Raw genomic sequence first — 144,179 nt, 5'->3', positions numbered from 1 at the left:
CATCTCTGTCTCTTTTGAATGCACTAACTGAAGATTACTTGGAAGTGTACTTGGTCTTGTAAAAGCTTTTGATACACTGCCACAGTCTATCAAAAGCTTGTACAAAGCTTTTTTACATGCTTTTTTAATTAACAACATAACAAGTTGTTAATTAAATTGAAACAGATGGGATTGGATAACAGACTTCATTGGATCACTGACTAGCTGTCTGATAGGGGTGCAGTATCCTGAGAGAGGAGGGTCACTAGCAGTGTGCCACAGGGATCAGTTTTGGGAGCATTGTTGTTCAATTTGTATATTAATGATATTGAGATGGAGTTTATGTTGGAGGTTTAATGGAATATTATCAGCATTGAGAAAGGATTAAAACTAATTTTAATACTTCCAATATTTCATATCTGTCACAGAAACATCTTCAGGGATTACAAAAAACATTTTTGTAACGACACACACACACACAAATATAATACAATAGTGATTGAAACTAGAGTCTTATCTAGGTGGTTCACCCTCTATGGGCATTTGCAGGTGGCCTAGGATGTAAAGAGGGATCTCTGATAATTAATGCTTCACAAATTTTGGGAAGTTTAATGCAACTGTGTTTGTTTAAATTCGGTTGATTCCTGAGTGCAGATGTAGATTCAAAGAATAGTCTTTCTTTTTTGAATTTACTATGGTGGAGTATGGTGGTTTTTTTGTGAGTTGTATCCAAAACATGGTCTGCAAGGCCAGATTGACCGTAATCGTGATTGCAGATGTATGACTTGTGTTCTTCTAACCAGATGGTTGCTGATCTGCTTGTCTGTCTGAAGTAAGCCAGTTTACCGGCACAAGGTACTCTATATATACTCCAGGCACTGAGAGAGGAGAGAGAACTGATCTTTGGTGGAATGGATAAGGGTAGTAAGTTTACGGTGGGGGCTTAAAAGCTGTATGGAGGTTGTACTTTTTTTAATGATCTGGCTATTTTTTCTGATGTACCACAGATGTAAGGTATGGTGATGACATTTCTGAAGTCCTTCTGAAGAGATGGTCAGGGAATGGGGAAGGACTTAATTATTTTTTTAATTCTGTAATCATTGTAGCCATTGGAAAGGAAGGTGTTGTGTATGTGTTTGAGTTCTATTGAAAGGGCAGTTTCACTGGAATAAAGATTGTGGGCTCTATTAGTAAGAGTTTTAATAATACTATATTGTTGCGAGGAGTGGTGGTGGGAGAGTTTGTGAATGTATCTGCCTGTATGAGTAGGTCTTCTATATACAGAGAAAGAAAGGTTACCATTAGGAAGGCCTGTTACTAAGGTGTCGAGGAATGGTAAACTATTGTTATTTTCCTTTTCCATTGTAAACTGGATTCTTGGATGTAGACTGTTGAGGTGACTGAGGAAAGAATCTAATGTGTCTGGGCCATGAGGCCAAATAGAGAACACATCATTTACATATCTTAGCCAGATAGAAGGTTTTAGAAGGGAAGAGTCTATGGCTTGTTTTTCAAAATTTTCCATGTAAAAATTGGCAAGAGGGGGGGGGTGAGAGGGTGGAACCCATGGCAATTCCCTCTTTCTGTTTGTAGATTTTGTTCTTCCGAGAAAAATAATCAGGCCAGAGTTGATGGCAAAGGAAAAGAGCTCTAAGATATCAGAAGGAAAAACATTTTTTAAGAGTGTTAAGGTGTCAATTAGGGGAATATTGGTAAACAATGAGATGAAGTCAAAGCTGACCAATATATCTGTATTATTTAAAGTAAGATTTTCAATTAAGTTTTTACAGTGGATAGAGTTTTTTACATGAGATGTGGTAAGACCAGTGAGGGGGGGGGTCAAAGAGTTAGCTAGCTGCTTTGACAATTTGTAGCAAGGTGCACTGGTTGCATCTACTATAGGTCTTAGGAGAGAATTAGGTTTGTAGATTTTAGGTAAACCGTATATATGGGGGGGGATGAGAACTGAATGGTTTGAGTTTTTTTGTAATGTCAGGAGGACACTTTTTAAAATAGGTTTTTTAATTTTTTTAACTTGAGTTTTTGTGGGGTCATGTTCAAGTGGCATGTAGAGAGCGTGATCACGGAGAATAATATCCATTTTCCGATTATATTCTGAGGTGTTAAGAACGATTGTGGCATTATCCTTATCAGCTCTGGTGATGACAATACTTTTTTTTCTTTCCATAATTTCCTTTCTTAGTGCTGATAATATTCCATTAAACCTCCAACATGAATTCTTCACAGCACTTAAGCCTCAACACACGGAGATGGAGTTTACCTAGTGATATTCAGCTGTTTGCAGATAATGCAGAATTGGGGAGAGAGCAATGCAGAGTCAAAAATGGGATGCTAAGTATACACTTTGTGGGGAAACTTGAAAGGAGGTAGAGGAAATGAGAGATCTGGGAGAGGTGGCGGACAAGGACCTGAAATTCAGGGGAACATTGCACAAGTTAAGAAGACATCAAATCAGATAATGGCAATGATGTGGAGGACCCTGACATGCAGAAATAAAGAGGTTACGATGCCATTGTATAAGGTCTTGATCAGGCCTCATATGGATTATTGTGTACAATTTTGGGTTTTCATGGTAACATGCATATGTTAGAAAGGATCCAGAGAAAGATGTTGAAAGTTTTTTATTTGTGTTATTTTATTTTATTTTATTAAGTTTTCATTTTATTTTATTTTATTATACTACAAATTAAAGATGTCAATAAGTTATATTCTTGGTTTCATCCTTTATCTAAGTGTAAGCAAGCAAAGTTGACACGTGAATTCACTTCATGACTGGGCTATTATTATATAAAGGCTAATGATCTTACATCAGTTGCCTAATATTAGTTGCCCTTCCTATAATGCTATGCATTATAGGAAGGGCAACTATCCAGACCACTTTTGACCTTTATTGACTTAACATTTGCTTACACTCGGATAAAGGATGATGAAATCAAGAATATAATTTCTCGGCATCTTTAATTTATTAATTTATAATATAATCAAGTGAAAAAACTTTCAATATCTATCTCTAATCCAGAGTATTTGTGTAATATGGTGAGACACCTTTTGACTTCTTGTATATGGAAATACAACTTCTGCATTACTTCAACCTTGTATTCACTTCTATGTCTGGCTTGTACTGAAGAGACCACAATAAAGTTTGAAACCAGTTTGGGTAGTGACTCTTCTCATAATGCATAGTGCTATACATGTCCACAAGGATATGTACAGTGCATTATGGGATACAAAGCAATTGGTGTAAAGTCATTAGCATTTATATACAAGTAGTCCAGTCATGAAATGACTCCATGTGCAAACTTTGTTTCCTTACACTTGGATAAGGATGAATCCAAGAACATAATTTCTTGGCATTTTTAATTTATAGGGTGCAGAGAAGACTGACAAAGGTGGGCAGTGGTCTTTGGAATGTGGAGTACGAAAACAGATTGAGAGAATCTAAACTGCAAAGACTCATGAATAGGAGGAGGAGTGGAGATATGATTGAGACATATAAGCTAGTGAAGGGTTATCAGGTTGACATGGAAGAGATATTTCATAAAATGGGAGAGGGGAAAGAAGAAGTGGTCATCTCTGGAAACTGTATAAGGAGGATGAGAGCAGAGAAGTAAGGAGCAAGTGCTTTGCATGGAGGATGGTTGGTGAGTGGAATGCATCACTTGAGTGTGTTGTGAATGTAGACACATTGTATCAGTTTAAAGTATGGTTGAATGAGCATTGTGTGCAATAGAGCATACCTCCCACAATGAGTCTCTGACTCCATGGAGGTCAGATATTAATAATAATAATAATAATAATTACACAGTCCAATGGTAGCTCATTTCACATACTATGAAAACAACCTAGATCTCATATGCCTTCTAAACACATTGGATAGTGCCCCGAATTCCCCCCGAAGTTGTACCCTACCTACCATAATCTGTAAAATCTAACTTGTATCTATATTGTACGATTCCTTGTCAAACTTGTATGTTTCTGTTATATCTCTTAGTGTGCAAACTAGACCAGATATAGTCTTAAAATCAAATCTTTGTAAAAGAGGAGAATAACTTCCTTATTTCTACAAGTTAGTGCTCTCTTTAGGGCAGGGGTGTCCAACCTTTTAGCTTCCCTGGGCCACATTGGAAGAAGATGAGTTGTTTTGGGCCACACATAAAATACACTAACACTAACGATAGCTGATGACCAAAAAAACGTAGAATATATAGTAAACATATTTAAGTAATTTAAACTTCATTAATTCAGGAATTTTTTATTATAAAAGTAAAAGACAAGACAGCAACATGAAATTAGTGAGATGTTTGACATTGTTTTTGAGACACTAATGCTTTGATATTTGGTTCGATGGAAGTAGTTGCAATTCTCAGTGAGTTCACAAGGTGCTCATCAGATATTTTGGTTCTAGTTTCATTCTTCGTGTGCTTCACACATTACACGTGTGCTTCATGTCCTTGAAAATAGCTGCTCACAAATGTAGGTGCTTCCAAATAGCGATGACATGAATAAGGCATGATTGTGAAGCGAGGGATATTTTTCTCTGGGAAGATATATCTTATAGAAGTCCAGTAAAGAGACATGATAAAATTTTTCTTTAATTTTAATGTCAGATTGTAGCTCTCTGCATTCCATTTGAAAATTGGCAGGTAATATGTTTATGTTGACTGAAAATGGAGTTGCAAATATACCAAAAGATTGATGATTTTTCTGGAAATCTTGAAACCTGTTCTCAAATTCCTGTATCAAATTGAAAAGCAAGGCTGCATATTTTTCGTTGTTCACAGGACCGTGTTTAGCCAACGTGTCGAAATGCATAAAATTGTTTGCCTTAATTTGAGATTTCCATAGTTTCGGTTTCATTTCGAAAGTTGTTATAGTTTGAAACATTGTACTAATCAGTTGGTTTTCACCTTGAAGATGCATGTTTAACTAATTTAAATGAGTGGTGAAGTCTACTAAAAATGCCAAATCTGTGAACCAGTTTTCATCGTCAAGTTCTGGCACAAATTTGTTTTTGATTCCATGAACGACTTGATTTCATTTTGCAAATCATAAAATCTTTTCAACATTTTACCTCAACTTAACCATCTTACTTCCGAAAAGTAAATGATGTTCCCATAGTCATGATAACTGATATTTAAGGAATTGACAGCATATACTAGAAATATAAATTAAATAAACTTTAATATATACTTTCCGATATTTCGGCAAACGTCACGTTGCCTCTTCTTGGGAACTTAATACAAGGACACGTGCACACAAGTACTACATAACAGCAAATGAGACTGAAGCTAGGAAGCTAACGTTTTCCTAAAGTCCTGATGGTGCCCCCTGGCGGGCTATATTGGTAGTTCTTGGCCTTTGGGCTGAAGTTCTTCTGATAAAAGTTTCCCAAATTTGGGGCAGTCTCATGCATCCAAATTTGTTGAGGTTTGGCATGTTCCTAAGGGCCGAGGCTGATTCCATGAATAGTCTTTCATACTTGAACTTGCTGCGGTGTATTACTGTGGCTTTCTTCCATCTTATTCTGTGGCGAGTATCCAGAGCATGGTCTGCAAGCCCAGAGTGGCTCTACTGATGAAATCAGATGTAATCCTTGTGTTCTGAGATTCTGATATTTGCTGTCCTGCCTGTTTGGCCAAAGTAGGACAATTTACAGCTGCAAGGGACCTGGTATACACTAGGTAGGTCTAGGGGAAGTGGTTGGTCTTTAGTGGAGCGGATAAGGGATGCCAGTTTTCTGTGTGGTCTGTAACAAGTGGTTAGGTCATGTTTTTTTAAGATTTTGTTGATTTTTTCCCGAGGTGCCTCGGATGTAGGGAATAGTGATGGATTTAAAATAATCTTTTTTGTGAAGGGGAGGGGGTGGTGGGTTGTGGATAACTGGGTTAAGTATTTTTTGGATTTTTTTTTTGGGGGGGGTGGCCATTAGCTGAGAAAGTGTCACTTATTTGATTTAGTTCAGTGGTTAGGGCTTGATCATTTGAACAGATTATTTTTTCCCTGTTGAATGGTTTCTTAATAACTCCATATTGTTGTGAGGGGGGGAGGGTGATGGGATTGTTGGTGAATGTATCTGCCTGTATGGGTGGGTTTTCTGTAAACTGAGAAAACCAAGGTTCCATCAGGTTGGCGGGTGACTAGTGTGTCTAGGAAGGGGAGGTTATTGTTTTCCTCTTTCTCCAGGGTGAATTTGATTCTAGGGTGTTGGTTGTTTAAGTGTGTTAGGAAGGAGAGGAGTGAATCCGGGAACTGAAATAGGGCTCAGTTTACAATGAACTCAGGCTATTTCGTTTGGCAGGAAAAATTCTACAAACAGATAGAGGGGACAGCCATGGGTTCACCACTCCCCCCCGGCCAACTTCTTCATGGAGACGTTTGAAGAGAAAGCCTTAAACTCAGCCCCACAAAAACCTACTATATGGCTTTGCTACATTGATGATGTGTTCGCTATTTGGCCACATGGCCCGGATTCACTCCTCTCCTTCCTAACACACTTAAACAACCAACACTCTAGAATCAAGTTCACCCTGGAAAAAGAGGAAAACAATAACCTCCCCTTCCTAGACACACTAGTCACCCGCCAACCTGATGGAACCTTGGTTTTCTCAGTTTATAGAAAACCCACCCATACAGGCAGATACATTCACCAACAATCCCATCATCCCCCCTCACAACAATATGGAGTTATTAAGACACTATTCAACAGGGCAAAAATAATCTGTTCAAATGATCAAGCCCTAACCACTGAACTAAATCACATCCGTGACACTTTCTCAGCCAATGGCTACCCCCCCCCCCAAAAAAAAAAAATCCAAAAAATACTTAACCCAGTTATCCACAACCCACCACCCCTCCCCTTCACAAAAAAGATTACTCTAAATCCATCACCATTCCCTACATCCGAGGCACCTCGGAAAAAATCAACAAAATCTTAAAAAAACATGACCTAACCACTAGTTACAGACCACACAGAAAACTGGCATCCCTTATCTGCTCCACTAAAGACTAACCACTTCCCCTAGACCTACCTGGTGTATACAAGGTCCCTTGCAGCTGTAAATTGTCCTACTTTGGCCAAACAGGCAGGACAGCAAATATCAGAATCTCAGAACACAAGGATTACATCCAATTTCACCAGTAGAGCCACTCTGGGGCAGACCACGCTCTGGATACTCGCCACAGAATAAGATGGAAGAAAGCCACAGTAATACGCCGCAGCAAGTTCAAGTATGAAAGACTATTTATTGAATCAGCCTCGGCCCTTAGGAACATGCCAAACCTCAACAAATTTGGATGCATGAGACTGCCCCAAATTTGGGAAACATTTATTAGAAGAACTTCAGCCCAAAGGCCAAGAACTACCAATATAGCCCGCCAGGGGGTGCCATCAGGACTTTAGGAAAACGTTAGCTTCCTAGCTTCAGTCTCATTTGCTGTTATGTAGTACTTGTGTGCACGTGTCCTTGTATTAAGTTCCCAAGAAGATGGCAACGTGACATTTGCCGAAATATCGGAAAGTATATATTAAAGTTTATTTAATTTATATTTCTAGTATACGCTGTCAATTCCTTAAATATTAGTTATCATGTCCCCATAGTCAGCATCCATAAATTTAAGGAATTCCTGGAATTTGGGGATTCAGGGTCAAGGGATTCAATCCCTTGACCCTTATAAAATTTACAGCCTTGATCTGCATGACGTTATCCATCTTTAAAGCTTTTGCACATAAATTTTCTTGGTGTACTATGCAGTGATATTTCATCATACGTAAATTTTGGGAGGCAATTGCATCATCTTCTATTAATTTTACAAGTCCATCTCTTTTACCTATCATCGCCAGGGCACCATCAGTAACTATACCAGATATGTTCACAATGGACAAAGAAAATCTCTTTAACGTATTTTTCACTGCTTCGTATAAATCTCTTGATTTAGTTGTGATTTTTAATGGCACTAAAGAAGCCATTTCTTCAATGATAATATATTCGTCATCAATACCTCTAATAAAAATTGCCAATTGAGCTGTATTAGTAGCATTGGTACTTTTGTCTATCGCCAAAGCATAAAATTTAAAATTAGCATCTCTATTCGAGGTCTTGTTTAATAATAATAATAATAATAATATTCTCCAAATCTTTTTCGATAGATTTTCTTATTTCATCAGTTCACCTGCTATAGTCTGGTGAGACAAACTGATTTTAGAAAAATCCCCTTTTTTTATCAGGGCAAATTATATCTGCCATGCTTTCCATACATTGCTTAATAAACTCACCATCAGCATACAGTTTTGATTTTTCTGCTATCAGGTTTGCAACCACATAACTAGCTTTTACAATAGAATCTGTTTCAGTTGTTATTTTTTTAAAAAAACTTTGTTGAGATGATACTTATTTTCAGTTTCGCTATTTTGTCTTTATGACACATTCCTTAATACACACTAAATTTCGCAGCATGTTTTTGCGTGTAATGCCTTTTTAAATTGTAGTGTTTGAAAACTGGCACTAATTCCCTACAAATTAAGCAGATTGCCTTAGTATTTGCCTCAACAAAAATAGGTAGTCATCTGACCACTTTTCGTTGAACAATCTTCCTTCTTCTGTAATTTTTATTTATTTTTGGTTCGGTTTTCTTTTGAGATGCTGTGGAAGCCATGCTGGAATTTAAAAAAAAAAAATAGATTGAAAATTAGAAAGCAAGATTTAATAATCAAATAAAAATACTGACATGTCTTCTAAATAACCAAACACATCTGTCGTTTACAAAGGTAGGTAGGAAGAAATATTATCAATAATCACTGCATTTTACTCGCCAAATTGCCACAAACACACATAGCGTCTGCACCTTTCTTTGGTGTCAACTCAACTGTTTACAATTGCATTGAAAGCCGTACCAGCGTACCCATGGCGCACATAAAGAGACATCTATTACGTGGTAAAAGTAGGAAGCAAGAGCGCTAGCGCACCATTTATTATGTTGAGAAGTAACTACTCGCATGGGCAGCAATTTTGAATAAATACAATTATTTGAGAATGATTTTATGAATCTTTCATTGCTAAAGAATGTGTTAAATTCAAAAATTCATCGCTTATAAATTAATAGCATGTTAAAATTGTATTTGTAGTATTATTAATGGTATTTTTAGTAGCAATATCATAAAGTTTGTAAGTTTATGATTTTTTGTTTGACCGCATGCAGCCTGCAGGCTGCAGGTTAGACAAGCCGGCTTTAGAGCATTGTTATCTGATACACTCTAAACCAGCTTAGCAATTTGGCTCCCGTACTAATTACATAATAATCCCCAACTCTCTAACTTCCTTGACTGCTTCTACAAGATAGCATAATACACTTCCTTAATATAATACACTACTTACAGTGTCCACTCCATCTGAAATGCATAACCTTACTTGCTATAATGAACTAACTGCCAATGTCATTTTTCCTATATTACCAGTCTTTCAAATTAATATGCACACATTCTGTATCAGATATGTTTCTTATGACTCTGCCCAACTTAGCATCATTGGAAAATAATTGGATATCACCCATTATACCATCCCCAGTACCACAGTACTATTCATGTTAATAGTTTCTGATGCTTGTTAATCAGCTACTTCCTTCCACTTTATAATTACATTTTGCATGTTTATTCTTTTGGTTTATTTAACAACCTTTCATGTGAAATCTTCTATATGATTTGAGAGGTGAAAAGTAGTCTATGAAGGAAGATGTAAAGGAGTTATTAGAAGAGGCAAAACTGAAGAGTGAGAAGGTGAAGATTGTAAGTCACCTATGAGAGAGATGAATTGAGGAAGAGGAGGGCATTAGTAGTGAGTCTATACATGTGCAAAAGAAATTTTGCACATGTATAGACTCACTAATATAGACATAGTATAGACATAGACCACAGATCCACAATTTGTGGATCTGTGGTCTATGTCTGATGGAAAGAAGGATTTGTACAATATTGATGGACTGCAGCTAAATAGTTTTGATGTTAGGCATCTAGAGAGAGCTTTGTTCACTGCCAAAGCACAAATTCAGAAAAACTTAAGTAATTAGGGTAGAAGCAAGTGAGTTTGTGTGAAGGCACCCATGAAGTGGCAAGTGAGTGTGAGAATGACCAAGAGAGGAATCTAGTCTCTCAAGTAAAAATATTGAATAGGGTGGTCAATTCAGAAAGTAAAGGTGGTTGGAGGAATAACAGGATGCTGCAGTTTCTATATACTGATGCCAGAAATATCAGGAACAAGAGGGAGGAGTTTCTGGCATTGGTTAGTGAAGTGGTGTAGCTAGAGTTTTTGCCACCAGGTGCGATCCCTGAGTTTGCCGCCCCTCTCAATATACACCAAAAAATACTACAAAAATTTTGACTTTTTGTAGTATTTTTCACACAGACATATAGGGAAAATAAATTAAAACACTATGTTTATTTTTGAAGTAAAACTTTAATTTCAACATTCTAAAATGTTTTTCTTGCTTTTCTGTTAGCAAAATCGTCGATGACATTGGCGAAGTCTGTTTCATAGTAATGTAGGTAATTCTTAATCAGTTTTATTTAGAAAAACTCCTCTCACAACTAGCAACACTTACAGCAATTGTGAGGAAAATTCGCAGTAATATTACAATATTCGGAACTGAATTCTCGAGACTGTATTTTAGAATTAACTACAAAAATTCAAAAAGGTTCGAAGTGCTGCCTGGGGTGGACCATCCCCTACGCCAACCCCTAGCTATGCCTCTGGATTAGTGCAACCTCATCAAAAGTAATAGGTAACAACAGATGATGTAGTTACAGGGACAGAATGTGATGGATTTAGTATTTTCAGGAAGATAGAAAAAGATGGATGGATGGAGAAGGGGTTCTCCTGATCAGAGCAGATGAATTGCCCAAAAAAGAATATGAGATAGGTGGTTTTACAAAATATCTCTCACTCATGGTCCTGGGAATAAAGGCTTGCTGTGGTGCTGGCATAATATCTGGGATAGTCTTGTCATACTATTCCCAAGCATATTCATTGCTTGCTGGTGAGTTGGTGTCCATGTGTGGCTCCATGGTGAGTGAGAGCTTTGGCACCAAATCAAAATCACTTGAGCATGAATTCTTCATACTGAAACATTTCAAATGTACTGGAGAAAGTTTTGCTGGATGGAAGTACAGTGTGATGAAGGGAAAAATCAGGAAAGTGGTATTGAAGACACAGAAGTGCTTTGCAATGGAATCCGTAGCTGTGTGAGATATGAAGAGAGAACAGGAATGCAAGAGGAGCTCCCTCTTGCATTCCCTCCTGAGCTCTCCCCATTTCCCTGGTGGAAAGGGAGACATGGCATAGGGAGAGTGAATGTTGAAAGTGGCAGTGAATGTGTGTATGAAAATGGAGTATATTGTGATATGGGTGGGGAAGTTGAGACTGAGCAGATATATGTAGTAAATGGTGATAAAGGTGATTGGGCAGCTGTGGTAGGGAAATCACAACTAACATATCGCTTGAATAGGACTGGCTATAGACCTAAAAATGGACTGTTGTGTTTGTTTACAAATGCCAGAAGTATCAGAAATAAGGGGGATGAAATGTTTCAGTGATTGAGTTTATTTGCCCCCAAATCATTGGAATAAGTGAAATATGGTTGAATGAAGATGATATCATAATGGGAATAGAAATGGAAGGAAACAGTATTTTTTTTGTGAGGATAGAAATGGCAAGAAGGAAGGGGGAGTGCTGCTGATAATGGCAGGGTAATTAAGTCCATATAAGGTAGAATGAAGGGGAGAAATAGTGGCAAGCAATGGTTATGAAGCATAATGTGTGTTGTAATGTTGAGGTTGAAAGGAAGACATATTTAGTTGGATGTTGCTATAGGCCTGGGAATGTGGAGGATTGTGATGAAGAAATGTATAGACAACTTGGATTAGTGAACAAAGGAAAGGTAATTATTATGGGTGATTTCAATTATGGCAGTATAAATTGGGATGAAGAAATAGCATCTTGGAATAAGGAAAATGAATTTCTTGAGTTATTGAGAGATTACTATCTCAGGCAGCACATAAAGGAGGGCACATGAGGATCATGAGTTCCAGATCTTATCAATATATGAAGAGTATAAATAACAAGCCAAGAGAGTAACTCAGTAAGGAAAACAAAATTAGAGTACAGCAATCCCTCAATTAATGCACTCTTTAAAATGGATGTATTAATCGAAAACGCACTAGTCAAATATAATAACCTATGGAAAAAAGTATAATTCATTCCTCAAATTCTTTTCTGATCCTTAATTTTTTTTTTAAATAATAGGGTCAGTTTCAGGTTAGCTGAAAGACAAAAAACATATTCAGAATATAAATTTATTAATCTATTAACAAAAATTGAGCTGACGTAGTTTGGCTGGCATTTTGTTTCTTTTTTTTTCGTACAACTGATGATATGGCACCTATTGCCTGTTGTACTCTCTTGCAAACTTTACTGCTTCTCTCTTCATCAGTGGTCAGCTTCTAAGCATTGCTGTTTAAAAAATTTTTCAAATTGTTTCTGTGAAATCTCTTTTGGCTGACTGTCAGTAATTTAATTTTCTTTAGCTTCAGGATCTTCCTGCTGTGCATCTAAATTTAGCAGGTTGGAATCACTCAATTCCTCAGAATGAGATTTAATTAACTCTTGGACGTTATCATTGTCAGTCTCATCGAAACCCAGTTCAAGCCCAATGTTGCCAATTTCCTCAACAACATTATCAATTTCATTTGAAAAGCCTCTAAAATAATTTGCACAATGTGGAAGAATGTGCTTCCAAATGGGGCACATGTTGCTCGCAGTAATTTCATTTCAAGATTGATGAATATTTTTAATAGCAGATTTAGCATTAAATGTCTTCTAGAATTCTGTTAATGTCATAGATGTTGTATTTGGTGTTAAAAATATCACTTTAATGTTCTCACACAATGAATCAAGAGAAGTAGGGTGACCAGGTGTATTGTCTAACATAATGCAGAGCTTTAAAATCAAGATTATTTCGTTTGCAAAAATTCTCAACTATTGGATGAAAATAACTTGTGAACCATCTTTTGAATAAAGTTTTAGTAATCCATGCTTTCTGGTTAGACTTCCAAAGAGTGGGGAGGGAAGCTTGATTAATGCCTTTGAGGGCCCTAGGATTTTGTGTCCTATAAACTACCATGGGTTTTTGTTAATAATTGGTGGATTTTTATATAGATGATATTCATATATATTATCTTAATAATTACCCTACCATAGAGAATGATCTCTGTTTCTAACAATTATTTTTTTATTTATTTCCGAGTGTACCTCTATGTTATTATATGCACAAGGGTTCACACCAATTGGTGCAATGATCTTAACTCTTTCTTTCAGAATCCAAATAATCACTTACTCAAGACCAAAATAACACATTTAATAAAACAAAAACAATATATATACACTTCAAACAAATATTACATAACTACAAATTAATTGGATATATGACTCCATTCTTCATTTACACAGGATCCTTTTTATCACTCTTGTAGCACACAAAATCTTTCCGACTTAATTCTGTCTCTTTTCTTCAGTAGAAATAATAGTCAGATTCGGCGTCCTTAATACAGATGAAACTTCCTAATCGGAGTTTTCTCAAACATTCCTTTAGAACGTAAATAGCAAATTCTTCTTTTATTCACTAAATGCTTATTGACAGTCTTAACTCTTTCAATTAAAAAACCTTACAGTTCTACGATTTCCTTTTCGGAATCTCCTATAAATCTTTCAGTTAGTGTTTCCTCCAATATTCCGTTTAAAATGCATATAGCAATATTTTCTTTTATTTATCCACATACTTATTCCACATTAAAACTTAATAGTTCCACGATTCCGTTTTCGGAATATACTATTAATTTTCTTCCGACTGTCACATAAAAAACTTAAGTTCCTCCGAACCTAAATATCTGCCGGCCTGTGTTCTAATTTCCTTCGGAAAGCTCTCTTGTTTACAGCCGTTACTCCGATACCGAACGCTTTCTTGTCAGCTGTCAATCACTCATCCAATTTCTCCGCGAGCATGCGCACTCCATGGCAAGCGAGAAACTAAGTACTGTATAATGGCTGACACGTTGTCTCCGTTAGCGACAAGAGAATGTCCTCATAAAACACAAAACTTAATATTTCAAACCATAATAATTTTGTTTAAAGTAACACAACTATTCAAATCCAGTAAGTACATTAAATTTTTAACTGCTTTACATATCACTTTTAACAAAACAATTTCCATAACGGGCACATCGCAAGTGCCGACAATCTTCGATCCATGTAGAAAGAAGTCTCTAATTCAATCATTATAATACTTTGATTGCTAGTGGTCTGCATGCATGATGAACCAGCTTCACCTTTCTCTTTGTATTCAGCAGCTTTGCTTTAAATTTCTCTTATAGTTGATTTACCTTGTTCATTTTTCTTTATTATTTCAAGTTTTTCTTCCAGTGCTATTACTTTTCGAATCTTTTTCACACTTACACTCTTTTTGCGCACTGATTCTTTTCTCATGATTAAAGGTTGGAAAAATACTTCAAAATAAAAAAAAAAGTAAGGAAAACAATTACAAAGGAGGCATGAGATATGATCAGCAAAAAGTTATGTCATTAGTAGACGACATAAACTTTGGCAGTAAATTTGGAACATAGCATACACAGAAATAGTGCAGTAGTGTAGGTCATTACAAATAACTTGTAAAATGTTTTAAATGGGTAACTAAATTATTTCATCCTAGTGAGTGATTTTTTAAAAAATAGCCATAAAAAATGTATTATTATTATTATTATTATTTGTGATTGGTGAGAAGTAGGATAGAGAAATGGGTTGGTAACAGCTGTACTCTGTGGTTATCAGCATGGGTTTGTTAAGGGGATATCATGTTTCACTAACATGATATCCCCTTAACAAGGTGACAAATATTCATGGAGGGGGGGGGGAAGGAGATGCATATACAGTAGTGTATTTGGATTTTGTAAAAGCTTTTGATAGACTGCCAAACGGCAAGCTGGTATATAAATTGAAACAGATGGGATTGGATAACAGACTTCTGAGTTGAATCAGTGACTGGCTGTCAGATAGGTATCAGAAATTTGTGTATAATGGGACGCAGTATCCTGTAATAGGAAGGTCATTGGTGGTGTATCACAGAGTTCAGTTTTGGAACTAGTGTTGTTCAATGTATGTTAATGATATTGGAATTGGTTTAACTAGTGATATGCAGCTGTTTGCAGATGATGCAAAACTGGGGTAAGCAATGCAGAGTCAAGTGGATGTAATGGCCTTACAAGAGGACTTGAATAGATTGTATGAATGGGCAGGTAAGTGGAACTGCATGTTCAATGTTGCAAATTGTAAGATTTTGAGATTTGGTAAGCAGCGATGGGATGCAAAGTATACACTTGGTGGGGGAAACTTTAAAGGAAGTAGAGGAGATGAGAGATCTAGAAGTGGCAGTGGACAAGGACCTACAGAGGCCACGTTGTACAAGTTTTGAAGATGTCACATTGGATAATGGAAGAAATAGAGAGGTTATGATACCCAAGCCTTGATTAGGCCTCATGTGGATTATTGTGCTCAGATTTAGTCACCGATTTTTCATGGTGTGAGTATGTATATATTGGAAAGGATCCAGAGAAGATTCACAAAGGTGGTCAATAGTCTTTGGAATGTGAAGTAGGAGGACAGATTAAGAGAATTAAGCTTCAGAGCCTCATGAATAGGAGGAAGAGGACGGATATGATTGAGACAAGCTAGTCAGATGTTGTTATTAGGTTGACATGGAAGAGATTTTACATAGAATGAGAGAGAGGAGGATAGAACAGGATGCCATCACTGGAAACTGTATAAGGAGGGTGTGAGCAGAGGAGTGAATAATAGATTCTTTACATGTGGGTTGTTAATGAGTGGAATGCATTACCTGAGTATGTTGTAAATGTAGATACATTGAATCAGTTCGAAGCACAGTTGGATGAACATTGTGTGCAGTAGTATGTACCTCCCACGATGAGTTTCCAATTCCATGGTCAGATGTTAATAATAATAATAATAACAAAGTCCTAACTAATTACTTATACCTTAGATACAACATTTTGTAACAGAAGTAAGAAACAAAATGTGTCTACGGTATCATCAATACTTAGTTGAGACTTTTAAGAAATTTTTAAGAAACTGTGAAGAAATTGCATCCTGGTGATATTGTTGTGGAAACATGGTCAGCGACATTCCAAGCAACTGCTGAGACCAACATCAATGGGTGGAATACCAATCACAGTAACATCTCATTAAACACTCAATTCTTCTAGAGGAGTGATATCAGAATACCACCTCTTTGATGTTCCTGATGATCACAGCTTAAAGATCGGAGAGTGACAGGTATGAGACACATTATGAGACACATTACCCTCATCTGTCCAATGCTGTACATGGTCCTTCACTACCTTCTCCAAGATCTTACTAACTACTGATGACACACAAACTGTTCTATAATTAGACACTTCCAGTCTGCTACCGCCCTTATGCAATGGCACTATCTTACCTCCCTTCCATTCAATGGGCACCTTTCCAGTAGCCAGACTTTCATTGAAAAGCCAGGTCAAAGGCACTATCAGTTCCCTAGCACATTCTCTCAAAACTCGTGATGAAATACCATCCAGTCCCACAGCTTTACTGACATCCGGAGTACTCAGTATTTGAAACACACTCTCCTCCTGTACCTCCAGACCTCGTACCAGTCCTATCCCTCTAGCATTAAAACTGACTCCTCTAGGATGAAATACTCCAATAAAGTGTTCATTGAACAATTCCACTATGTCCTCTGCATCAGTCACTCTATTCCCATTTTTATACCACAATATCATTCTTCCACAGTCATTTCTCCTCCTACTGGCCACATAGCTAAAAAAATTCCCTAGGATTTTCTTTGGATCTTAGGGCCAATCTCCTCTCATATTCCAGTTTCGCCTTCCTTACCATACTAGTCACTCTTCTAGCCTATGTCTTATATTTTTCATGCATCTTCTCTTCACCTGTCTCCTTATATCTCTTCCATAGCCTCTTTTTCGTATGCAATTCCTGTTTAATATTGTTTGTCATCCACTTTACTCCAAATTGTGTCCTCTTCTTCACTCGTGGTATACAACTTACCATTGCTGCTAACAAATGTTCTTTCACAATTTCTCACGCACTAATGATATCCCGACCTCCCAATTCCTCCCTCCACGAAACTTCCCGAAGTTGACGTCTAAGACTATTATAATCACCTGCTTTATAATTCCACATAAGTTTCCGTCACTTTGATACTCCTGCATGTCTATTCATTTTCCAAGTCAAAACCATATGGTCGCTCTCTCCAACTCGTGGGTGAGATGTCATTTCAGTTATTATCAACTCTTCTGATGCTATAACCAAATCCAAAACTCTCGAACCTCGTGTTCCATCTATTACATGTTGCCTAAGACATTTGTCCCTCAAGAATTCTAGAAATTCCATTCACTTATTGCTACATGTATCTTCCTCTCCCCAATTTATACTACTGTAGTTAAAATCTCCCATAACAATAACAATCATTCTTCTTGGACTTGCCAAACTCAACTGTCTAAACATCTCCTGGTGAAATTATGAAATGATAAAACATCTATGATCATCTTCTATGAATCTCTTTCTCTTGATATGCAACACAATATAACTCTTACTAACTGTTTTTGTAAGATATTAGAGAAAATGGTGAATGCCAAACTTCTCTGATATCGTTTAACTCAAGACCATTTGGTCTGTTTAGAAACTTGTATATGAGATTCATTCCTGAACCCGGGAACATGTGGTTTTCTGGGTGGGGGGGAGGGGTATGGAAAAATCTTATGACATAGCACATTAAAGACATCTGTTACTTAGGTCTCAAAGGGCACCTTCCTATTTGTTTAAAACTTTCTGTCCGGGCAAACTTTCCAAGTCAGAGTGGGAACAATTTTGTCTCAGCAATATCATCAAGAACAGGGAGTTCTCCAAGGCTCTGCCTTAAGTGTGATGATTTTTGCTATCAACGTTAGCGCAATCACTGAACAGCTTTCTCTCACTGCAAACGATGCTTTATATATTGATGATTTCATTTCACAATTTATTGATATTTTCATAACATGAGGATAATTGACAGACAACTTCAGCAAGCAATTGATTGTGTGTTTCTCTCTGGGCTCTTAGGAATGGGTTCAGGTTTTCAACAGAAAAAAGTGTCTGTGTAAACTTTTATTGAACACACACTCCTTACCCATTTCCTGAATTAAGAATGGAATGAACTGTTATTCCAGTAGCAATAGAAGCCAGGAGTTCTTGGGACTCGTCTTCAACAGAAAACTTAAATTCCTTGCATGCATTTATCAACGAAGAGAGAAAAGTGCAAGAGAGCATTGAATCTCCTTTTTGCTCTATCCTCTACTGAATTGGGTATAGATCAACCTTCATTGCTTCATCTTTATCGTACACTTTACGTTCAAAGCTGGATAATGGGTCTCACATCCCTGGTTCTACAAGACATAACATGCCATGGTTGGATCTGATCCATCATCAGAGTGTACAGAGTGAAAAATGTGTGGATGTTGGATTCAAGTAAGTGGACAAGAAAGTGAATGTGTGAGTGGACAAGAAAGGATAGAGATGCTCTGGAATGTGAGAAGAGTGTTTGGGTCTGAGGAGAGTTGTAGAATCTGCAGTTAGTAATATAGAAGAAAAACTGAGAAGATATCAAGAGATCACATCCAAGAAGTGGTGTCAGTAGGACTTATAAAATCAGAAATCATTTATTATGTTTGTTTACTAATGCCAGAAGTATCCAAAATAAGAGGAAGACCAAATTGCTGTATCAATCAAGTATATTTCCCCCAAATTGTTGGATTAATTTACACATGGTTAGATGAGGATGACATCTTAACAGGAATAGAGATGGATAATATATTTTTTTATGAAGACAGACAGGGAAGATGGGGGAGTGCTGTTGGTGGCAGCAGAGGGATTATGTCCATCTAAGGTGGAGATGCAAGGGATAAATAGTAGCAGTGGGTTTTGAGGCAGTAAACGGTGAGGTAGAGGTGGACAGGATGAAATATTTAGTTGGTATTGCTATAGACCTGGTAATGTGGAGGGTAGTGAGAAGGAAGTGTATAGGCAAATTAGCCTGGTAAACAAGAAATGATTAATCATTATAGCAATATAGATTGAAATAAAGAGATAGCATCTGAGGGTAGTGCCATAGGCAGTACATAACACAGGGCACATAAGAATCAAGGGTTTTTGAGTTGATCTTCTCATCAGATGATGTTATTATAAATGGGGTGTCAGTTCTTTCCCAAGTTGGTGAGAGTGAACATGAGGTTATCACATGGCTGGCTACCAGCCATGTGAGAACTACTATTAGAAAGGGATATATGTAGAATTATAAGGTTGGTGATTATGATAAACTCAGGAGACAGGTTGCAGCAATATCATGGGATAATGAACTGGATGGAAAGGAGAAGGTAAGAGAATGGATGAATGAAGAAGTAAGGCAAGCAATCTGGAAGAAGATGTTATGGAAGCAGAAAAAGATGAGTGATAACAACCAGTTACATGAGGAGTACAAAGAACAGGCGATTCAATAACGATAATAAAAATGCCATGTAAGCATGAGTTAACTAATCAGACTAAAAGAGAAATCCACTTTTTTTTTTTTTCCAGCACTTAGCCAGAAGGAAAAGTGATTATGGAAGGATGACATTGATTAGCAAAAATAATAGTATGATAACCACTACAGAGGATATAGTTGAAGTGTTTAATTAGCGATTATAAAGGTATTTAATTCTTTTGAATGTGACATCATGGAGAAGTTTGGAAGGCATTACTGATAAACGAGAGGGAGGATATTATTATTATTATTATTATTACCCAAGACCTCATGGAGTCAAAGACTCATCTGGGAGGTCCTTTTATCACACACACACATCTCATAATACCGTGTCTTAAACACACTCAAACTCTTTGCAGACACCACACTCTCAGGCAAGGCATTCCAATCATTCACAACTCTGCACGAAAAAAACTGCCTCTCACTCCCCTACTCACACCCTCTTTATACAGTTTCCAGGGATGACCTTTGGTTCTCCCCTGATCTCCCACTATTCTCTGTAGAACTTCTCCACCATTGATCTTATAACAACCCCTTACCAACTTGTAGGTTTCTATCATATCTCCCCTCTTCCTTCTCTCCACCAGACTCTGCAAATTACATCTTCTCAATCTATCCTCATACTCAACATTCCAGAGGTCAGAAACTACCTTAGTCAGTCGCCTTTGGACCCTTTCCAACATCTCTTCATCCTTCTGAAAACCTGGTGACCAAATCTGGGCACAATAGTCCATGTGTGGCCTAATCAAAGCCTTATACAATGTAACAAGAATCTCCTTACTTCTACACGACAGTGTCCTCTGTATCATTCCCAGAAGTCTTTGTGTTGTCTTCACAATTTTGGCGATGTATCCCTAAATTTTAGATCCTTATCCACTATCACCCCCAGATCTCTTATTTTATTTACCTCAAACAATATATTCTCACCAAGCATAAATCCTGCATCTCATCTTTGTTTTCCAAATTTTAAAACCTTACATTTTGCAACATTTAACTCACATCCCCATTTGCTTGCCCAATCACTCAATTTATTTAAGTCTTCTTGCAAGGCCACAACATCTTCACTACTCTTTATGATTCGTCCCACTTTGCATCATCTGCAAACAACTGAATATCATATCTCCATCCAAATCTTCGCCAATATTATTAATATACAAGTTAAATAGTAATGGCCCTAAAACAGACACCTGAGGCACTCCACTAGTGACTTTCCTTTTCCTGGATATCGCACCCCTATACACAACTTGTTGATACCTATCAGATAGCCAGTCTCCAATGCAATGCACTAATCTAATATCCAACCCCATCTGCTCTAGTTTGACTGTCAACTTATCATGAGGTACTCTATTAAAAGCTTTTGCGAAATCCAAGTATATTACTGTGTCTCCTTCTCCTCTGTCCAAGGAAGCAGTTACTTTATTGTAATAAGTAAATAGATTACTAAAACATGACCTCCCTTTAGCAAATCCATGCTGTCCATCAAAAATTATACCATTGTTGTCAACCCAACACTGGATCCTAGTTCTCACAAGCTTCCCCAACAACTTAACCGCAAGTTGTTGGAGAAACAGACACAGAGATAGGCCTGTAGTTTGATGCTTGAGTTCGATCACCTCCTTTATGAAGTGGCACAATCTTGCCCTCCTTCCAATCTTTAGGAACTTGACCAAGTGCAAGACTCGTATTAATAAAATATGTCAAGGCAGGTGTCAACTCTCTGGCACATTCCTTCAGAATACGCAGTGATATATTATCAAGTCCCACAGCCTTATTTACATCTAGTTTACTCAACTCCCCAAACACCTCTTGCTCACTTACAGTCAGTCTCTTCTCCCCCTCATCAACTGCTCTCAATCTCTCCATGAAGTCACATTCACAAGATTGAAAGATCTTTATGAACTGCTCATTAAGTATCTCCACCACACATTCTGCAACAGCTGTCTTTATACCATTTCCTCCAATCAATGTCATCCCTCCATAATCATTCCCTCTTTTGCTGGCTACACATTGAAAGAACTCCCTAGGATTCTCCTTGGCCTCATTAGCTAACTGCTGTTCATACCTCTCTTTAGCTACTATCACCAACCAAGTCACCCTCCTTGCCTGGTCTTTGTAGGCCTCATGAAATTGGTTACTTCCACTTCTCTTATGCTGCCTCCACAATGCCCTTTTCCTCTGTATCGCATGTTTAATCTCTTTATTCATCCATCTCACACCTACCTTATTTAACCTTCTCACCCGTGGTATACATTTAGACATTGCATCTACTAAATAGTTTTTGAAAATCCCCCAAGCTGCATTGATCTCTTTTCCAGCTAACTCCTCATTCCATGCTACAATGAGGAGCATGGAATGAGGAGCTGTCTCCTCATTCCATGCAAGCTGTCTCCTGAGCTCTTCATAATCACCACCCTTGTAGTTCCACATATACCGTTTTTTCACAGGCGTTCTTGCACTGCTGGCAACCACCCAGGTAATCACCTCATGGTTACTTTCACCAATTAGTGGATGATTTGACACCTCATTTATAATTACATCCTCTGATGAGATGACCAAATCCAAGACCCTTAATCCTCGTGTGCCCTCTGTTACATACTGTCTGAGGTAGTTATCCCTCAAAACTCAAGAAACTCATTTTCTTTACTTCCAGTTGCTATCTCTTCATTCCAGTCTATATTGCCATAATTATAATCACCCATAATGATCACCCTTTTCTTATTTACTTGGCTTATTTGACTATACATTTCACTATTACCATCATCCACATTACCAGGTCTATAACAACATCGCACCAAGTATTTGATTCTATTCACCTCTATCTCACACCATATTGCCTCAAAACCACTGGCCTTATTTCCCTCTTGCATCTCTACCTTGTATGGGCATAACTCTTTCTCTATCATCAATAGCACTCCACCTCCCTTTTTACCCCTTCTATCCTCACAAAACATATCATACCCTTCCATCTCTATTCCTGTCAGGATGTCGTCCTCATTTAATCATCTCTCACTTATTCCGACAATATTTAGGTGAACAGACGCAATTAGTGCAGCCATTTCATCCGCATTGTTTCTTATACTTCTAGCATTGGTATACAAACACGACAGCTCATTTCTGAGTCTACAGCTAGTACCACTGATACCACTCACTCGATGTGATCTCTCCATACTGGACTGGGGCCATTTCCCTTTCTGCTTCTTCATTTTAGAACCCTTTTCAATTCCAACTGTTTCCTCTTGATCCCTGGTCATCCCATTTCTTTCCTGCCTACACATGCTTTCACCTCCTCTTGGAGCATCCACCTTTCTCTCGCTCTGTACCCCTGTCCACCCTGAGTCTCCCCATTTCTCTGCTCCTCTTGCACACCCATTCTCTCATTTTCTATACTCATGCTACTCACTTCCCCATTCATTTCCATTTCTTCAATCTCTCCTGTCTTACTCTCCTGCTCTTCCACATCACTCCCCTTTCGATCTGATTCATTCTCTCCATTCACTTCTCTACCTTCCAGCAGCAATCTCTCCAAGCGACTCACACCATAACCACTGAAATGCAGTCCATCGCTCCCATACAGCTCACTTCATCCCTCAAACTCATTCCACACATTATCAAACTGTACTCCCATCTGCTCACACATTTCAGCTGGAATATCATTCATAATCTTTGCTCTCTGCCTCATTTCACCACAATCATACCTAGGCAACACATTGACTACCCTTCCTGTCACACTATTCTCTTTTATCTTTCCTCCTGATATTCATTCTGACATGCTCTTTGTTCTCTCTCAAATCATTTGTACCAATTAATACTATAACTCTTTTGCTTGCTCCCACTTCATATCCAATACCTCAATCACTCTACTCATTTTACCGCCTGGAAAACATACCTTGTGCATTTTATCCTCTAGCAGACCTTTAATAATGGAGTCGCCATACAACGCCACTCCTTCATCTTTCGTGAACTCTTACATGCCATCATGATTTATTTTAATAGTTTTGACCTGAATTCTCTTTCTCTCTCATTCATCCTTTTTTGTTTCCGTACTTTCGGTTCAACATACGTCCAACTTTCACTATCATTCTTCTCACTTTCACTCTCATTTATCTTTCTTTGTTTCCGTACTTTCGGACTAACATGCGTCCAACTTTCGCTATCATTCTTCTTACTTTTACTCTCATTCATCTTTCTTTGTTTCAGTACTTTTAGTCCAACATGCGTCCAACTTTCGCCATCATTCATTCTTTTTTCGATATCATTTATTCTTTGATTTTTTTCACTTGCGATTTCTGCATCATGCCATTTCTACTTTCATTCATTCTCTCAATTTCGTTTCTTTCTGCCACTCTCGCCTCACTTTCGTCCCTTTTAACATCCGTTACGGTTTTCAAATCGCTCTTTTTCTTTTTTCCTGATTTTTTAACATTTTTTTGCCTTTCTTACTTACCATCCTTCTCTTTCAAACATGCACGTGCGACACAATCGTTACTAACACTTTCTGTCATCAATTTCATATTTGCATTCAAGAGTTCCTCATTCAGATCACACTTCGCGTACACCCTTCTTCCATCCGCACTAAACATCCACAAATCATTTATGTAATCGAAGTAATACATATAACAGACCTCACACTTAACGAAACGATTGAAATCTAATTTAAAATCATGGAATGACAATGCTGCCGCCATTTTTTTTTTCCCTGCAGGTTACTAGGTCTAATAATAACGATTTTGTAATTAAGTTTAGGCAAGAATAATCCCCCACACTAATAATACCGGTAGTGCACAACGTTTACAGCCGCTCTTACTCAAATAATTTCGCATATATACTTAATTATTCCTAGAATAACTTATCTCAATCAGGAGCTCTTCTTATACACGTCCACTGCGCTGGGCTCACTAGCACCACCATATGTGAGGAAATGGGCAAACTTGATATTAATATAGCCATAGAGCTTGATGATATATCACCACCTGTTTTGAAGGAATGTTCTATGGAGTTAACAGCAGTTGTTTGACATATATTTTTAATATAAGTCTTGCACTGGGCAATGTTTCTCAGGAATAGTAAGGAAGGAGGCAAGATTGTTCCACTTTGTATAGGGAAGTAATAAGACTAAAGTTTTGAATTATTGGCCAATCTGTGTGTCAGGAGTTGTGGTTAAAGTGTCAGAGAGTTTAATGAGGATGAAATTAAGAATTAGGTTAACAATAGCAGCATTCTCTTTGATGATCAGCTTTTATAACAAGCAATCGACTGATTATAACAAGGTGACAAATGCATTGGATAAGGGTGATGCATACACAGTAGTGTATTTATATTTTGCAGAGGCCTTTGATTGATTAATAATATGCTGGTGATTAAATTGGAACAGGTGTGGTTGGATAGTTGATTAGTGCACTTGACTGACGATTACCTGCCTGATAGATATCAGCAAGTTTTCAATGGAGGAGTGATATCTCAGAAGGGAAATGTCACTAGTGGTGTGCCCTAAGGATCTGTTTTGGAACTGTTGCTGTTTAACTTGTATGATAATGATATTGGGAAAGATCTGAATGGTAAGTGATACCAAGAGATGGGGGAGAACAATGAAGAGTAAAGCAGATGTTGATTCTTTGCGAGAGGATTTGAATGCACTGGTGGAATGGGCAAGCAAGTAAAGTTAATAATCCAATAGTGTTGGAATGCATAAGGTTTTAAAATTTAGGAAGCAATGATGGGATGCATAGTATACTGCACAGTTTGCCAGCTTGTTTGGCTGAGTGGTTAGCATACTTGCTTTCCAACCAACAGGCTGTAGGTGCAAATCCTGCAATGGGCATGGATGTTTGTGATTGTCTTTATGTGAGAGATGAATTTCAGTGTCTAGTGTGAGACTGCTGCCCTGCTTATTGAGGCCTGAAGTGGCCTGAAAAAATTCTACATTTGGTTTTCTAGAGCAGGGTTTCTGGACTGTGTAAAAAAATAAATTAAAAAAATATATATATAAATTGATAACAATAGAAATTAAACTCCTTAGCCTACTCACAGTACAAAATGTACTATAGGTTTGCATAAAAACTTTCATTGGTGGAAACAATATATGTAAAGGATTAAACCGAGAATATAATTTTTGGTATCTTTAATTTATAGTATAACCAAGTGGGAAAAACTTCCAACTATACACACACACACACACACACACACACACACACACACACACACACACACACACACACACACACACACACACACACATATATATACATTTTTTTTTTTTTCAATAAAAAAATTGAATGACTATAACCTAGAGAAATGAAAACAAAGTTTATTAGTACTAGCACAGCTAGTTTCAGCTTTTATCAGCCTTCGTCAGGTGCACATTAAAAAGAAGAAATGACCAGTAAAACATAGAGAGAATAAACGTAAACAATTATTTCTGGAAAGTTAGTGTATATATATTTCAATGTTGAAACGTTGAAGTCTGCACATTCAAAACCGTTCCCATGTTGGCTCCTGAATGCCAGTATTTGACTGCAGCACAATGACAGTCTGAAAGGTTATAACTCAGGTTGTTGTTGAGATGTAGGGGATTGAGAATGATTTCCTTTGATTCTATTATTTTCCTTTCTAATTCATCATGGCAACAGAAAATGTTATTAGATTTGTCCCATAGGACTGTATGGCTATGGTTAACTTCATTAGAATTGGCCAAGAATAGAACATGACTAGACAAAGCATTGGCTCGCATTCTCTTGTAAGGGACATCTCTCCTGTGCTCCTCAATGCGTAACTCGATTGACTTCTCTGTTTGGCCAAAGTAAGTTATGTCACAGTTGCACCAAGGCTGGTAAACACCAAGATATTTAAGATTATGATGTCTAGGTTTCGGATGGCTCACTATAAAGTGGATTTTTGGAAGAGGAGTAAATAAAGTTTTTATGTTGTATTTTCTAAGAACCTTGGCTAATTTGGGTGACACAGAGCTTATGTATAGTATAGAAATATTACCTTTTACACTATTGGTCTCTTCATTATGGTGACTGGGTGGATTTAATAGGAATTTATCAGTAGTTTTTTGAGAATAACCATTTTGTTGAAAAGTAGACCTGAGAAAATTGAGTTCTTTATTAAGTTCTATCTCATCATCAAGAAAAGAGTGAGCACGATGTCATAGAGTAGAAATGATCACAAACTTTTGAGGAGGATAATGATGGGATTGACCGTGGAGATATTTGTCGGTGTGGGTAGGTTTTCTGTAAATCGAGATTTTAAGTTTTTCTGAGGAACGGGTCAGTTTGACGTCCAAAAAAGGAAGAAAGGAAGAGAACCATTAGTTTCAAAGTCAGCCGTGAATTCTATGTTTGGATGTTGACTATTTAGATGTTCAAGGAAAGTTCAGGAGAGATTCACGGCCATGGCTCCAAATTGGAAAATATCTTCAATATATCTTCTCCAAATTCTGTATATTATTTCTGAGAAAACTCCCATGTTACTCCTCTTAACAAACTATTATAATTACGGCTATTTTGCCTGCTTCTGTTTAGGAGTGCCCCTGTTTAAATGTCATTGGCTATTTACTCACGGGTTCTTAGGGCATTGTAGATGTAAATTTACCAAAAAGAATATGTAGCATAAAGAAGAGAAATTTACACATACCCTTTTCTGGGTGTTGCGGCTTTTCTTCTTTTTGCGATGTCCAAAAACTATCTAGTGTGTGTGTGTGTGTGGGGGGTAGGCAATTTGGGAGAATTAAAATAGAAAAATCTGGGTTTTTTGAGTAATATATATATATATATAAACATATATATTATATTACATTATATTATATATGGTAGGAAAGGGTGAAAGGGTTGATTTTTTATATAGGGAGGGGGAAGGGGAAAGTGGGTTGACGGGTGCAGTCCGTTTCGACTATTCTGGTCGTCATCTGAACACATTGGGAAAGTGGATGGATGCTATGTCAGGTTGAGTAGGTGCTTCTGCTTTTGAAGTGTTTGTGTTGTCGCCTATTGGTCGGGGTTGTGACCTCAATTTTATGTTGTGAATCTTCCAAAATCCCTAAAGAGGGATTTTGGAAGCTTCATCCCTAAAGAGGAACCCGAACATTATTATCAGTAAAGCTGACAAAGGGGACACGGTAGTCATCACAAACCAAACCGATTACCACAACAAAATAACAGCTTTCTTAACTGACCAACACACCTACCAAAAAATACAAATTGACCCTACCCCTGACCTCATAAAACAAATCAACAGTACCCTACACATCCTAAAAAATGAAAATAAAATAGACAAAACCACAAAGAAGAACACAACCCCCCCGCACCACACGCACCCCTCGTATGTTCGGACAAATAAAAACTCACAAAGACGGGTACCTGATGAGACCAGTAGTCTTCTACAAAAACACCACCACAGCCCCTTTATCAAAATTCGTAGCGAAACTTCTCAAACCATTAATTACAACGTCTAACTTCATGATTAAAAACATGGACGACCCTTTCAAAAAATAAAAAACCTAACCCTATCCCAAGAAAACATCCTCACTTCATTGGATGCAGCCTCTTTATATACCAACGTGGACATCCCCAGAACTTTAGACATTGTACACACATTACTCACAGAAGACCACACCCTACATTCTCATACTAAACTAACGCCCATTGACATTATTAACTTAATAAAACTAATAATCTCGGCAAACTTCTTCAAGTTCAACAACGACATGTACATTCCAATCTTCATACTCCCCATGGGCCAAAACATCAGTGGACAACTAGCGGAATTATTCCTAGCACATATAGAATCACTCCTGCTCCACCCTTCCCTTCCCCCTGGTATCACCTTTTATGGCAGATACGTGGACGACATTCTGTGCATTGGAAATCCCACACACATCACCACCTTAAAAACATCCCTAAACAGTTACAGCAACAGACTAAAATTCACCACAGAAACCGAACAGAACAAATCCATCAATTTCTTAAACTTGACACTAACCAGAACACACAACAAAATAGCCACGAAAGTATACCACAAACCCTCACATATTGGAAACTACCTCCATTTTCACTCATACCATCCATATTCTGTTAAAAAATCTGTCATCTTATCACAATTCATAAATGCCTACAAGCTTTCAACCAATCAGAGTAATCTAAACGCAGAAATAAAAAACTTACACAGGCCTTCATAAATCGCAACTACCCTACACAACTGATTAACTACGCGAACAGGATGGCAAAAAACCGCCAAAACAACCCAAGTACCAAAACGAACTTCCCAACACAAAAAATTATCAAACTACCATACACCCAAAACACATACAAAGCCTATAAATACATCTTCAAAAATACTGACTACAAACTGGTATTCACCACAAACCAAAAACTGGCAAATCTCCTAAAACCTACCAAACCCCCCACACAGAAAGAAATATTTGAACATAACAATGCAGTCTATAAATTTCCCTGCCAAAAAGACTGTGATATCACCTACACAGGTTCCACCATCATGTCTTTATGGGCTAGACTATAAGAACCCTTCCGTGATTGTAACATCCCTATTCCAGAACATTTAAACACTAAAAAACGCAACATAAAAAAGAAAAATCAAATACAAAGCACAGGAAAAACGGAAATAGCTGTTCACGCCCTTGAACAAAAACATACCCCACAGATCGACAAGGCCATCATAGTAGACAGACAAGAAACAATGCTTAGAATATCGGAAACAGTAGCCATAAAATGTGACGCAAACTCTATCAACGTACACAGGCCCTACATAATCTCCGAGGTTTGGAAGCTTCACAACACAAAATTGAGGTCACAACCCCGACCAATAGGCGACAACACAAACACTTCAAAAGCAGAAACACCTACCTGACCTGACATAGCATCCACTTTCCCAATGTGTTCAGGTGACGACCAGAATAGTCGAAACGGACCGCACCCTGTCAACCCACTTTCCCCTTCCCCCTCCCTATATAATATAGTGTAATATAATATATATGTTTATATATATATATATATTACTCAAAAAACCCAGATTTTTCTATTTTAATTCTCCCAAATTGCCTACCCCCCCCACTAGATAATTTTTGGACATCGCAAAAAGAAGAAAAGCCGCAACACCCAGAAAAAGGTATGTGTAAATTTCTCTTCTTTATGCTACATATTCTTTTTGGTAAATTTACATCTACAATGCCCTAAGAACCCGTGAGTAAATAGCCAATGACATTTAAACAGGGGCACTCCTAAACAGAAGCAGGCAAAATAGCCGTAATTATAATAATTCTCCAAATTCTTCATTTTAAAGGATAGGAGAAGATGGCTTTAACCTCCAGATCTTCTAGATGGATGTTAGCAAGTACAGGAGACAACAGATTACCCATTGCAAGACCATGATTTTGTTTATAGATGGTATCCTGAAACTTGAAGTATCCTGAGTTGATGCAATGAGTAAGTAAGGCTATGATCTTTTTAGATCTTTTTTTTATAACTTTATTTACTCCTCTTCCAAAAATTCGCTCCATAGTGAGCCATCTGAAACCTAGACATCATAATCTTAAATATCCTGGTGTTTACCAGCGCTCTGGTGCAACTGTGACATAACTTACTTTGGCCAAACAGAGAAGTCAATCGAGGAGCACAAGAGAGACGTCACTTACAAGAGAGCTCGAGCCAGTGCTTTGTCTAGTCATCTTCTATTCTCGGCCAATTCTAATGAAGAAAACCCTAGCCATACCGTCCTATGGGACAAATCTAATAACATTTTTTGTTGCCATGATGAATTAGAAAGGAAGATAATAGAACCAAAGGAAATCATTCTCAATCTTCTACATCTCAACAACAACCTGAGTTACAACCTTTCAGACTGTCATTGTGCTGTGGTCAAATACTGGCATTCACGAGATACTATATGCATGCATATGCTGAACAATGAAGCCAACAAGGGAACAGTTTTGAATGCACAGACTTCAATGTTTCAACGTTGAAATATATATATACACTAACTTTCCAGAAATAACTGTTCACATTTATTTCCTCTGTGTTTTACTGGTTATTTCTTCTTTTTAATGTGCACTTGACGTAGGCTGATACAAGCTGAAACTAGTTGTGATAATAACTTTATTTTCATTTAATATGTGGTCTAAATTTTAGATCCTTATCCACCATTAGCCCAAGAGCTCTTATTTCTTCCACCTCCAACAATATATCCCCACCAAGCATAAATTATACTTCCCAACGTTGTTTCCCAAAATTTAAAACCTTACATTGTGCAACATTGAACTTGCATCCCCATTTCTGTGCCCATTCACTCAATTTATTAAGTCTTCTTGTAAGGCCACAGCATCTTCTCTACACTTCATAGTTTGTCCCAACTTTGCATCATCTGTAAACAAATGAATATCCCCATCCAAATCTTTGTCAGTATCATTAGTATACAAGTTAAACAGTAATGGCCCTAAAACAGATCCCTGAGGCAAACCACTAGTGACTTTCCTCTTCCTGGATATTTCTTCCTCATACACAACTGACTGATACCTAGCCAGTATCCGATCCAGTGCACTAATCTAATATCCAACTCTGTCTGTTCAAATTTGACTATCAACTGATCATGTGGTAATCTATGAAAAGCATTTGCAAAATCTAAGTGTACTACAGTGTATCTCTCTCTCCTCTGTTCAAGGAAGCAGTCACCTTATTGTAATAAGTAAGTAGATTACTAAAGCATGACCTCCCTTTAGCAAATCCATGCTGTCCATCAAAGATAATTACATTGTTGTCTACCCAATTCTGGATCCTATTACTCTTCAGCTTCTCCCAAACATAGCCACAACACCGCCTTGTGTTGCATCATACTCCTTGTATGATGCAGCACAATCTTACTCTCCTTCCACTCCTTTTGAACTTGACCCACTGCATAACTCACATAAAAAAAATATGTCAAAGCAGATATCAACTCCCTGACACATTCCTTCAGAATACGTGGTGATATATTATCAAGTCTGACAGCCTTATTAACATCAAGTTTGCTCAATTCCCCATACACCTGTTGCTCACAGTTAATCTCTGCGAGACAGTGGGGCTTCTTTTCTTTCATTGAGTCTTTTGGCTCCATGGAGGTCTGATGATGATAATAATAATAAATGATTCCCGGACACTATCATTAGCAAGTCTGTAAATGTAAATCTGTAAATTAAGCAAGTTTGTAAATCAAACAATAATTTTCCCATAGGTTCAGTGTCATGAATTGGGATTACATCCTGTTTGAACTCTATAATAATATAATATAAACTTTTTATGTATTCTTTAAAATGGTGCTTATCATAAAATGGAACTCCTGAAATTGGAGCAATGGTCATCACCTTTCACATTTCAGATTTCCAAAGGCTAAAAATTTCATATTTATCTTCTTATGTTAATACTTTCCACTTCTTTATGGATTTTCTATTCTTAAAATTTAATTTTTCCTCTTCCTGAACATTTTTAGGATATAAATATGTCCTGCACTGTAAATAATTTTACACTAAATTGATAGTAAATGAAAAACAAGATTCACAGTGACACTTGTAGTAATTTTTTTTATTTAATTTTATTTTTTTTATGCAAATACGTATGCAATATTTTGTGACAGAAAATTCAATCATTGAATAAAAATGAACTTTATTGATTCAGTCATTAGAAATCATTCATGTTAATTAAAGTGTGTCATTCTTGGTTGTGTGCTATGCTCCCTTGTTTCTAAGGATATGCTTCCTGATTGCCTAGTTGCTGCAGCCTGGTATTTCATATATTCATAATAGAAGATATTTACCAGTCGCAAAAGTGTGTGTGCAGGGAGGGTCTACTGTACACACAATAACTGAGATTGTTATGTGCATTATGGTAGACTGCTCTAATGTGTTATACTATTCCATTTCCTAGACATATTACAACAGTTTACTGGAATGCAAGTTATAGTTCAGCTATGCTTTATTTCAATAAAGTATTAATTATGCTTCTACGTGCTTCATTTTTTTTTTCTTTTTTTATACCCGTTCATACAGGAGAGATTGCAAATCCAATAAAGCATCCTTCTCACCACCCTTTGGAGATTGTTCCCAAGAACAGATATAGATTTATTGAAAAACCAGAATGAAAAGCTGGTTTTATAAGTTTCAAGCTGAAGCTGTGTATGTATGTTTACCAGTGGCTGCTTCATGCTTTTATAGGTTTATAGGACAGCAGAGGAATGATGTGGCAAGTTTACTGAATTGGTCCCTGTGAAAATACTTTTGGAAAAAGATAAATGTAGATACTATGCATTGGGAAAGTGAATAGAAAGTAATCGAGAAAGGGGGTCATTAGCAGATCACCCTCTCTTAGAAAGCACAATCATTCTTAGGGAAGTTGTATGCCACTTTGCACGTCACAATATTCTAAGCTTAGTGGATTTGGACTTGTTAATGTGTTTTTGAATGTTAAGTTTATTCAAAGCATGCCTCAGAGATTATACTAAATATAGTGAAGTATTAAATAAAATCAAATATTGGCCAGAAAATAAAGATACAAATACAGGAAAATGAAACAACTGCAGAAGTAAAGAAAGATGTAAAACAAGGCTGTATTATCACCCTTCCTTTTTTAACTTGTATGTAGAGAATGCAATGATAATAAAAGAAGGAACGAAGAGGTAACTGTAGGTGGAGTGCAGATACATATGATGCACTTAGCTGATGATATAGCTGTTTTAACAGAGAACGAACAGGATTTAAAACAGATACGATTTATCATGATCGGTGTTTTACCGATTATGAACTTAAGATAAATGCAATAAAAACTAAGATAATGGTGGCAGGTTCAAAAGAACAAAATAAGATAGATAAAACAGTGATTAGAGGTAAGCGCATTGAACAATACTTGGAGAAAACTATCAAGAAAAATTGTTATGAAAACAATTGTTTGGTGCATAATCTTGTGATTTCAGACTTTGACTATTACAGCAGAAGACTAGAAAAGAATTGAAGTGTTTGAAATGTACTGATGGAGAGTATTACTAGAAGTAAACTGGCAAGAAAGAAAAATCTATAAAGAAGTCTTGTGTAAAATAAAAGAGAACTGAGAATTGTAGAATTACAGAAAACAGTCATGGGAAGAGAGATGAAATTCCTGGGACATATATATATATACATGGAGACATAGCAAATGGATTATAAACATATTAAAAGGGAAGAATACTAGGGAAAAGAAGAAGGGGATGGCCAAAATATACATTCTTACAGGAGGTGTTTAGAATAATTGGCAGAGGTTATAAGCTACTAAAAAGGAAAGCCAGAAATAGGGTGACTTAGAAGAGGAAACTTTCCATAGTGACAGGAACTGTCCTTCGTTAACAGTTATACAAAAAAAAAAAAAAAAAATGTAGAGCCTTCAATGAAAAAAGGTGATGCACCAAGTTTTCTTGAGGGCCTGTATAGGCTATCGATGTGAAGTGTTTGCTCTGGGAAAGGATAGAGATGTGAGTCAGCGCAAGAAGAGAAATTTGATCTTGACAAGAGATGTGAATATTATTATAAGAAAATTATTATTTTTATAAGAAAAAGTGAACTTTTTCTTATAAAAATTAAAATGGCTGTGTTTCTGAAACATTAAATTTCACTAGATTACCTTTTCCCACTGGTGAAAGATTTGTGCTTAAAACATTAGTTATGGAAAATCTCTTAATGCCAGGGTATATACTTCTCAGAATTTTGTTACTGATAGCACACTCCATTTCTCTTTGTTAACAAATGCTATAGTGCCTCAAATGACTTAAGGCTTATAATGATCTAATTGCAGAAAGCAGAAGATACCATAAGATAGCAGATCGGTAAGAAGGTCTCTTAACCAGGCCCAATGAAATGCCCTGGCAATATTAAGAACAGCTGCATGAATTTCTCCAAACCTTTTCATGGCTTATGTGCCGTAAGGCATATCTCTTATCTAGCCTTACGAATTGTGGAAACAAGCATAGCAGCAGTGTGCTTGTTTCTTGCACACTGCTGCTTGAATGAAACAGAGTAGTGGCAATATGGATACATTGGTGATCTAATTATTTTGTGGACCATTAGGTAATGAATTTGGCAGCAATGACCTTTTCCATTGTTTTTGAGAGGACTGAGGTGAGGGAAATTGACAAGAGTTTGATAGCTAACTTTTATTTCAGTTCTTAGCAATCAACTGGATATAGGCTTGTTTCCATGCTCTTGAGTAGATGCAGACAAATACAGGTAAATACCAACTTATGAACATAATGAGTTCGTGGAAATGTGTTTGTAAGTTGAATTCATTATTTTCATAAGAAATATTGTTAATTTTTTGATGTGTTCCTGAACTAAATTACCAAAAATGAATAACTCCACAATAATTTATTCTAGTTAATTAGATTAATTAAATGTGATTTCCCTTTTGGTTTTGTTCATGGAAAATATAATATACAGTATAATATATATATATATATATATATATATATATATATATATATATATATATATATATATATATATATATATATATATATATATATATATATATATATATATGTAGAAAATTACTTTCTACATTTATATCTCCTCCAGAGATTTTATTTAATAAGGTTAAAACACCTTATGGCAACTTGTTCTGGTAAAATACTTATAAGCCTCTGTATTATTAAATCTTGGTATTTCCAGCCTGGCTCCCACTGATGAGAACTCAATAAAGGTCGAAACCGGTCTGGGTAGTGGCCCTTTGCCTTTAATACAAAACATCATACATCCCCTTCTTGGAGATGTGTTTTGGCATTAAGGATAAATATTAAGATTAGTGATTAGAGCTTATGCCACCTTTACCATGAGTTGCCTTGGTCTTGCACTACCTGTAGGATCAGCTAGACTTGCATCATTTGCAGGTGCAAACTTGACTTGTTTGTCTGTTTGCTTACTTGGGAAATGGAGTAAAACCAGGTTTAAAATTGCTTGGTATTTTTAACATATATATATATATATATATATTAAAGATACCAAGTAATTTTATAACCTTGGTTTTTAATATATATATATATATATATATATATATATGCATGGAGGTTCATTGACTTGGTTGTTATACATAGTTTTTAAAGAATTGAATGACATAAACGGAGAGAAAAGGAAAATGGTTTAATAGTATCACACGATTAGTTTCAGCTTTTTACAGCCTTCTTCAGGTGTTTTTATAAAAGAAAAGAAAATACATTAGACATTTAAGATAAAAAACTGTGAACAACACAGGAAAGTCACTATACATATTTTAACATGAAAACATTGTAGTTAACGTATTCAAAGCAGTTCCTTCATTGGCTACGTTGTTGGATGAGTGCGTGCGTATAGCATCTCATGAGTTCCAGTACTTGATCACAGCAGAATGACAGTCTGGGAGGTTGTAGCTTACATTATTATTTAATTGTACAGGGTTGAGGATGATTTCTCTAGATTCTACAATTTTTCTCTCCAATTTGTCATGGCAATGGAAAATATTGTTAGATCTGTCCCAAAGGATTGTATGACTATGGTTTTCATCATCAGAATTGGCCAAAATAAGGATATGGCTTGATAAAGCACTGGCACGTGTTCTCTTGTAAGCGATGTCCCTCCTATGTTCCTCCATACATAACAATACATACTTATCCGTCTGACCAAAATAAGGAAAAGCCATATCCTTTTTTCGGCCGATTCTGATGATGAAAACCATAGTCATACAATCCTTTGGGACAGATCTTACAACATTTTCCATTGCCATGACGAATTGGAAGGAAAAATTGTAGAATCTAGGGAAATCATCCTCAACTCTGTACATTTAAATAATAATTTAAGCTACAACCTCCCAGACTGTCATTCTGCTGTGATCAAGTACTGGCTCTCACGAGTATGCTATATGCACGCACTCACCCAACAATGTAACCAATGAAGGAACTGCTTTGAATACATTGACTACAACGTTAAATATGTATAGCGATTTTCCTGTGTTGTTCACAGTTTTTTATCTTCAATGTTTAATGTTTTTTCTTTTCTTTTATGAAAACACCTGAAGAAGGCTGTAAAAAGCCGTAATAATAGTCATGTGATACTATTAAACCTTTTTCCTTTTCTCTTGGTTTATGTCATTCAATTCTTTAAAATATATATATATATATATATATATATATATATAAAATAAGTTTAATGACTATTACCGAGAGAAAAGATGGCAAGATATATTTAATAAGATACTACTAGTTTACTAGTTTCGTTACAAGAACATCATCAGGTATCATACTCAAAGAAATATATAAAAAATTACAGAGACTTAAAATTGTATTAACAGAACAACTGAAAAACAGTAGCATGTTTGAAAAATGCAAGTATGAGTTCCATACAAACGAATACTACGCGCTGTCGCGAGTGCGCCAGTACTGAACAGAAGCAACGTGTGCGTCCGAGAGATTGTAACTCAGGCTGTTGTTGATATGAGAGGAATCTAGAGAAATTTCTCTTGATTCAACAATCTTTCTTTCGAGTTCATCGTAGCACACATGGATATTAGCAGTTTGAGTCCAGTTTACAATGTGCTGGCGGCCTTCGTCTGAGTTAGCAGAAAAGAGAACGTGGCTAGAGAGAGCGCTAGCTCTAGTCCTATTATAGGAGATATCTCTACGGTGTTCATCCAAACGTAGAAGGATGGATTTGGCAGTCTGTCCATAATAAGGCTTTCCGCAATCACACAAAATCTTGTAGACTCCTGGAAACTGAGTAGGAAGATGTTTCTGTTTGTGTTGGTGGGGGGGGGGGGGGGTGGGGGGGGGGGGGGGTGGGGGGGGGGGGGGGTGGGGGGGGGGGGGGGTGGGGGGGGGGGGGGGTGGGGGGGGGGGGGGGTGGGGGGGGGGGGGGGTGGGGGGGGGGGGGGGTGGGGGGGGGGGGGGGTGGGGGGGGGGGGGGGTGGGGGGGGGGGGGGGTGGGGGGGGGGGGGGGTGGGGGGGGGGGGGGGTGGGGGGGGGGGGGGGTGGGGGGGGGGGGGGGTGGGGGGGGGGGGGGGTGGGGGGGGGGGGGGGTGGGGGGGGGGGGGGGTGGGGGGGGGGGGGGGTGGGGGGGGGGGGGGGTGGGGGGGGGGGGGGGTGGGGGGGGGGGGGGGTGGGGGGGGGGGGGGGTGGGGGGGGGGGGGGGTGGGGGGGGGGGGGGGTGGGGGGGGGGGGGGGTGGGGGGGGGGGGGGGTGGGGGGGGGGGGGGGTGGGGGGGGGGGGGGGTGGGGGGGGGGGGGGGTGGGGGGGGGGGGGGGTGCCTAGGTCATTTGATTGGATTCGGTCAACATTCCCCGGATCCAGAGAAGGTCGAGGTTATAAAAGGTTTAGCGACACCAGCGACAAATTAGGAAGTAAGAAGTCTATGTGGACTGGCTAGCTACTACCTTGACTACATACCACGATTCTCCCAAATTGTATTACCACTGACAAATCTGACTAAGAAAAGTGTTCCAAACAACATTCCTTGGACTACTGATGCTGATAAAGCTTTTACGAAACTCAAAGAAGAGCTTATAAAAATGTCTTCTTTGCATACTCCAGATCTCGACAAGCCGTTCCAGTTGTATATGGATGCATCAGCAACAGAAATTGGCGCATGCTTATCTCAAAACAACGAACAAGGAAAAGAATTGCCCATCGCTTTCTTAAGTAAGAAACTAAATTCCTGTCAAATGAAATGATCAACCATTGAAAGGGAAGCCTTTTTCGTCTTGGAGGCAGTGAAAATGTTTGACACATAGGTATTTGGTGTTGAAATACAGGTAATTTCAGATCATAACCCTCTAACCTATCTAACTAAAAGTGCCCCTCATGGTGCCAAGTTGTCCCGATGGGCTTTAGCCCTACGTTATAATCTGACCGTTACATATAGAAAGGGTAGTCGTCATGGTAACGCTGATACCCTTTCCAGATTAAAAACTGATATAATTAATTAATGTTATTGGCTTGTTTCTTAATAATGATTATAAATTTTCTTGATGTTTAGTTAATGATAATTATATAGTTTTTTTTTGTGTGTGTGGGAGCTGCATCGCACCATAAAGCTCTCACCTCGTTTCTTATTCTTGTTGAGAGGCTTATACGCTGGTTAAACATGATAACTAATATTTAAGGAATTGACAGCGTATACTAGAAATATAAATGAAATAAACTTTAATATATACTTTCCGATATTTCGGCAAACATCACGCTGCCATCTTCTTGGGAACTTAATACAAAGACACGTGCACACAAGTACTACATAACAGCAAATGAGAACTGAAGCTAGGAAGCTAACGTTTTCCTAAAGTCCTGGTGGTGCCCCCTGGCCGGCTATATTAGTGGTTCTTGGCCTTTGGGCTGAAGTTCTTCTGATAACTGTTTCCCAAATTTGGGGCAGTCTCATGCATCCAAATTTGTTGAGGTCTGGCATGTTCCTAAGGGCTGAGGCTGATTCCATGAATAGTCTTTCATACTTGAACTTGCTGCTGTGTATGACTGTGGCTTTCTTCCATCTTATTCTGTGGCGAGTATCAAGAGCCTGGTCTGCAAGCCCAGAGTGGCTGTACTGGTAAAATCGGATGTAATCATTGTGTTCTGAGATTCTGATATTTGCTGTCCTGCCTGTTTGGCCAAAGTAAGACAATTTACAGCTGCAAGGGACCTGGTACACACCAGGTAGGTCTAGGGGAAGTGGTTGGTCTTTAGTGGAGCAGATAAGGGATGCCAATTTTTTTATGTGGTCTATAACAAGTGGTTAAGTCGTGTTTTTTTAAGATTTTGTTGATTTTTTCCGAGGTGCCTCAGATGTAGGGAATGGTGATAGATTTAGAGTAATCTATTTTGTGAAGGGGAGGGGGGTGGTGGGTTGTGGATAACTGGGTTAAATATTCTCTGGATTTTTTGGGGAGGGTAACCATTGGCCGACAAAGTGTCAAGGATGTGATTTAATTCAGTGGTTAGGGCTTGATCATTTGAACAGATTATTTTTGCCCTGTTGAATAGTGTCTTAATAACTCCATATTGTTGTGAGGGGGGGTGATGGGATTGTTGGTGAATGTATCTGCCTGTATGGGTGGGTTTTCTATAAACTGAGAAAACCAAGGTTCCATCAGGTTGGCGGGTGACTAGTGTGTCTAGGAAGGGGAGGTTATTGTTTTCCTCTTTTTCCAGGGTGAACTTGATTCTAGGGTGTTGGTTGTTTAAGTGTGTTAGGAAGGAGAGGAGTGAATCTGGGCCATGTGGCCAAATAGCAAACACATCATCAATGTAGCAAAGCCATATAGTAGGTTTTTGTGGGGCTGAGTTTAAGCCTTTCTCTTCAAAAGTCTCCATAAAGAAGTTGGCCAAGGGTGGGGAAAGTGGCGAACCCATGGCTGTCCCCTCTATCTAATCCAGAGAATACTTAACCCAGTTATCCACAACCCACCACCCCCTCCCCTTCACAAAATAGATTACTCTAAATCCATCACCATTCCCTACATCCGAGGCACCTCGAAAAAATCAACAAAATCTTAAAAAAACACGACTTAACCACTTGTTATAGACCACATAAAAAATTGGTATCCCTTATCCGCTTCACTAAAGACCAACCACTTCCCCTAGACCTTCTTGGTGTGTACCAGGTCCCTTGCATCTGTAAATTGTCTTGCTTTGGCCAAACAGGCAGGACAGCAAATATCAGAATCTCAGAACACAAGGATTACATCCGATTTTACCAGTACAGCCACTCTTGGCTTGCAGACCACGCTCTGGATACTCGCCACAGAATAAGATGGAAGAAAGCCACAGTAATACACCGCAGCAAGTTCAAGTATGGAAGACTATTCATGGAAATCAGCCTCAGCCCTTAGGAACATGCCAAACCTCAACAAATTTGGATGCATGAGACTGCCCCAAATTTGGGAAACAATTATCAGAAGAACTTCAGCCCAAAGGCCAAGAACCACCAATATAGCCCTCCAGGGGGCACCACCAGGACTTTAGGAAAACGTTAGCTTCCTAGCTTCAGTTCTCATTTGCTGTTATGTAGTACTTGTGTGCACATGTCTTTGTATTAAGTTCCCAAGAAGATGGCGGCGTGACGTTTGCCGAAATATCGGAAAGTATATATTAAAGTTTATTTCATTTATATTTCTAGTATACGCTGTCAATTCCTTAAATATTAGTTATCACCTCATTTCTTGTATTTTAGAGTCAATTACTCACCTGAGTTTTTTTTTTAGATGCAACATCGACACTCCTGTGATGGATGTGCTTCCCCCAAAGGGAGTTGTAAGGATTTTTGTCACAAAGACTTACAAATTCTCTTTCAGCTGTGTACTGGTGGCGAGGAGGCGCTGCAGTCGTGACAGAAGCAGACAAGGCTTTGGACTTCATTAGCAAAGTTTCTGCTGTGTGTGGTATCCATTTTTTTTAAATGTGCCCGAAGTGAAAGAATAAGTACACCATTAGTGAGGTCTCTATCATGTCTCCTCTCTTCCACCTATCCACTAGGCTCTGTAAATTGCATCTTCTCAATTTTTCCTCAGACATCTTCTCAATCTTTCTCAGATATTCCAGAGGTCAGAAACTATCTTAGTTAGTCACCTCTGGACATGCACACTTTCCAACATCTCTTCATCCTTTTGAAAGTTAGGTGATCAAATCTGGGTACAGTAGTCCATGTGTGGTCTAATCAAAGCCTTATACAATGGAACAAGAATCTCCCTACTTCCACAAGGAGTCAGTGTTCTCCATATCATTCCCAGAAGTCTTTGTGTTGTCAAGTTCTTAAAAGTTTATGGGCACTCTTCTCCTTTGTGTTTGACAATTAAGAAATGGGCCATACCAGCCTTAAAGATGATCCACATGAAGGATGTCCAAAAAGTGTAACCACACCAGAAATCATTGATCCAGTGTATAATATGGTATTCGATGAACTGGTGAGTCAAAGTGCATGAAATTGCTGAGACTATAGGCATTTCAAAAGAGCATGTAGGATATATTTTGATCGAAGAATTGCAAATAAAAAAGCTTTGTGCAAGATGAGTGCCACACTTGCTCAGAGCAGATCAAAAACCCACTCCCATGAAAATCTCTGAGCACTTCTTGGAGCATTTTAACAACAAGAATAAAACTGATTTATTACTATGGATTTGACTTGGGGTCACTATTACCCACCAGAATACAAACAGCAGTCAAAACAATGGACAGAAGCTGGTTGTTCAGCGCCAAAGAAGACAAAGTTGGTTCCATCAGCAGGAAAGGTCATGGCATAAGTGTTTGGCGCTGCTAAAGACATTTTGTTTATTAATTATCTTGAAAAGGGTAAAACAATATCTGGAGAATATTATTCCGATCTTTTTAACCAGACTACATGAAAAAATTCATGAGAAAAGACCTAGTTTGCAGAAGAAAAAAAAATCATCTTTCATCAGGACAATGCACCTGCCGACAAAGGTGTTTTGGCAATGGGAAAATTAAGGGATCTGCACTATGAATTGTTGGAACATCCACCCTATTCCCTAGATTTGGCTCCCTCTGACTTCTGTCTCTTCCCAAAACTAAAACTCTTGCTTGCTGGTCAGCATTTTTCTTCGAATCAAGAGGTGATTGCATCTGTAGAGGGATGTTTTACAGATCTTACTTAGAACCACTACAGTGATAATAGTGCTAGAGCATTGCTGGAATAAATGTATTAGTCTTAAGAGAGGTTGTGTCGAAAAATAAAAATAATTTTGAAATTATCAATTTGTTTTTTTCATTATTCATTGTTAGGTTGAAAACATTTTAGACCACCCTCGTATATATATTAAATGTATATGTAATAACTATTATAAATGACTGATATGAAGCTAATAATGTCATATTAATTAATATGAAAGGATTGTGTATTTTTATAATAAAAGTTTAATGTAAAAATAAATATTTTTTTTATTATTATTATTCGTGATACCTCCAAGGAGTCCGAAGACTTATCACAGGAGGATACCTACTGTACAACTCTCTGTCTCCACTACTACATCGAACCTCTACATCAATCATCTACTGTCCACTTTCACAACTAGTATTTTTTGTCTATAAATTGCATGTGTTCTGAAGGGCTGATTTGTATTTGAAATTTTTTTATTTGAAAATTTTTCCATTTTTTAAAAAAATTTCCTTGTACATTTGTTTGTAGTAGGCCAACTGTTTATTAATGCCCTTGCAGGTACAAAAAACTGAGCATTGTCTTTTGTTATTTTGATCCTGAATCAAAGTTGTTAAACCATGTTCCACTTCTCTTCAATGATGATATTTACTTTTTTTTACAAATAACTATATACTGAACATAATAGTGTATTAAAATTTCCTTAACTTCTGATATTGTGACTGACATTATAAACATGACCAGCTGAAGCAAGGATTTACCATTTGAAAATTGCTTAATTATGTCCTGTTTTGTTTCTGTTGAAACCAGTCGAATTTTTTTTACCACTTTTAGCACTTTCATAATCACTACATTTGTGTTTTCTGCATTCATTCTGTTTTCTTTATTTCAATAGTCAGGATAATAAAAAATCAAATTATATTTATAATGAAATAGTCAGTTGATGGAATTTTTCAATTTATGGAGGGTGGGGAAAGGACGAGAGGGCATCCTTGGAAGCTGAGAATGAAGACCGCGAAGAAGGGTGTAAGGGCTAGATTTTTCTCTCAGAGGATGGTGCATGATTGGAATGGATTGCCATTGGATGTTGTGCGTGCAAGCAGTGTGAATGAATTCATGAATAAGTATGATAGCTGGTTTGTATAGTATGTGGCCTCCCTTGATCAGTCCCTGACTTCCTGGAGGTATCTCTTAATAATAATAATAATAATAATTATTATTATTATTATATATACCATTCTATTTTTTATCCTTAAAATGTATACATAGTTTTAACGCGGAATATATCTAATATTTTTCCATTGCTGACAGAAAAATATTAGAAAGAGGAAGGAATTACTGTACTTTTTTCCATTGTGCATCATAAAATATTTGTAAACATGGAACTGTGCGTTAATAAGATGAATTGGAACTCTCAATTTATTAGTCCATGCATTAAACATAAAAACTTATCGTTTTAAGACTGACCAAATTTTAATACGTACAAAAAAATCTTACATTCTTTGCCTACCAGTTTCACTAGCAAAGAGTCTGTTGAAAGTTTATTTTTCACTTAGTTAGACTATAATAAATTTAGTTTAATCCTTTATCCAAGTGGGTGCAAACACAGTTTGCACCTGAAAGTATCTTCAGGACTGGGGTAAGGTGGCACAACACCAGGCAACTCGTTGCAAAGGTGGAGCAAGTAACATCACTCCTATCTCAGTATCTCCCATAATGCAAAACACATCTCCTTGTGGATATGTATAATGTTATGTATTAAGGGAAGGGCCACTACCCAGACTAGTTTCGACCTTTATTGAGGTCTCTTCAGTAGGAGCCAGGCCCAAGTGGAGATACCAGGCAGAAGCATTAGCAAGGTCATCTCTACCTATAGGAGTTGCCAAACAGTGTGCCACCTTTTTATTAAATTATTCTGGATTTAGAAAAAGATGTTGAAAGTTTGTTTTATCCTTTATCCAAGTGTGAGCAAACAAAGTTGGGGCCTGAAAGTATCTTCAGGACTGGGGTGAGGTGGTACAACACCAGGCAACTTGTTGCAAAGGTGGAGCAAGGTATATCTGCCTGGTATCTCCACCGAAGAGACCTCAATAAAGGTCGAAACTAGTCTGGGTAGTGGCCTTTCCCTTAATGCATAACATTATACATATCCACAAGGAGATGTGTTTTGCATTATGGGAGATACTGAGATTGGAGTGATGTTAGCTTGCTCCACCTTTGCAACGAGTTGACCGGTGTTGTATCACCTGACCCCAGTCCTGAAGATACTTTCAGGTGCAAACTTTGTTTGCTCACACTTGGATAAAGGATTAAACTAAATTTATTATAGCAAACAGTCTAGCTTTCTCAAGCCATTGACGGTGAACCAGAAAAATACTAGTAAATGTAAATTGAAAAGAACATAAAAAAACGTTGTAAACAATCTAGTAGCTAAGGTTACACTTTTACATGACAGGGACTGAGAGAACTTGTTTTTTATTCATTATCATGCGTGCGTGTTTGTTGTAAATGCGTAATATGATTACTGGCTGACTATAGTTTAGATGGATTTAGAGAAAGGATCAGGTTTTTCCACGAACTGTTAAGAATAGTACCTTGATTTCTGTTGAGGTTTCTGCCAATTTTTAACACTACTGTGGCTTCCTTGAATAAACAATGTCTGTAGTCGTCATCCAAATATGGAATGGAGCTATTTTGCCACTCTTGTGTGGTTGGACATACAGAAATGATGTGCTAAGCTGGAAGAAATACTTCTGTTGTGGTCAGAGCCGGCACTTGGGTCTTTGCCGCCCGCATGCAATTTCTATCTAAGTGCCTCGGTAACGATCCGGGAGTGAGTGGTTCTTTTACGATAATAAAAATTTTAATTATTTGAAATTTCTTAAATAAATTTTGACAGAACAGCCACACACGTTGGTTCGCTAAATGTAACGAACCTGAGGTGTTTACTAGGCAGGATAATCGTTAAAAACCTGAATATTCAAAATATCCTCACAATCTAAAGCAAATTTTGATAAAGCCCCTTCACTTTAATCATTGAATATTATGATACAGGGATTATAGCCTTCTCACCGACCCGAATCGCTAACAAAATTAAAATGAATTTTAATTAAAGTTGAAATTTATTTGAACCGGAGTTTAAACAATTCTTGCATTTTACAAGTTACTAAATTCTTAGTAACTTGTAAAAATGTTTTCATAATTTTTATAAGTGGAACTATCTTTTAGAAAAATAAAAGAAACTCAAGATATTAATGGTCTTAACGTCTAATTCCACATATATATCATTTTCAATAGCTATTAATGGCAAACTAACAAGCATTTTTGTGACATACTTGTTCTTAAGTAGGTTTTAATCAATTTCAATTTGGAAAAGGAACGGTCACCGCTCGCTACGCTAACAGTTAAGGTTAATAGTATTTCTTAAAGCATTTGAAAAGTTAGAGAAAGATAAATTATTGGACACAATAAATTTAAGAATATCGAAAGCGCTTTTGAATATTTAAATTATCCTTCCGAAAAATATCCCGGAAAGCACATAACTCATCATATAGTTCTATTGCATTTACATCCTTATTGGCACACTCCTTCAAGAGAATCTCTAAATCGTCACAATTTTTTCGTAAATTATTATTATTATTATTTGTGACACCTCCAATGAGTCCAAAGACTGATCGCAGGAGGACACCTATTGTATAACTCTCCGTCTCCACCACTACACTGAACGGCTACCACAATTATCAACACCAGCGCCATCTACTGGCCACTTTGTAGTAATGTATACAAGAAATTGAAATTATCATAATGTGTTTTTAGTTGTTCAAAACGTTCTATTAATGAACACATTGCAACGTCTAGAAGTGTATAAAACACATTCACTCTAAATTTATCTTCTGGCGATTGTGGCGTTTCGTCATGATGCTCGTAGTCAAATTGTCGTGTCTTCTTTCGTCGTCGAACTTCCGTACCAGTTTAAAATTCTTGTTCACCTCTTCACTCGTTTCTTTTGCCGTTTTTAGAACTTCTTTAAAATTTGTATCTGATCGATACTCTTGTAAGCATATTTTTAAGTTTTCCATAGATCCTAAAGCAAGTGTAATGTTCATATTTTTGTCTTGAAGCATTTTATTCATAGGGTTTATTCTGTTAAGTAAATCATGCCAAGTTATAAGAGAGCAAATAAATTTGTAGTCCTTTATTTTAGCACATGATGTTTGTGCTTCATGCTGAGTTTCTTTATTAAAATTTTCATTATTTAAAATTTCAAAAAGTGCATCATAAATTTCTCCTGACTGATATCGTAGGGGACGGATTGCATTAATTTTACTTTCCCATTGCTTTTCTGATGGCTGTTTCAATGTTAATTTTTTTACGAACTTTAAAAGGATTGCCCAACGTTTGTAAGAGAATCAAAAGAAATTTTATATTTCTTGAATAACTGCAAAGAAACTAATTGTATCTGCATTCACTTTGGCTTCATCGTTAATGATTAAATTTAGAGTATGAGCAGCACATGTCACATAAAACGCTTGAGGATTTTTGTTCAAAAGCAAATTTTGGAGCCCATATTTTTTCCCTTTCATATTTGCCCCACTGTCATACCCTTGACCTTGCATGTCTTCAATAGGAATGTTCCATTTTTCCAGTTGTTCCATTATTGTTGTGCATAAACCACGTCCTGTAGAATCTGATATATCTGCAAAACCTAAAAGGTTTTCCCTGATCTTGACAATTCCATTGTCACAGGAAACAAAGCGAATAATAATTGTCATTTGTTCTGTTTTATTTGCATCAGGTGTGCAGTCTAAAGTTATGGAATAATATTTAGATTTTCGAATTTATAATAAAATTGTATCCCTGATTGCGTTACTTATAAAGTTTTCAATATTTCATTTTGACTGTCTTTACTCAAATAGTGTACCCTATTGTTTCATTGTAGAGCCCTTTCAACATGATTTTCTATAACGGGATCAATCTTAGCAAACAGTTCGCTAATTTAAAAAAATTGCCATTATTCCTTTCATATAATTTATCAGACGATCTGCAAAAAGCTAAATTTCGACTACCAATGAATTTTATAATTTCAATCAAGCGTTCTAAAACACTCGATTGAAATTATTTGTCCAATGTTTCTTTTCCATTCCATACATGCTTTGAGTCTGGAAATCAATAGTAGTTTTTTTTTTTTTTTTTAAATTTTTATCAAGTTCCTTCCATTTAAAGAAATTTTTCATGTGAGTTAAACTAGTCTCATGTCTATGTAAAGTTGTACTCTCATTCTCCAATTATCATAACCTTCTACAAGACTCAGTAAGTGATTCAGTTGATACAGTAGATGCGACAAGTTTGCAACAAAAGCAAAAAACAGAATTTAAAGTTTTGGAATAAATGAGCCATATTCTTGGCACGAGCTCCCGTTTTCCATTTTTCTATTATAATACGTGTTGCCAAATTTACGACCATATGTATCTCTGGGATATATTATATTTTTATTTTGAACAGGCCCCATTTCAGTTAAAACAACTCGTAATTTTTCATCAATATTTCCCCATTCACCTGGATATTCTAAATTTACAGACCAACAATGTGTTAGTTTCGTGGACAGCTACAACTAAATTCGAACTGTTTTTCACTTAAATCATGTTCAATTATCTTGTTCAATAGTTGCAATAGTACTTTCATGCAAACTGGATGATGTGCATGGTTCTTCAACTCTGATTTCTGATGTATCGAGTTGGTTACAATCTGCATCAGAATATTTTAATATTTTAACAAATTTATTAAGAGCCCCAGTTTGTTTCTTAATATCTTCTTTTTTCGCAGCATGATGCTTACGATTTTGTGCACCGGATAACTTTTTTTTTTAATTTTTGATTCCATTTCTATTTTATACCCACAAGAAATTATTATATAACACGACACAGAGACAAAATAATAGTCGGCACTGCGCCACTGTCAGTAGCCTACTGAGATGCATACGACATGACTGGTTAACTAGCAACAAATGTTTTGTATGAAAATTCGTTTCTGCGTATAAAAACCGTTCACCGTTTCACTTTAGATAGATTGCAGTAGACACAACATTCTGCAGGCAAGCATTTAGCCTGCTCTAACTGCAAAATTGTAAACAGCTAGCTGATCAAAGAGGCAGCAATATACTATTTACTTTTTATTCGGTGTATCCAGCCTTATTTATTTTAATATTGATCATTCTAAGAATTTTTTGTTTTTATAATAAAAATTTTGTTTCTTAAAAATGAACTTATGAACTATGCCTCTGTGGCGGCGTCCCCATCGTAGCGGCGCCTGCATGCCTGCTTCCGCCGGCCCTGGTTGTGGTTGACATCACTAACATGTTCCATCTGTCTGATCTCTAAGCTCTGTGAAGTTTGCCTAATGTAATCAAGACTGCAGGAGCAAGGAATATAATATACTCCTGGATATTTGTAGAATGGCACCTTATCTTTTGGGGATCCTAAAACCTGTCTGATGCTGGTGGTTGGTTTGAAGACCACTCTGATGTTGTAGGCCTTAAGTACTCTGGCTATTTGGTAAGAAATTGACTTGATGAAGGGGATCACTACAGTAGAAATGTGCTGGGAGCTTGATTCTTCTTGTCTGGGGTTGTCACTGTATAGATATTTTTTAATGATGTTTGGAGGATATCCATTATGTGATAATGTTTTGGCTATTAGTGAGAGTTCAGTCTGTGTATCCTCCTCTTCTGAGACAAACGTTTGGACTCTATTTTTCAACATATGGATAATGCTCAGTTTGTGTGTCCTGTGATGGTTTGAAGTATAATGAAGATAACTTCCAGTGTCTGTAGGCTTTTCTATAAATAGATAATTTGACACTATTTGATTGTCTCTTTATCAAGATGTCTAAAAAATGCATTTGGTTGTTGTTTTCTACTTCTAGAGTGAATTTTATCTTGTTATGTATGGAGTTAATTTTATTCACAAACGACTTTAGGTTTTCCAAACTGTCTTGCCATATAATGAAAACATCGTTTTCATTATATGGCAAGATAGTTTGGATGGTCTCCCCTAGACCATCCATATCTCTGCCATATGGATGGTCTAGGGGAGATCTTGGAGAAAATTTGTTTTTCGAGTTTTTCCATGAAAAGGTCTGCACAAGATGGTGATGGCGGGCTTCCCATTGCTAGGCCTTCTAATTGTTGGTATATAGTGTTGTTAACCTTGAAGAAATTAGACTGAAGGCAGTGTCTAAACATTTGTGTGATATCTAGAGGAAAGAGGTCTTGAATGATGTTGACTACCTCTTCTACTGGTACATTTGAAAAGGGATACAACATCTAGACTGGCTAGTATATCTGTTGGTGTAATCTTAATGGCTTTGAGTTTGTTTACAAAGTGCTGATTATTCTTGATATAGGATTCTGTTAATGTTATTTTATTTTATTTTTTAATAAGTTTGCAAGATGCTTGGCCAAAAGGTAAGTAGGGGATGACCTCTCATCAACGATTGGACGAAGAGGTATATCCTTTTTATGTACTTTAGGTGTCCCATATAGTCTGGGAGTGATGGGATGTGAGGATTTTAGTGTTCTCTTCACTTCTTCTGGCCAAATGTTATAATTCTGGATTAGTTGGTTTGTATCATTATGATTTTTTATGATGGGGTCTCTGTCTAGGATCTTATAGGTAGGGTTGTCTGATAGTAATATGTTTAACTTATCATGATAGTCTTTAGAGTTAAGGATGACTGTTGAATTTCTCTTATCAGCCTTGGTAATGATGATATCTTTGTTTTTCTTCAAGTTGAGGATTGCTTTTCTATCATAAGGAGAGGTGTTGGGAATAGGTTGTTTGGCCTTGGCTAGAATTATGGTGCTTTTGAATCTAATGGTGTTGGCTACGTTTTGTGGTAGTGGATACAGGCCTTTTTCAATTCCACACATGAAATCCATTTTAGGAACGTGTTTGGGTGTAATCACAAAGTTAAAACCTTTTTTGAGAATATCTGATTCGTTTTTTTTGAAAAAAGAAGATGATTCAACAAATTGAAGATTACTTTGTTGTCTGGGAGGTTGTTCTGTGTCCGATATTTTTTCTTGTACAGTTCATTGAATTTCTTAATTTGTTTGTCTTTATAAAGATTGAAAGTTTTTTCATAACTGCGTTGTATCATCTGATCTATTTGGTTCCGTGTGGTGTATTGTAAATTATTAGAAATGTCATCAAAGTGCTTACTGCAATTAATGTCACTTTTATTTAGTTCGTACCTCCTGTGTTGCATTCTCTCTCTATCAAGAGCCAATGAAGTGCATAGATAGATTTTTTTTAGCTGATATAGAGTTGATATGACCTCTGACTATGAGGAACTTTGGAATGATGGATAATTCCCTACAACGTTTGAGGAATGTTAGGTGATTTAAAAGTTTAGCCTTTCTGCATTTTTCTTTTTCCATGCACTGAACTTCGTGTTTCCTTAAACTATTTAAGTTAAACATATTTGGTCATTTAAAAGTTAAACATAAAAATAAATTTTTGAAAATTATGAAGACAACTGCCATGTTTAAATAAAAACTTTAGTTTAATGTAACTAAAATCTACATTCAACATTTCGACCTTTATGTCAAGGTCATCTTCTGGAGCGTACAACTATACACAGTAACAAGCTACACTACAATCAAACTGGTTTGTTAAAGACACTGACCAACTGCTACAACAATTGTTGGCCTGACCTCTGATGAAAAAAAAAATATATATATATATACTGACTATAACCAAGACTAGAATAACAATTAAATTTATTCAAAATGCAGCATGTTTCATCGGATTGCCCGACTTCTTCAGGCGTGGGAACATAGAAAGCAAGTAAACACTATAAGAAACATTGTATCACTATAAAACGACTATTACAAAATCAGTTAGCTCTGAACTGTAGCTATAGTTCGTGTTGAAGTTCTATTGTTAAGTAGCTGCGTGCGTCTGATTTCATGCGTGTGCCAATAGTGGATAGCAGAACTGAAAGAGTCCGGTAGATTATAGCTGAGGTTATTATTTATGTGATGAGGGTCCATAACAATTTCCTTAGACTCGACTATGCGTCGCTCTACCTCGTCACAGCATATATGAAGGTTTGAGGTTGTTGTCCAGTTTATCTCATGTTGACGGCCTTCATCATTTGTGGTTACTGAAAACAATACATGGCTTGACTTTTGATTAAAAGCCAAACAAAACATAATAATAACGAAAGCAGATAAAGGCAATGCCACTGTTGTCCTTGACAGGTCAGCATATGTACAGTAAATGAATCAACTAGTAGCCAATAACAACACATATAAAATGGTAAATTATAACCCAACAAATAGGATAAAGGATAAAACAGAGAAACTACTCAAGTCTGTCACTTCTTGGCCACCAGACACGGTTAAAAAACTCAAACCCCACTATGCCCCCCCCCACCAGAATATATGGGGTTCTGAAAATACACAAACAAAATGTGTCCCTTTGACCAATCGTGGAAGGAATAGACAGTCCCAATTACCCCTTAGCCAAAAAAAAAATTAGCAGCAACACTCAAGGAGTTGGTAGGTCATTCCCCCCTCCTACATATAAAACACACAACACTTTATAAACAAAATTAAAAGCATAACACTCGACAAGGACGACCTATTAGTCAGTTTCGACGTTTCTGCCCTTTTCACTAATGTCCCCATCAATGACACAATTCTCCTACTACAGAACAAATTTCCGCCCGACATTACGGCCCTCTTTGCCCACGTACTACAGTCTGGTTACTTCGTGTGGCAAAACCAATTTTACCTACAAAAAGAAGGTACAGCCATGGGCTCACCACTATTCCCCCCCCCAATCGCTAACTTCTACATGGAAACCTTTGAGCAAAGGGCTCTTGATTCCGCCACGCTAAAACCGACAGTCTGGCTTAGATACGTTGATGACGTGTTCGCGATCTGGCCGCACGGGCGACAAACGCTAAACACATTCCTTAGCCACCTGAACAAACAACACGAACGCATACAATTTACCATCGAAATCGAAAACCAAAATTCGCTACCGTTCCTAGACACACTAGTCACACGTCTTCCTTCAGGCAGTCTATCCTTCATGGTCTACCGAAAACCCAAACACACTGGCCAATGCATACATGCTAATTCATACCATCACAAAAATATGGAGTCATCAGCACCCCTAAAAACAGAGCTACAACAATTTGCTCTAACCAGCAAGCCCTGAAACAAGAACTAAAAATCATCAGCGACACATTCATAAATAATGTCTATAACAAAAACACTATTAATAAAACACTCCATAAAACCATAACAAAAACGAATCTAGATTACAGTAAAACCATAACCATCCCATACATTAAAGGGTTATCAGAAAAAAAATCAACAGAATCCTACAACATTATAACCTCAAAGCTACCTTTAAACCATCCACTAAACTTAAAACCATATTCAACTCCTCTAAGGATCCTCTCCTCCCATTAGCACATCCTGGAGTCTATTGCATCCGCTGCACCTTGAACTTACCATACATTGGTGAAACAGGACGGACAATCCCTATACGCAAGAAAGACCACATTAGACACATTACATATAACCATTATGGTGAAGCAGACCTCTCAAACCACGCACTCAACACCTTACACCAAATCGACTGGAAAAGCACCTGCTGTTTACACTGCACAAAAACCTGGTACAAAAGGAAATTTAAGGAAACCTGCGAAATCCTGATAAACCACCCAAATATCAACAACAAAGATGGCATGAAAATTCCAAGGATCTGGATGGCACACATTCAGCCCACCTTATTGATAAGATCCACCATAAGTCAGGACTCTAGCCTATCTACAGCTAGTATTAGAAACCATTCTATATCAACTGTCTGGAATGTACATGTTGTTAATATATGTATATAAATAGATACTTGTTGATATGCCCAATGTATTACTACAACCAACCGATAACACTAATAATAGGACTCTACTGTTGATGTATTTTTTATTTTATTTTATTTTTATTTATATATATATATATATATATATATATATATTTTTTTTTTTTCACCAGAGGTCAGGCCAACAATTGTTGTAGGAATTGGTCAGTGTCTTTAACAAACCAGTTTGATTGTAGTGTAGCTTGTTACTGTGTATAATTGTATGCTCCAGAAGATGACCTTGACATAAAGGGCTAAACGTCGGATGTAGATTTTAGTTACGTTAAACTAAAGTTTTTATTCAAACACGGTAGTTGTCTCCACAATTTTTAGAAATGCATTCGGATCACCATACAAACCTAAAGGAAAGGAAAAAGAGTTAAACATAAAAAACTTATTGTTTTAAGACTGACTATGTTTTAATATGTACAAAAAAAATCTTACATTCTTTGCCTACCAGTTTCGCTAGCAAACAGTCTAGCTTTCTCAAGGCGTTGACAATGAAGCAGAAAAATAGTAGTAAATGTAAATTGAAAGGAACATAAAAAAATGTTGTAAACAATCTAGTAGCTAAGGTTACACATTCGTTTGACAAGGACTGAGAGAACTTGTTGTTCTTTATTCATTATCGTGCATAAAGAATCATCATGCACGCATCTTTATGCGTGCATGATAATTCAAAGAATTATCATGCGTGTTTGTTGTAAACACGTAATGTGATTACTGGCAAACTGTAGTTCAGATTGATTTAGAGAGAAGATCAGGTTTTTCCATGAACTGTTAAGAACATTACCCTGATTTCTGTTGAGGTTTCCATTAGTTTTTAACACTACCCTGGCTTCCTTGAATAAACGATGTCTGTAGTCGTCATCCAAATATGGCATGTAGCTATTTTGCCACTCTATCGTGTGGTTGGATGTACAGAAATGATGTGCTAAGCTGGAAGAAATACTTCTGTTGTGGTTGACATCACCATCGTGTTCCTTCTGTCTGATCTCTAAACTCCATGAAGTTTTTCCGATGTAGGCAAGACCGCAGGTATCTGTCTGTCAGCCGTCCTTTTATCCCATCACCATTTTCCTATATCGCTGTTTGTGTAACAGAGTTCCACATGGTATTATTGTCAAAATCCATCAGAGTCATCATACATAAATACGTACAAAATGCTTTTTGTATGTATTAAACTATGGTCAGTCTTTAAACAATAAGTTTTTATGTTTAACTTTTAAACGACCACATATGGTTAACTTAAATAGTCCATGCATTGTTTATAAATATGAATTGCTCATATCTTATAAAAAAATATCTTTGAGCCACTACTTATGAAAATTCATAAGTAGTGGCTTACCTGTATAAGGAATACAAATTTTGAGTTAAGTTAGGGGTGAAATACCATGTAGTTCAAAAGAGACTTATTGATATCTAGATTAAGATTTTTTCTGATCTCTTTTTTTTAACATACGTTTACAGGTAGCATGCAGTGAGCTGTCTGTGGTATAATGGGAGGTAGTTTTTTTTTTTTTTTTTTTTTTTTTTTTTTTTGTCATCTGTACAAGAGTTGTAGGAGAAAAATGATGCTAAGAGGTGAAACTGGAAGGGCAGAAGTTTTCCCCCAGTTGTCTTCTGGTAGCAAGCGATCAGAGGACAACTACAATTTCAGCAGGAAGCAAATGAGTTGCATTTGGCTTTTTGAAAGTCTGATTTTTTGATGGTCTCTGTTTGTAAATGTTGTGGGCAGTAGTGCAGGCTGGACAGAGCTCAGTTATTTGATTTGGCCATTTGAGATATGTTGCTGTCCTGCTTGGTCGAGTGGTTAACATATCTGCTCTCCAGACTGCAGGTTCAAATCTGGCCATGGGCATGGATGTTTGCAATTGTCTGTGAAAATTCTTTTAAGTATGATGGGTGGTAGATAGCATTGGTGTAGATGATGATTGTAGTTGCAGTTCGTTATATAATTGGTGAATTGAATGGTGGAAACATTCATAGAATAGGTGCCCTCCCTCGATGAATCTTTGGACTCCCTGGAGGTGTCATGTAATAATAATAATAATAATCCTGAACTGTTTTGGTACACTTGTTGATTAACCAAGGCTTTGTTAATGGTCAGGGTTTTGTGGGGAAAGGGGTATGAAGACTTGCCTTTTAGCAAGTGTTAGGTCAGTTAATTGATAAGAGCTGGTGTTTTTGTATTTTTGAGTTTTGTTATTGCATTTTTGTGATTTTTTTTTAGAAATTTGTACTTAAAAGAGTGATTTTTTTTTCAATAGGAATTTAAAAGTAGAGCCGATTACCGAGAAAAATGTATATTTACTATTGATGATGAAAACTGCAGAATTAGAGAAGACGCCCTTCATATTGAAATCATAGCTGAAGATGAATATCTGGTAATTATTTTAACATCTTAATCATTTATGATTTGAGATATTTCCTGAATGAACTTATAAGCAGTCATGCTATAGTGCAACAGAATTATTTATTTATATTTTTTTAAAGGCTGTTGACTTCCAGAGCACAACAACTACTTTTCACTTGAAATAAAGAAAATTTTAGCATGATTGTAAATAGAGATAAGCTTATATGCAAGTGGATTTTCAAAACAGTGCTTGCATGCTACTTTGCTTACTTTGGACATACTGGTAGGTCTGTTGGCATTCTCCTTGAAGAACATAAGAACTATATCAATGATCATCTGTATGGGAAGTTAGGAGTAGCACACTATGCTCTTGATATTCCTTTGTACAGAATTATTATTATTGTTATTATACAGGCAGCTCCATGGAGTCCTAAGACTCATCATAGGAAATGCAGACTCTCAACACGATATCTGTCTTACCTCTCCTCGAAACCACTAACAGACAAAGCACTTCAGCTGACTCAGGCAACCCATTCCATTCATTCACCACTTTCCACTTGAAATATCTAGCCTTCTGGCCTTTTCTAACCACACTCTTACCCACCTTCCAGGGATAACCTCTTGTTCCGTCCCACTCTAGCCGGGTGCTGGAACATTTCCCATACATCAGTTTCTATAAAAGCCTTTAAATGTAACTTAAGAGTTACATAAAAGTTACCCCCCTCTTTTTTTTTTCTTTTTGCCAGTCAGCTAACTATTGAAATCCACAAGCTGTCAATCTGTTCTCATAGGAGTATTCCACAATGCATTCACCATCTTGGTCACTTGCCTCTGAATTCTCTCCACCATTTCTTCCTTGCTAAAAACTCCAGGTGGCCAGACCTGAGCAAAATAATCCAGATGTCGGCATATCAAGACTTCATAAAGAGGAATGACAACTCCCTTATATCTGCTTGCTAGCGTGTTCTTCAATAAACAAGTAATCCTGTGAGCTATCCTGGTTACTTCAGCAATATGACCTCTAAATTTCAACTCTGTGCATCATCTTGATTAACTAATACCCTACCCAACTTTGCATCATCAGCAAACAACTGAATATCTCCCTTCAAATTATTTCCTATATTTATGTACAAATGAAAGACCAGTGGTCCAAGCACAGAGGCTTGCAGCATGCCACTATTTGCCTGCCTTCTGAATTCTGCTACTACATACACTACTTTTTGGTATCTGTCTGTTAGCTGTCCTTTTATCCTATCACCATTTTCCTATCCATCCCTGTTTGTGTAACAGAGTTCCACATGGTATTATTGTCAAACACATTTGCAAAATCCATCAGAATCATCATGTAGCCATTTCCTTTATCCAAGTCTGATGTTACTCTATTATAAAAAGACAGTAAATTACTAAGGCATGACGTCCTTTCACAAACCATGCTACTCCTCAGAGTTTCATATTTTTATCTGCCTATTCTTGAATTCTATTTTGACCAAGTTTTCAAGTACTTTTACCATTACTCCTGAGATACTGATACATCTATAATTTTCTACCACAGATTTAGATCCTACATTATGCAAAGAAATTATTTTTATGCATAATGCATATAATCTTGGGGCTTTGTCAGAGCTGAGACTTAATTTAACAGCCTAGTCACAGGCATCTCCAGTTCCCCTACACATTCTCTTAAAATGCTAGCCAATATCCCATCCAATACGATAGTTGTATTTCCATTTAGATTATGCAAAGTATCCTAAGTTCCTCCAATTCATCAACCTCTGTTCACGCATCAGTCCCTGTCGCCACGATATTTTCACTTGAATGATCACTCAGCAGCTCAACAATTTTGTCTGCCTCTGTTAACACTATACCATCTGCACTCATTAACTTTATCCTTCTATAGTCATTCTTACTCCTACTTGTCACATACTGAAAAAACTCTTTTCAATTTCCCTTTGACTATTTGGCTAATTTCTTCTCGTAATCTGATTTTGCTTTCATTACCATGATGTTCACCTTTCTCGTCTGATCCTTGTCCTGTTCATGAGTTAGCTGGTCACTGTTTTCCTTATATATGCTCCACAACATTTTCTTTGTTTGCAGCTCATGTTGATGCTACTCATCAATCTAATTCATACCCAATTTATCTCCTCCTGACCTTGAATATACAGTGTAATAGTGCTTCCTCCAGATAACCCTTGACTATCTCCCATGCACTGTGAACATGCTTCTCTTGTAGATCTTTATGCCATGATACTGCTTCAATCTGCCTCCTAAGTGTATCATAATCACCTGGCTTGTAGTGCTACATACATCTCTTCTTAACTGGAACACAGAGCACTTAAACCAGAGCCACTAAAGACACAAGTAAATTTGCAAAAGTTGTCGCTGAACTTTATTAGGTAATGGCACCTAAAGAACTGGAATTTCCACATATTTTGTTACCTTCCAAGAGTCAAAACAGAATGACTACTTTCCCCCTTCATAGGTAATGTAGCCACTTTAGTTATGGACGGGATTTTTGACCCTACAGCATGATCCAGCACATTAATACCATCACTTTCTCCTTCAAATAATTATCTCTCAGTAAGCGTATAAATTCCATTTCCTTCCTGCCTTCCAATTTATGTCTCCAAAGTTGAAGTTCCCCATTGTTATTAATAATATTATTATTATTATTATTACACTCTCCATGGAGTTGGCAGACTCATTGTGGGAGGTTCATTCAACTGACTAGATATTTATCATATTGAATCTTAAAATACTTCACATTCCTTGCATTAACAATACATTCTGGTAATACATTAAATTCACTAAAAATTCTCCAAGTAAAAAATCTACTCCTCACACCACTCTTCACCACACTGTTACATAACTTCCAGGGATGACCTCTGGTTTTTCTCCTCTTGCCTTTTACTCTTATTATAATCTCAACTGGATTAATCTGATAAAACCCTCTCACTAACTTAAATGTCTCTATTCATATCACCTTTTTTCTTCCTATCTGTCAAACAATGCAATACACATTTTTTCAACCTCTCTACATAGCTCAGTCTAAGGCACTGATAATGCCTTAATCACTCACCTCTGGACACTCTCCAATGTCTCCACATCACACTGAAAATCAGATGACCAGATTTGAGTACAAATCTGGTCATCTTATCTCTACATGTTAGAGTACTTCATATCATAGTCAATACAATGTGCAGCCTTTGCAACAATAGCAAGCAATATGTCCTATAAACATCAGTTTACTATCAACCATCATTCCCAAATCTCTAATCTCATCACCTCGTGAAGCACGGAACCGTCGATATTGTACACAGCCTTATATTTCTGTACTCCAAAATGCAACATCTTCCACTTATTGATATTAAAACTACAAACCCACTCCTTTGTAAAAAGTCTATTCAAATTTTCCTGAAGGGAATTAACATCAGCAGTGCTATACATAATTCTTCCCAACTTTGCATTATCAGCAAACAACTGATCTCCACTCAGTCCATATGATATATCATTTATGAACCAAAACAGCAGGGTACCAAGAACAGAACCCTGGGGCACGCTACAGGTTACCCTGTGTTTTGAGCCACTGCTTCATCACACAATCTCCTGGTATAATTTAGTGAGCCAATCTCTGATCCATCTAATGAATATACTATCTATTCCCATTCTCTTCAGCTTGTACACCAATTTATCATGTGGTAATCAACACTTTTGCAAAGTCCAAGAATATCACTGTATGTGATTCTCACTTATCTAACATGCTTGTTACCTCATCATCATTGCAAGTAAATTGCTAAAACAAGACCTACCTTTTCTAAATCAATGCTGACCATCATAAAGAATGCTATGTCCATCAACCCAATCCTGTATTCTATTCCTTACCAATCTCTCCAACACCTTGACCACAACCACAGTCATACAGACTGGCCTATAGTTGGAGACTTCTGTCTTAGAACCATCCTTGTGGAGTGGTACTATTTTTCCTTCTTTCCACTCCTTAGGAACCCTACCCACTGAAAGAATTTGATTAAATTGCATAAAGGTGGCTCTAAAATTGCAGTGGTTAATTACAGGCCAATCACCATCTCGGGAGTGGTGGTAAAAGTATTGGAAAAGCTGGTTAAAGACAAATTTCCAGAATGGGTGGATCAGGATATGATACTGTATAGGGGCCAACATGATCTTGTTAAAGGTCGATCCTGCCTTAGCAATTTATTAGCTTTTTATAATAGAATGACATCTGAGTTGGACAAAGGAAATGGCTACACAGTGGTACTTCGGGATTTTGCTAAGGCTTTTGACAGGATACCCCATGGAACACTGTTGCGCAAATTGGAGCAGATGGGAATGGATACTAAACTGGTGATATAGATAGGAGAATGGCTCAGGGAGAGATACCAGAAGTGCTGTATGGAGGAGAAAAGTCCAGGATGAGGTAGGTGATTAGTGGTGCCTCAGGGCTCTGTGCTTGGGCCATTGTTGTTTAATCTGTACATAAATGATATAGGAAGTGGTTTAAAGTGAGATATTCAGTTGTTTGCTGATGATGAAGTTGGGTAGCACAATAAAAAAACAAGCTGATGTTGTGAGTTTGCAGGATGATTTAAATAAGCTGGTAAAATTGGCAAAAGGAAATGAATGTCAGTTCGATGTGGGAAGGTGTAAAGTTATGCATTTTGGGATTAAAAGATTATCAGCTTTGTACTACATTGATGGAACGGTACTCCAAGATATTGATGAGGCTAGGGACTTAGGGGTGTTGGTAGATAGGGAAATGAAGTTCAGGGGACACATTGCTAAGGTGTCCAAGATTGCACATAGGATTACTTGGTTATTGAGGAACACCCTAAAATCCAGAGATAAAGAGGTTATTATTCCCCTTTATAAAGCATTGATACTTCCACATTTGGATTACTGTGCTCAAGTCTTGTCACCTGGATTCCTTGGAGTTGAGGAGGTTGTGGAAAGGGTTCAGAGGAGAGTGACTAAATTGGTGAGTGATGTAAAAAATGCTCCCTATATTGATAGATTGAGAGCTTCTGGATTGCAGAGGTTGGTTGATAGGCAGAGAATAGGGGATATGATAGAAACGTTTAAATTACTAAAAGGTTTTTATAAGATTGATGCAGGGGAAATATTTCAGCTGTGTGATAGTGATGGAAGAACAAGAGTTCATCCCTGGAAATTAAGGAAAAGTGTGGTTAACAAGGGTGTGAGAACAAGGTTTTTCTCCTGGAGGGTAGTGAATGAGTGGAATGCATTGCCTGACTCAGTTGTGTGTTCTTCGTCTGTAAATGAATTCAAGAACAGATATGATAGATATTGTTTTGATAGTTTGGGTCTCCTGCGATGAGTCTACAGCCTCCATGGAGATACATGTAATAATAATAATAATATTAATAATTAAATAACCAGGTCAATGTCATAGCCAACTCTGATGCACATTCCTTAAGAATATGTGGTGATATGTCATCCTTTCCCACAGCCTTATTAACATCCAACTCAACCAACACCTCATACACGGTTTCTTTCACTTTCAATTCTCCTAGTACTTGCCTCTCTTACATTGATAAAGTGCTCTGCTCCTTCAATAATTCCACTATATCGTTTGCAACTGTTATTCTGCTGCCATGATTATCCACCAGTGTCAAACTCTTGCTTGTCATATAACAGAAAAATTCCCATGAGTTAATCTTGACCTGACTAGCCAATCTCCTCTCATACTGTACATTTTCTTCTTTACCATGCTCATCAGTTTTCTAGCCTGCATTTTATACTCTTCATGGTTCCAATCACCACCAACTGTCTTGTACTCCCTCCATAACATTTTCTTTTCCATCACAGGTTGCTTGATTTCACTGTTCATCCATTTTACTCCTACTCTGTTTACTCACTTAACCCTTGGTTTGCAGTTATTCATTGCTTTTGTCAGATACGGCCTAATGAGTTTTCATGCATTGTCAATATTTTTCTACTTCTACCCAACGTACAGATGTTAATTGACTACAGAGCTCCCTATAATTACTCATTTTATACTTTCTCATTTATCCATTTTTGTCAGTGGCCTTTTCTTGTTTCATCAACGCTCACGGAAGCACCTTATGAACACTCTTACCAACAAGCAACAGTGCAAACACCTTATTAACAGCTACATCTTATGAAGTTATCACCGAATCCAAAACATTAAAGTCTGTAGTTGCTTCAATCACATGCTGCTTAAGATACTTATCTCTCAGAAATTCCATAAACTCGCTCTCCTTGTTTTCATATACCTCTCCTCCTTCCATTCTATATTCCTGTAATTAAAATCTCCAATTAGGATCACCTTCTTTTTACTTGGCAAACTAATTTGCCTAAACAGTTTACAATTAGTATTCTCTGCATTCCTTGGCCTATAACGGCATTGTAGCACATATACTAACCTATTTATTTCAACTTCACATAAAACAGATTCAAAATCTGTGCATGCACTATGAACTTTCACACTTTGCAGACATAATTCCTCTGCAATCATTAACAACACCCCCCCTCCTATTTTCACATTTCTATCCTTCTAGAGAATAACATATCCTTCTATTTTTATTCCTGATATTACATCCTCCTAAGACAACCAAGTTTCACTTATTCCAGTTATGTTTGGGCATATTGTCTCAATCAATGCAACAAACTCAGCTCTCTTGTTTCAAATACTCTTTACTTTTGCATACAAACATAACAATCTCTGTGTCTTTGAGGCCATTCTACCAACACCAATATTCTCTATTCTAGCTGCTGTGCCACACCTGCTTCTTCGGTCTGAACACTCCTGTTTCCCTGATCCTGACTCTGGTTTCCATTCCTGCTCGTCTCATTCACCTTTATGCTTTCCATCATCTGGTTCTGGCGTTCCATGAGAAACTGACTTTTGTTAAGAACTCTTGTCTTTCTCCAATGAACTCTGTGTCTAGTGAAGATGGTATGTTCTGCAAGTCCAGACTTTTCAGGTTTAAAGTATTCAATATAAGATTGGTGTTCTTCTAGCTGAATATTTTTGTTGCCTTTCGACCGTTTAGAAAAATCTCCACCTTTCTCACTTCTCCTAAGGACAAGCTTCCACATCTTAATCATCCAGGTGTCTACCAGATTCCGTGCTCTTGTGGATTATCTTATTTCGGACAAACAGGAAGATCTGCCTCTATTCGGCTAGAAGAACACCAATCTTATATTGAATACTTTAAACCTGAAAAGTCTGGACTTGCAGAACATGCCATCTTCACTAGACACAGAGTTCATTGGAGAAAGACAAGAGTTCTTCACAAAAGTCAGTTTCTCATGGAACGCCTTTATAAAGAAACATGTGAAACTCTACTTCATTCTCCTAACTTAAACAGATCTGACGGCTTACGTCTATCCTCTTTATGGGAGATAGTACTTTACAAATCAGCTAATCTTTCCTAACTTTTTATTGTATTGATTTTTTTAATTTTATTTTTTTATTTTTTATTTTTTAGGAAATTTATTGACCTTTTTAGTTATCTTACACCAGCTACTTAGGCGGCGCTTTTTGGAATTGTCAGTTATTGTTTAATTTGAGCTTAATGTACTGAAGATGCCTGTGACACACAGGTGAAAAATATATTATTAAATAATCTTTGTACGCGAGTTTTTTCCATTATTAATTTTGTATCGAGCCATACTAAATGGATACAATCTTAAAACAACTCAAAAAAATCATCAGTTACTTCCCCACACATCAACCTAGACAAAAGAAGCCCATGGGATTCTCATGCCTTATGTCAAAGGCATCTCCGAATGTCTTTCAAAAATTATGAAGAAATACAATCTTACCACTGCAAACCCATCAACCAGATCTATAACTTGTTACTTTCTCCTAAAGACAAGCTCTCACCTCTGATGTTACCTGGCATGTATGAGGTTCCATGCGCCTGCAAGTTGTCTTACTATGGACAGACAGGTAGATCTGTTGAGAAAAGCGTTTTGGAACATCAGGACCACATTCGGCTTTTCAAACTGCAGAAATCTGGCCTCACTCAACACGGAGTTGAAAACCCAAACCATAGGATCCATTGAGAAAAGACAAAATTTTTACATAGATCTTTATATAAACATGAACGTTCATATAAAGAAAGTGCTGAAGCCCTACTACACAGACCAAATTTAAACCATAATGACTTTCTTGCTATTCCTAAAGTATGGGAAATTGTCATACAGAATTGTGTAAAATAATCTCTTTATATATGTTATAATTTTTTTTCCAGTTATATTTTAATTTAATTCTATAACATGCTACTGCACGTTTATTGTGATTCCATTGTAATCATGTGCCCTAACTGTATGTTATTCCTAGTATTGTTAAATCTAGTATTTTTAAAACTTTCACTGTGGTTATTACATGTGTTTCTTAGTGATTATTAAATGTTCATCCTGCCTGTGCACTTCACTTAAACCAATGATGTTCCGTTTAATATGTTTTAGTTCTTGCTGTAAGATGATAAGGTCTTTAAGTATCCGACAATTAAATGTTCCTATATAGAGGAAAAGAGAATTGTAATGATTACTGTTATTTTAATGAATTCTTTGGGCTATTCCAGTACAGCTTATTTTTTGGGAAAGTTTCTCCCACTGCATCATGCTCTGGTCTTCATAAATGGTTTCGATCAGAATAGTCATATAGTTGGGGAAATTTAGTCACATCTAGTCTTTGCCCATTCTGGCCATGGGCTTTACTGCCTTTCTTTCTTCTTCTTGGCAGTGTAGTGGAGGGGTTATGGCCTAATCTTCCACGCTGGACACAGGGAGATGCATTTTATAGTTTTTTGCCGGCCTGGTTGGCCGAGTGGTCAGTGTATCTGTTCTCCAACCAAAAGGCTGCAGGTTTGAATCCCGCTGTGGACATGGATGTTTGTGATTGTCTGTGGAAATACTAGTGGTGGTGGTCGGCGGTAGATGGTGTTGGTGTAGATGATGAAGGTAGTTGTGGCTAGTGGAGTGGTGGAGACGGAGAGGTGTGGAGTGGGTGCCCTCTCTCAATGAGTCTTCTCCCTGGAGGTGTTATGTAATAATAATAATAATAATTTTGCTCAATATCAACTTTGCCATTGCTCATTAACGACACCATGTTTCCCGGGGGTCCACGTGGAGGCATGATACTAAGACTTCCTGGGTATGGCCCTCTGGACTTCACCAAAATATTGGCACTGCCATCTATATCAGTTCCATCAGGGTTTTGGACCGTGATGTAGGTTGCCAGCCCACCATGGAAATCCATGGTGGGCTTAACTGTACTCAACATGTTAGAAGCATGGCTGATGGCTAATCAGTCAAGATCCTGGTAGGAGAACACAGCTAATCCCCCCCAACACATAGGCACTAACACTAAGCAAATGTGGCTGAAGAAAGCAACTGAAGTTAGTCTAAAGGTGCTCCCTAATGGGATAAATTGGGTTGTGTTGGCTGTTGTGCTGATGTTCTTAGAATGCAAGCTTCTCAAAATTGAAGCAGTCTCATGCACACAAATTTGTTGAGGTTTGGGAAGTTTTTCAGAGCTGAGGCTGATTCTAGGAATAATCTCTCATATTTATAATTGCTACAGTGTAATAAAATGGCTTTCCTGGAGCATATTTTGTGGTGGTGTCCAAAGCAAGGTCAGCAAGTCCAGAGTGGCTGAATTGGCGGAACCAGATATAATCCGGATATGATGGAACTGGAATTGGGAAGAAATAAGTGAATTAGAAATATCAGTATCCGACCTTGTTGCTCCAGAAATGGGGAATGAATGTAGGAAGACAAGTAGTGTGATAGGAGACAATGAAAACAATATATATATGAATGAGAATATAATAGTTGATAGTGTGGAAGGCGTGAGTGACTGTGAAAGATTAAGAGATGGTTTTGTTTCAGAGAGTGAATTTAGATTAAGAGTGACTGAACTGCAGAGGGAGATAGATGAGCTGAAAGAAGAGGTGGAATGTCTTGTGAATGAGAGCAGAAGTATGAAAGATAAGATTAGGAGAATGGAAGAGATAAATGCAAGCCGAATCAGAGTAGGAGAGAGAGAGAATTTTGGGAGTGTTAGAAGAGGAGAGAAAGGAAACAGTAGAAGAGAGGGAATGAGTGAGAGGTATGGGAGTGCTAGAAGAGGAGAGAATGGAAACAGTAGAAGAGAGGGAATGAGAGAGTGGTATGGGAATGCTAGCAGACGAGAGGATGGAAACAGTAGGAGAGACGGAATGAGAGAGAGAGGGATATGGAAGTGTTAGAAGAGGAGAGAATGGAAACGGTAGGAGAGATGGAATGAGAGAGAGGTATGGGAATGCTAGAAGATGAGAGGATGGAAACACTAGGAGAGAGGGAATGAGAGAGATGTATGGGAGTGCTAGAAGAGAGAATAGCAGTAGCAGAAGAGAGAAGGTTCAGTGCTGGGACCATTGCTGTTTAATTTGTACATAAATGATAAAGGAAATAACCTGAAAGGAAATATTCCATTGTTTGCTGATGATGCAAAATTAGGTTGAGTAATAGTTAATGAAGGCAATGTGTAGAGCTTGCAGGATGATTTAAATAGGCTGTTAGGATGAGCAAAAAAATGGATATCAGTTTAATGTGCAGCAATGCAAAGTTATGCATTTTGGGATAAATAGATTACAAGCTGTGTCTCACATTATTGCACTGTACCCCAGGAAATAGATGAAGCTAGTTATATAGGTGTGGTAGTAGACAAAGAGTTGAAGTTCAGAGGAAATATTGCTAAGATTACTTGGCTATTGAAGAACATATTAATATGTAGAGATAAAGAAGTTATTATTCCTCTTTATAAGGCCTTAATATGCTCTCTTCTGGATGACTGTACTCAAGTATGGACAGGGGAAGACAGCATTAGAAAGGCTGATGTTGTTGATTCAATTTGATTTGAATAAGGTTCTGGGATGAATAAGGGGAAAAAGAAATGGCTCAAGGAAAGTATGGAGAGGTCACATCTAATAAGTGGCATAATTGAAACTTGTTATAGGTCCAAGAATGAGCTGTTATGTTTGTATACGAATTCTACAAGTATCAGAAACATGGGAAATGAAATGGTTGCGTTGATCAAGTTTGTTCACTCAGAAATTGTTGGAATAAGTGACACTTGATTGGATGAGGATGACATCCTGACAGGACTAGATGAAGGATATGATGTATTTCATGAAGATAGAAAGGGTAAAAAGGGAGGTGAAGTGCTATTGATGATAGATGAAGAGTTATGTCCATGCAAGATAGAGATACAACGGGAAAAAGGAAGCAGTGATTTTTAGTCAGTATGGTGTGAGATAGAGGTGAATAGACTGAAATACTTCATTGAATGTTGCTATAGACCTGCTAATGTGAAAGGTAGTGAACCTGTAAATGTATAAGCAATTAGCCAAGCAAACTGGAAAAGGGTGATCATTATTGGTGATTTTAATTATGGAAATATAGAATGGGATGATGAGATAGCAACTGAATGTAAAGAAAACGAGTTTTTGAGGGACAACTACATCAGGCAGTATCTTTTCCAGTTTTATCAGTAGAATTGGAAAAGTTAGTCTGATCTGTCAATAGTATATGAGGAAGCAGTGGGTTTAGGTGCAGCTCAGTACCTGGACTATTATTGTTCAATTTATGTCAAGTATGTTGTCACTGGTGGGCTGCAGGCAGGGTGTTGGGTTGTTATATGGTTTTCAGTTATGATTGAAGTACTTACGGCTGTGTGTGTGTGTGTGCGCGTGTGCGTGCGTGCGTGCGTGCGCGCGCGCGCGTGTGATGGCTGTTCCAATTACAGAATGAAAACAAGTTTCTTAAAGAGAAAATCCTCCAACATGCAACCAGCTAACTGCTTCCTTTGAAATGCTCTTATAAAGGTTCATTGCATCTTGATAGATTTCAAACCAAGCTGTTTCCAACTAAAGGGCAATTTCAGTTGCACCTTGGTTACAAGAAGGAATTTAAGTTAGTTGTATGTGATGTGAAGTTGGCTAGAGTTATTAATAACTGATCTAATGTTGTAGCTCATTGGGGAAGGGAAGTTGAATAAACTGTAAAAGAAGATGAATATGAGCAGGGATTATAGATAAAAATAATAGAGTGTAGGATTTTGAGATCTGCAGATGGAAAGTTCTATGTTGTGTTCTTAAAATTATATAAGGAATGAGTTTAGGTTGGCGGATGATGGAAACTTAGCAGTGCTAAGGTAATGATGAGATAACCCAATGAATTGCTACAGTAGTATGAAGGATGCTAACCACCAGGGATAAGGGTATAGTTGTTCCATTTATAAGGCTCCGATCCTACTGACATTTGGACTAATGTGCTCAAGGTTTGATTGCCAGGATTTCAAAGGAATAAACAAATTCTGGGTAGAGAGTACAAAGGCAAGTACCAAATACAAAGGCAAGTAACAAAAATATCATGACTACGATCAGTGAACATGATAATATGTAATTTGAGTCGGGTAGATAATATGAAGATAATATGATCAAGACATTTAAGCTTTCAAGAGGTTTTTACTGGATGGACATTGGTGAGTTCAGACATTAAATTTAAATGGAACATGCCGAAGACAGAAGAAGCAATCCTTAGAAGTTGATGAAGCAGAATGTAAGAGAGTGAGAAGTGGCTCTCTCTTGTATGGAGAGTGATAGGTTGATGAAATGGAAGATCTTGCTTATGAGGGCAGCAAGTGTATGGACAGTGAATGTGTTTAAGGAGTGGTATGACAAACCTTGTGTTGCCAAAATTAGACTTTCCATGATGAGTTTTATAACCCTGTGATAATTATGATATTATTACTATTATCATCAGGTCTTCACCGAGTTAAATGACTAGTTGTGGTAAACTCTCACTATCACACAATGCTCATGAAATTATACCTTACATTTTTATTATGTATGCTCCTCCAGAGAAGCAAAGGACTCATTAAGTTATCGCCATTTTAATCACCTGTACTTAATTACCTGTTCTATCTTACCTTAAATATGGATCACTGATGATGCACTCACATCTAAAAGTAGTTCATTTCACTCACACGCTGCTTGCTTGCTTCATAACTACACCTTTAGCGAGTTTCCAGGGGTAACAGTAATTGATTCTTTCACCAATCATAAGCTGCAAAATCTCACCTGTATCTATATCGTAGGTTCCCTTTACTAACTTGGTTGTTTCTGTCATATCTTCTTGCATCTGTCAATTACTCAACTTTTAAAGACTATTCCTTCAGTTGTTCCTCATACATAGTGCACCTGCGAAATGAAACGGATTTTTTTTAAGGGCATAATAGAAAATAAACAGAATTGAGTAAAACAGTGTATCATTATAACTGCTACAGTGTGCTTTTTCGAGTGAGCCCATGCATATTGCAATAGTGTTGTTGGTTCTCATGTAGAACACTGTCTGTTCGAGTGATTTTAGTGCCTCTTTTCCAAAATTCTAAAATAGAATGAGAAGTGATAAAATTTTATTTTTAACTGGGCAAATTCACCTTAGAAACATTTAGTGATCTTAAAACAGTGTATGGAGATCACAACTCATTACATGCACAAGATTTGAGAGGTTCACACAATTTCAAGATAGTAGGGATTCAGTAGAATACATGACCAGGAATTCGTTTTGACCAAAGAAAATGTGGAAAAAAGTTCATTACCCTTTTTTAATCATGATTGTTCACAGAGCCTAGAAAGGAAACGTTTCCTTTCTAGGCTCTGCAAAGAGAGACTTCCCTCATTGGCCTAGCCTGGTGTTTATCAGATTCTTTGCAGTTGTGGTTTATCCTACTTTGGATAGGCTGATAGATCTGCAGCATTTTTATCACAAGAAACACCACACCTGTATTAAATATGAGCTGGATTAATCTGAACTAGCAGATTATTCCTATTTTTGCTATATTAGTATAAAGATAGCTGTGAAACTTTGCTACATTGCCCTAATCTCAGTAAATCTGGTCAGCTATGATTATTTCCATTCTCAATAATGCTCACCTAAGTTTGTTCTTAACTTTTCTTTGCATCATTAGAACTCTGTCTTCATTACAATTATTTAATTATGCTGAAGATGCTGTTGATATCTGGACAGACATTTTATATCAAATAAATCGTTTCACTCAAGTTATTCATTGTTATTTCTTACTCACCATAATTATAGTATTGCATCATCACCGAAAGCCATGCCTCACATCCTGACGTCATTCTTCTCTTCCAACTCCTTGATAGATGATCATTTCTTTCTTTACCTAGAATATTGCATTGCATGCCTCCTTTGGTCTTCCATCAGAATGTTGTCAGAAGAATCTGAAAATCTTGGGTACCAACAAAAGAGCTAGTCCTGATAGAATTTGACTTGTTGTGCTCATGAGATGAGCCCCCTGAACTAACACCTTTTTTATCATCTATACACTATAATTATTATTATTAAACAAGACCTCATGGAGTCAAAGACTCATCTGGGAGGTCCTTTTATCACACACACATCTCATCATACCGTCTTAAACACACTTAAACTACTTGCAGACATCACACTCTCAGGCAAGGCATTCCAATCATTCACAACTCTGCACGAAAAAAACCTGCCTCTCACTGCACTACTCACACCCTCTTTATACAGTTTCCAGGGATGACCTCTGGTTCTCCCCTGATCTCCCTCTATTCTCTGTAGAACTTCTCCACCATTGATCTTATAACAACCCCTTACCAACTTGTAGGTCTCTATCATATCTCCCCTCTTCCTTCTCTCCACTAGACTCTGCAAATTACATCTTCTTAATCTTTCCTCATACTCAACATTCCAGAGGTCAGAAACTACCTTAGTCAGGAGCCTTTGGACCCTTTCCAACATCTCTTCATCATTCTGAAAACCCGGTGACCAATAGTCCATGTGTGGCCTAATCAAAGCCTTATACAACGGAACAAGAATCTCGCTACTTCTACATGTCAGTGTCCTCCGCATCATTCCCAGAAGTCTTTGTGTTGTCTTCATAATTTTGGTGATGTGTCCCCTAAATTTTAGATCCTTATCCACTATCACCCCCAGATCTCTGATTTCCTCTACCTCTAACAATATATTCTCATGAAGCATAAATTCTGTATCCAATCTTTGTTTTCCAAATTTTAAAACCTTACACTTTGCAACCTTGAACTCACATCCCCATTTGCTTGCCCAATCACTCATTTTATTCAAGTTTCCTTGCAAGGCCACAACATCTTCACTACTCTTCATGGTTTGTCCCAACTTTGCACCATCTGCAAACAACTGAATATCTCCATCCAAATCTTCACCAATATCATTAATATACAAGTTAAACAGTAATGGCCCTAAAACAGATCCCTGAGGCACTCCAGTAGTAACTTTCCTTTTCCTGGATATCGCTCCCCCATACACAACTTGTTGATACCTATCAGATAGCCAGTCTCCAATCCAATGCACTAATCTAATATCCAACCCCATCTTCTCTAGTTTGACTGTCAACTTATCATGAGGTACTCTATCAAAAGCTTTTACGAAATCCAAGTATATTACTGTGTATCCTTCTCCTCTGTCCAAGGAAGCAGTCACTTTATTGTAATAAGTAAGTAGATTACTAAAACATGACCTTCCTTTAGCAAATCCATGCTGTCCATCAAAGATTATACCATTGTTGTCAACCCAACTCTGGATCCTAGTTCTCACAAGCTTCTCCAACAACTTAACCACAACACCTAACACAGAGATAGGCCTATAGTTTGATGCTTGAGTTCGATCACCTCCTTTATGAAGTGGCACAATCTTGCCCTCCTTCCACTCTTTAGGAACTTGACCAAGTGCAAGACTCGTATTAAAAAAATATGTCAAGGCAGGTGTCAACTCTCTGGGACATTCCTTCAGAATACGCAGTGATATATTATCAAGTCCCACAGCCTTATTTCTATCTAGTTTACTCAACTCCCCAAACACCTCTTGCTCACTTACAGTCAGTCTCTCCTCCCCATCATCAACTGCTCTCAATCTCTCCATGAAGTCACATTCATGAGATTGAAAAACCTGTATGAATTGCTCATTAAGTATCTCCACACATTCTGCAACAGCTGTCTTTATACCATTTCCTCCAATCAATGTCATCCTTCCATAATCATTCTTTCTTTTGCTGGCTACATATCAAAAGAACTTCTTAGGATTCTTTTTGGCATCATTAGCTAACTGCTGTTCATACCTCTCTTTAGCTACTCTCACCAACCATGTCACCCTCCTTGCCTGGTCTTTGTAGACCTCATGAAATTGGTTACTTCCACTTCTCTTATGCTATGCTGCCTCCACAATGCCCTTTTTCTCTGTATCACATGCTTAATCTCTTTATTCATCCATCTCACACCTACCTTATTTAACCTTCTCACCCATGGTATACATTTAGACATTGCATGTACTAAATAGTTTTTGAAAATCCCCCAAGCTGCATTGATCTCTTTTCCAGCTAACTCCTCATTCCATGCTACACCTGCAAGCTTTCATTCCCCATCCATTTCATTTCTTGCCTCATCCAATCCAATTCTCCTTCTGAATCTCACGACACATTCTCTCTATGATGAAATCTTTCTAACTTTCTAACTCTCGACCCTCTCTTCTCACTCTCGACCCCCTCTTCTCACTACGTATGTTGGACCGCACTTTCGGTCCAACATACGTCCAACTTTCACTGTCATTTATCTTTCTTTGTTTCCGTACTTTTGGACTAACATGCGTCCAACTTTCACTACCATTCTTCTTACTTTTACTGTCATTCATCTTTCTTTGTTTCAGTACTTTCGGTCCAACATGCGTCCAACTTTTGCCATCATTCATTATTTTTTCGTTATTATTTATTCTTTTGATTTTTTTCACTTGCGATTTCTGCATCACGTCATTTCTACTTTCATTCGTTCTCTGAATTTCGTTTCTTTCCACCTCACTTTTGTCCCTTTTAACATCCATTACGGTTTTCAAATCGCTCTTTTTCTTTTTTCCTGATTTTTTAACATTTTTTCGCCTCTCACACCATCCTTCTCTTTCAAATGTGCACTCACCACATAATCGGTACTAACACTTTCTGTCATCAATTTCATATTTGTATTCATCAGTTCCTCGTTCAGGTCACACTTCGCACACACCCTTCTTCCATTCACACTAAACATCCACAAATCATTTATGTAATCAAAGGAATACATATAACAGACCTCACACTTAATGAAATGACTGAAATCTAAATTAAAATCATGGAATGACAATGCCGCCGCCATTTTTTTTCCTCTCTGCAGGTTACTAGGTCTAATAATAACGATTCGTAATTTAGTTTACTTATCTGGTAAATATACTTATCTGATATACACCCTGTAGCAAGGAGGCAAGCCATATATAGCCAATGCCTAAGAAAGGTGATCAATGTCTGCCTTCAAGCTAGTGACCTATTTCTCGCACATCAGTTTTATTATTACATTAATTATTATTTTTATTAAGATAGACTTTAAGGGAGTCAGGGACTCATTGAGAGAGATCACCTATCACCCACACTGGTTATCATATCTTTTCTTGAATTCATTCACACTATTTGCACTCACAACTTCCAAAGGCAGTTCATTCCAATCATCACTCTAAGAGAAAAATCTAGCTCTAACCTCCTTCTTGACTGCATTTATTCTCAATTTCCATGGATGCTTCCTCATACTCTCCCTGTCCGTTTACTGATGATGATGGAATGTGTTAGAGTGATTCCTGCTCTTTCCATCAGTGCCAGTTTCCTGTTGGTAGGAAAAATGCCTGTCGAGTTATCATGCTTTTAGTAAATGTATGTCTGGTGCGTTTGTCATGAAAATGGAGAAGAGAAATATTGAACAGCATTGTACAATTAAATTTTGTGTTATGCTGAACAACAGTGCTACCAAAACATTTGATAAAATTAAGGAGGTCTATGGTAGTAAGTCTTTATCATGAGCTCTGGACTTAGACTTTGCCAGGTATGAATGAGCTGTCCAAAACGGAAACCATGATTGTTTTCGATAGCCAAGCTATCGAAATTTGTACCTCATTGAAAATTTGTACCTCCTCAAGTAACTGAATCAAATTTACTACAAAGAAATTCTTGAGTGGCTGCAAAAAAACACATCTTATGCGTGCAGCCAGAAATTGCAAATGATTGGATCTTCATTATTATGTAACACCTCCAAGGAGCCCAAAGACTCATTGGGGGGGGGGGGGGGGGCACCCACTCTACAACTCTCCATCTCCACTACTCAATCCACCAACCACATCATCTACTGGCTACCACCACTAGCATTTTCACAGACAATGACAAATATCCATGCCCATGGCAGGATTCGAACCTGCAGCCTATTGGCTAGAGAGCAGATATGCTAACCACTTGGCCAAACAGGCCAGCAAAAAATCAGTCTCATTCTGTCAGGGTTTCAAACCCACGCCTTCTTACGAGGACCAGATCTTATGTCTGGCACTTTGGATCACTCAGTGATTCTGGCCATAAAAAATGTCCCTCTAATTGGCAACTTTGCTCTTTCTTTGGGGGGGGGGGGGGCAAGGAATGCAAATGCCACTTCCTCTGAGCTACACAGTGGAAGTGGCATTTGAAGAAAAGAACTATATTCTTTTCTTCAAGCTGAAGAACAAGATGAAAGGTATCAATTTTGAGACTAGAACACATCCATTCAGGGATATTTTTCTGACAGGGGCTATAATCGAGCTAACAGGAGAGGATTTTGAATTCTTTTATATCGCATGGAAGGAAAGTTGGAACCAGAACTGATGCCAGGAGAAGTTACTTTGAAGGTGACCACAATGTATCAGATGATTAATTTAATACACAATTTTATACAAATTTTGTCTTATTACTTTTCTGCCAGTCAACATAGAACCACAAGAGAGGAGAACAGGATCAGATGGTAAATAAGCTTGCCTGAATGGATCAATGATGTTGCAGTAAGTCTCTCACATCAGAATAATACTTTGAAGGTCTGAATAATGCTTTATGGTGCAAAGCATCATTCAGATCTCATTATATAAACTGTTGGCAAATTTTCATTTAAATCATAACCAAGCAAAATAAACATTCTACGACTGTGTCTCTAATCTCCAGATATTTCAATAATAGGGTGATTTCACTACTTATATAGGAAACATATGATGACTTCTGCATCACTTCAAACCTTGATATCTCTTCTGGCTCTGGCTCCAACTATGAGACCTTGGTAAAGGTCGAAACTGTTCTGGGTAGTGACCCTTCCTACAGTGCATAGCATTATACAGGTCTGAAAGGATGTATACTTTTCATTATGGGATACTGTAAAAATAATCATAATTTAAAATTATGAATCTTTATACAATTGTTTCTCTACGTATATTATTAGTTTTGGTTTCGTAACACGTATGATCGGCACTTGCGATGTGTTGGTTATTGATTTGTAAAAATGAAAAGCCTTTGAAATTGATATACTGATATATGAATTGATATATTATATTGCAATTCAAAATTGTTAAGTGTTGAGATATTTCGTATATTTTGTGAAGACGTTCTCTTTACACTAATGAGATGTGTCACTCATTGTGTACAACTTCTCACTTGCAATTTACATGAAGTACGCATATTCACCAAGGAGATTGATGGGTGATTGACCACTGACAGAGAGCATATGGTATTTGAGGAATGAAGAAAACAATTTGAGAGAGAGAGAGAGAGAGAGAGAGAGAATGGAAATTTGAAAATGGCAACCAGAGAAATTTGTTCTTAGGAAGTTTTAAGAAAACGTGACATTTGGGAAAATATTAATAGAAGATTCCGAAAAGGAATATTAGCACTGTGAATATTTATAAACTGGAAGAGTTGAGACTGTCAACAAGTGTTTAGTAAATAAAAGAAGATATTGGAGCTGATGTTCTAATATAATGTTTGAGGAACTGCTGAATGAAAAGTTTCATCTTCTGTCTTAAGGCCACCAAATCAGTTTATTATCCTATGGGAAAAAGCAATGGAATAGGTGAAATTATTATTATTTGTCACCTCCAGGGAGTCCAAAGACTCTTTGAGGGAGGGCATCTACTCTACAACTCTGTCTCCACCACTCACTATCCACCAACTGACCACAACTGCACCAATGCCATCTATCGCCGACCACCACCACTAGTATTTCCACAGACAATCACAAACATCCATGCCCACGGCTGGATTCAAAGCCACAGCCTTTTGGATCAGGAGCAGATACGCTAACCACTCGGCCATCCAGGCTGGCAAATCTGAAACTGTAAAGGGGCTTAATATGAAGAACTCTACTTTAGATATGTTATTTATGAAATAGTAGCAAAAACTGTTTCTCTCTGGTAAAGAATTGGGTATTTTTGTGTCATATTGAATTGTGAGAGGTAAGAATATTTGCACTCCAGTGAGGCAGAGAGGATGATTGGAGTAGGTGTATGCTAAATGTAGAGATTAAAAAGATCTCATGGAAAAGAAGAAATAAATTTTATATTTTCAGAAAGGACCTTACAAAGAAACCGACTCTGATGAAAATTTTGTTGTGAAAATTTCTTGTGAAAACAGTATGTTTAGTCTGGTAGACATGATTAAGTATATTAAGCAATCCTGTAATAGAAAGAGTCAGATAATGAATGATTCCATTTTTTTTTTTTTTACGTTAAGAAAATGTCTAAAGTATAGATCTATTTTGAAGGCCTTTGATCTGATTAGTTTTGTATTTATTTAATTTTTATTTAAGTTGTATATATAGTGTTTAGTTTTATGAAATGTATATATATTTTATTTGGTCTTGAGTCAATGATTTTCCGGATTCTAAAAGAAATAGAGTTAAAAGTCATTGCACCAATTGTTATGAACAGGTGAAACTAGTTTATTAAAACTTAAATATTCTTGGTAAGTTTAGTTTTGTATTTATTTATAAATTTATAAATAAATACAAAACTAATTTATAAATTAGTTTTGTATTTATTTAATTTTTATTTAAGTTGTATATAGTGTTTAGTTTTATGAAATGTATATATATTTTATTTGGTCTTGAGTCAATGATTTTCTGGATTCTAAAAGAAATAGAGTTAAAAGTCATTCCACTAATCATTATGAACTGGTGAAACTAGTTTATTAAAACTTAAATATTCTTGGTAAGTTTAAATATGAAAGCATACTTAATTTGATATCCTGAGATTAGAAGAAATGATGATATGAGAGTGCAGGTTGTAATTTTATATAGCAATAGAGGCGGTCCTGGGTTACGGCATTCCATACTTATGAACGGGCTTCCAAGGCTCCATATAAGGATAATTAAATAATTTTACCATCCAACACTACATCATTACTACAGCCAATGGACTAGGAAGTCATTTCAAATAATAACCAAGTGGGAAAAACTTTATAATTGCATAGTTCCCTCTAACTTAACACTTAATCACAAGAAGTATGAAAAGAAATACAGGCAGTCCCTGGGTTACGAACGAAATACATTCCTGAGAATGTCTTTAGGTCTGATTTGTATGTAATTCAGATCCCTGATGAACAGTGTGTATACGGTAATAATAATAATAACAACAATACTATAATGGCTCATATGTGGCAATAATAATAATACAGTATAATACTGTAATAATAAGTTCCAGAAAATATTATGCTCTTTCTTTGAATTCAAACAGAACATAAAAACAAACTCATACAAAAAGTTTAGATAGGAGATAGCAGAAATTTCAAAAAAGAATATTAAAGTTTAACACTCATTCAATGCTGCATCAATGTCTTGCTTACTGAAAGGAGCATTTTTTGAGGCAAGAAGGCTAACATTAATCAGAAAATAATGATAGCGGTGATTCTGGAGAATCACCGAACATCAGCTGCTACAAGGGCATTTATGATGAAAAAGGTATCTAGGGTTGTTTGCACAGCCTTTTCCTCTTTTTCATCATAAATGCCCTTGTAGCAGCTGATGTTCTCACTAACTGCACGGTAAACCTTTGTAAACCCCTCAGTGTTAGGATCTTGCTCCTCAAGCTTAGCAAATCCTGCTTCAGTGAGACGAAAGGCTTCAGCTAATTCTTTTGTCTTAAATTTTCTTGGTTCTGGGTCTTCTGATTCTTCATGTTCTTGTGTTTCTATTAGCTGCTTCTCTATTTCCATAAGGTCTTCATTGGTTAATTCTTGTGAATAGGACTCGTAAGTCAACGAGATCATTTTCATTGATGTCTAGTTGCTATACATTGCCACTATCCACCACAGCTTTTCTGGCTTCGGCGATGTCTTCTTCTGAAGCCATGAAAATCGTGACAGAATTGAGGACATTTCATTGTTGATTGCTTCACTTCCTCCCAAGTATCAGCAATGTTTCTGATAGTATCACAGATTTTGTAATTCTTCCAGAACTCTCTCAAGGTCATCACATCATCTTCTGTGGCCCTGACTGCTTGCAGGAACGTACTGCATACACAATAAGCCTTAAATGCAGAAATGACTTCCTAGTCCATTGGCTGTAGTAATGATGTAGTGTTGGATGGTAAAATTATTTAATTATCCTTATATGGAGCCTTGGAAGCCCGTTCATAAGTATGGAATGCCGTAACCCAAGGACCGCCTCTACTGCTATATAAAATTACAACTTGCACTCTCATATCATCATTTCTTCTAATCTCAGGATATCAAATTAAGTATGCTTTCATATTTCAAAATCTTGTTGAGGAAATACTTCAGGCACAAAATAATATTAGCTTATAAAATTTAGTGAATAAGTTAATTTACTAAAATCTAAAACCAGGCTATTGAATATGTTTTTTTTTTTTTTTTGTCATTATGGGTAAATATGTGCATTTATAATAACATTTTGAATTATGATTTCATTGTATACTGAATAAAATTTATTCTTTCAATAGGTAAACGTACACATCGTTGATGCTGCATATTTTATACATCCCGGAGATAACATTGACAGCATTGCCAGAAGATCCCTTTTTAGTTTTAAGCTGGGCAAAAAGGTATGATTCATTACTTTTATAATTATTACAAGTGTTGCAGTGCTGGAACTATGATAAACTTAGTTTTTGTTAGATTTGAATTCTGTGTGCTGTTTTGAAACAAAAATGAATAGCCAACATGAATTTATTATTATAATTATACAGTATCTTCATGGAGTCGGGAGGCTCATCGTGGGATATCCTAACAAACTATTATACATGAAACCTATCATACCTCTACTTAAACTCATTCACTGTCAGGGAACTCGCAACTAATCCTGGGAATCTATTCCACTCATTTACCTACCAGCCCTTCTCCTATCCATGCTACTAGCTTCATATACATTCCCATTTACTCCAACTTTTGTAATAGTTTTCTGTATTGTATTCTGTCAGATGCCCTTGCAAAGTCCAGCAAGTGGTGTAGCCATTTCCCCTATCCAACTCTGCTGTCACTTTATTAAAATATGAGTAAATTTCTAAGATAGGACCTAACCTTTACAAAGCTATGCTGCCCACTGTAGAGTCCTAGTGGACTCTATATTGGGCAGCACAGGCATCTCTGTATACTGTTGGATTTTACCTTTAACCAACTTTTCCAATATTAACCACCACTCCTGATATATTAATTGTCTGTAGTTTGCTACATCTGTCTTGCAGCCACCTTTATGTAATGGTGTTATCTTACCTCCCTTTCCAGAGCTGAGACTTAGATTTAACAACTTCATATGAGGGAATACCAATTCTCTTGCACATTCATGTAGTACATGTGCTGACATGCAATCCAGTCTCACTGCTGTGTTCACACTATTTTTCGATATGTTGAACATCACCTGTTCATCTGCCTCAATTTTGGCATGCATCTCTATCAACATCAGGAACTGCAAAATCCCACCTGGATTTATAAAACCTCTGCAAAATGATCACTCAGCAACTCAACCATTTATTTTTGTCTCTGTCATATTCCTACCATCAGCATTGTTTAAAGTCATCCTACCATAGTCACTTATCCTCTTGTTGCATAAAGAAAAAAAAATTCTTCTGGGTTTACTTTGGCCTGCTTAGCTAATTTTTTTTCATAATTTTTCATAATTTGCCCTTTCTTATCATAGTCATTCATTTTGTTTGCACTCTGTTCTGCTCATGAGTATGCTAATCACTTTTTCCCTTATATTCCCAAACCTCAAGACCTTACATTTTGCTGCATTAAACCGAAACCCCATTCATTTGCCCATCTATCTAGCTTATTCAAATCCTCTTGCAGGGCTACCACATCTGCACTATTACTAATAATCCTTCCCAGCTTCGCATCATCTGCAAACACCTGAATATCCCCTTGCAATCGACTGGCAATGTCATTGATATAAAGGTTAAACAATATAGGTCCTAGTACTGAGCCCTGTGGGACCCCACTTGTAACCCTCTGCCTCCTTGAAACTGCTCCACCATACACAACTCTCTGATACCTATCGGACAGCCAATCCTGAATCCAGTTGACCAATCGGACATCTAGACCCATGTGCTGCAACTTAAATATCAGTTTATCATGTGACACCCTGTCAAATGCCTTTGCTAAGTCTAAGAAAATGGCAGCATATGCCTTTCCCTCATCTAATGCTCTTGTAACTTTATTATAAAAGGCTAGCATATTGCTAAAAATGAGACTACATAAGTCAGGTCACCAGGACTAAGGGGATGAGGATATCTTAGAGGTCCAGAGAAGGTTCACTAAGTCAGTGCTGGGTCTCTGAAAAATGAGATAGATATGAAGACAGATTTAGGAAATGTAATTTGCAGACCCTTGTGAATAGGAGATGCAGATGAGTTAAGATTGAGACATAAGACAATGAGAGATTGTTACTAGATTAATGTAGGGATATTTTCTAGGGGTAAATGGAGAAAGGGGTAGAACAAGAAGCCACCCCTTGAAAGTGTATAAGGAGGTAGTGAACAAGCGAGCGAGGAGCAGATTCTTTGCATAGGGGGAGGGTGATAAACAGAATGCAGTGCCTTAAAGCGTACTTTAATGATCACTGTGTGTGTGTGAATCTGATGTCAATAACGACAGATTTTATTTTGCCTTGTTACATAAACCTATTCTATTTCAGGTAGTTCGTATTATACCAGAAAGTCAACTAATGCATATGTCTTTAGATGCAAATACTGATAGGTGAGTTTAGTTTTTTCCATAATAATGATGATACATTACTCTTATTTTTAAGTCACAATTAAATGCTATTTAAATTTGTTATGAATTCTATTAGAGTAAACTACTCAATATTTGAGACATTTATGAGTGCATTTTATAAATTAGGCTAATATTAGTCTAACTGGATTGATTTTCCTTATGTCTCATAATACTTTTGATCTTCACCAAAATTTATTAAGGCATTTCAATTTTAATTCAATGCTCCGAAAGCTCTTTATTCCCATTGTAAAACAATGCTTTTTCATCTTGCTTTTCATTGAAAAATGTATGCATTATTTGTGGGCTAGAAATATGGTCCCAGCCTTGTTTGCAGTTACTATGATATGATACATGAGAAATATGCTGAGCTGCTACTTTATTAAGAACACCTTCCCATGTAGAAAATGAATGGGTAAGTGATCCTAATAAAAAAAAAAGCCACTCAATGTATGTGATACTGATGTTATACAGGTAGTCTAAGGATTTAAGGATTAAATGTGGGTGGGCTGTGCTAAACTTGGATTTAATGGAGTCTATCCACATATCTACTAGAAAATTAGTCTACCAACTGGTATGTATTTATGTTATCTGTTCTGCTCCATCGATTTATCAAACTTTGAAACCCACTCTGTCAAAGCATTCCATAGGCCATATCAGTTAGGTTTACTTAAACCTGAACTTTACCATTACTTCCTTCCCTTCTTCTCTTCTTACAATCATATCTGAGCACAGTGATCTGGATTTAACCATATCAAAGGTATGTAAAAAAAAAAGGTGTATAAAAGGTAATTCTGGCCTGAATTGCTGAGTAGTTAGTGTAACTGCTCTCCGGCCAAACAGCTAGCTGTTGGTCTGAATCCCGCTGTGGGCATGGATGTTTGTGATTGTCTGTGAAAATACTAGTAGTGGTGGCAAGCAGTAGATGGTGTTGGTGTAGATGATGAGGTCCATTCATTGTAGTTGGTGTATCGAGTGGTGTAGAAAAAGTTGCAGGGTAGATGCCCTCCCTTGATGAGTCTTTGGATTCCCTGAAGGTATCGCTTAATAATAATAATAAAGTGGCAAAACAGTTTTCTTTATATGAGTTTATAACTATATGTTTGCTATCAAGTTTGCAACATCAACTGCATTCAGCAAATATCCATGAATATATTCAGTTTCATATCCCTTTACACCAAAATATTTAACTTGTAGCAGTTACCTATAGCATGTCTGTCCAATTCATGATGTAGCGATTCCTTTCCGTTTCAGAAAGGATTATTTTCAACTTGGTAACATCAACAGGCAGTTGCACATTGTCTTCAAGACAGTCCCACAGGGATTATTATATAAGCTGAACAGTGACCTATAATAGAATATGATGCCTATTCATCAACTACTCAATGCTATTAAAAGTTATATTGTATTTCTACAAGAGCTATATATTGATAGATATTAGAACTCCATCTAGTATTGTTGGTTTATATATATATATATTTATAAGAGATTAAGTATGTGATACAGAGAAAAAGGGCATTGTGGAGGCCATAAGAGAAGTGGAAATAACCAATTCCATGAGGTTTACAAACACCAGACATGGCTGGTGACTTGGTTGGTGAGGGTAGCAAAGGTGAGGTATGAACAGCAGTTAGCTAATGAAGCCAAAAAGAATCCGAAGAAGTTCTTTCGATATGTAACCAGCAAAAGAAAGAATGATTATGGAAGGATGACATTGATTGGAGAAAATGATATAAAGACAGCTGATGCAGAATGTGAGGTTGAGATATTTAATGAGCAGTTCATAAAGGTCTTGTGAATGTAACTTCATGGAGAGATTGAGAGCAGTTGATGATGGGGAGGTGAGACTGACTACAAGTGAACAAGAGGTGTATGGGGAGTTGAGTAAACTAGATGTTAATAAGGCTGTGGGACTTGATAATATATCACCACGTATTCTGAAGGAATGTGCCAGGGAGTTTACACTGGCCTTGACATATTTTTTTAATACAAGTCTTGCACTGGGTCAAGTTCCTAAGGAGTGGAAGGAGAGCAAGATTGTGCCACTTCATAAAGGAGGTGATCGAACTAAAGCATCAAACTCTAGGCTTATCTGTGTGTCAGGAATTGGTTAAGTTGTTGGAGAAGCTTGTGAGAACTAGGATCCAGAGTTGGGTTGACAAAAATGGTATTATCTTTGATGGACAGCATGGATTTGCTAAAGGAAGGTCATGTTTTAGTAATCTACTTACTTATTACAATAAAGTGACTGCTTCCTTGGACAGAGAAGAAGGTTACATAGTAATATACTTGGATTTTGCAAAGGCTTTTGTTAGAGTACCTCATGATAAGTTGACAGTCAAACTAGAGAAGATGGGGTTGGATATTAGATTAGTGCATTGGATTGGAGACTGGCTATCTGATAGGTATCAACAAGTTGTGTATGGGGGAGCGATATCCAGGAAAAGGAAAGTTACTACTGGAGTGCCTCAGGGATCTGTTTTAGGGCCATTACTGTTTAACTTGTATATTAATGATATTGGTGAAGATTTGGATGGAGATATTCAGTTGTTTGCAGATGGTGCAAAGTTGGGACAAACCATGAAGAGTAGTGAAGATGTTGTGGCCTTGCAAGGAAACTTGAATAAAATGAGTGATTGGGCAAGCAAATGGGGATGTGAGTTCAATGTTGCAAAGTGTAAGGTTTTAAAATTTGGAAAACAAAGATTGCATACAGAATTTATGCTTGGTATTGTTGGAGCTGGAGGAAATAAGAGATCTGGGGGTTTTAGTGGATAAGGATCTAAACTTTAGGGGACACATAGCCAAAATTGTGAAGACAACACAAAGGCTTCTGGGAATGGAGGACACTGACATGTAGAAGTAGGGATATTCTTGTTCCGTTGTATAAGGCTTTGATTAGGCCTCACATGGACTATTGTGCCCAGATTTGGTCACCTGGTTTTTAGAAGGATGAAGAGATGTTGGAAAGGGTCCAAAGGTGACTGACTAAGGTAGTTTCTGACCTCTGGAATGTAGAGTATGAGGAAAGATTGAGAAGATGTAATTTGCAGAGTCTGGTGGACAGGAGGAAGAGGGGAGATATGATAGAGATCTACAAGTTAGTAAGGGGTTGTTATAGGATCAATGCTGGAGAAGTTCTACAGAAAATAGTGGGAGTGTGGGGGAGAACCAGAGATCATCTCTGGAAACTGTATAAAGAGGGTGTGAGTAGGGGAGTGAGAAGCAGGTTTTTTTCGTGCAGAGTTGTAAATGATTGGAATGCTTTGTCTGAGAATTTGGTGTCTGCTAGAAATTTGAGTTTGTTTAAGACATGTTATGATGAGCTGCGCGCGTGATAAAAGGACCTCCCAGATGAGTCTTTGACTCCATGAGGTCTTGGGGTAATGATAATGATAATAATATTTATGTAGGTAAGAATTTATAAGGAGCAGATCACCAGAATAACATAATTATTTTAATTAACAACATGACATTTGATCCTAATTGTATTGTATTTCTTCAGGTGTAAACATAAACTAGTAGACAAAACAGTAAACACTCACAAAGGTGACAACCAGTATATTGTTATAGAAGAGACTGATGTGAAATCTTTCTAATTGTACATGGCACTGTTCAGTACATTGTGCATTTGCAGGCATTTGCTTAATGATGAATATCAAGTATTCAGATAAATTGATACTTGGATTATTATTTAGATGTTTAGGGTTTTATGCTGTTTCCAAAGACTTCCAGATTTTTCTCATTAATTTGTGTCATAGTAATGGCAAAATAGTTACTGTTGATCCGATAACACTTGATGTCTTATTGTGAAGCGTCTTGTGGGTCAGCTGAAGAGTGCACATGTGATAAAGAAGAGGCTTCACTCTTGCGATATTCATCTCTGGTGTGTGTTCATCAATATGTTGTTCAATCAATTGTTCCTTCTGTCCATAGTAAGATGACTGAAAATTGCACCATAGCCAATAAATACCTGGATACTGAAGTGAGTTATGTCAAAATTTTGTAAATTGAAGTGGCAATCTTATCTTGATAAAGGGCATAAATACTAATTTGATTTTATATTCTTTAAGTATTTTTGCTAGTTTTATTAAAATAGAGCTAATATATAAATTGAAGCCGCTGTTTTCTTCTTTATTAGAACTTTCTCTAATCTCATGTCTGTTAAATACTCTGGAGATGATGTGGTCGTTATAGCCACTTTAAAGGAAAGTGGTTTTTAAATTTTAACATTTTAATTGTTAAAGGCTCTTGCTACTAGTGTGGAAATACCCAGTTTTGAGGTCTGTAATTATGGGAAGAAGCATGTACTCATAAATTTCTCTCGGTGTGTGTAAGCTTTCGAAATATAGATACTTTTTTATATACTGATATATTATTATTATTGTTGTTATTATGATTCATGCCACCTTGGAGTCAAAAGACTCATCATGGGATGCCATCATAGAAAACAAAGTCTATTCTGCTGCACTTTGAACTCATTGACCATTCCTGCTCTCACCATTATCAGAAAATGCTTTCCACAGTTCAGCTGCTCCTCCAGGCAAAGAAACCACTTCTCACCCTTTTGCTCACAGCTTCCTTTTGTAACTTCCAGGGATGGCCCCATTTCCTCACTCCTTCCCTTTGTTCCACAAGGCAAAAGAACTCCCCATTGTCAACCCTGTAACCAACTCTCACCAGTTTAAAAGTCTCAACCACATCACCTCTCCTTCTGTTTACTGAACTCTACAGTCCACATTCTCTCAGCCAATCCTCCTAACTAACACTGTACAGTCCTGAAACCATTTTTGTTATCTGCCTTTGTACCCTTTCCACAGTTAATTTATGCCCTTCAAATCCTGGAGACCAAATCTGAGAACAATAGTCTAAGTGTGGGCTGATCTGAGTCTTATATAATGGAATGATAACTCTTTTATCTCTGCAGGTCAGTGTCCTTCTCATTATTGCAGCAATCCTCAGTGTTACCTTCACCACCTTTGCAATATGTCCCCTAAATTTCAGTTTTCTATCAATCATCACCCCCAGATCTCTTGTCTCCCACTACTTCCTCCAGTATAACTCCTCCAATAGAGTATGCAGCATCCCATCAATGTGTTCCAAACCTCAAGACCTTATATTTTGCTGCATTAAACTGATATCCCATCTGTTCAGCTTACTCAAATTCTCTTGCAGGGCTACTACATCTGTACTATTACTAAAAACCTGTCCCAGCTTCACAATCATCTGCAAACAACTGAATATCTCCCTGCAGTCCACTGACAATGCCACTGATATAAAGGTTAAACAATACAGGTCCCAGTTCTGTTGGACCTCACTTCCAACCTTCTGCCTCCTTGACATTTTTCCCCTATACACAACTTGCTGATACCTATCAGATAGCCAATCCAGAATCCAGTTCAAAAACCTGACATCTAAACCCATGTGCTACAACTTAAATATCAGCTTATCATATGGCCCTGTCAAATGCCTTTGTAAAATAAAAAAAGTGGCAGAAAATGCCTTCCATGTCATTAACTTCTCTTGTCACTTTATTATAAAAGGCAATCATATTGCTAAAACAAGAGTGCCTCTTAACTAATCTATGCTGACTCTCACAGATAATGTTACCTTCATCTGTCTGATGCTGTAAATGATCCCTCACTAATTTTTTCAAGATCTTAACAACTACTGATGAAATACAAACTGGTCTATAGTTCAACACTTGCAGTCCACTTCCACTCTTATGCTATGGTACTATCTTATCCTTCTTCCATTCCTTAGGTGCCTTTCTGATAGCAATTTCATTGAAAAGTGAGCTGTCAGTTCTTTATCACATTCTCTCAAAACCTATGGCGAAATCCCATCCAGTCTCATTGACACCTAGAGTACTCAGTATTTGAAACACACTTCTTGTTGTACTTCTAAACCTGAATTCTGCCTTATCCCTTTAGTATTAAAACCTACTCCTTCAGGATGAAACACCCCAATAAATTGTTCATTGAACTCAACTATATCCTTTGCATCAGTCAGTGTATTCCTATTTTTATCCAGCAATGCCATTCTTCCACAATAATTTCTCCTGCTACTGGCCACATAGCTAAAAAATTTCTTAGGATTTTCTTTGGATCTCAGGGCCAATCACTTTGCATATTCCTGTTTTACCTTCCTTACCATACTAGTCACTCTTTTGTCTTGAGACGTATGTTCATTCGTGGTATACATATTGCTATTGGTGATTATAAATATTCCTTCACAAATTTCCGATCACTGATCATGTGTTTCCCTTCCAGTTCCTCCCTACATGACACTGCCCCAAGTCGACATCTAAGATTATTATAATCACTTGTCTTATAATTTCACATACAATCATCATAAAAATTATGGAAACAATTACCGTCTTAGAGTAAGTAACTTTTGGTGGCCATGTGGCCAGATAATGAAAACATCGTCAACATATCTAATCCCAACTGTAGGTTTTAAAGTAAAGGAATCTAGAGCACGTTGCTCAAAAGCTTCCATATAAGAGTTGGCAATTGGGGAGGATATTGGTGAGCCATGGCTGCACTTCTTTTTTGTGGGTAAAAATTATATTGTTAAGCAAAGTAACTGGTATGTAGTATATGGGCAAAGAGAGCCATAATGTTGGGCAGAAATTCAGAGGCATAGCTGGGGGGGGGGGGTCCACCCTGGGCAGCACTTGGAACCTTTTTGAACTTTTGATTTTAAAATACAGTCTCTGGAACTCATTTCCAAATATTGTAATATTATATGAATCTTCTTCACAATTGCTGTTGGTGTTGCTAGTGAGAGAAGTTTTTCTAAATAAAAGTGATTAAGAATACATTACTATGAAATAGACTTCCCCAATGTCATCAACAATTTTGCCAAAAGAAAAGCAAGAAAAATAATATTTTAGAATGTTGAAATTAAAGTTTTACTTCAAAAATAAGCATAGTGTTTTAATTTATTTCCCTATATGTCGTTTTGACTTTTTGTAGTATTTCTGGGTGTGTTGAGAGGGACGGCAAACTCAGGGACCGCCCCGGATGGTAAAAGCTCTAGCTATGCCACTGCAGAAATTTGATCTGTAAGAGAAGAATGTGTCACTGATTGGGACATTTGTGTAAAGGATAGAAATGTTAAAACTGACTAATAAATCATCTTTTCCGAGTCTTATGTTTTTAATTTTATTTATGGAGAGTGGGTGCTAGATTCGCTAGAGAACATAATGGTAGATTTGAGCTGTCTTATTAAAAAAAAAAGTGTTTTTAATCAGTATATAGTGTGGCTTTTTGTCAAATTGTGTTGCATTTTTTCAGTCTGATGCAAGTGTCCTTCAGTAGCAGTGTTATTGGACTTTTTTTGTTGTTTATATTGTGTTTTGCTTCTGGTTTATTAATAAGGGAGACTGCATTTATAGGAAAGTCATTAAGAAGAAAGAAGGGACCTATTGATATATTTTTAGAATAAGTGCAATTTTTAGTTCTTAAAGGAAACTAAGTGGGATGAAGATAATTCCAAAACATGGATGGAATAAAAGAGAAGGACAAGAAATTGGGTCACTATGTTTGAAGCCAGACAGTGAATATATTTCCACTTGCAGTGCCCACATATTTCCAGGCTTAAAGGTAAGTAGAAGAAGGGTGACAGTCTTTTCATTGGAACAACACTCATGAAAATACTATACAAGAGGCATAAGGTGCAACTTAAACATCTGGCAAGACCAAAGTGAGTCAAGAGAGAAAGTGTGGAGGGTTGGGTGATCATTTAACTGGATTGGCCTCATCAAACATTTTTAGAATGTTGTCACACCACCCCAAATGTGAGAACAATATTCCAATGGCTGATTTGTGATTTATATGGAAATTGTACAGGCAGGTGAGAAGTAATGTCTAGAACAGAAAAGGTCAACTAATTTTTTGGAGACAAAGTGAGGATCCAGAGCTGGCACTCTTATGTGAAATAAGGTCAGACTGTGTTTTGATAGCTTTCAAGTTGATAAGTTTGTCCTGTTGTCTAAAATATGACTAGGAGATCATTGTTAAGGTTACAGCAGATCCTGTAGTTTAGAATATTTGAGCAGTTTGTCAAATGAAAAACAACAATGAAGGAAAAACAGTTAAGAACAGGGTTCCCAAACTGTGCAAGTGTGTCACCCTGGGCAATGCAGGATATTGAGATTCATCGAGTTTTATATGTATTATATTATTTTTTCAAATGCTACTAATTTGATGAGACATAAATACTTTTACATAAATAAATATAACAGTAGTTGGGATCTAACTACTTAATAAATGAAACTGTTTGGCATTTCTTTTGTCCTAGAGGCACCATGAACCTAAAAAGTTTGCAAAGCTATGGTTTAAGATATTAGAGTTTATCATATGAAAAAATATGAATGCTATGCACTGTTGTCAAGAAAAATAATGGAATTTGAGGTTAGCGAGAGAAGGTCATTGATTGATAGAAGAAAGAGCATTAGTTGAAAGTACAGAGACCCAGGATATTCCAGCAATAGTGGAGAAATCTGAAAAAAATGAAGTCACCTAATGAATAACCAGAGAGCAAATTAGTATCCACTTGCAAAAGGTGAATGGTAGACCATAAGTTGATAATTTGATAAGTAAGCATGTCAGATTTGATCAGATTTAGAGAAATGACCTTATGTTTCTTTGCATCTTTCCATATATGAAGTCCATAGTTGAGTGATCACTGATGAGCTTCAAGGTGGTGGCGATGGAAAAATTGACTGTCGATTTTCTCTATTTTGTTTGACAGAAGTGAATGCGATGGGATGATAGATTGATGGTTATTGTTTCTCTCCTTTTTTTTGCCATGAGTTGAATATAGGCTTGTATCCATGCTGTAGGATACAGGTGAGAGGAAAGGGCACTACAAGGCTGGCAATTACAAGAAGCTCAGGAGAGAGTTTGCAGTTGCAGCACAGAATGAGGAATTGGGTGGAAAGGATAGCAGCGTTGTTTGGGTGATATTTAAGAAATATCTAGTGGAAGCAATGTCTAAATGTATTCCAAAGGTCAGGTTAAATAAGGAAGGGGTGAAATGGATGGATGAATGAAGAAATTAAGCAGGCAGTACAGAGAAAAAAAAGGCATTATGGAGTCAATATAAGAGAAGTGGTAATAATCAATTCCATGAAGGATACAAAGAACAGGCAAGGAGGGTGACTTGGTAAGGGTGGAAAAAGTTCGGTATGAGGAGCAGTTAGTTAATGAAACCAAAAAAAAAATCCTGGGGAGATCATTCGATATGTAGCCATTAAAAAATAAAGAATGATTATGGTAGGATAGCATTGATTGGAGAAAATAGTATATGGACAACTGCTGCAGAGAATATAGTTGAGAAATTTAATGAGCAGTTCATAAAGTTCTTTCATCTTTGTGAATGTGACATCATGGAGGCTTTGAGAGCAGTGGATGATGATGATGATGAGAAGACACTGACTGTTAGTGAGTAATAAGTATATGGGGAAATCAGTAAACTTGATGTTAATAAGTTAAGTTTCATGAGACTTGATCACCACATATTTTGCAGGAATGTGCCAGGAAGTTGACATGTCTTGACATATTTGTTTAATACGAAGCATGATTGTACTGCTTCATAAAGGAGGCAACAGACCTCAAGCATCAACTGGAGCCTGAGAATCAGGCTCCAGAATTTTTATTTTATTTTATTTTATTTTTTAAATGTTGGGCCCATACACAGGAGGTTGATTGGTCAACCTATAGTACATTAGTACCGTGTATGGGTGGTGGGTTGGGAAAGGAGGAATTTGTTTACATTTGATTTGAATGACTTTAAATTGTATTCGTTGGGAAACACAGCAGGTGGGAGACTGTTCCACAGTGCAGCAGTTGCAGGGATGAAGGAAGAGGAAAAGAAATTTGTTCTGTTTGTTTCTAGGTGTACTGTGAAGGGATGTTGTGCAGCAGTTGCACGTGTTCCACTGAGCGGGGGAATTATTGATGTTATTTTGGATGAGCATTTCCCATGGAAATATTTGTAGAATATACTTACTGCAGAGACCAAACGTCTGTGTGAAAGTGGGGAGAGAGTTGGTAAGGGATGGATCATTGATAAGTCTAATTGCCCTCCTCTGTATTGAGTTGAGCATTTTGAGAGAGCTTTTGGGGGCCCCACCCCATACGTGGGAGCAGTATTCAATAGTTGGGCGGATTTGTGACTTGTATAATGTTAATAGCTGTTCGGGGGTGAAGTAACGTCTTGAGTGGAAGAGAAATCCTAGTTTTTTTGAGGCTGAGGATGCAATGTTTGAGATATGTTTGTGCCAGGAGAGGTTTGATGTGTGGGTGATTCCGAGAAGCAAGATCTCAGGCTGTCTGGAAATTTGGGTATCGTCGAAAAGGATACTGAGAAAAAGTTGTTCTTTTTTATGGGAAATAGTACAGAACTGGGTTTTGTTGGCATTGAAATTTATGAGGTTATCTCCAAGCCATCCTACCCCATTGTAGGATGGCTTGGAGATCGGAGTTGAGGGTGGTGGTGGTTGATGTTCTGTAGGATGAGGTGAGTTGTGTAGGGTAAGGCTTATCAAATGCAAGCGAGGAGTGTAGTTTGCTGTCATCTGCAAAACTGTGTATTGGGTTGGAGGTCAATCGCAGTAGGTCATTGATGTACAGCAGGAACAGGGTTGATGAGAGGACAGAACCTTGTGGGACCCCAGCATTAATTGAGTGGTACGAGGATAGGGAGCCATCCACCATCACACACACAGTGTGCGTCCAGACAGAAAACTGGCAATCCACCTATAGATGACAGACTGCAGATGACAGACCAAATGATGGTAGTTTGCCTAGTAGGCCTTTGTGCCAGACCCAGTCAAAGGCTTTGGAGATATCTAGTGCAACCACTTGAGATTCGCCAAACCTCTCCGTAGCATTTGTCCAGAGATGGGTGACGTATGCGAGTAGATCTCCTGTTTGATCGGCAGTGGCGGGATCCATACTGGCAGTCATTTATTTGGTCAGTATCTTCAAGATAGTGTAGGAGTTGGGAATTGATGATTTTTTCCATTACCTTTGACAGGACTGAGGTAAGCAAGATAGGGCAGTAATTGGATGGCAGTGACTTGTCACCCTTCTTGGGAATGGGCTGAATATAGGCCAATTTCCAGTTTGTGGGATAGATTCCAGTGGAGTAGAAGAGTATATATATATAGGTGGCATAGGATAGGGGTCAGTTCTGGAGCACAATTTTTCAGAACAATTGGGGGAATTCCATCAAGGCCAGGAGACTTTTTTTTGTGTCTAATTGGGACAGTATTTTTCTGATTTCATCCTGTCAAAAGGATATAGTGGGCATTGTATGTTGGGTGTCTGGAATGGTTGGGGGACATTTACCATTGTCAGTTATGCATGCATTTGAAGCAAAGTATGAGGCCAGAAGATTGGTTTTTTTCTGTGGGTGATGAGGCAGTAGAGCCATCAGGGTGTGATAGGGGTGGGAATAGTGTTGGACAAAAGTTACGGCCAATTGCTTTGGCAAGAGACCAAAAGGCTCGGTTGCCGTTTGGACAGGCTGCTAGTTTCCTGCTTTTTTGCTCTTTCGATCACTGTTTTGGAAGCGTTGATTGTTTTTTTGCATCTATTATGGGCTTTGAAGGAGGATGAGGTTCTTGATTTCAGCCAGTTATGGTATATCTGGTGTTTCATCTCTAAAGATGTGACAAGGCTGTAGAGATGACACACTGGGCACACTGGTGCACCCGGAAATCTTCTGGGGTGCACCAGTGTGCCCTGGTGCACCCTTTGAGAACCACTGGACGAGTGCATTGGATTGGCTGTCTAATAGGTATAATATAACAAGTTGTGTATGGTGGGGAGGGGGAAGAGGAAAGTCACTAGTGGTGTGCCTCAGGGTGTTATGGCCATTGCTGTTTAACTTGTATGTTAATAATCTTCTCCAATACCAATGACATACAATATCATTAACTTGTATGTTAATGATATTGGAGAAGATTTGAATTATCAGTTGTTTGCTGATAATTCAAAGTTGGGATGAACTATGAGGAGTAGTGCAGATATTGTGGCTTTACAATAAGACTTGAATTGACAATGAATGGGAATGCATTTCACATGCTTTAAATTTCATCTGAATCCAGGTTTTGGTGCAGTGTAGGGACTTGGTATTTTTCCAGTGAATTCTGTGGTATGTTTGGAGTGCGTGGTCAGAAAGGCCGATTTTTCCAAAATGGAGGTATTTAATGTGTCATTTGTGTTCATCTTTCCTAATTGGGATGGTTTGCCCTGTTTCCCCTATGTATGGTAGATTACATGTGAATTGTAATTTGTATACCTCTGGGTAGGTTAGTTGTGGAAGAGGATCTTTGGAAGAACTGAGTATGTGTCTTAATTTTGCTGGGGGTTTAAAGGTGGTTTTGATGTTGTATTTGTGTAGTGTTCTGTCTTTTTTTTTTTTTTTGGAAGTGCCTCTAACATAAGCTATGGCAATACCATTCTTGAAATCTTTTTTGTTTTTACTGATATCTCTGTGGAGGATTTTGTGAATAGTTTTTTTGCTGTATCCATTTTTTATAAACTATGGTTGATGATCTTGTATTCCTGGTTTAGAGCTTGTTCATTTGAACAAATAGTTTGAGCTCTGTGTTTAAGAGTGCTACTAGTTTTTGTGTTGGGTGGCGATAAGAATTTTTGTGTTATGTACTGACCTGTGTGTGTAGGTTTGCGGTAGATTGAGAAGGAGAGATAGCCTGAGGGGAGACCTGTGTCTAGGAACGGAAGAGAGTTTTTTTTTTTCCTATTTCAGTGGTGAATTGGATACGTTTGTGTTGTTTGTTCAGGTGGCTAAGGAATGTATTTAGTGTTTCGTGACCATGGGGCCACATAGCAAAAATATCGTCAACGTATCTGAGCCAAATTTTGGGCTTTAGGCATGCTGACTCTAGAGCTCGTTGTTCAAAGTCTTCCATATAAAAGTTAGCTATTGGAGGGGAAAGTGGTGAGCCCATGGCTGTACCCTCTTTTTGAAGGTAAAAATTGTTTTGCCATACGAAATGTCTGGAGAGGAGTACGTGGGCAACGTGGGCCATGAAGTCGTGTGGAAATATGTTCTGTAGGAGCAGGATAGTATCACTGATCGGGACATTGGTGAAAAGGGAAGTTATGTCAAAGCAAAGCTGACTAATAAATCTTGGTTGTTGAGTGTAATGTTTTTAATTTTGTTTATGAAATGTGTATTTTTTATGTAGGAGGGGGACTGACCTACAAATTCCTTTAGTGTGGCTGCTAATTTTTTTGGCTAAGTAGTAATTTGGGCTGTCGATTCCTTCAACAATCGGACATAGTGGTGTATCTGCTTTGTGTGCTTTCAGCAGGCCATAAATTCTGGGTGCGGGGGCATAATGAGGTAACTACCTCTCAACAGTTTAAAAGTCTCAATCATATCACCTCTCCTTCTATCCACCAAACTCTGCAGTCCACATTCCCTCAGCCGATCCTCATAACTAACATTGTACGGTCCTGAAGCCATCTTTGTTATCTGCCACTGTACCATATCCCTTTCATATCCTAGGGCCCAAATTTACAACAATAGTCTAAGTGTGTTGTCTCACCAGGATCTATACAATGAATGATAACTCTTCTATCTCTGCAGGTCAGCGTCCTTCTCAGTATTGCAGCAATCCTTTGGGTTATCTTAACCACTTTTGCAATATGCTCACTGAATTTCAGTATTCTATCAATCAGCACCCCAAAATCTCTTGTCTCTCCTGCTTCCTCCAGTACAGCTCCACCAATTGAGTATGCAGCCTCGCATCGATGTATCCCAAATTTCAAGACTTTACATTTTGCTGCATTAAACTGACATCCCCATTCATTTGCTCATCCGTCTAGTTTATTCAAATTTTCTTCCAGGGCTGCCACATCTGCACTATTATTGATAACCCTTCCCAGCTTCACCTCATCTGCAAACAACTGAACATCACCTGAAATCCACTGACAATGTCATTGATATAAGGGTTAAACAATACAGGTCCCAGTACTGATCCCTGTGAAACCCACTTGTAACCTTCTGCTTCCTTGATATTGCCTCACCATACACAACTCTCTGATACCTATCAGGCAGCCAATCCTGAATCCAGTTGACTAATCCGACATTTAAACCTATGTGCCATAACCTAAATATCAACGTATCATGTAGCACCCTGTCAATGCCTTTGTAAAATCCAAAAAAATGGCAGTGTATGCCTTTCCCTCATCAACTGCTCTTCTCACTTTATTATAAAAGGAAATCATATTAATAAAGCAAGAGCGTCCATTAACAAATCCATGTTGGTTCTCACAGATAACGTTACCCTCATCTGCCCAACACCGTTTATAGTCCCTTGCTAATTTCTCCAAGACCTTAACAACTTCTGATGACACATAAACTGGCCTATAATTAGACGCTTCCAGTCTGCTACCACCCCTATGCAATGGCACTATCTTACCTTCCTTCCATTCCTTGGGTATCTTTTCATTGAAAAGCCAGGTCAAAGGAGCTGTTAGTTGTTTTCTCAAAACATGTGGTGAAATTACTTCCAGTCCCACAGCTTTACTAACATCCAGAGTACTCAGTATTTGGAACACACTCTCCTCTTGCACTTCTATACCTTGAACCTTCCCTACACCTGTAGTATTAAAACCTTCTTCTCCAGGATGAAATGCTCCAATAAAATTCTCATTGAACAACTCTACTATGTCCTCAGCATTAGTCACTCTATTCCCATTTTTATCCTGCAATGGCATTCTTCCACAATCATTTCTCCTCCTACTGGTTACATAGCTAAAAAATTTCCTAGGGTTTTCTTTGGGTCTTAGTGCCAATCGCTTCTCATATTCCAGTTTTGCTATCCTCACCATACTAGTCACTCTCCCTGAGTCTTATATTCTTCATGCATCTGCTCTCCACCCCTCTCCTTATATCTCTTTTTCACCTGCAGTTACTGTTTGATATTGTTTGTCATCCACTTTATACCAAATTGTTTCTGCTTCTTCACTCTTGGAATACAGCTGACTATTGCTGCTAACAAATGTTCCTTCACAATTTCCCAAGCACTAATGATATCTTGCCCTTCCAATTCTGCCCTCCATGGAACTTCCCCAAGTTGATATCTAAAACTATTATAATCACCTGCCTTATAATTCCACATATGTTCCCTTTTTTTGATACTCCTGAATGTCTATTCATCTTCCAAGTTAAAACCACATGGTCATTCTGTCCAACTGGGGTCAGAGAAGTCATCTCAGTTATTATCAGCTCTTCTGATGCTGTGACCATATCCAAAACTCTGGAACCTATTGTTCCCTATGTTGTATGTTGCCTAAGACATTTTTCCTTCCAGAATTCTAGAAATTCCATTTCCTTATTACTACATGCATTTTTCTCTTCTCAATTTATACTGCTGTAGTTAAAATCTCCCATAACAATCATTCTTCTTGCACTTGCAAAGCTCATCTGCCTGAACATTTCCTGCTCCCCACCCCCTGTGTTCTTTGACTTGTACCAACACCCCCTAAATATAATATCCTGTCTTGCCCATCTCTACCTCCCACCATATGCTTTCAAAACCATTAGTGTCACTGCCTTCCAAAGTCTAAACTCTTACAGGACATGCCATCACTTATCATACGCAGTACTCCACCACCACGTTTTCCCTTCCTATCCTGCTGAAAAATGCTGTACCCTGCTACTTCTATCCTGCTATTATATCCCCTTCTGTCAACTATGTCTCAGTGATCCCAATAATCTTTGGCCAGGCTGATGCTATCAGGCAACACCAATTCATCTCCTTTATTCCAGCTGGCATTAGTATAAAACATAAAAATGTCACTGCTTCTATACTTATCTTTATCCCCTCTAGACCCCACTGGAATCAGTGAGGTGTAGAGGAGATGTCATCCCCCCAGGCACCATTCCCTCAATAGGCCCCCCCCCCTGCTACAATCCAACCTGGGAATTCTAGTTTCCCCTGCCTTGCCACACCGACTTGTTCAGAAAACAGCAATCTCTCTCTCTCTCTCTCTAGATGTCTACATCCTTTCTCATTCAAATGCAAGCGGTTTCTTGCATACAGTTCCTTTCTGTCCTCAAATGCCCTCCAAGCATCATCTGACACGTTCTGGCTATTATACTATTCATTATTACTGCTCTTTTGCTCAGCTCATTATCATCATACCTGGGTAACACATACCATCTTTCCTCTCTCCATTTTCCTTTGTACAACCTCAAGCATAAATCTCAGACCCCTCGCCACTCGTTTTACATTGCCTCTCAAGTCATTTGTGTTCACCATCACAATCATTTCATTCACCCTTTCAACCCACTTAATTGCCATAGCCACACTTTTTATCATTCCTGCAGGTAAACACTCCTGTAGCATCCCATCTTGCAATCCACGAATTATTGCATCTCAATATAACATGCCTCGTATTCACACTGTTCCTTGATTGCTCACCTGCATCCCTCATTCTCTCTTCTCTAACTCTTTTCTCTCAGTGTTCCCCTACTTACCTGCTGTCCTGGCATCACTCTTTCCTTGTTTTAAGCACTCCCTCGCATTCTTCTCATTTCCTCTCTCTGTTTCCATTCTCTCCTCTTCTATCATTTCCTCTCTTCTACTGCTCTTATTTTCTGTTCTTCTATCATCCCCATACCTCACTCTCTCTCTCTCTCTCTCTCTCATTTCCTCTCTTCTTCTTCTCCTATTCTCTACTATCATTCCTATAACTCTCTCTCTCTCACTCATCCTCTGATTCACCTTGCATTTGTTAAATTGTGAATGAAGAAATTTGGAAATTATAATACTTCATTCACATTTAACATAATCTACCATAACTTGAGCTACACTTGTAAATATTATTTATTGTTTATCGCTTGCATATAGTGTGTTATTCATATAATTGCCTTGAATTTTGTTTATTACTATTTAATAATATAATCTTAAGTAATATAACAGTTATAAAAAAAAACTCTGTATAAAAATGTCATTCAATTTATGTAATAATGTTGTAAGAAACATTGTATGAACAGATGGCATCAATGGCAATATCATATTAAAAATGAGGATATTAGGAAAGAACTTGACATTGTCAGCATCCAGGAATGTGTTAGCAGAGCTAATCTCAGATGGTATGGTCACTTAAATAGAATGGGAGAGGAAAGATTAGCAAAACAAGTGTTCTCTGCCAGGTTGGCAGGAAAACGACCCAGAGGAAGACCAAGATATAGGTGGATTGATACGGTACAAAGTGCCTTAGACGATAGAAATATAAGATCTGATAATGTTGGAGTCTTGACAAGTAACAGACTGATTTGGAGGAAAATTGTAGATAGGAAGTTAGTAATGATGTAATTGTTTCATGTAGTACTGTCATATCCTGTACACCCCTTGAGGGTACATGGCAGGAATTTGATGATGATGATGATGATGATGATGATGATGATGTTGTAAGAAATTATATATATATAAGTTTAATGTACCCTATGTGAACTATGATATTTTATTTAACATTACTGAAAGTGAAAGTAAATTTTATGTAATACTTCTGTTTGTGATTTGATTGGCTGTTGTCAAGGAAACGGGGTTAATTTCGGATAGCACGTGGTGGAGCGTGAGCTACGGTATTCGAAGGGAGAAGGAGTTGATATGAGCTGAACTGTGAGAACCAGATTTTGGCAGGAAGAATGAACGTATTTAATGAGAAAGCGAAAGTAAACAAAAGAAGAAGCACTCAGGACAGCACAGAGTAAAGTAAGGGGTGGCAGTATCAGGATTTGTAATGCTGTAATTAGATTAAGAAGGGACTGGGAAATTAATAGGCAATTCGGAATATTTATACGGAATTCTAAAATTTCGATGAATTCCAATTGTTTTAAGGAAGAATAGTGGAAAGCTGAACTTAATGCATGGAAGAAGTAGATTACCTAAAACGAGTGCGTCAAGACTTATGAAGCTCTATGCTTAATATTTCAGTTATATAGTCAAGATTCCTTTTGAATAGTGTTACTTCAAAGTGATAGTTAGCTTCAGTTTCAAATGTGCCTATAGTGAATCCAATGTGCAAAGGATATAACCCGGTAAGAGCAGTCCTTTTTATATCTCAGCTTGAAGAATTAAGAGTTAGCTTCGCCCTGATATATCTTAACATTAACTGTGGTGTTCTACTAAAAATAGCCGAAGTATGGAGCTTTAAAGTGTTTCCCCCCTTGAAGTGATAACTACCTCATAATTGAATTAAGTGTTTGTTAACTGAGAGAAAATTAGAGAATTCTACTTTAAGAATATTTACTGTGAGATTCTGTAACATTGAACTGTGTGAACCATTTTTAATTATTTGGAAGAATATAGATTTAATAGCTAATGTCTAATGCCTAATGTTTTATGATTGTTATGAGTATTTGAACTAAGTTGATTTGCATTGTCTTTTTTTCAAAGTTACACTTAATGTACATGTTATATAACCCTGCATTAAATGTTTTGTTTTATTGATTTCAATTTGGTGTTTGCCTGATTCTCTTTCATTGCACCGTTCATAAAGTTATCGGATGGAAGCCTTAAATGTTAATATCAACCTCGGCCTGTAGAAGAGTGAGATTACAAAAGTTAGTTGATAATTGATTCCACTATATTGCATAGACTAATCTGAATATAGGGTGGCGCAGTATAATATAAATTTCTCTATATTTGGATTAGTAATCAACCAACGATTAATTAAGATAAGATGCAACGGATAATTTAAATAAGAACTACGTTCCAACAAGATGGCAGATTCAAAGCCAGGATGGACGACACAACACATTCACCTCTTCCATTCGCCTAATGTCATCTTTCATACTTCTCATCTCATTCCCAAGACATTCCATCTCCTCTTTCAACTCATCTATCTCTCTCTCTCTGCAAGTTAGTCACTCTTACTCGCTATTCATTATCCCAATCAAGACCACCTCGAAAACTTCACAATCATTCAAGTCTTCTGAGTTGGCAGATATCTCATTCCTGCATGCACACATATTGTATTATCATTTTAGGATCTAAACCATCCTTCAATAATTGAAAAAAAAAATAAGCTACAGATGACATCATCTTTGCTTGTAAAATATCACTTAAATGAAAGCTCGACAGTGTCTCAGGATATTTGAATGAATGTAGTCTACCCATTTCAAATACTTGGTGCATCTTCTGTGACTATTGAATGTATATAAGAAACGGATTTAGTAAAACTTATGTGCAAAATGCTAAACATATTTGCCAGCCCTGGTTGCTGAGTGGTTAGCATATCTTGCTCTCTAGTCAAAGGGCTGCGGGTTCGAATCCACCGTGGACGTGGATGTTTGTGATTGTCTGTGGAAGTGGTGGTGATGGTGGGCAGTAGTAAATGCTTTGGTGTGATAATGTGGTTTGCTGTAGTTGGTTGATTGAGTGGTGGAGACAGAGTTTTAGAGTAGGTGCCCCCTACTCTACTCCTACCCCCCCCTCGATGAGTCTGGACTCTTTGGAGGTGCCACATAATATATTAGTTATTATATTAGAGTTAAGATCCTGGGTTACTTACAGTCCTATTTATAATTAACTCTTAGATTAAAAGCTTATGTGGGTAGAATATGTGCCATGCATATTGGGATTTTTAGATCACTATTGTTAAAATTAGGGTTGATAAGAATTTCACAGGCCTCCTTAAATTTACGCTCATACCCTGTTTTGGTGTGATGTAAATAACAGATGACTTTCCAGTCAATTCTGTGTAGAGTATTCAGATCAGAATGCCTGGATTTACCAAAGTTATTACATTTATTGTGCCGTTTAAGTTCCTTTTATCAGATAGGAATTGTGCATTCTGTTTCATCTATATAGGAAAAATTAATTACAAGTGTGTACTGAATATTTCATTTTCTCCAAAACATGGTATGAATGTATATTTAAGGAGGCCTGTGAAATTCTTATGAACCACCCTAATCTTAACAATAATGATGGTCTTAAAATTCCAAGAATATGGATGGCACATATTCTACCCAACCTTTTAGTCTAAGAGTTAGTTATAAAGCTTACTAAATCCAGGATCTTAACTCTAATATAACAACTCTCATGTTGAATTAGGACACCACTTTTGCTTCAATAAAACATCAATATGAATTTGTTTTCTGAAGTTATAAACAGAATATAGCTTTGATGTATTTTCACTTAGAGACAGGCCAATAGAATAATGCTTAATCAAATCATTGTCTCTTTGGCATACTGTTTGAAATGTAATATAGCTTGTCTCCGTGTGTGTACTCCAGATGATAAACTTAATATGAAAGATGAAATGTTGGCAAATTAAAGCAATTATTTCTAACATGGTTGTAGTCTTCATAAGTTGGCTGAAATGAATGCTAATCACCATGTAGCACTAAAGGAAAGGAAATGAGCCTTTGTCATCTTTTCTAATACATTAGTCCACTAACTCATTGGTTAATCTGCCATTTGCTACTAATATCTTTCCCTTCATCTCTCTCTCTCTCTCTCAGATTTCCTTTTATATAATGAAACTACTTTGCCCTTGTGATCCTGCCAGTGCTTCAACTTTTAAGAACCTGGTTATAGATATTGCCACTTCTTTTACACTTTATCGTAATATATGTGCAGATATCCTTTCTAAGTGCTGCATTCATATCAAGATATTGTATATCTTGTGTGTGTGTGTTGGTGCATCTATCCCTGCCTCACTGGACACTGGTCCTATTATCTTTAAAGTGTGTCCTCTGTCGTTATTCTTCTGTTTAGTTGCTACACGGTAAAAAAAAAAATAATAAATAAATATAATGCTTGGCTAATCATGTTTTATTATTATTAAATGGCACCTCCATGGGAGTCTCAGGACTCAGTCTCTCAGGACACCATAAATCTATTTTTGTTTATTAATTGCTTGTGCTTTCTAGATAGTTGGTCTGTTTTTCAGAAAGAAAAACCTGAGTTTTGGGGAAAGGGGAAAAAACGGCTGTTGACTAACTCACCTTCAGTTGTAAAAGCCCACATAAAGATTTCTCACATTACACTGAGAATTTTGCTGTCATTAGTCTGTCATCATTTCTAAGTCTGATGTGTATGTGTATATGTGTTACCCGCAGATTGCGAAATCACACAATTCACGGAATGCGCAACATTTTTGCTCATTCCATGAACTATATAATGCTCGTTCGTGGAATGTGTAGAATTTTGCACAATTCATGAAATGAGTGTTTTCTGCTCATTTCATGAATTGGGTGCATAGTTACAGCGTATAAATAGATGACAAACGGGTGAAGAGTGATAAAATAGTTTTAATTCAAAATCTTTTATTACATAAAAATAGTTGTGTACTTTGACAAAAACACAAGAAAAATATTATTACCAAACTTCTTTTGTTACAACTAACAAGTAAACAATAATTAAGGCTCATTTCATGAATTGTGCAAAATTCTACACATTCCACGAACTGCACAAGCATGTTATACAGTTAATGGAATGTGCAAAAATGTTGTGCATTCTGGGAATTGTGCAATTTCACTATCTGTGCATAACATATGCATTATTTTAGCATTTCTCCTTATATTTCTTTACAACATATTCTTTTTAAGCATCTCATAAGTCCTTGGAGGTGTCATCTAATAAAAGTTGTGTGTTTAAATAGAGAATTAAGAAGAACAGATGGTAGTTGTGTGGAGTAGTGTTTTCCCTCTTGTGATGAGTCCTTGGAAGTATCATGCCATTTTCATGATAAAAAAATCTACTTATTAATGCTATTTCTACTTTTAATTATCTCCTGATTTTTTTCATCCTTACTCTGAGAATGCAGTCCAATATTGCTTCTTTCATACATACATCAATGGAGAGAGATGCATGGCGAAAACCATTTCCCGTGCATCTCTTTCCTGAAATTATTGTTCAAAGTGGTCTAGGTTTGTCCTAATTACATCCTCTGTAGTTCCATGTATGTCTCTTCTTAACATACACGGAACTACAGAGGATGTAATTGTCAATTAATAACTACCTCCTAAATTAAGAGTCACGTGCACTTCCAATCAGGGCCAAAGTTCCTTTCTCAGTTATGGGAATATTGTCCCAAGTTTTCACCATAGTCGATACTCTTAAACTTCTTTGGCTCTCATCTGACAAATTCATTTTGGTAATTTATCATCGTATTGCCTCCAGGGAGTCTTAGGATACATCAAGAGAGGGTCTTTTTAGCTACTCATGTCTAAATCTCTATCATGTATCTCTCTCTCTCTCTCTCTCTCTCTCTGTGTGAATATATTAACAGAAGTTGCATTCACATATAATGAAAAGCCATTGACACACTCACCACATGCCATGGAAACAACCTAGATCTCACACGCCTTCTGCATCATGAGAGGTCTGTTTTAACCAGACTTCCCTACCATATCTACATTAAATCTGGATGTGGTTTTATCAGAGTTTTATAAAGAGGGATTTTTTTTTTTTAAAGTTAATGTTCTCTTCAACATTGCAATTGTCTAAAATGAATTGCCTTAACCACGTCAGCAACGCAGTCCCTAAGTATTAATACTCTATTCTGTATAACACCACATCTTACCCAAAAAATTTTTTCTTTAGCATCATTTGCCACTTTCAGCAAATTTCCATTAATATCGTACTCTGCTTGTAATGTCTTTCAATTCAAGATGCAGAACCTTGTACTATTCATGTTCGAAGTTTAATGGAATATTGACAGCACTGAGAAAGGATTAAAACTAATTTTAATACTTCCAATATTCTGTCTCCGTCACACAGACATCTTCAGGGATTACCAAAAACTTTTTGTAACAACATACACACACCAATACAATACAATAGTGAGTGAAACTAAAGTCCTATCTAGGTAGTGTGCTCTCTATGGGCATTTGCAGGTGGCCTAGGATGTAAAGAGGGATCTCTGATAATTAAAGTTTCCCAAATTTTGGGAAGTTTAATGCAACCGTATTTGTTTAAATTAGGTTGATTCCTGAGTGCAGATGCAGATTCAAAAAAAGTCTTTCTTTTTTGAATTTACCATGGTGGAGCATGGTGGTTTTTCCCAAGAGATCCTGTGAGTTGTATCCAAAACATGGTCTGCAAGGCCAGATTGACCATAATCGTGATTGCAGATGTAAGCCCTGTGTTCCTCTAACCGGATGGATGGATGCCGATCTGCCTATCTGTTCAAAGTAAGCAAGTGTACAGGAATAAGGTACTCTACATACTCCTGGAGCTGAAAGAGGAAGGAGCTGGTCTTTGATGGAACAGATAAGAGTAGCAAGTTTACGGTAGGGCTTAAAAGCTGTATGGAGGTTGTACTTTTTTTTAATGATCTGGCTATTTTTTATGATGTACCACAGATGTAAGGTATGGTGATGGCATTTCTGAAGTCCTTCTGAAGAGATGGTCGGGGAAGGACTTGATTATTTTTTTAATTCTGTAGTCACTGTAGCCATTGGAAAGGAAGGTGTTGTGTACGTGTTTGAGTTCGGTTGAAAGGGCAGTTTCACTGGAACAAAGATTGTGGGCCCTATTGGTCACAGTTATAATAATGCCATATTGCCTAGAGGGATAGTGATAGGAGAGTTTGTGAATGTATTTCCCTGTATGAGTAGGTTTTCTATATAAAGAGAAAGAAAGGTTACCATTAGGAAGGCATGTTACTAAGGTGTCTAGGAAGGGTAAACTATTGTTATTTTTCTTTTCCATTGTAAACTGGATTCTTGGATGTAGACTATTGAGGTGACTGAGGAAGGAATCTAATGTGGCTGGGTCATGAGGCCAAATAGAGACCACATCATCTACATATCTTAGCCAGATAGAAGGTTTAGAGGGGCTTAGAGGTTTTAGTCAATGACTCGTTTTTCAAAAACTTTTTCATGTAAAAGTTGTTTGTAATTCCTGAAGATGTCTCTGTGACGGAATAAAAATATTGGAAGTATTAAAATTAGTTTTAATCCTTTCCCAGTGCTGTCAATATTCCATTAAACCTCGAACATGAATTCTTCACAGCACTTAAGCCTCAACACACGAACCTTGTATTAATTAATCTTCAATAATGACATGAGTTGTGTTTCATTCTTCTTATGTGTCATTTTGCCTTTATTTTACCATGTTTAAAATCTTTATGATCATCCTATACCAACTTGAATTTGTCTGTGATACATTTCATCTACATCTTTCTTTGTAACTCTATGCTTGTAACCTTCTTTAGTCTCTTTCCATCCACGCTTGGATATTGACCTCCCCCCCCCCCCCTTAAGTTTCCAGTTTTGTCTGTCTTTAGCCAATGTCCACCATCTCAAGTCAGCCCTTTGTAGATTATCCTTCCATCTTGTTCTTTGTGAACAAGAATCATATAATGTTGTGAACAATGTGTAAAATAGATTCTTGTTTAGTGAAAGTGATTATAAGTTAATCAGCTGAGTAGTAATCAGTCATGTAATGGACAGTGTGACAAAAGAATACAGGTGGAACTGGGTTGCCACCTATCCCGAATTAGGCGGGACATCCTGAATTTTAAGAAAATTTTCAGCGTTCCGAATTACACCTAAGCAGGACAACTTATATATTTAAAATACAAATATTATTAAATCACTAATACCGGTACCAATGTACGTTTAATTTTTTATAAGGTTACAATTACATGTTCAACTTTGACTTTTTCATTTTATACAAGAGAGGAAGACTTTCATATTTGATAAGTGTCCCACTTTGGACTTACCAAAAGGAGGCAACCCTAGGTGGAACTGTAAGGCAGGTGATTATACAAAATTTAGCAGACATGACACCTCCTAATGGAGATATTTGATGACATAGACTTTTTATACGTGCTTTTTCAACTTTTTTGTACATTTCAAATCCATGTTTAGTCAATGGTTTGACCATTCATGGCTAATAAGGTGGTTATATACTCATCTTATCTAGCATATTCATCAGTTTCATAAGATTCAAGTGTAGTTTCAGAATTATGTATACACACTTTAAAAATTTATATTTTCTGAACAGTATGAATAATTTTGATATGATTTTTATTATAAAATGAAAACACAATTATTTAAATTGAAGTTTTTACATAGATACCAAAGGATGGAAAATGCTAACTTTTTCATTTAAATTTCCTGAAAATGAATAGGTCACAGAGGAAGTGCTTTGAATATCCTCATCTCCAACCACACATTCTGCAACAGCTGTCTTTATACCATTTTCTCCAATCAATGCCACCCTTCCATAATCCAACTCCATCTTGAAATTTTTACAAACTCCATGATCATTCTTTCTTTTGCTGGCTACGTATCGAAAGAACTCCTTAGGATTCTTTTTGGCTTCATTAGCTAACTGCTTATCATACCTCTCTTTAGCTACCCTCACCAACCAAGTCACCCTTTGTAGACCTCATGAAATTGGTTATTTCCACTTCTCTTATGCTGCCTTCACAATGCCCTTTTTCTCTGTATCGCATGCTTAATCTCTTTATTCATCCAGGTGTCTACCAGATTCCGTGCTCTTGTGGATTATGTTATTTCAGACAAACGGGAAGATCTGCCTCCATTCGGCTAGAAGAACACCAATCTTATATTGAATACTTTAAACCTGAAAAGTCTGGACTTGCAGAACATGCCATCTTCACTAGACACAGAGTTCATTGGAGAAAGACAAGAGTTCTTCACAAAAGTCAGTTTCTCATGCAAGCTGTCTCCTGAGCTCTTTATAATCACCCCTGTGTAGTTCCACATATACCCTTTTCTCACAGAGGTCCTCGCACTGCTAGCAACCACCCAGGTAATCACCTCATGGTCACTCTCTCCAATTGGTGGATGATTTGATACCTCATTTATAATTACATCCTCTGATGAGATGATGAAATCCAAGTCCCTCAATCCTCATGTGCTCTCTGTTACATACTGTCTGAGGTAGTTATCCCTCAAAAACTCAAGAAACTCATTTTTTTTACTTCCAGTTGCTATCTCATCATTCCAGTCTCTATTACAATAATTAAAATCACCCATAATGATCACCTTTTCTTATTTGCTTGGCTAAATTGATTATACACTTCATTATCACCACCGTCCACATGAAATATGATTATAACATGACTATAACAACATCCCACGAAGTATTTGATTCCATTCACCTCTATCTCACGCCAAACTGCCTTAAAACCACTGGCATCATTTCCCTCTTTCATCTCTACTTTGTATGGACATAACTCTTTCTCTATCATCAATAGCAATTTTATGTCAACATCAATTTTACGATGTCATTGGCTTTTTACTCAATTTTTGGAGCATTATTGATGTTTTAAGGACATAGATATATGAAGAATATAAGGAAGGAATAAGTTTGGACATACCATTGTAGGATGTTTTTGTTTGTGTTCTTTTGGAATGGCATTAAGGCATATAACGATAAACATTTATATATTACTGCTGAAGTATGATAGAATGGAAGGAGGGTTGGAGATAGAAAAATGTGGGGGAATTGTGGATAAGACAAAGATATGTGACCTTTGTCTTATCCCTGGGTTTCATGTGAGCTTCTTTGGGAAGATGGTGAAAGATGGAAATTTTCTGGGGGAAAAGGGTAGCATATGATGAATCAAGATTAGGGGTGAGTAATGGAGTGTGAGCCATTTTGACTGAGTGTCATCTTCAGAGCTCATGGGAAAAGCAAAGGCTATGTCACTTAGTGTTTTTGTCTTGGATGTATCTGTGTTCTTTTGTATTGGTCAGAATTGTGATCTAATTTTTATGTTGTGGAGCTTCCAACTATCAGAGATTATATAGGGGCGGTGAACATTTATTGAGTTTTTGTCACATTTTATGGCTATTGTTTCTGATATTCTAAGCATTGTTTCATTTTCCTGTATGTCTACTATTATGACTTTCAATTTGCAGGGTATATTTTTGTTCAAGAGTGTGGGCTGCTATTTCTGTTTTCCCTGTATTTTGTTTCTCTTTTGGTTACTACGTTTCTTATTGCTTAAATGTTCTGGGATTGGTATGTTGCAGTCACAGAAGTCGCATAGTCTTCTCCATAACGATCTAATCATGGAACCTATGTAGGTGACATCACAGTTTTGTTGTCAAGAAAATTTGTATAGTATATTGTGGTGTTCTAGTATTTCTTTGTATGTTTGAGATTTTGTAGATTTTAGGAATGTTGCCAATTTTTGGTTCATGGTGAACACTTAATTATTATTATTATTACATGACACCACCAGGGAGTCCAAAAACTCATCGAGGTAGGGCACCTACTATTCCGCTCTATCTCCACCACTCGTTCCACCAACTGACCGCAACTACACCAATGCCATCTACTGCTTGACCACCACCACTAGTATTTCCACAGACAAATGCAAACATCCATGCCCACAGCACGATTCGAACTCACAGCCTTTTGGTTGGAGAGCAGATACTCTAACCACTCAATCAACCAACCAGGCTGGCTATTATAATTGGTGTGTTTAAAGATGTATTTGTAGGCTTTGTGTGTATTCTGGATGTATAATAGTAGTCTAATTTTTTTTGGTTGGGAGGGGGGGGATTTGCTTTGGTTATTGGATTGTTATGATGGGTTTTCACTGTTTGGTTGGCAGTATTTATTAGCTGTGCTAGGTAATTTCGGTTTTTAAAAATGTGTGTTAATTTCTTTATTTCTATGCTGAGATAATTATGCATGGTTGAAACCTTGTATGCATTTATAAATTGTGCTAGAGTGACTGATTTTTTGATAGCATAAGGATGATACAAGCTAAAGTGGAGGTAATTTCCTATATGTGTGGGTTTGTGGAAATTTTCCAGAAATAATATCCTTAAAATTTTTTATTATCCATGAAATATAAATTTGTAAAGTGTGTATGCATAATTTTGAAATGCTCTGTATATACAGGTATCCCTCGATTAACGTGGTTAATTAATCCCTCGATGTTACTGCGTATATCAAAATTGCATTAATCAAATCTAATAATCAATGGTAAAAATTACATTTAGTCCATGATCGATTACTGTATTAATAATCCGTTTTATATGGTACTCTTTTAGGAAAGATAAAAAAATGAATGCAAAGTTAATGTGTAAATGCTTAATAAATGCTTGTACCTACATTAGTTGCTGCAATTTTTTATCAAAAAAGTTATAAAGATTCATTTGAACAGTTTTAGTTTTTTTTTTCTCATCAGCATAAATTCTACGATAACAAGCAAAATGACTCTCTAGACCTTGGCAAACAAGCATTCTTCGATTAACATCTGTATCCATATCCATTACTTGCTACTTAAGCAGTTCTAAACTGCTTAAGTAGCAAGTAATGGATATCAGCAAGTAGTGGATATTAATGAATATTAATTAAGTAGCAAGTAGTTCTTTGATTTTTATCTCCTTTGGAACCTCATCTTCACATTCCATTTATTCGGTGTCTTCATATGCACATTGTTGTTCAATTTCAAGAAGATCATTGTCGCGGAAATCTTTTGAGTTTGAATCAATAATTCTTTAACACCTTCTGCATCAAAACCAAAGTCTTCTCCAATTGCAACGATTTCTTCAACCACGTTTTTCACAGGATTTTGAAAACCACCTAATTCATTAGCGCATTCTGGCAAAAGGTTTTTCCACACAGCTCTCATGCAGCTAAAAGACACTTGCTCCCACAAGTCATGAATGCTTTCAATTGTGTGTTTAATGTTAAAATTTTTCAAACATTCTTGTAGCTTAATCGCATTTTCACCTGTTGTTATTTCTACTGCCATTGAGAATGCCTTTTTAAGAAAATAAGCTTTGAAAGTTGTAATGAAGTCCATGTCCATGGGTTGTAGCAATGATGTTGTATTTGGTAGAAAAAATAAAAAATAAAATTTTCACATCACGCAGATCATTAAGAGAATTTGGATGACCAGGTGCGTTATCTAAACTCAAAGTTCTACTGTATTTTTTAAATACTCCAGAACAATTGGAGCTTGTAATATACCTACTCTTAATGCTTAGGAATGACATGATCTGCTTAAGGCTTTCTTTCTCTCGGCCAGGAAACACTCCTCAAGGCTTGCATGTTTTTGTGTGGTAAATTTAAAGGCGCATTAATCAAAACTTTTGCCGCATATATCAAGGGATTGTCGAAATTAATTTTGCTGCGTTAATGAAATCCACATTAAGCAAAACGCGTTAAGCAAGGGTTACCTGTACACTTTACAAACCTATGTTAACCTGTCATAGAGAATCCCATACAAAACAATCCAATTCCTAAATAATATCTCACATAATTTAACTACAAGATATACAGATTGGTATATATAATTGGAAATCTCTTATCTGTTTGGAACAGTTTTGTTCAAAGTTGCAAGACTCTTAATAGTGGTCAAAGGCACTGAAAGCTCCTTTACACATTCCTTAAAAACCGATGATGATATAATATTTTCCAACCAAACAGCCTTATTAACATCTCATCTCATCTCATTTGTTTATTAGTTCATGCATCTCAGGTTTATTCACTTGTTTCTCTAATATTTTCCATCCCTTTTCTTGGGGGAAGGGGAGACAACATCAGGTAACACTGAGTCCAGTGGGGTCTGAAGTGGATAATGATAGGTATAGAAGCAGTGACATTTTTATGCTTTATACTAATGCCAGGAGTATCCAAAATAATGGCATTGGTGTAGATGATGATAGTTGTGGTTCATTGTAGTTAGTGGAAACAGAGAATTGCAAAGTATGTGCCCTCCCTCGATGAGTCTCTAGAAAAGTCATGTACTAATAATATACTAATTTTAACATTACATAGTATTATTCCCACCAGTATGAAATAGTTAAAAAGGATCCAGTAAACAATTTTATTATCTTTTCTGCAGTGGTCACTTTGCTGCCATCACACTATCTACCATTGTCACCTTCATGTAATCCTTCATCTTCACGCTTGTCATGTGAAACAAAGAATTTCTTTGTATTTTCTTATAGATTCTCATGTCCAGTTTTTTTATTTAAACTTTCTTGCTCATGTCTATAGTCAGTAACTGATGATCATTCTCGTGAACAGTATTGATATACCTTATTGGCAGTGTCATTACCTCATTCACAGTAACATTGTAAAAATTTGATGTAGCTTAATAATGCCAGGAAGCCTTACATCTTACCACTACCTCCATCACAATGTTAAACAGAAACGGACTTAATGCTGACCCTTGATGCAAGCCAACTGTTACTTGAAAACTTTCTGTCTGTCCCAGACAGGTCCGAACACTTGTCTTCACATTTCTGTACATCTCCTGCACCAACCTGACATATTTCTCCAGAACCTTCTTCTCCCTCAGACACCTCCAGACGTCTTGCCTTGGCACTCTATCATATGCTTTCTCCAGATCAATAAATGCCAGATGTAGCTCCTGTTGTTTCTCTCGAAACTTTTCCATCATCTGCCGTAACCGTAAGATAGCATCTGGTGTTGATCTACCAGGCCTGAAGCCAAATTGTTCCTTTGCGATCTCCACCTCCTTCCTCAATCTTCCATCAAGAACCCTTTCTAGGATTTTCATTGTGTGGGACAGCAACTTTATTCCTCTGTAATTTTTACAGTCTTATGCATCCCCTTTACCCTTGTAGATGGGGACAAGAGTGCCCTCCCTGTTGACAAACTTTCATGAACAGGTCCCGCAGGTCAATTCCCTCTTCCCCCAGTGCCTTCCATGCCTCCCCTGGGATCCTGTCTGGACCCACCGATTTTCCATTCCTCATCCTCTTCATGGCCTCCATCACTTCCACTCTACTGATGTTCTGCACCATCCCCTCAGAAGGCTGCCCATCTTCTCTGTGAGTCCTTGCATTTTCCTCATTCAAAAGTCCCTCAAAGTATATTCTCCATCTGTTTCTTATGTCCACATCCCTCCATAATATTCTTCCTTCAGCGTCTTTGATGCCTCACATGTAAGTGTCCTTTGCTGCTTTATTTCTACATTTCGCTAGTTGGTAAATTTTTCTCTGTCCTTCCTTTGTTTCTGATTGATCATACAGATCTTGATATGCCATGGCCTTTGCCTGTGTCACAACTCTCTTGGCTTCTTGTTTTCTCTCTCTGTACACCTCTCTGTCCTCTTCCACTCTTGACTCATCCCACTTCTGCTTTGCCTTCCTCTTAGCTGTCACTGCCACTTGTACATTATTATTCCACCACCAACCCTCCTTCTGCTCTCTAATCTTTCCAGATGTCTCACCAAGCACTCAATTGCACAGCTCAGGATTACTTTTGAATTATGTTTTCACCAATTTTGTACACTTTCCAGTCCATCCGAAATCCTCTCTAACACTCTCTCCCTAAAACGATCCTCACACTCTCTTCTTTTAAGTGAAACCACTTAATTGTCTTCATCCCATGGCTTCTAGAGGTTCTTATCTTCGATCTTATTTTAAAGTCTGCGCACAGCAGTCGGTGTTGCTGTCCACTTGATCTGTTGGAATTACTTTACAATTTGTCACAAACTTAAGATGTTTTCTTCTATTCAAAATGTAGTCAATTTGTGAACTGTTGTTTCTACTCCTAAATAACATTAGACATTAAAAAATAATAATAATTTAATGTGTTATCCTGATTAAACTTTCCCAAATTTTTGATATAGATATACAGTCATTATGATTTAAGTTAGGACGTTGAAGTAAGGCCTCTACACTTTCTTTAAATAAACATTCAAATTTGTAGTGACATCTGTGTAGGAGGAGAGTCTTGGACCAAAGGATGTTGTGGTTTGTTTCTAATCCATGCTGAGCTAATCCAGATTTCTCAGGTTTGTTGTGTTGAATTGACGACTGATGCTCTTGAATTCTTTTTTCTATGGAACGTCCAGTTTGTCCAAAGTAAGAAAGATTACAATTACAAGGAACTTGATATACACCAGGTAGAGACAAGGTTGAGCGTTTATCTTTAGATGAAGGAAAATGGGTGGATAATTTAAGGTGTATAAGTGGCTGTTAGATCATATTTCTTTAGAATTCTCGAAATTGATTCTGAAATCCCGGAAATGTAAGGAATTGGAACTCGACATATTGAATCTTGGTTGTTCTGTGTTGGTTTGTAAGAATCGAAAAAATGTTGTGTACTCTTTTCGGAGAAGCCATTTAGTTTCATGTGATGTTTGATAGTCGAAAGTTCCTTCTGTAATAAATAAGAAGTTGAATGGTTAGATTTGGCTCGTCAGATTAAACATTTTATGACTCCTGTTTTTTGATAGGGGTGATGAGCAGATTCTTTGAGAATATAACGGCCTGTGAAAGTTGGTTTTCTGTAAACTGTTGTTGTAAGAATACCAGAGGGTGAATGGATGAGAAGGATGTCTAAAAAGGATGACTTGTTGTCTTTTTCAATTTCTATGGTAAACTTTATACGAGGATGTAAGGAATTGATACTGCTTAAAAAGGAAGGTAAGGAGTTTCTGTCGTGAGGCCATATACAAAGATGTCGTCTATATATCTAACCCAAAAGGATGGTTGAGGGAATATAGATGAGAACAGGACTTCTTCTAGATGTTCTAAATAAAAGTTTGCAAGAGCAGGAGAGAGTGGACTTCCCATAGCTGTTCCTTCCACTTGGGTGTAAAATTTATTTTGACATAAGATATATCCAGAGTGCATTACGAAATCAAATAGCTTTATAATATCTTGTGAGAAGATGTCAGCTAGTAATTCCAGAGTCTCTCTGAGAGGTATATTCGTATATAAAGATTCTATATCAAAGGCAACCATAAGATCTGTAGGTTGTGAAGAGAAGTTTTTCAATTTATTTAAGAAATCAGAAGAGTTTTTCAAAAAAAGAGCATGAGTTGCCAATGTGTGACTTCAATAATTTAGATAGATATTTGGCTATGCGATAGGTAGGATAATCAATACAATCCACTATAGGGCGAAGAGGAATATCTGTCTTATGTATTTTTGGTAGAGCGAATAAGGGATGCCAACTTTTTATATGGTCTGTAACAGGAAGTAAGGTCATATTTTTTGAGGATATTGGTTATTTTCTCTGGCTGGCCTGGATTTGGCTGGCCAAGGGTTCCATAGGACATGGAACAGAATCAACGAGAGATACATTTGGAAGGGAATGAGAGGTGATGTGGCTGCATATGTTTCCTTCATGTCACTTATGTCAAGTTAGATCCATGTTTGGGGGAAAGGCTCCGTTGCAACCCTTCCTTGTTCCTATAAGACCTTTTCAAGCTGTGGAAATCGACATAGTTGGACCCCTTCCCACTACACAAAAGGGAAACAGATATATATACCCGTAGCAATTGACATGTTCTCTAGGTTTCATGAAGTGACAGCAATGAAGGACCAGACAGCAAAAACCATAGCAACTAAGTTCATTAAGCTAATAATTTCTAGGTATGGGACTCCTCAAACACTCCTATCAGATCAGGGAGCAAATTTCACTGCCAAAATCATGCTGCAGTTGTGTAAACTGCTTAAAGTTAAGAAACTGTTCACCACCCCTTATCATCCTCAAGGAAATGGGATGTGCGAGAGGTTGAACAAGATGCTCAAACACACTCTCGCAAAGCTAGTTGATAGCAGAGCATCAAACCGGGACTCCTACTTATCTCACACCCTGTTCGCATGCAGGACAGCTATTCACTCGGCAATCAAGGAGTCACCTACTTTTGTTTTACATGCATTTGAACCAAGGTTTACGAATGAGTTGAGGCATGTCCATGTTGATACGGGGTTTTCAGATATTGACGAGTATTTAAATGCTCTGATCGAAAAAAATAAAGTAGCCTACGAGATCATCGCATAATTCAGCAGGAACAGCTCTCAAAAGACTAGAACATACATAAATAGACTGAGGAAATATAAATACCTAAGGTCGGGAAGCTTAGTTCTCCTAGAACAGAGCACCATCAAGCATTAAGGGAGAAAATTAGGAAGGAGAGCATCAGGACTGTTTGTGATAATGGAGAGACTTTCCCCCGTGACTTATAAGATTCAGGATCAAAAGGATCCAAATAGATGATGGCCTAGTATGCTTGGGGGAAGAAATGGAAAGGATCATGGGGAAGGAGAAGGTCATCCACATCCCCAGGAAAAAGGGAAGAAAAATGGGGAGGGTGAGTGGATCGGCGTGGTGAAAATATGAAATATCATAGAAACAGAAGTACAAGGGGATTATTCGATATAGGTAATAGTCTTGCCCTGGAGGAAGAAACCACAAGATATCGCGAATGCGAGTATCAGGATGAAGAAAAATCAGAGAAGTCCAGTGACATCTCGGAGGAAGGGGGCAGTGGGTTGATGAATGCTAAAGAAGGAAAGTTCTATCAAACCAGATATTTCCTGAGATCTAGGCAAGTTAAACAAAACTGAGTGGTATCTCCCCCAGAGAATTGGTAACCCTCGCCATAGGAGCACGAAGTTAAAAAAATGTTTACATCCATGTTTCACGTTTGAAAAAATTTTTTCACGAAAGGGTGGGCCTATGTAAAAACTCGATGTTATGAAAAATAATAAAACCTCTAGTACATCGATTTTTACAGTAGGAACACACCTTAATAACCTTTTATAAAATGTATCTATGTTTACTATGTTTACATTTTGTATAAACACCAAAATAAGCCCAAAGGGAATTAACTTGCTCATTGTTTAAGAGCAGAAGTAGGATGTTTGAAACCAAGGGTAATGTCTATAAGCCGGCATGTTTTTTTAAAAAAAAGTGTTTACAAGTCCTGTTGCAGGTGACCTTCAAGGTCAGTATTGAAAAGGCACGGCTTGTATCAATCGGAAAGTCCCGTAGGCCATGTAGCCAGATTAAGGACGTCAAAGAGGAAGAATAAGATTGTCGGTGAAAGTTCAAGGACTGCCAATTGCGTGCTGTTGTCCGGGGTTCTCATAACTACGCGCAAGACATGCATGGGCACATTCGGGGTCCCAAAACCTTGATCCAAAGTGCAGAGGCAAGGAGAAATATAAGGATCGGATTTTTGTTGAGAAGGGCTTCCTGTTTTCATCTTGGCTGATCTATCCACAAGAGATGCTGTAAGTCCAGAGGGGAAAGACGGAGTTCCATCCACCAAGGGAATTTCCAGTCCGAAGCCAAGGATAAATCGGAGGCGAGAATCTTGCCATATTGGTCCTGAAGCCTTGCTGCTCTGTTTGAGTACGTGCATGCCCACCGACCTACACAGTTCCTCGCCGGTCAGTTCCAGACACCAGAAGAAGCCTATCCAGTATCCCATTGGCCGACGTGATCCCTCAACGGTGCCCTGAGACTCCTGCGAAGGAAGGAAAAGAAAAAAACACAGAATGGAGAAGAGACCCCTGAAGCACCGGAAAAAATAAATGGAACAAGGAAGGAAAACATATGCAAGACAGTCAAAGACCCACGTGAATCTGTATGTTCATTTCTTTTATGTTTGTGATTTAAGACAATTCCCCTAAAGAACTGCTGAACTGCTTAGTATAGGGAAATAGCGTTTTAATGTGCATGAATCACTCGTAGATCTATGTAAATTATTATTGAGCTAAACATGAGCATAGTTAATTTTCCTAGGAAGAGATTGGGCTAATTGAAATTCCTTTTGATCATTGTATGTGTTAATTTAATTGCCTGTTGTCATATCATAGGAATGTTTAAACTAGAAAAGATGAAATATGCCAATGTGATTACCAGTCATATAACTAAGTCCTTAAGAGAGAATGAGAATCTAAGAGTTATATAATGTGTGTATGGTGCATGGTTGAAGAATAATTATGATTGTTATGCACACCTAATAATTCTGTGTTATATATGAATATTTTTTTAAGTAATTGTGATGTGGAATATACTAAGTGAGATTTATTTGAGAGAATATAAGAAAGTTTATTAAGTATCGCACTTGAGTAATTATTCAAGACTAAGAATTTCTTTTGTGAATGAAGTGTTGATTTCATGTATTGTATATAACTATTTGACCAGTAATTAAATTTTGTTTATTTATTAGTACATAATGATTTTTTCTCATTTTAATCTTTTGCAATGCAGTGATTTTAAATAAAACGTAATTCAGACCTGCAAGGTGGGAGCCCGGAAGTTATTAGTGATTTGAGTTAAATAGAGAGTTTTAGGCCATGACTGCAAACTGTGGTGAAGTTATGATATGAATGAGTTCTTTGTTTAATTAGGGTATTAATGCTTTCTTGTGTCATGGGAACTTCTGAGGCGCAGTCTTGAAAATCAAATAAATATCTGGAGATCCCAGGCACGAGGAGGAATACTTTAAAGTAGAACAAAAAAGGAGTAAATTAGAGTTAACATTAAATCAATAGAGAAATTGCTAAGAGTACCTGTAAAGGAAAATAAGATATATAAATATATAATAAAGAAATTGAAGTAAAGAAATAAAATAGTAGTAGAAATGAGTCAGTATACAACTGTTTATAATACCCAGAAGATATTACAACATCCTCTGAAACTAAATTATTATAAGAAGGTGAAAGATTATCTTGAGACCTCCACGGAGTTAAAGACCTATTGTGGGAGATCCCTCGGTCACACACACACAAGCCCAGCTCATTCACACTGTACCTTAAATACATTCACACACTGTAGTCACTATATTCTCAGGCAATACATTCTGATCACTCACCACTCTCCATTCAAAAAACCTGCTTCTCACTCCTTTGATCTCTTATACAGCATCCATGGATGACCTCTTGTTCTCCCCAATTCCCCACCATTCTGTGAAAAACATTAATCTGATAAGAACTCCTTACCAACTTTTACGTCTCTATGATATTCTTGATCCCAACTTTTCATATCTGCTAAACTCTGTTAATTTCATCTTCTCAGCCTATCTTCTTACTGTTGCCTCTGGACTCTTTCTAATATTCCTTCATCCTTTTTTAAACCAGGTGACTAAATCTGTGAATATACAGTAGTCCATGTGTGTCCTGACCAAGGCTTTATACACAATAGAACCATAATCTTCTTACTGCTATAAGTCAATGTCTGCTGCATCATTGCCAGAATTTGTTGTGCTGTCCTCACAATTTCATCAATCTGTGCTCTAAATTTTAGATCTCTATACACCATCAACCTCAGATACCTTATTTCCTCCAATATATCTCCACCAATTATATAACTACATCTAATCTTTATTTTCTGAATTTTAAAACTTTACTTTGTAACATTGAACTGGGAACTCCACTCTAATGCCCATTCTTCTTATAAAGCCACATACCATCTGCTTTACTCCTGATAGCTCTTTCCGACTTTGCATCATCTGCAAACAACTGAATGTCCCCACTCCCACTTTCTCCGGTATCATTATAACAAACAGCACTGGCCCTAAAACAGAGCCTCAAGGCACACCATTGGTGACTTTCCTCTTCCGGGATATTGCATCCTCATACACAACTTGCTGATACCTATAAGAAAGCTAGTCTCCAATCCAGTGCACCAATCTAATATCACATCTCATCCATTCTAGTCTATCAACTTATCATGAAGCAGTTTATTGAAAGCCCTTACAAAAGCTAAGCATACAACAGGGGATAAATCTCCCTTGGCCAATGCACCTATTACTTTATGGTAATAAGTAAGCAGATTACTAAACCATGGCCTTTCTTTAGCAAATCTATGCTGTCCATCAGTGAGCCACTGACCTTTCCAGCACTTTAACCACAACACCTTACACACAGAGATGGACCTATAATTTAAAACTTGGTCCAGTGTCAGACAGTGTAAAACAAGTGTGTCGAGACACATGTCAACTCCCTGGCACACTCCTTCAAAACACAAAGTGATATATCATCAAGTCTCACAGCCTTATTAACATCAGTTTTCCTCAGTTTCTCATATACTTCCTGTTCACTCATAGTCATTGCTCCTCCCTTTCTTCTAATCTCAAATTTTGCATGAACTTCCTAAAAATAATAGGGATGGTTAATAATATTTTCACACTTAATCAAGTTCAGAAGCAAAGAAGAATGTATATTTTTTTTTAAATTCTAGGACATCTTACTGTATGGAACTGATATATGGACCAGAAAACTACAGAATAAAAAACGTCTAAAAAGTTGAGAAATGAAATTCCTATGGAAGACAGCAGGCTATATACTTTGTGCAAAAAGAAAAGTACAGAAATGCATGAAGGACTAATAATTGACTCAGTAATAGATAAAACATACAAATACAGAAATAAATAATTTCAATATATTGAAAGACTAGACAGTTTGAGACTGCTCAAAAAGATATATAAATCATTCATTTGGAGGAGACATAAGCCATAGCAGGTCATTGAGCCTAAAATCCCTGAAAGAATGATAATAAACACTAACATAAATAAGTTGACAGGCACTCAAAAGTATATTTTGTATCTTTGGTCATGAGGAATTTTTTTTTTTTTTTTGGTGGGGGGGGGGGGAGAAGAAGCAGCAGCACCGAAAACATATTGCTAACAATTATGGCTTTTACTTGTTTAGTTTCCTCATGGACTGAGTGGATGCTAGAGATTACCTTTCATTTCTGAAGTTTTTTGCCACAGCCCAGCTCACACAGTTGGATACCTGCAGATTGAAGAGCTCTGTTGAAACTATAGCTTTGAAAGGTGGAGAAGGAAAGGATATTCCTGCCCTCCTCCCATGGCCATGATATTTGGTGATGTTTGTATGAAATCTCATATGGAGCCGATCTCATATGGAGGAAGCAGGGTTTTTTCCTTCCAGAAACTTGGGATTTTCATCCCACTTACAGACGAATCGTCTTGAGAACATGCAATTTACAAACAAAAATATACTAGCTGTGGTGGTGGGCAGTGGATGGCGCTGATGTTGTTGATTGGTGGTAGAAGTTCGGTGTAGTAGTGGAGATGGAGAGTTGTACAATACGTGTCCTCCCGCAATGAGTCTTTAGACTCCTTGGAAGTGTCACGAATAATAATCTGTGATTGCAGCTTTTAAGTTTTGTTCCCCATCAGTAAGAATTTTAGGGTAACATTTTGTGACAAGGAAATAAGAAAGAATGATATGTTAGTAATATTGATTTTTGATTGCTCAGTTACTAACATATTATTCTAGAATAGCATGGAAAAAATAAAAGGTGAAAATTACATCTTGAGGAAATCAGAGCGAAAAAACGTGTATACATCAAGGGAATGGGTGAACAGCATCAGATACAAGGCAATAAATGCATATAAAAACATCAACTCTCATTTTATATTGTTTTTGGTTCATAATTCCCCATAACTTTGTAAGAATGTAAGTATCTGGACTTTCTAAATCTTTGTCCTTTATTACTTGATGGATAATTCACACCTCGAAATTTAATCAAGTCTTTTGTGAGAAAACCTACTTTACCTATTACTATTATATGACACCTCCAAGAGGAGTCCAAAGATTCATCAAGGGAGGGCACCTGCTCTACAACTTTCCATCTTTACCACTTCATCAACAACACCGAACCACTACTAGATTCATCTACACCACACCATCTACTGCCCACCACCACTATTATTTTTTTTTTGTAAATTGTATGTGTCCTGAAGGCCAATTTGTCTGTATGCAGGATGAAAAATCCCAGTTTTCAGGAGAAAAAAACCCTGCTACCTCCTTATGAGATCAGCTAACTCACCTTCAATTGAAATAAACCCATTTAAAGTTTCTTCTTATCACAATGAGAATCAAACTTAGGCCTTTTTCAATCGAAAGGCACAGTGTACAATCCTTCTTCCAATTGCGCTACGGAGGCGCTCATCAGCATAAATTGTACACTTCGTTGTTGTTCGGTATTACACTATTACACTGCTCTGCATTTTTCATTATTACACCCCTCTGTAATTCGTAAACTGGCGTCGTCACTCTAACCTCATTTACCTGCATAAAAGGAGGCACGAAGCTGTGTATTGTTTAGTGATAAGAAATATGAGAAGAATGGGTAGGTGAAGGGAGCTCAGTGACTTCGAATATGGACCAGTTATTGGTTGCCACATCAGTAGGAAATCGGTCAGAGACATTTCAACCCTCCTAAAATTGCCCAAGGCAACAGTTGGTGACATGATTGTGAAGTGGAAACGGAAAGGCACAACCATAACAAAACCACTGTTGGGTATCCTGCGTTTAAGACAGACAGTGAGCATTGAAAAAGGTGATTCATGGAAATTCCCAGACATTGATGGAAACAATTACCTGGGAGTTCTGCAGTGCTACTAACTGTCCAGCAAGCACCAAACATTTCTCCTGTGAACATTAAGTGCTGCATGCAGTGGTGTAAAGAGTGATGCCACCGGACAGTGGACAACTGTGTGATTTGTAGCGATGAATCATGCTTTACCATGTTATAATAAATTTAGTTTAATCCTTTATCCAAGTGTTAGCAAACAAAGTTTGTGCCTGAAGATACTTCAAGACTGAGGCAACTCAGTGCAAAGATGGACCAAGCTATCATCACTTCTGTCTAGGTATCTCCCATAATGCAAAGCACATCTCCTTGCGGATATGTATGATGCTATGCATTAAGGGAAGGGCCACTATCCAGACCGGTTTCGACCTTTATTGAGGTCTCATCAGTGGGAGCCAGGCCGGAAGTGGAGATGCCAAAAGGTGTACCACCTTATTATTAAATTACTCTGGATGTGGCAGTCCGATGGGTGGGTCTGGGTATGGTGAATGCCTGGAGAACAATTCCTGCAAACATGTGTAGTGTCACCATTGAAATTTGGAGGAGGTGACATTACAGTGTGTGGGGTGTCTTTGATGGAATGGACCTGCACCTCTCGTAACACTACACGGAAATCTAAATGCAGAAATGTATAATGACATTTTAACCTGCTGCGTACTGTCTAAAGTAGAAGATCAATTTGGTGATGACTATTGTCTGTATCATCATGACAATGCTACCTGCCATAAAGCAAGGTCTATGAGAGAATGGTTTGTGGACAATAACATTCCAGAAATGAACTGGCCGGCTCAGCGTCCTGACCTGAATCCCTTAGATCAGTGGTCGTCAACATTTTTAACATGAAGGGTGCAATACTGTGGCACCATGATGCTCACGGGCACTGCATTACAGACTCCTCCTGATTTAAATAATTAAACTTAAAATTACAATTGGCATGAATGGTTTTGAAATTTCTTTCTATATTACTTTTATTAGAAATAGCCACACTATTATTGCATAATACATTTGCCATTATGATTGATAAAGCAAGGTGCTCACATCTGATCTGACAGATACATGCTAATTGTTAACATGACTATTCTTTTTGAATTCATTTTTTATTTTTTATAGTATTTTATATTCATTCATATATGGCAAAAATATGTTGTAAAAGCGAGGTAAATAAAATAATGTTAAAATTTGAAATCTCATTTTTCTTAAAAACAACAATTCATAAAATTTTTAAGTCTGAAATGAGAGAAAAAATGCCTGTGTCATGAGCCCTCTGTAATTTTCAAATTTTATATTGTGCTCTTCATATTAAAAAGGTTGCTGACCTCTACAAGATGTGCTTTACATTTATGGAAAATGGTAAGGGCTTGCTCCACCTTTACTATGAGTTGCCCATAAGGCACTACTTATGCTTGCATCTGCTGAAACTTTTAGTTTCTATATATTCGGCACAAAACTCTTGTTTCTCTGTTCGGCTATGAAATAATGTTGGATTCAATATTCACTTCATTTGTACCATTATGTATTATATATCCAGTGTTTTTTCTTTATGTTTTCTTGCCTTTTAGCACATACTAGTAATAAATGTATCTCTCAGATATACTGCGATCTACACTGCAAAATTACCACTGTGAGCTCCAAACCAGTTTACAATAATTTCTCTGAGGGTGCACTAAAAATTCACCGTGGGAGCCATGGCGCCCGCGGGCACTGTGTTGCCGATCTCTCCCTTAGAACATCTTTGGTATGAATTAGAATGCCAACTTCACTTCAGACTCCAATGACCCACATTACAAACTGTTCTGGCTACAGCTCTTCATGATGAATGGGCCACCATTCCTCCAGAGACATTCCGACACCTATAAAAAGCCTCCCTGGCTGAGTTAGAGCTGTCATAGAAGCAAAGGGTGTATCTATCCACCCTGTATTAATGTCCACCACTGGAAAGTGTCACAGGGAAAGTCTGATTACAGTTTCAAGTAGGTATCTGGATTCTTTTGATCAGATAGTATTATAGGACGTTGTACTCTCAATTTTTACCTTATTCCTTTATTTTACTTACCTTATTCTTATTCTATAAAGGAGTATTTTAGGGTATCACATACAGCATCAACGTGACGATGAAAAACATTAGCCTTTTGGTATTATAATGACTGAATTCTCTCCTGCCCCTCACCAGTAACACAGCAGTCACAAATAATGCCATTCACCACACTAATTGTAAGTTTGAAGCAACCTTAGACTATTTCATTTCAAAAATGCTGCCACTCAGTTTTTTTAAAAAAATCAACATTTGAAACCCACACCCCTTTTATGCTAATCGAATATCAGCATATTCTTTTCACTCTCCAATTTAGTTATATGTAAGTTCATCTCATGCGAATTAGAAATTAAATTAAACTTTGGCAACCTTATAAGCTGAACATGAACATGGATGTATGTGATTGTGTTTAGGTTGGAGATGAACTTCACTGCATGGTGTATGACCATTAGAACACTTATTTGTTTCTGAAGTGATTTGGAAAGTCTCATATTTGGTCTATACAATGGACTTATTGGATTATGTAAAAAAAAAAAAAATTAAAAAAAAAAAAAACGTGTACCTCAATGGAAGTGGCATTGGCACTCTATAGCACTAATCTGCCAGAAGAATGACTTGGGTTCCATTCTAGTTACTGACGAGAGAGACTTTTTTCCTAAGCCTTTCTTCAATTGGTTTCCAAATAAGTAAATCTATGCCATGGGTAAGTAGATGTTTTGCTCTCAGAAACTTGGACTTTTTTGTCTTGTAAACTCAAGAAAATTGACCACTAAATCCACATTATTTTAGACAATAAATACCATTAGGATTAGGGACCATGAGGTGATGGAACCAGTCCCTTCAGCGGGTGACATTTATAATTAATGAGTGTCTTGGGCTAGCTATTTCTGATTGATTACTGGTGGAGACTGAAGTGAACACTCTCAGCCTCCAAAAGTTAGATAGGACTAAAATAGCATTATCTGCTCTCTATAAGGGAATAAAAGGCATTAAGATTATTATTATTATTATTATTATTATTATTACCCAAGACCCCATGGAGTCAAAGACTCATCTCGTAGGTCTTTTTATAACACACACACACACAGCTCACCATACGGTGTCTTAAACACACTCATACTAATTGCAGACTACACACTCTCAGACAAGGTATTCCAATCATTTCGAACTCTGCACAAAAAAAACCTGCTTCTCACTCTACTACTCACACCCTCTTTATAGAGTTTCCAGGTATAACCTCTGGTTCTCCCCCAATCTCACACTATTTTCTGTAGAACTTCTCCAACATTGATCCTATAACAATCTCTTACTAACTTATAGGTCTCTATCATATCTCCCTCTTCCTGCTGTCCACCAGACTCTCTAAATTACATCTTCTCAATCTTTCCTCATACTCAGCATTCCAGAGGTCAGAAACTACCTTAGTCAGTCGCCTTTGGACCCTTTCCAACATCTCTTCATCCTTCTGAAAACCCGGTGACCAAATCTGGGCACAATAGTCCATGTGTGGCCTAATCAAAGCCTTATACAACGGAACAAGAATCTCCCTACTTCTACATGTCAGTGTCCTCCGCATCATTCCCAGAAGTCTTTGTGTTGTCTTCACAATTTTGGTGATGTGTCCCCTAAATTTTAGATCCTTATCCACTATCACCCCCAGATCTCTTATTTCCTCTACCTCCAACAATATATTCTCATGAAGCATAAATTCTGCATCCCATCTTTGTTTTCCAAATTTTAAAACCTTACATTTTGCAACATTGAACTCACATCGCCATTTGCTTGCCTAATTACTCAATTTATTCAAGTCTTCTTGTAAGGCCACTACATCTTAACTACTCTTCATGGCTCATCACAACTTTGCATCATCTTCAAACAACTGAATATCTCCATCCAAATCTTCACCAATATCATTAATATAGAAGTTAAACAGTAATGGCACTAAAACAGATGCCTGAGGCAATTCACTAGTGACTTTCCTTTTCCTGGATATTACTTTGCCTATACACAACTTGTTGATACTTATCAGATAGCCAGTCTCCAATCCAATGCACTCATCTAATATCCAATCCCATCTTCTCTAGTTTGATTGTCAACTTATCATGAGGTACTCTATCAAAATCCTTTGCAAAATCCAAGTATATTACTGTGTATCCTTCTCCTCTGTCCAAAGAAGCAGTCAATTTATTGTGATAAGTAAGTAGATTACTAAAACATGACCTCCCTTTAGCAAATCCATGCTGTCCATCAAAGTTAATACCATTGTTGTTAACCCAATTCTGGATCCGAGTTCTCACAAGCTTCTCCAACAACTTAACCACAACACCTGACACACAGATAGTATAGTTTGCTGCTTGAGTTCTATCACCTATTTCATGAAGTTGCACAATCTTGCCCTTCTTCCACTCCTTAGGAACTTTACCCAGTGCAAGACTCATATTAAAAAAAAATATGTCAAGGCAGGTGTTAATCCCTGGCACATTCCTGCAGAATATGTGGTGATATATTATTAAATCCCACAGCCTTATTAACATCTAGTTTGCTCAACTCTCCATACACCTCTTGTTCACTTATAGTCAGTCTCTCCATGAAGTCACATTCACAAGACCTTCATGAACTGCTAATTAAGTATCTCTACCACACATTCTGCAACAGCTGTCTTTATACCATTTTCTCCAATCAATGTCATCCTTCCATAATAATTCTTTCTTTTGTTGGCTACATATCAAATGAACTACTTAGGATTCTTTTTGACTTTATTAGTCAACTGCTGTTCATACCTCTGTTTAGCTACCCTCACCAACCTAGTCACCCTCCTTGCCTGGTCTTTGTAAACCTAATGGAATTGGTTATTTCCACTTCTCTTATGCTGCATCCACAATGCCCTTTTTCTCTGTATTGCATGCTTAATCTCTTTATTAATCCGTCTCACAACTACCTTATTTAACCTTCTCACCCTTGGAATTTAGACATTGCATCTACTAGATAGTTTTTGAAAATCCTCCAAGCTGCATTGATTTCTTTTCCAGCTAATTCCTCATTCCATGCTACACCCACAAGCTGTCTCCTGAGCTTTTCATAATCACCTTTCTAGTTCCACATATACCCTTTTCTCCTAGAGATCCTCACACTGCTGGAAACCACCCAGGTAATCACCTCATGGTTACTCTCACCAATTTGTGGATGATTTGACACCTCATTTATAATTACATCCTCTGATGACCAAATCCAAGACCCTCAATCCTCGCATGCTCTCTGTTACATACTGTCTCAAGTAGTTATCCCTCAAAAACCCAATAAACTCATTTTCTTTACTTCCAGTCTACATTGCCATAATTAAAATTGCTCATAATGATAACCGTTTTCTTATTTGGTTGGCTAATTTGATCATACATATCTATTAATCTCACATATGGTATTCATGTGCTATAGATTTATGAACCTTTTGATAGTGGTATAGAGAAACATAAATACATTTGTCATTCTCAAATAAAGGCTTCCACCCAACCTGCTATTGCTGTAGATATTATAGATGTGCATGGCTTATCTGTAATATCTATAGCAGGATATTGGAGGGGAATCTGTAATATGCATAGCATATTACAGATTCCCCTCCAATTTATGAGAAGAATAAAGTATATAACCATGAGAAGAATAGAAGTGTGATAAGAAATTTAAGTGTTCTGGGAAGAACACTAGATAAGATTAAAGAAGAAGGTGGAGACATTTCAATAAATGGCATGAGAATAAACTACCTGTGCTGTGCAGATGACATCGTCCTGATTGAAGAAGATGCAGCAAGGCTGGAACAGACATTGTAAACACTATACAGAAGGAAAAAGATATGGACTAAATGTCAATGAATTTTGAAAAAACTAAAACAATGATATTTGGACAACAGGAGTTATTGAACAGAGTTACGATAGACAGATTTCAACTGGAAAGTGTGGAACACTTCACATATTTTGGATGTCCCATGACGCATGACTTGGATCCCAAAAAAAGGATAAAAATTAGAATAGCCAGAGCAACAACTATTTTAAAAGCCATGGAGACAAAATATGGAAGAACTGAGCTATAAAGATGAAAACTAAACTGTGCATTGTAGAAACCTTCTATCTTCAGCAGTATGCTCTATGGATGTGAGGCCTGGGTACTCCTGAGAGAATCTGAAAGGAGGATATTAGCATTTGAGAGGAAGTGCTATAGAAAGATCTTGAGAATAAGCTGGATCCAGAAAGTGAAGAATGAGGAAATCTACAGATGAATACAACCAAAAGAAAACCTGATCCAGAAAATAATAAAAAAGAAACTATGTCTCTTTGGCCATATATGTAGAATGAACGATGAGAGGAAAATAAAAATGCTGCTGTTTGGAATGATTGAAGGAAAGAACAAAAGAGGAAGACCAAACAGAGAATGCAGTGATGACATTGTCAAATGGTGCGTAAACTCTATACACAAACTGAGTCATCTTGCACAAAATAGAATGCAATGGAAAAATCATATGAAGATGGCATCAAACACCTATGGGCATTGGACCCATGGTTGTTAATGATGAAGAAATTTAAACAGTATGTTGCATAGGTATGACACTGATGATGTGATTTGGAGGAAAAATATTATTAATGGTTTGTTAGCAGAATTGCATGAAGAGAAAGGAATGCAGTTTACAAAATGTGTGAGATGAGTTTGAGGGATCGGTGGAACTGTATAAGTGAACAGACTGCATGTGAATTCAGTTTGAATGGTTTTGTTGTGAGTCATCTGGAGAAGCTGCTGTTGGATGGAAGAGCAATGACTGAAGAGAATGGATCTGAGCAAGAAAGAAGCAATGATGTGGAAGAGCAGAAGAATAAGGGGAGGGATTGAAGGAGTGCTTATGAATGGAGAAGTGAGTAGCATGAGCATGGAGAATGAGAGAACAGGAATACAAGACAGCAAAACAACTGGATAGGGGGACAATGTGGGTAAGGATGATTCTCAAAGAGGAAGTTAATGTATGAGTAGTAGACAAGAAAGGAATAGAATACAAAGAGAGCATTTTGGTCTGGCAAGAGTTCTGGGATGGATGTTGTGAGAGAGGAATGACCAGAGTAAGGTATGGAGAAGTCACATCTAATAAAAATATCAGTGGAACTTGTTACAGACCCAGTGGGACTGTATAAGTGAACAGAAACCCAGAAATCAACTGTTATGTTTGTATTACAAATGCAAGAAGTATTAGGAATAAGGGAATAAAACTTGCATTGAATGAATTCATTCACGCAAAAAAATGTTGAAGTAACACATGGTTGGATGAAGATGGCATCTTGACAAGAATAAAGATGGATGGGTGTGATGTTTATCATGAAGACAGAAAATGCAAAAAGGGGAGTACTGTTGTTGATAGTAAAAGAGTTATGCCCATGTAAAATAGTGGGTGGTTTTGAAGCAGTGTGGTCACTTATGAAAATATCACTTTCTGGCAGGAGATGATTGCTATAGCTGGACTGTGAGTTTTTGTCCTGTTAGGTTTCTTCCTGGTGATGAAAACCAAACATTTTGAAACAACTATCACGCAGTGAAATCTAACACATGCACTAATAAAAGGCAAATAAATGGACTCGTGGACTGAGTTAGGGCAATCTCCATGATGATGGTTAAGCTCTTAGAAGAGTGTAATCTAGAAAATTTGATGGATGTAATATTCAGTACTTAATATCCAATACCTTAATTTCATTCCTGATATGCTGATCAGTCTGTAATTTGCTATCTTTGTCTTGGAGTCTCTTTATTGTAATAAAAATATTTTTTGTCTATTTTTCATTCTCTGAACTAAATTCTGTACTAAGAACTAAATAACCCAGTCAGAGGCACTTCCATTTTCTTGTACCTAGCATTTTGCATGTCAGTATCCCATCCAAGTCCTAGGCACTGTTCACATTGAGATGTGGATAGATGTGATTATTCAGTAATTTCGTTATTCCTTCGCAGAGTGACTACTGAATAATTCAACTATTCCTTCTACAATCACTTCTTAATCATTGGTATTCATTACTGATGATTAAGAAGTGATGCCATAAGCATTCTTCTTTTTATTTGCCGCACAGAAAAGGAAATCTTTGGGATTTCCTTTGACCTGCCTAGCTTATATTCTCTCAAAATCTCATTTTGCCTTCCTGTCAAGTGGATGCCTCTTCTTGTCTGTGCTTTGCACTGCTCCAAACTATCAACTTTCTTCTGCTTAATGATGCTGTTCATTCATTTAACTCCAACTTGATCTATTCTCCTAATCCTAGGTATGCAGCCTGATATGACTTCCCTCAAGCACTTCTTGAACCATTCTTCATACATTGCTAGGATCTTTCCTTTGCAGATTCTGAATGTCATGGTACTATACTCTGCTACCGCCTGAGTTTGTCAGTTGCTTACTCTGTAGTTCTACATATACTTCCTCTTAACTGAAAATTCCACATTTACCACAGCCCAGGTGGCTAAATGTGGAATTTTCAAACCTACCAAATTAGCCACCTTAGTTACTGACAAATTCACTGATATTATCATCAGATTGAGCATTTTCAACCCCTAGGTCCCCTCCAGTTATCTCTTTCAGATACTTATCTTTTAGTAACTACATTAATTCCATTTCTTTACTCCATCTGTCCCTTTCTCCTTCCAGTTTGTCTTCATAATTTTGATGTTTAAGCTTATTCATTGGCTTGTCTCGTTTCCTTTATTTCCTAATTCAAAGGTGAAAACCACAGGTAAAGATAAGTATGTTTAGGTATTGCATGAGTAGGAGAGGAACTCATGGGAAGAAACATGAGAAGACCTAAGTTCCCATTTGCAACCCTTCTTCCATAAGCTTGATTGTTAATTCTTGAAAATTAGGCTGATGTTCTGAGGATGGTCATTACTTAGATTTGAGGCAGTTTTATGCATTCAAATTTCCTGAGGTTAGGAATGTTGTTTAGAGTAGAGTTAGAATTCATGGAATGATCTTTCAAACTTGTATTTGCTTTTTTAAAGTGAAGTATTTTTCTTTCAGTGGATTCTGTAGGATGCAAGTCACTGACTTAATTTCCTGAGCAGCTACAATGGTGGCACCAGATGTTATCACTGTGTCCGGAGAGTCCATTATTGGTAATGATGCATGTACAAAAAGGATGAAAGTGAGGCGAGAGTAGCGGAAGGAAACGAAATTGAGAGAACGAATGGAACTGGAAATGGCGTGACACAGGAATCAAAAGTGGAAAAAATCGAGAGAATAAATGATAGCGAAAGTTGGACGCATGTTGGACCCAAAGTACGGAAAGAAAGAAGGATGAATGAGAGTGAAAGTGAGAAGAGGGGGTAGAGAGTTAGAAACTTAGAAAGATTGAAGGATGCAGAGAATGGGTCACGAGATTTGGAAGTTGAATTAGATTGCATGAGGAGACAGATGAAATGGATACGGAATGAAATTAAGAAAATTTGGGTAAAAAGCTATTAAAACAAATCAGGATTGCATGAAAGAGTTAACAAAAGATGAGCGAGTGGCATTCTATGGCGACTCCATTATTAAAGGTGTGCTGGATGATAAGATACATAAGGTATGTTTTCCAGGCGGAAGAATGAATAGAGTAATTGAGGCATTGATTATGAGGTGGGAGAGAGGGAAAAAAGTTAGTTTTAATAGGTACGAATGATTTGACAGAGGACAAAGAGCGTGTCAGAATGGATATTAGGAGGTTGCTTAGAAGGATAAAAGAGAATAGTGTGACAGGAAGGGTAGTCAGCATGTTGCTTAGGTATGACTGTGGTGAAATGAGGCAGAGAGCAAGGGTTATGAATGATATGCTGTCTGAAATGTGTGATGAGATGGGAGTACAGTTTGTTAATGTGTGGAATGAGTCTGAGGGACGAAGTGAGCTGTATGGGAGTGATGGACTGCATTTGAGTGGTTATGGTGTTAGTCGCTTGGAGAGACTGCTGCTGGAAGGTAGAGAAGTGAGTAGAGAGAATGAATCAGAGCAAGCAGGAAGTGATGTGGAAGAGCAGGAGAGTAAGATAGGAGAGAATGAAAGAGGTGGCTATGAATGGGGAAGTGAGTGGAATGAGTATAGAAAATGAGAGAATGGGTGTGCAAGAGGAGCAGGGAAATGGGGAGGCTCAGGGTGGACAGGGGTACACAGCGTGAGAAAGGTGGATCCTCCAAGAGGAGAAGAGAGATCATGTGTAGAAAGGAAAGGAATGGGATGACCTGGGATCAAGAGGAACCAGTTGGAATTGAAAAGGGTTCTAAAATGAAGGAGAAAAGGAAATGGCCCAGCCGAGCATGGAGAGATCACATCGAGTGAGTGTTATCAGTGGAACTAGCTGTAGATCCAGAAATGAGCTGTTCTGCTTGTATACAAATGCTAGAAGTATAAGAAACAAGGCAGATGAAATGGTTCCAATAATTGCGTCTGTTCACCCAAAAATTGTTGCAATAAGTGGGACATGGTTGGAAGAGGATGACATCCTGACAGGAATAGAGATGGAAGGGTATGATATGTTTTGTGAGGATAGAAGGGGTAAAGAGGGAGGGGGAGTGCTATTAATGATAGAGAAAGAGTTATGTCCATACACAGTAGAGATGCAAGAGGGAAATAACAGCAGTGGTTTTGAGGCAGGATGGTGTGAGATACAGGTGAATGGAATCAAATACTTGGAGGGATGTTGTTATAGACCAGGTAATGTGGATGGTGGTGATAATTAAATGTATAATAAAATTAGCCAAGCAAATAAGAAAATGATCATTATGGGCAATTTTAATTATAGCAATATAGACTGGAATAATGAGATAGCAACTGGAAGTAAAGAAAATGAGTTTCTTGAGTTTTTGATGGACAACTACCTCAGACAGTATGTGACAGAGGGAACACGATGATTGAGGGTCTTGGATTTGGTCATCTCATCAGAGGATATAATTATAAATGAGGTGTCAAATCATCCACCAATTCATGAGAGTGACCATGAGGTGAATACCTGGGTGGTTGCCAGCAGCGTGAGGACCTCTGAAAAGAGATCAATGCAGCTTGGAGGATTTTCAAAAACTGTATAGTAGATGCAATGTCTAAATGTATTCCATGGGTGAGAAGGTTAAATAAGGTAGGTGTGAGATGGATGAATAAAGAGATTAAGCATGCGATACAGAGAAAAAGAGCATTGTAGAGGCAGCATAAGAGAAGTGGAAATAACCAATACTATGAGGTCTACAAAGACCAGGCAAGAAGGGTGACTTGGTTAGTGATGGTAGCTAAAGAGAGGCATGAAGAGCCGTTAGCTAATGAAGCTAAAAAGAATCCTAAGGAGTTCTTTCGATACGTAGCCAGCAAAAGAAAGAATGATTATGGAAGGATGACATTGATTGGAGAAAATGGTATAAAGACAGGTGTTGAGAAAAGTGTGGTGGAGATACTTAATGAGCAGTTCATAAAGGTCTTTCAATCTTGTGGATGTGACTTCATGGAGAGATTGAGAGCAGTTGATGATGGGAAAGAGAGACTGACTGTAAGTGAGCAAGAGGTGTATGGGGAGTTGAGCAAACTAGATGTAAATAAGGCTGTGGGAGTTGATAATACATCACCGTATTCTGAAGGAATGTGCCAGGGAGTTTACACCGGCGATGACATTTTTTTTTTAATACGAGTCTTGCACTGGGTCAAGTTCCTAAGGAGGGCAAGATCGTAAAGGAGGTGATATTACTCAAACATCAAACTATAGGCTTATCTGTGTCTGTTGTGGTTAAGTTGTTGGAGAAGCTTGTGAGAACTAGGATCCAGAGTTGAGTTGACCAACAATGGTATTATCTTTGATGGACAGCATGGATTTGCTAAAGGGAGGTCATGTTTTAGTAATCTACTTACTTATCACAATAAATTGACTGCTTCTTTGGACAGAGGAGAAGGATACACAGTAATATACTTGGATTTTGCAAAGGATTTTGATAGAGTACCTCATGATAAGTTGACAGTCAAACTAGAGCAGATGGGGTTGGATATTAGATTAGTGCACTGGATTGGAGACTGGCCTTCTGATAGGTATCGACAAGTTGTGTATGGGGGAGCAATATCAAGGATAGGGAAAGTCACTAGTGGAGTGCCTCAGGGGTCTGTTTTAGGGCCATTACTGTTTAACTTGTATATTAATGATATTGGTGAAGATTTGGATAGAGATATTCAGTTGTTTGCAGATGATGCAAAGTTGTGATGAGCCATGAAGAGTAGTTAAGATGTAGTGGCCTTACAAGAAGACTTGAATAAATTGAGTGATTGGGTACGGAAATGGGGATGCGAGTTCAATGTTGCAAAATGTAAGGTTTTAAAATTTGGAAAACAAAGATGGGATGCAGAATTTATGCTTTGTGAGGATATATTGTTGGAGGTTGAGAAAATAAGAAATCTGGGGGTGATAGTGGATAGGGATCTAAAATTTAGGGTACTCAAAGCCAAAATTGTGAAGACAACATAAGGGTTCTGGGAATGATGTGGAGGACACTGATGTGTAGAAGTAGGGAGATTCTTGTTCTGTTGTATAAGGCTTTGATTAGGCCACACATGGACTATTGTGCCCACATTTGGTCACCTGGTTTTCAGAAGGATTAAGAGATGTTGGAAGGGTCCAAAGGCGACTGTGTAGTTTCTGGCCTCTGTAATGTTGAGTATGAGGAGAGATTGAGAAGTTGTAATTTGCAGTGTCTGTTGGACAGGAGAAAGAGGGGAGATATGATAGAGATCTACAAGTTGGTAAGGGGTTTTTATAGGATCAATGCTGTAGTAGTTGTACAGAAAATAGTGGGAGATCAGGGAAGAACCGGAGGTCATCCCTTGAAACTGTATAAGGAGGGTGTGAGAGGTCGTTTTTTCGTGCAGAGTTGTAAATGATTGGAATGCCTTGCCTGAGAGTGTGGTGTCTGCTAGGAGTTTGAGTGTGTTTAAGACACGGTATGATGAGCTGTGTGTGTGTGATAAAGGGACCTCCCAGATGAGTCTTTGACTCCATGAGGTCTTGGGGGTAATAATAATAATAATGTTTGGCTTAGGTAGGACAGGTTACAGTTGCAGGGCACTATAGATACAAGGCTAATCTATAGATTTGTAGCTGGGAGAGATTGGATAAAGGATGTCAATTTTTTTGTATGATCTGAAAGTGGGCAAGAGATTGTATTTCAGGATTTTACAACTTAACTCTTTGTGTATTTTTGGAATGGTGGTGATTATTTTACTTTAAGCTGTGTGTGTGTGTGGTGAGGTTATTAAATATCAGTAGTTTTTTATTCTGGTAGGTGCTGTTTAAGTTCACTGGTAAGGGTATCATCCCAGTGCATCGATTTTGCCATATTAATTTAGGTTTTTTGATGCCACAGTGCTGGGAGGAATGGTGCTATGATTGTTGGTGGATTTATCTACCTGTGTCTGTGGTGTGTGTGTGTGTGTGTGTTGGGGGGGGTCCTGTAGACAGAGAATACTAAGGATACATCAGATTAGTATGTAATCAGGTAATCTTGGAAGGGCAGAGTGTAGTTGTCTTCTTTAGTGAATTGAATCCTTAAGATATTGGCATTCAATAAATCTTGGCCATGTTGTCCATTTGAGGACACACCGTCCAGATGCAATTCTAGATGGAAAAAAGGTTTTTTGTCTAAAGAATTAATTGTCTTGATTGGCATTAAAGAGCTGAGGGGCAAGAAGTATTCTGTGAGGGAGAATATAAAGGAGTTGTTAGATGAAGCAAAAATCAAGAGTGAGAAAGTGAAGAATGCAAGTCTCCTGCAACTCCACGATAGAGCAGAACTGAAGATGACGGTGTTTATAGCCAATGAATAAATACGTATGATGTGCAGAAAGAAAGAAGTAGGATTTGTGGGTCTGATTTTGATAGAATGAAAGATATTGCTGTATAATTTGTATAATGCTGATGGACTGCATCTAATTGGTATCGGTGTTAGGTGTCTAGAGAGAGCTTTGTTCACTGAGCATGCTGAAATGCAAATTCAGGAAAACTCAAGTAACTAGGTATAATGTTGGAGGCTTAATGGATTTTTTACAACACTCAAAAATAATTAAAATAGAATTTAATACTTCCTATATTTCGTCCTAGTCACCAGGACATCTACGGGAATTACAAAAACAATTGTCACCTATGTGGTTCTGCTCAGTATTGTTTATTATTTGTGTATATGTTACATTAATTGTTTTTGTAATCCCCGTAGACGTCCTAGTGACTAGGACAGAATATAGGAAGTATTAAATTCTATTTTAATTCTTTTTGAGTGTTGTAAAAAATCCATTAAGCCTCCAACATTATGTCCTCACAGCACTTAAGCCTCTACACAAGAATTCAAGTAACTAGGGTGGAAGCAGGTAGGTAGATAGGTAGTTGTGTGTGTGTGTTTGTGGGGGTGTGTGTGTGAGAGAGAGAGAAGACACCCACGAGGCAAATGAGTGTGAGAATGACCGAGTACAGAATAGGGTCTCTGAAACAAAAATATTTAATAGGGTAGTCATCACAATTCAGGAAGTAAGGGTGATTTAAATTCTAAAGGAATGCTGCATTTTCTATATGCTAATGCCAGAAGCACCAGGAACAAGAGAGAGGGAGTTTTTAGTTAATGCCAAAAAAAAACTAATACCTATTGTATCAGTGGTTCTAACAGGCACTTAAGTGACCATGATCTTTCCAATTATTCTTGGACTTTGCAACCACAACCCTAACTCAAGGATAAGATGGTTATCCTTATGCCTCCTGGTACACATCTGTAGATGCATGTGTTCACGGAGCTGGTTTGCCTGCTTGCAGGTTGAAAAACCCCAGATAAACTGGGGAGAAAAACTTTGCTGTCCACACTGAAGACTGACTAACTTGGCTATGTCTGAGAAACATTCTTAAGCTCCTCACATCAGCAAAAGGAATCGAACCCAGGACATTCCTTTTCCAGGCATATGGCTGCACACTTATAACCTTGCCAAAAGTTGTAGGCATTAGAATCACTTGGCTAATTGCAGATGATATAGTTACACGGATAAAATGTAAAGGCTTAAGTATTTTCAGGGAAGATAGAGAATATAGGATGGGGGGGGGGGTACGGCTGATGACAGTAAATGAATTGCATACAAAAAGAATAGGAGAGAGGCAGGAGGACAGCTGTTCATTTGAAGCAGTGAAGAGATATGAAAGCAAGTAAGACAAATTAAACAGATGGTTGTTGCTATAGGCCTGTGGAATCCAGGCCTGATCTGGAAGGCATGCATTGGCAAATTAGTACAATGACTGCAGGTCTAGTGATTAAATGGGGGCATCAACTATAGAGATATAGATTAGAAAGAAGAAAGATCATGTGGCAGGAAGGAGATGGAATTTATACAGTTACTGAGAGATAATTACTTGAGGCATCATGTGATGGAGAGGACTCAGGATGTCAGAGTATTGGACCTAGTTGTGGGATTGGAAGAGCTACCCATAACCACGGTGACCACATTGCCTTCGATTGGCAAAAGTGACCATGTGGTCTTGATTTGGGATATTGTAAAACATGAGGAATATTTTGTGAAGGAGAGTATATGTGGAACTACAAGGCAAATTATTATAAGCTTAGAAGCTTGAATCTGTGCCATGACATAAAGCACTGCAAGGAAAGGATGTTAGTAGTGCAAGGCAGATAGTTAAGAAGCATGTTCTTAACTATCTACTGCTGAAGAAGAAAATGCAGTGGAGGGTACACAAGGAGAAAGGTGATCTGCAAACTCATGATCCGTACAAAGGTCAGCAAGAAAGGCAACCAGCATGGTAAGAAAGGCAAAATCAGATTATGAGAAGAATCTAGCCAAGCAGGCCTGAGGAAATCCCAAAGAATTCTTTTGTTATGTGGCAAGAAGAAGAAGAATGGTCACGAGGTGACAGAAGCACATAAAATAGTTGAGTTACTGAATGACCACATTGCAAGGGTATATCATCCAAGTGAGGTTGCTGAGGTTACATATATGAAAGAGACTGATGTGGAAACAGAGTTGGATGAATTGAAAGTTCTTAGAATATTGTAGAATCTCAGTGTAAATAAAGCTGTGGGATTGGATGGCATATCAGCTAGAGCTTTGCAAGAATGTGCAAGGGAACTGGCAATACCTCTGCTAGGCTGTTTAAGTCTCAGCTCTGGTAGAGTTACAAGGGAGTGGAAAGAGGGCAAAATAATTTCCTTGCATACAGCAGGTTCTGAAACAGACGTAGCCAATTATAGACTTATCAGTATCTCTGGTGTGGTGGTAAAAGTACTGGAAAAAATTTGTCAAAAATGGGTGGATAAAAATATGACACTGTATGGGGAACAACATGGATTTGTTAATGGTTGGTTATGCCATAGTAATTTATTAATCTTTTATGCATAACAGAGTAACAGCTAAGTTGGATAAAGGAAATGGCTACATGATGATTCTGCTGGATTTTACACAGACATTTGACAGAATACCACATGGAACTCTATTATGCAAATTAGAACAATTGGAGATCAATATGCTTATGTGGAAAAGCATGTGGCTGCTGGTCAGATATCAAAAGTAGTATATGCAGGAGCAGAATCTGGGCAAAAGCTGATGACTAGTGGTGTTCCACAAGGTTCAGTGCTTTAGTTCTGAACAAGTTAGTGTGTGTGTCCCAGGGAGGATGATAGCAGGGGTGGCTTCTTGTGGGAATGGATACTTGGGAGAAGGGAGACAATGTCAGGTAACACTGAGCCCAGTGGAGTCTAGAAGGGATAATACTGGGTATAGAAACAATGGCATTTATATGCTTTATACTAATGCCAGGAGTATCCGGAATAAGGGAGAGGAATTGGTGGCGCAGATAGCATCAGCCTGGCCAAAAATTATTGCGATCACTGAGATGTGGTTGACAGAAGGGGATATAACAACAGGAATAGAAGTTGCCGGGTATAGCATTTTTCGTCAGGATAGGAGGGGAAAGCATGGTGGTGGGGTACTGCTTATGATAAGTGATGACCTATGTCCTCTAAGAATGGAGAATTTGGAAGGAAGTGAGACAAATGACTTTGAGAGCATATGATGGAAGGTAGAGATAGGCAAGACAGGATATTTAGTGGGGTGTTGCTACAGCCCCAGGAGCACAGAGGGTGGGGACCAGGAAATGTTTAGATAGCTGAGTTTGGTAAGTGCAAGAAGAATGATTGTTATGGGAGATTTTAACTACAGTAGTAAAAATTGGGGAGAGGAAGATGCATGTAGCAATAGGGGAATGGAATTTCTAGAATTCTTGAGGGACAAATGTCTTAGGCAACATGTAACAGAGGGAACAAGAGGTTCAAACGTTTTGGATTTGGTTATAGCATCAGAAGAGTTGATAATAACTGAGTTGACCATATGGTTTTGACTTGGAAAATGAATAGACATGCAGGAGTATCAAAGAGATGGGAACTTATGTGGAATTATAAGGCAGGTGATTATAATAGTCTTAGAAGTCAACTTCAGGAAGTTTCATGGAGGGAGGAATTGGAAGGCTGGGATATCATTAGTGCGTGGGAAATTGTGAAAGAATATTTGTTATCAGCAATGGTAAGTTGTATACCACGAGTGAAGAAGAGGACGCAATTTGGAGTAAAGTGGATGACAAACAATATTAAACAGGAATTACATGCGAAAAAAAGGCTACGGAAGAGATATAAGGAGACAGGTGAAGAGAAGATGCATGAGGAATATAAGACACAGGCCAGAAGAGTGACTAGTGTGGTAAGAAAAGCGAAACTGAATATGAGAGGAGATTGGTCCTAAGATCCAAAGAAAATCCTAGGGAATTTTTTAGCTATGTGGCCAGTAAGAGGAGAAATGACTGTGATGAAAGATATTTTAGGATAAAAATGGGAATACAGTGACTGATGCAGAGGACATAGTGGAATTGTTCAATGAACACTTTATTGGAGTATTTCATCCTAGAGGAGTCAGTTTTAATGCTAGAAGGATAGGACTGGTACGAGGTCTGGAGGTACAGGAGGAGAGTGTGTTTCAGATACTGAGTACTCTGGATGTCAGTAAAGCTGTGGGACTGGATGGTATTTCACCCCGAGTTTTGAGAAAATGTGCTAGGGAATTGACAGTGCCTTTAACGTGGCTTTTCAATGAAAGTCTGGCTTCGGCAAAGGTGCCCAGGGAATGAGTAAGATAGTGGCATTGCATAAGGGTAGTAACAGACTGGACGTGTCTAATTATAGGCCAGTCTGTGTGTCATCAGTAGTTGTTAAGATCTTAGAGAAAGTAGTGCGGGACCGTATACAGCATTGGGCAGATGAGGATAATGTTATCTGTGAGAATCAACATGGATTTGTGAAAGGATGCTCTTGTTTTAGCAATATGCTAGCCTTTTATAATAAAGTTACAAGAACATTAGATGAGGGAAAGGCATATACTGCAATTTTCTTAGACTTGGCGAAGGCATTTGACAGGATGCCACATGAAAAGCTGATATTTAAGTTGCAGCACATGGGTTTGGATGTCAGATTGGTCAACTGGATTCAGGATTGGCTGTCTGATAGGTATCAGAGAGTTGTGTATGGTGGAGCAGTTTCAAGGAGGCAGAGGGTTACAAGTGGGGTCCCACAGGGCTCAGTACTAGGACCTATATTGTTTAACCTTTATATCAATGACATAGCCAGTGGATTGCAGGGAGATATTCAGTTGTTTGCTGATGATGCGAAACTGGGAAGGATTATTAGTAATAGTGCAGATGTGGTAGCCCTGCAAGAGGATTTAAATAAGCTAGATAGATGGGCAAACGAATGGGGGTGTCAGTTTAATGCAGCAAAATGTAAGGTCTTGAGGTTTGGGAAACATCGATGGGATGCTGCATACTCTATGGGAGGAGTTATACTGGAGGAAGTATTGGAGACAAGAGATCTGGTGTTGATGATTGATAGAAACCTGAAATTTAGGGGACATGTTGCAAAGGTGGTGAAGGTAACACAGAGGATTGCTGCAATAATGAGAAGGACACTGACCTGCAGAGATAAGAGGGTTATCATTCCATTGTATAAGTCTCTGATCAGACCACACTTGGACTATTGTTCTCAGATTTGGTTCCCAGGATTTGAAGGAGATAAATTAACTGTGGAAAGGATACAAAGACAGATGACAAAGATGGTTTCAGGACTGTACAAGGATAGTTATGAGGATTGATGAAGAGAATGTGGACTGCAGAGTTTGGTGGATAGAAGAAGGAGAGGTGATATGATTGAGACTTTTAAACTGTTGAGAGGTGGTTATAGGGTTGACACTGGGGAGTTCTTTCGCTTGGTTGAACAGCGGGAAGGAGCGATGAAAAGAGGCCATCCCTGGAAGTTTCGAAAGGAAACTGTGAGCAAGAGGGTAAGGAGTGGTTTCTTCGTGTGGAGGGTAGTTGAGCCGTGGAATGCATTGCTTGATGAAGTGGTGGGAGCGAGAACGGTCAATGAATTTAAAGAGTGGTATGATAGACTTTGTGTTTCTCGGGGGGGGGGCTCCCCTCGATGAGTCTTAACAGACTTTGTCTTAGGAAGGACCTCCCTCGACGAGTCTTTTGACTCCATGGAGGCCTGAATAATAATAATAATAATAATAGTTGTATCAAATTTCGGACCAATAAAAGTCCAATTTTCAGTTATCTTATTTAAGTAAATAGTGGTCGAAAATAACATTGATCAGAAATGATAGATCTGATTTGGCCATCCATACTTTTAATACCAACCATCAGTTCTATTTTAGATGATGAAACCAGTCAGTGTATTTTATTTATTGTAACAGCTAATAAATTCCTGAGTTTTATTGTTGCTTTATTCCAACAATGTATTATTGTTGGTTTATCCACATGAACCTGGATTGCAATCTGATATTGCTTTCCTCAAACATTCCTGACTACTTCTCATGTACCATGTGGCATTCTTGTGCATCTTGTAATGACTGCCTCATTCAAATTTAATACCTGAGAAAATACACTCAACTATTTTTAATCATTCCTATAATCACACTTACTTGTCTGATGGGTGTTTACTCATTCTCATCACATCTGTCCCCAGATTCTGTTTTCATTTTGCACATCAAGTCACTTAATTACAGTTTCTCCATATATCTAACTGCAAATCCATTTGGTTGCAATGCATCAGTCATGTATGTCATCTCATCCATCAATTTCACTCCATGAACTAACAACAAACTACACCATTCTTCTTGTACAATCTAATTATTGACTGATTTAGTCCACTTTAGTCACACCTTTACTACAGACTTACTTTCTTATCTCTCTCACTCATATATTTTACTTTTTCCAGTAACTTTTATATCTTCTCCCATTCCATACTTGTCACTTTTTAAATCATTCATCCTTAGAAACCAACTATTTCACTCTCCTTCAGTGTACCATTAGAGCATTACTCTTTGCAGGAACAAAATACAAATTCTTTATGATCTAATAAAATATAACTCTTTTCATTGAATCATCATACACCTGATTGTGTATTGTGTGTGTGTATGTGGGGGGGGGGGGTTCTAGTTGTATGAGCTCACGCTTTATCACTTGAAATTGTAAGTATATTACCTATCTCATTACAAAAACCTCATCATTGTCCTGTTCTTCCACAACAGTATTTACCTGCAAGGATCAATGTGTTGCAGTAAGTCTTCCATCAAATTGTCTTGGATCAGGGCCCAAGGCTTGGCATAGTACTGATATAGTGTCTGGGATAGACCAGGGATTCCTCTCAATAGTGCATTGTCACTGCTCTCAATAGTCACTGCTTGTCAGTGACAATGAAGTGGACATCCATGTATGATTTGATGGGTCAGGGAGCTCTGGTACTGAACAATAAAATGCTTTGAGCATGAATTTTTCATCCTCAAATTTTTCAGGGGGCCATCATTTTCAGATCCTAAACAAATTATTATTATTACGGGCGACTCCAAGGAATCCTTAGACTCATCGAGGGAGGCCCTAAACATCATGTCCATCACAACTGTTCGACATTCACACAGTATCTATCATACCTTGACTTGAACTCATTCACTGTCATAACACCCACAACAGACTCTGGCAGCTTATTCCACTCATTCACCACTCGAAAAGTAAAAACCCTAGCTCTAACACCCTTACTAACCACACTCTTACCCAGCTTCCATGAATGTCCCCTAGTTCTCCCACCACTAGTTCTGTTCTCAAAAATATCTTCTGAAATCCTATAGAAAACCTTCAGCAATTTGAATGTCTCAATCATATCTCCCCTTTTTTGCCTATCAATTAATTTCTGCAACCCACAAATCTTCCACCTGTTCTCATAAGATTCATTCCATAGACCTGCTATCATCTTGGTCACTCACCTCAGGATCCTCTCAACCTCCTCCCCCATCAAGAACAAAACCTAGGTGACCAAATATGGGCAGTAGTCGAGGTGGGGTCTTATCAAGGCTCGATACAGAGGAACAATAACTTGCTTGTCTCTGCTCGTCAAAGTATTCTTCAGTAACCAAGTGATTTGATGAGCTCATTTAGTCACTTTTGCAATGTTCCCCCTAAACTTCAACTCCTTATCCACCAACACTCCCAAGTCAATGGCCTCATCAATCTCCTGGAGTACAGTTCCACCAATGTGGTATACTGCTGGTAATCTTTTAACTGCAAAATGCAGAACCTTACATTTTTCAACATTAAATTGACATCCATTCTCCTTAGCCCAGACCTCCAATCTATCCAAATCATTTGCAAAATTTTGACATCTTCTACATTCACTATTGCCCTACCCAACTTTGCATCATCAGCAAACAAATGAACCATTCCTCTCAGATCCTTCCCTATATCATTAATGAACAAATTAAACAGCAGTGATCCAAGAACAGAACCCTGCAGCACACCACTAGTCACAAGCCATGTTTTGGACTCTACTCCTGAGTAAACTACTCTCTGATATCTCTCCATCTCACCAACCCTATATTCATTCCCATATGTTGTGGTTTACGGATTAGAATTCCACGTGGTATCCTGTCAAAGGCCTTAGCAAGGTCCAGCAGTATCACTGTGAGCCCATTACCTTTATCCAGTTCAGCTGTTGCTGTGTTATAAAACTTGAGCAAGTTACTGAGACATGATCTACCCTTCACAAAATCATGCTGTCCCCCATACAGTAACTCATTTTAATCAATCCATTCCTGTATTTTTCCCTTGACTTCTTTCTCCAAGACCTTGACAACGACTCCTCATATGCTGATCGGTCAGTAATTTGCAACAATAGTCTTGGATCCTCCTTTATGCAGTGAAACTATTTTCCCCTCTTTCCACCCTTTTGGGACTAAACCAGACCCGAGCCTCAGATTAAACAATATGGTCAAGGGCACTGACAATTCTTTAGCCACTTCACGTAATCCCTGTGCTGGTATACCATCCAATCCCACAGATGTATTCACATTAAGGTTCTGTAATAGACTATTCACCTCCACTTCATTCACCATAATTCCCATATAAACTAATGGTTTTTATTCCTTCAGTGTCACCATCTGGAAGATATACTCTTGCAAAGTGCTCACTCAGTAATTCCACTATATTGACTGATTCAGTGACCTCCCTACCATCAGCATTCCTTAAAATCATTCTGCCGTGGAGAGTTTTTCTTTTACTTGCAGCATATTGAAGTAACTATTTGGGATTCTCTAGCTTGCATGACTAATTTCCTTTCATAATCCGCTTTTGCTTTTCTTACCACACTCGTTACTCTTCTGGCCTGCACTTTATACCGTTCGTGTGCCTGCAGGTCACCTTTCTCCTTAAATTCCCTCCACAGTTGTTTCTCTTTTTTGCAGCTCAATTTAATGGTGTTATTCATCCATTTAACCCCTACTTGATTTACTATTCGGACTCTAGGTATACAGTCAGCCATAACCTCCTGCAAATGCTCCTTGACCACTTCCCATGCACTATCAACATGCAGTTTTACATGCCACGGCATCTCCTAAGCTTGTCATACTTGCCAGCATGGTAATTCCACATGTACCCTGTCTTAATCGAAAATTTCACACATTTAGCCACCTCCCAGGTCATGACCTTATCACTCTCACCAATAGGTGGTAACATGGTCATAGTCATTACAGTCAAATTCTCAGATGCTATTACTAGGTCAGCACTCTCGAACCACTAGTATTTTGCTGTCTCAGATAGTTATCCCTTAATAACTGAATAAAATCCAGTTCCTTCCTCACATGTGTCTTCTCCTCCTTCCAATCAATGTTACCATAGTTGAAATGCTCCATAATAATTACCCTCC

The sequence above is a fragment of the Typopeltis vanoorti genome, chromosome 16, assembly GCF_054136105.1.
Source record: "Typopeltis vanoorti isolate ZY-2024b chromosome 16, IOZ_Tvanoo_1.0, whole genome shotgun sequence".
Taxonomy (NCBI): domain Eukaryota; kingdom Metazoa; phylum Arthropoda; class Arachnida; order Uropygi; family Thelyphonidae; genus Typopeltis; species Typopeltis vanoorti.
This window is presented reverse-complemented; position numbering follows the sequence as displayed.